Genomic DNA, 131,694 nt, shown 5'->3' with positions numbered 1-131,694 from the left:
TAAGCAATTCGGAAGTGGTCAATTAAATGTACTATTAATCCAGGGTACAGAAGGAAACCCTGTCTCGAAAAATAAAAAGACAAGGTCATATGTACCTAGGCTGGATTCCAACTTGCCATGAAGCTGAGGTTACCCTTAAACTCCTGGTCATCCTGCCTCTACTTCCTGAAATGACCTATACGCTATTGTTTGCCACCTTGTGTGACTTTAAGATTTTTGAGATATCGCTGTAGGCCAGGCTGCCCTGGTATTCAGTATTGTGAGAAATAACCCCCACTCTCTAATAGTCTGGTGAAAGAAAGGCAGGGGTTTGATTTGTTTTGTTTGGATTTTTCTTTTGTATTTTCGAGACGATTTCTCTGTGTAACAGAGCCCTGGCTGTCCTGGACTCGCTTATTTAGACTAGGCCAGACTCGAACTCAGAGAGATCTGCCGGCCTTTGCCTCTTGAGTGGTTGGATTAAAGGCCAGTGCTGCCAGGACCGGCCAGTTTTGGTTTTGTGAAACAAGTTTTCTTACCTCTGGTTGTCCTTTCTGTAGGTCCAGCTAAGAGAAACAGTTTTTAATAAGCCTTCTGCAGAAAAGGGTTTCAACATAGAAAAAAAGGTAGACTGGCATGCTGATTTCTTGCAAACAAAGCAGTATTTGGTTTCTTTTTTCTTCTCCTCCTCCTTTCTGTGTGTAGCCCTGCCTGTGTGTTTTGAACGGGCTGATCTTGAACTCAGATCAGTCTTTCTCTGCCTTTTGCATGCTGGGGTCAAAGGTGTGTACCACTATGCCCGGCTAAGGCAGTCGTTTTTAAAGTCCTGATCCTAAGTAACCTCTGGCTTTTCCCCCATAACGATCTTTGTATATTTTAGTATAGTCTTTAAATTCCCCATTCTATTCCAGGGATTCAAGATCTTATCAAATGAGTCGTCTAGGCTTGAGCCTGACGACTGTTTCTCTGATTGTGGCAGTGGTCACAGTGTAGAGCGCTGGCAACTTTACAACCATTCTGGGTACTAAGACAAGCAGACAGACAGCAGTGCCAACTCAGGGCAAGAGCAGGAACGGCGCTATTGGGATTCTTTGGATTCTAAGGATACCTGATACTGAAAATTACTTCTTACATTATGAATCAGGAGCTGGCCTTGAAACTCAGGTCTGACCTCCTGCCCCAGCCTCCCTGGTGCTGGGAGTGAGGTCCCTCCATGCCGTCCCTATCATCTGGACAGTTCTCTTTGACCACAGTATGTCTGTCCCATGAGGGAGGGAAGGGGGTGTCTGAAGACTTACTTTTTCCTAGCAACCTGCTTCTTAAAAAAAAAAAAAATAACCCTTTTATTACTGTATGTGTATAACTATTTTGCCTGTATAAATATACCATGTATGTGCCTGGTGCCTATGGAGGTCAAAAGAAGTCAAATCTTTGGGATCTACTGACAATTGTGAGCTGCCATGTGGGTGCTGGGAATTGAACCTAGTTCCTCTGCAAGAGCAGTCAGTGCTCTTAACTTTTGAGTCATCTCTTCCATTATGTTCCTTTTTTTCTGTCCTTAACACTCCCCCCAACCCTGCCCCGCTAGCTTCTTGTTTGCTGTTTAGACTGTACGGCTGTGTAGAAGCCCCAACAGCCCACACTCCGTCCTTAGGTGTCTGAAAGACCCGTTCAGACTGACAAAGCCCAGCGGTGAAAGCTGCTGCCTTTCTCAGGACTACATTTCCCAGACTTCATCAGTTCCTAGCCCTGCACACCCAGGAGTGCTGGCACACATCTGGGATCCCAGCTGCTGGAGAGGCTATCGCAGGATTATCACCACAAATATAAGGCCAGCCTGGGCTACAGAGTGAGTTCAAAGTCAGGCTGGACTACGTATGTAGTGAGACTTTCCCATCTCATAAAGAAAATAAAATGCCAGGTAGTGGTGGTGCATGCTTTTAATCCCAGTACTCAGGAGGCATAGGTAGGTGGGCCTCTGTGAGTTCTAGGCTAGCCTGATCTACAGAGTTAATTTAAGGGTATCCAGAGCCACAAAAGAGAAACCTGGACTTGAAAGACAAAACCAAAAAAAAAGAAAAAAAAAAAAAAGCCAGGTGTTGGTGGTGCACACCTTTAATCCCAGCACTTGGGAGGCAGAGGCAGGCGGATTTCTGAGTTCAAGGCCAGCCTGGTCTACAAAGTGAGTTCCAGAACAGCAGGGGCTACACAGAGAAACCCTGTCTCAAAAACAAACAAACAAACAAGCCAGGCGGTGGTGCACGCCTTTTTTTTTTCTTTAATATTTATTTATTATATGTAAGTACACTGTAGCTGTCTCCAGACCCACCAGGAGAGGGTGTCAGATCTCATTACAGATGGTTGTGAGCCACCATGTGGTTGCTGGGATTTGAACAAGGGAAATTCGGAAGAGCAATCGGTGCTCTTAACTGCTGAGCCATCTCTCCAGACTCGGTGCACGCCTTTAATCCCAGCACTTGGGAGGCAGAGGTAGGCAGATTTCTGAGTCCAAGGCCTTCCTGGTCTACAGAGTGAGTTCTAGGACAGCCAGGGCTACACAGAGAAATCCTGTCTCAAAAAAACAAAAACAACAACAACAACAAAAAACCCCAAAGAATGGTATAATAAAATAGTTGAGACGAGGGTGGTAGCATACACCTTTAGTCCCAGCAGCAGGCAGACAGAGGCAGTATGATATCTTGAGTTCGAGGCCAGCCTGATCTGGTAAACGTGCTACATCCAGGACAGCCAGGACTAAAGGCAGAGGCTCGCTCCCCACGCCCCAGGAAAAGAGAGGAGGAGGGAGGGAAGAGGACATGAAATAAAGTATTAAGTAAAATTAAGAAAAATTATTGTTTTCCAAAGATCCCCGAAAATGATCGCGCATGAGCGACAGTGTTTCTTGTTTATTTCTAATTCGTCCGTGAGCAGGAGGAAGCCTGCCCCGGTGTGATCTCACATCAGGACGTGCCGCTACCCTCCCCTACTGAGCCCCAGCCCAGTGCGTTCCCACCTCCCACTTCCAACAGCCCCTCCACCTAGAGGCTAGAGCCCCTTTAAGAACTGGCAGGGGAGCTTACCAGGAAGGAGGCGGTGTCGATGGCGTGAGACCGACGTATGCTCCAACCAATAAGCGCGGCAGACGCGGCGTGACTATCCAATGGATGCGCGGGGGCGGGGTTGAGCATCTGAAGCTGTTTCCCGAGGCGCGGCGGCCGCGGCTGGGGGCGGGGAGGGGGTACAGGACCCCAAGCGGGGTCCCCGAGCCGCAGGCACGTGTGACGGGGCGTAGCGAGCAGGCCGAGGCTCCCGGGACCAAGGCCTCCCGAGGCTGCGGGGGCCGGGGCCTCCCGGGGCGGTAGTGTCGACCGGGCGCGGGGCGGCGTTGGGGTGCGGGGCGCGCGGGGCATTGTGGGGGCTCGGGGCGGGAGGGTCTCCGGTCGGGGCCGGATCCCGGAAGGAGCCCCGCAGGTGAGGGTCGCAGGGCAGGGACTCAGGGCTCCGGGCTTCCTGGGCCTTAAGGAGAGGGCCTGATAGGATGTAGGGTTCTACAGCTGGGTTGGGGGCCTCTGTAGAGAAGCCAGGGGCCAGCGAGATGGTGCAAGATTCCATATTGGTGTCCCCACTACTCGTTCGCTTTTATTTAATTTTGAGACGGGGTCTCCGGTATTCTAAGATATTCTTCCAAGTGGCTGTGTAGCTCTGGCTGGCCTTGAACTCCAGGCCTTCCTGTCTCAACCTCTCAAGAGCTGGATGACAGGCGTGCACTGCCACACCAGGTTTACAGGGGTGCTGATTCTAAAGCGTTGTGCTTGCTAGGAGAACGCTCTTCCAACGAATTACAATTCCAGCTTTTGCTTTCAATTTCTCGAATGAATTCCATGGCATTGAATCACGGATCACCCTTCCTCCACCTACCGATTGCTGGGATAAAAGGCATTTGCTGATACCTGGTTTTTGCAGGGCTGGGGATACAACCCCGGGTTTTGTGCTTGATAGACCAGTGCGCTGTTTCCCTAGCTGTCTCCCCAGTGCCCTACTATGATTAAAAGCTGGAAGCAGGTTTGACGGTAGAGGCAGGTTGGAGCCATGGTTCTTTTTGTTGGGAGATTCAGTACCTTAAGGGTACGGAGCAAAGGACATTAACTATCTGGCACCAATCCTTTATTGCTGGAAGCTTTAGCAGACGAGGTAGCTAGAGGCAAGAACCTCTACTAAACATTCACCTTTCCCAAGTGACCCAGAAGTTATAAAAATTGCTGCCCCAAGGCCTCGGTGACTGTCGTCCCCACTGCCTCAATAACCCCAACACCCTTTTCTTGACATTCAGTTCAATAAGTTTTCAATCTTGGCCCTACTGTTTATTGGCTTGTTTTCTGACCTTGGCCAAGCCGGCTTTGTCTTTCTGTGCCTGTTGGGTCTTTTTTGTGTAAGCTAGGGTTTTTCCTACTTTCTGTATTTATAAAGAGTCCATAATAACAGCTGACCTGGCTGCAGTTTGTGGCTCAGTGTGAGTCTGGCAGGTGGGTAGGATGCCCAGTGTACACATACATACCCTGACGGCTGCTCGGGCGAGGTGCACGGGAGGGGTGGGAGGGCTGCCTAGACAGAGTCACCACTGTCATGCTTCACTGTTCCCTAGGGCCAGTTCCTGATCCCCCGGCAGCATGGCGTCTTGGGCTGAGCCCTCTGAGCCTGCTGCCCTGTTACTTAATGGGGCCCCACTCCTGGAGGGCTTTGAGGTGCTTGACGGGGTTGATGATGCAGAGGAGGAAGATGACCTAAGCGGGTTGCCACCACTAGAGGACATGGGACAGCCAGCGGTGGAGGAGGTTGAGCAGCCTGGAGCCTTGGCTCGGGAGTTCCTGGTAGCCACAGAGCCTGAGCCAGCCCCAGCCCCAGCCCCAGAAGAGTGGCTGGACATTCTGGGTAAGTGTGCTGGGTGGATCAGAGGCACCTTGACTCGGGGACTTCTGGTCTCTTGAGCTTTGCTTCCCCCTTTGTGTTTGTTGGAAGTGACATTAGGACACTGGTGTTTATTTCAAGATAACCTTTCTGTAGAACCCTGGCTGGCCTTGAACTCATGCGAGTCTGAGCTGGACCTGAACTTTGGATCCTACTGACTCATTGTCTCAGATGCACTTGTCTCACAGGCCTGGGCTGTGTGGCTGGCTTCTGAGATGACTTGATACCGGTGTATTTGTGAACTCTGTTTGCTTGGCATGCACACAAGATTTGTAACAGGTTGCTTTTTACCCCCAGTGCTGGTAACAGATGAGTCATCTTCCTGGAGCCACACAGCCTTTGCACTGGGTGCTAGCAGCTCTAAGACAACTCCCACTACATCTTCCCTAAGCATTTGTCTAGACATGTGACAGAGTCTAGAAACTATGGCACAGCCCAACAGAGCATCTGGTTCTGTTCACCTTTCTCTTGTCCTGTGGCGTTTATTTTATCTCCTACAATGCCTTCTCTGGATAATGCCAGCAGGATTTTTTTTTTCTTTTTTTAGAGTAGTGCCAGGGAGCTAGGAGTGTTAGCCCTTGTGTGCCAGGCAGAGACTACCACTCCCAGCCTCTCACTAGTGGGTTCTAGGAAGGATTTTAAAAATCCTAACCTGCAGGAGCTGGAGAGATGGCTTAGTGGCTAAGAGCACTGATTGCTCTGCTAGAAGATGTGGGTCCAATCCCCAGCACCTACATGGCTGCTCCCAACTGTGGGCACCTCCAGTTTGATGGAATCTGGCGCCCTCTTCTGGACTCCACCAGCACTGCACTCATGCAGACAGAATGTACGTAGACATGAAATTTTTTAAAAAATACATACATTTAAATAAAAAAAAAAAAGGTTCAGAGAAGCCATGTTGGCCAGGCATGTGGGGCACAAGGTGAAAGGCATATTCAGCTAGGCTGTTCGCCCTGTCTGAAAAAAAAAAAAAAAAGAGCTGGCCAGGCCAGCTGTGCTGCACGGAGCCAGTCTCCAGCCGTGACTGACCTGTCATTCCTAGTGTCCTGTTGGTGTAGGGCACTGGCAGAAGATGCACAGGGTCTGGGTTCCACCCCAGGGTTACAGTGGCACTGGCTGTTCCCTGTACCTGAAGGTGGCTCAGTACAGCAAAGACCCCTCTGGCCGCCAGATGACAGACTCACACTCCGGCCCCTGCAGGGAATGGATTGCTCCGGAAGAAGACACTGGTCCCAGGCCCGACAGGCTCTAGCCGCCCGCTCAAGGGCCAGGTAGTGACCATACACCTGCAGATGTCCCTGGAGAATGGCACCCGCGTACAGGAAGAGCCCGAACTGACCTTCACTCTGGGAGACTGCGATGTTATCCAGGTGGGAGCTGGGTGGGCAGGTGGGTGGCCCATGCCAGGGCCTGTGCTCTTGTGACACTCAGTGGCTGTCCTCCAGGCCCTGGACCTCAGCGTCCCGCTCATGGATGTGGGCGAGACAGCCATGGTCACTGCTGACTCCAAGTACTGCTACGGTCCCCAGGGCAGGTGAGAGTGGCCGGTGTGTTTAACCGTGCCCCCAATTCTTCCCATTTCGTAAAAAGGAAAACTGAGGTTTAGGCTGGCCAAGTCATGGGCTCAAGGTTAATATCTCAGATTACGATGGGTGACTGACAGGGGGACCCCAGGACCCGAGACCTGGCCTTCCTGCCTCAGATTCAACCTAACAAGGAGGGTGTGGTGGTGGCTGCAGCCTGATTGCCAGGTCTGAGTGTTCCCTATTGGCCACCCCCCAGCAGGAGCCCATACATCCCTCCCCACGCAGCCCTGTGCCTGGAAGTTACCCTGAAGAATGCAGAGGATGGACCGGACCTGGAGATGCTGAGTGGGCAGGAGCGTGTGGCCCTGGCCAACCGCAAACGGGAGTGTGGCAATGCCCACTACCAGCGTGCTGACTTTGTGCTAGCTGCCAACTCCTATGACCTGGCCATCAAAGCCATCACCTCCAACGCCAAAGGTGACGAGTTACCTGGGGTTTGTGTGCGCATGTGGAAGTCAGAGGACAAGTCAGGGAAGGCAGTTCTGTCCTTCCACTGTATGGGAGGGTTCAAAACTCAGTTTGTCAGCCTTTGCAGCAAGGACATTTACCTGCTGAGCCATCTTGCCAGCCTGTAGGATGGCCAGACTTCTGCACCATCATTTGGGCCATAGAACGTTTTAGAATATTCCAGAATATAGACATATTTCCTGCCATCCATAACCTTCAGGTCAGTGGCTCCTTCCAGGTGGTATATATATGTATGGTCAGAAGCTAAGGCAGGAGGATGGCCAATTATAGTCTAGTCTGGGTTACATAGTAAGACCCTTTACTGTGTGTGTGTGTGTGTGTGTTCGCTTGCAGTAGGGGTCAGAGGTAAAAGCCTAGTGTTTTCTCAGCCGCTGCCCACATTTTCTGACATGCCACTGGGTCCAGAGCTCAGTGATGGAGTGCCCCCCCGCCCCATGCTGAGATTACACACGTGCACATTGTGCTTGACTCATAAGTGCGCCCTGGGGTCTGAATTCACGTCCTCGTGCTTGCACATGGCCTTTGGTGGCATGGGCCTGTCAGCTTAGCATGAGTGGCCATAGGAAGGTCAGGGGTTCAAGGTCATTCATGACTACATAGTGAGTTGGCGGCCACTCTTGCTGCTTAAGACCCTATGTATGGTGGAAGCACTTGTGGCCTCTTAGGGGTCAGTCTGGGTGCAGACCCCAGGGGAGGGCGTTCCTGTTTCCCAGTGACCACTCCCCTACAGTGGACATGACGTGTGAGGAGGAGGAGGAGCTGCTACAGCTGAAGGTCAAGTGTCTGAACAACCTTGCGGCGTCGCAGCTGAAGCTGGACCATTACCGAGCAGCGCTGCGCTCCTGTAGCCAGGTGCTGGAGCACCAGCCGGACAACATCAAGGCGCTGTTCCGCAAGGGCAAGGTGGGTTGGGACCTTCCCAGTTGTGGGAGCCTGCAGCTTGTGGTGAACGCTTCGTGTATACACTCGTCTTTGGCTGCCATTTTCTTCTCCAGAGGGAGAACTGGCTTTGTCACAGCATGGCCTTGGCGGCCCTAAGCCACGTGTCTCTGCCCCCATGCTGTCTTTTCTGCCCACATTCCGCCAGCTGTGGGCACTTGAGACGGTATGGCCAGGCCAGGCTGGCACGCAAGCTCTCCTCTCCGCTAATTTCTAGACCAGCTGCTAAACACAGGCTGTCTGCTCAGCCCTGGTTGTCCGGCCCTGCATGGCTCCCTTTGGCCACTTTGGCATTTGTTACTGTTTTGTGGTGGTGCAGCCCTAGGGCTTGCACAGGCCAAGGAACCCGACCGAGGCAGGGGCCAGGGGCTGGGGGGTGGGTGGGAAGGGATGGTGTGTGTGTGTGTGTGTGTGTGTGTGAGTGTGTGTGTGTGTGTGTGTGTGAGAGTGAGTGAAGCTGCTAAGAAGCACCGTGCAGGCTTCTGCAGGGAAACCATCTGTGCTGGTCCGGGAGCCTCTGTGGAAGCCAGGCCCTGTGGCCCGGCCACATAGCTGAAGCCGAAAGATGCACCTGTAGCCGGACAGCAGCAGTGTAGGCCGTTAGTCCCAACACCCAGGAGATGGAGGCAGGAGATTGCCACACAATCTAGGCCCTCCTGGGCTATACTGGGAAAATCCAGAAAGATGGTTGGCTGCTGAAACTGTCCCATCCAGAAAGCTGCCTTTAAACCAGGTGGGATTTGTAGGACCATGGGATATCCTGTCTTGTCAGAGACGCCTGTGGTCTGAGGTGCCTGTCCCCGAGTCCTTTGTCCTAGTGCAGCAGTGATATCAGTATCAAGCCGTGGAGGGGAGTGAGCTCTGGGCAGATGGAGAGTGGGTGCCTCCCCCACAGGTGCTGGCCCAGCAAGGTGAATACAGTGAGGCCATCCCCATCCTGAGGGCTGCCCTGAAGCTGGAACCTTCCAACAAGGTAAGCAGAACTCTGCTGCTCAGGCCTGGTCAGTCCCTGCAGTTATCTGCCTCCAGCCATTACTGCAGTTCTGTCTTCTGACTTGCCGAGGGGTGAGACAGCAGCTCCCCCTTGGGTAGAGCTGATGGGGGCAGCTAGAACCACTGAGTCTTAGGAGCCCTAACATGGTAAACCTCGGCATCTACCACAAGAAGGGAGTGGTAGTGATGGCAGGCCAGTCAACTGCCTCCGCACATGCTCCCACTCTCACCCGCACCCACAGACGATCCACGCGGAGCTCTCTAAGCTGGTAAAGAAGCGTGCTGCACAGCGGAGCACAGAGACCGCCCTGTACCGAAAGATGCTAGGCAACCCCAGCCGGCTGCCTGCCAAGTGTCCGGCCAAGGGGGCCTGGGTGAGCCAGGGTGGGGTTGGGCGGGGCAGGAGGGGGATGCTGGGGACATTAGCCCAGGAAGAAGAAGGGACTCTGGACCTGCAGGACTGGTGGGTTGGAGGCTCAGGCAGAGGAAGACAATGCACTGGAGGAGTGGGTGCTGGCTCAGGCTCGGGCGCGCATGGTCCAGCCCTGGCTGGGGGCTGTGTGGGTCACAGCTGCCTCGACTCTGCAGCCACCTTTCACCCTTCCCTCTGTTCACAGTCCATCCCGTGGAAATGGCTGTTTGGGGCGACTGCCGTGGCCCTGGGGGGCGTGGCTCTCTCTGTGGTCATTGCTGCCAGGAACTGACTGTCCCCCTGCGCACCTGGACCCCAACCTGTGCTCCCCAACTCCCCCAGGTTCCCTGTCCATTGCCCTCCCTGGCTGAGGCGCCTCCTATGGGTTGGGAGAGCAAGGATTGAGGGCCATGTGCCCCAAGAAGCAGAGAGGACTGAGACCCTGAAGGGGGTGTGGGGTGCAGCCCAGAGGGAGGGGCCTGTTCTAGACCCAGTTGTCCCTCCCTACAACCCTGTCCTCTGGGTCAGGCCTCAGCTGGGGCAGCCTCAGTTTTCCCTCTCAGTAGGCCTGGGGGCAGCACTACCATTCCTTCCTGCCCGCCTGCACCCTCTGTCCAGGCTCTCCCACAGTGAATTAAATAAAGCCTCACCCACACTCCACTGCTTCCCAGGCCTCTTTCTGATAGAACTGAGAAGCCCTGCGTCACAGCCGAGCCAGGCCCCCACAAAAGCTGCTTTAAGGAGTGGGTTGGTGGGCTGCGCCCACGGCACACACAGCTGACTTCAGAGGACGACTGCACAGCCCTGTCAGTGCCTTCATTTCCTGCCTGCGATTGGGCCGTGTTGGGATCCTGTGGACTCTGGGGTGATTTTTATTTGGTGGGTGTTATGATTTCAAAAGAGTCACTGAGCCAGGCGGCGGTGGAGTTCGAGGCCAGCCTGGTCTACAGAGTGAGTTCCAGGACAGCCAGGGCTACACAGAGAAACCCTGTCTCGAAAAACCAAAAAAAAGAAAGAGAAGAAGGCTGGTCTAAGGCAGCTCCCAACAGCACCTCTGTCATGTCACATCTGCAACCCCAGGACCGACCTATGAGCATTGGCCCGGACCTCGTCCTGCTCCGGACATCAGGACTACTTGACCACCTTGTCCCCAAACCTATGACCTCATACCACCTGGCATTGCCAACAGAAGGGTCATGATTCTTGCAGTGACTGGTTCTCTGGGGAATTTGTTTTGAGGTAGAGTTTAATATAGCTAAGCCTGATCTTCAACTCCACATCCTCCTGCCTCCACCTCTTAAGTGTTGGGATGGCTGCTGTACTAGCTATACGATACCATATCTCACACTTAAACTGTTTTTTGTTTTTTAAAAAATGTTTAGAGGTTCTGGGATGGAACTAAAGACCTGTTTCTTAAAACTCCTTAAAGAGCCGTGTGGTGGTGGCGCATGCCTTTAATCCCAGCACTCAGGAGGGAGAGGCAGGTGGATTTCTGAGTTCAAGGCCAGCGTGGTCTAGAGTGCATTCCAGGACAGCCAGGGCGACACAGAGAAACCCTGTCTTGAAAAACCAAAAAAAAACCCAACCAAAAAAACAAAAACAAAAAACTCCTTAAAGAGTCCAGAGATGGACGGTCAGTGTCCCTGGATTGCCACACAGCAGTTGTCCTGCAGGTCCTCAGAACCCCAGCTGCCCTTGCCTTCACCTGACCCTCGGCCAACTCGGGTGTTTACCTGGCGCAGCCTTAGGGTTGAATGTCAGGGCGGCAGTGTGCCTTTCACCCAAGGCTGTTCTGATCTCAGCTAGGGTGTTGGGAAGCCCTACTGTGTCCAGCCACTCTAGGGAGGTATGTGAGATCTTTTAGTCACGCCCTGTACCTGCTCACCAGAAACTGCACTGGTCTTGCCCCTCCCCCGAGACACCCGGCCTCCAGCTTCCTCTCTATAAAGTTCCCTGAAGTTGGTGTAGCGCCCATACACATCTCGTGCCCTTTGTTGACCTCAGAGACAGGGTCTTGCAGTGTGTAGTCTAGGCTGATTTGGGGACAGCTGGATACTGGTGATGCTCCTGCCTCAGCCTTCTGGGTAGCTGGTACTACTAGATTGCCCTCAAGTCGGGCCTATTTTGTAGTACTGGGAATCAAAGGTCTCGTTACATTTTATTAAACTGTATGCTGGGGGATGGGTTATGTGTGCAGTGGTACACACCACTTCTGCCTTGTGGGCCCTAGGGATAGAATTTAGGTCATCAGACTTGGTAGCAAGCACCTCAACCTGCAGAGCTGATTCGCCAGCCCAGAAAGTACTCTAGAGATGGATGAGCCTTGTGTCCAGCCTCTGGCTGGGGGTCCTGGGCTATGACTTTCTGCCTTTGGAGGCTAGGTACAGGTAAGTAAAAGGAGTCTGGATCCAATGACGGAGCCAGTCCTGCCTTGGAAGACTCAGAACACTGAGACCAGAGGATTCTGAGTTCAAAGCCACCCTCAGGTATATGGTAAATTGCAGGCAAACCTGGACTCATGAAATCATGCCTTAAAACAAGTGTCTGGAGAGGCAGCTCAGCAGCTCTGAGTACTTGCTACTCTTGCAAAGACTTGGGTTCAGTTCCCAGCACAGAAACTCACAACCATCTGTAAGTCCAATTCCAGACATGGCACACAGACACGTGTATGCAAGCGCTCACGCACATAAAAGTAGCTTAAGTGGGTGGTGACTCATACCTATCCCCTTAGCACTAAGGAGACCAGGACTGCTGGTGAAACAAAGCACTTCCTGACCCTCTGCTCTGTGGTTGAGTTACATTGACTGGGAAAATAAGCAGAGATGTCTCCTGGAGACTGCAGCTGGCTGCTCAACTGCGCTATGGCTTGACTAGCTAGGACCCCTCCTCCATAGTAATATGTTAAGGGCTTGATGCTGGGCGTGGTAACTCAAGAGTTTAATCCCAGCAGCTCAGAGGCAAAGGGGGGAGCAAGCTCTGCAGTCTGAGGCCCTTTGCTCTACATAGCAAGTTCCAGGCCCACCGGAAACACTCTCAAAAATTATATATATGATATATGAGAAATACATCTTTTAAAAAGATATTAGGGGTCGATGTGCAGGCGTTCAATACATCCCAGCAATCCAGTCTATTAAAAACTGTCCACAGGTAAGCAGGGAACAGCAGCAATTGATGCTGATCATCACATGGGTAGAAAAGCTGTTAATTACACACACCAAAATATTACATAGTCATCAAAAAGGAACGAAGCTCTGATTCATCACTGATTGATGACCCTTGACAACAATGACTCCTCAAAGGCCTCAGGTTGTGGGACCACACTATGAAATGCCCACAAAGACAAGCAGATCAGAGTTGGCCGGTGACAGAGAACAGGAAAAACTGCAAATGAGGACCAGGCTTTCCTTTGAATGTTCTGGAACAGTCGGTGGTGGTGGTTGTGCAACATTGAGTACGTGTTGAATGCCGCGTTAAGAGTTGTTTATTGGAAAACCAGAGCATGACGTGTAGGAGATTCATCCAGTTGTTTAACTTTTAGCATCAGACACGTCCAGTACATCAACCTGTTTCCACAGACTTGCCCCGGTTCTGGGAATCCCCCATTAGCAGGACCCGGCAAACCCACGCCCTCTCGGTTTACATAACCGCGCCCACCAGGCAGCCTCGCAGACGCCCACTCCCTGCAGGAGGCAGGGCCAGCCTGCGCTCCGCCCACTTGACCCTGGGGAAGACTGCGCAGACTCCACCAAAGGAATGCTGGAGAAAAAGCAGAAATACCAAGTTTAAAGGCCCGAGGGGCGCTAACCTCCTTCAAGTGTTAAGGTTCATGAATAACACATGTAGAGACGGGGCTAGGAGCTTGGAGAGGTGGAACCGTCAGTGTCTTATGAATATGTATAAGGCGGGAGCGTCCATCGAGAGGTCAGGGGTCGTAGTCAGTGAGTGGGAAACCCTTGAAAATTGGTTTGGGAAACGCGGCAGCTTTCCCGAGCTGAATAATTAGCTTGGCCGAACGGCCGAGGCTGCTGGGAAGGGCCTCGAGAGCTTGGGGTCTGGCTGTAGCTCGGTGCATGAACTGAAGCAGGGTGGACACTGCGACCACGGCGGGCGAATCAGCCGAGCGTTTGGCGGGCAAGCGGTGGTCTGGGAAAACCTCCAAGCACGCGCTGGGGGCGTGGTCAAACATGCCTCATGAATTATGCAGCATTCGGTGGGGCGGGCTTTGCGGGAGGTTAGGGGCGTGGCCAGAATCGTTGACTGGGGGAGCAGTTCCTCAGGTCTCAGGGTTCCATGGGCGTTTGGGGGCGTGGCATGGAGCCGGTAGAAGAGGCGGGCTTCACCACATTTAGGCGTGGCTAAATGTGTGTCTTAAGATTTTTTTTTTTTTCACTGGGGGCAGGGCTCGCTACGGGCGGGATGTGTAGCCATCTAGACCGTTCTGGCTGCTGCGAACAAACGTGTTCGTTGCCACGGCCTGGCTGTCTACCAACACGTCGGAGACCACGGCCAGCCTCTCATAAATAACACTGGGTTTGGGATGAAGATGGGTTTCCAGCGCTCCTGAGGGCGAGGCTACCTTCGCCTCATGAATAATGCAGCAGGAGGCGGAGGGAGTAGGTCCGTGAGATGAGGAGGGGGGGGGGTGGCCACTCGCGCACGCGCATGGGAGTTGTTTGCTGGGGAGGGAAGTTTCTTGGAGAACCCGGAGGCGTGGCCAACTGGCTGCGCGAAGAGCCTCTAATACTGGCCTCGCGAGACCCTTGGGGCGTGGCCAGTTGCGAGGCGGTTCGTTGTTGCAGGCGGGTTCGGAGGAAGGTGTGGCTAACCTCATGAATAATGCAGCGAGACTGGCCCGAGGGCGGGCCTATAAGTGTTTAGAGGCGTGGCCATGTCTGCGGGCGGCAGGCAAAATGTTTCCTTGCTGCGTCTAAGAAGGCACGCCCGCCCGGAGTGGGCGTGGCTATCCTGGCCTCATGAATAATGCAGCACGTCGGCAGGCGGCGGGGCGGGGCGGGGCGGGGCGGGCCGGCGTGCGGGCGCAGTCGCTGAGGAGGGGGGCGGGGGAGTGATGGTTGCAAGATGGCGGCGCTGAAGGAGGCTCGGAGTTACGGGTTGTCGTGTGGACGCGTGAGCGACGGCAGCAGGGTGTCGGTGTTCCACGTGAAGCTCACCGACAGTGCTCTGAAGGCTTTCGAGAGCTACCGGGCCCACCAGGTGAGCTTTGCGGCGTCCTGGCGGGTAGGCTGCGCCGTGCGGTGATACTTGCGGGGACCTGTGGGGGACAAGGCCGCGCATCCACACCTGGCGACACCTTGACCAACCCCGGTGACATCCTTCGGGTTGACTCTACTCTTGTCTCTTTTTATAAAACAGGTCTTTTCTGTGTAGCTCAGGTGGTCCCCGAACTGACGGCCATCCTCCTGCCGTAGGTTCTTAAGTGCGGGGATGACAGGTGTGTTTGGATCCACTCTTAGAAGGGGTCGTTTAGACAGAAACTGACTACCTAGCCTCAAATCCTGCCACCTCATGGAACCCTGTTTCCATGGACACTTTTGGACAAGGCTGTTGTGTTTTTCTCACCGGCTGAGGTGGTGGTGTTAGCCATGGGGGCTTCCTCAGGCTGGGCACTCAGCAGGGGGCAGCTGTATCCACCACACTCGCTCCCTTCACAGTCCAGTCTTCCTCCGGGAGAAATTTTAGGCTTTTGGTACTGCCTCCTGGCTTGGGAGTGGGGTTAAGGGTCCTGGTTGTGTCCCTCTCTCCTGGGCCTCAGTCCAGGTCACACCTTGATGCTCCCCCCAAGCCACGGCATCACCCTGCCTCATCCACTGGGACAGAAGCTGCAGGTCCCCAGGGGAAGTGGCTTGAGGGTTCATCTTGCTGAAGCGACTGTGGTGTTGAGTCTGTCTGGGATGTGTGTTTGCCTATGCTGGCGCAGGGGGTGTTGACGCGGTCGAGTGAACAGAGAGTAACTAGGAAAGAATGTGGTTTTCTTCCTGCCCCGGACATGTGCTGCACCATTGGCCAAGCCAGGAATTTCTTCCCCATTCAGTGATGTGGGGAGCCTACCTCTTCCCGCATGTCTTCTCTTCACTTCTTTGAGCCACTTCCTGACTGTGCCCGGTCTAGTTTTCTCCTTCCTAGAACAGGTTGAATCTCTTTGGAAAAAGTCCTTCTTCCCTTGTCAAAAAGACACCATGAGGCAGAAAGTGCCTGTGCAGGTGAGAAGGAAGAGGTGGGTGAGGATTTGGGTGGCAGCCACTGAGTGACCAGCCCAGCCACTCTTCCTGGTTGGAATTCCAACCTGGAGTCTTTCCCCTTGGGCCATTCTGACTAGTCCTGGAGGACCAGGGCTTTTCTCAGAAACAGCTGGGCCAGAGCATGAGTCATCACTGTCAGGTGGACTTGGTACCTGGTGGCAGTAGCTGGCCCTTGTCCTGCCACCCCAGCAGCCCTGTCCAGCACCACTGTCATACTGTTATTTTTAATTTTGGGTGTGCATTACATCCCCTAACTAAGCCTGATCTTCTTGTGAGGGCACTTGTGGAATTGCAGGCCACCATGCTCGTGACCCGAGGAAGCCAGCTATGTCTAGCTGTGTGACTACCAACCTTGAAAGAGTCTGGGCATTGTTGCTGACAGCATTCAGTTTTGGGACAGTCCAAACCTGTGTTTATCTGGAAAGCTGACAGGGCACTTAGTGGCAAGGCGACTCTGGAGTGTAATCTGTGGCCAGCATCAGAGCTTCACTCTACCCTAGGCTGCCGTCAAGCCCATGACTCTTAACTCTAGGTGCCAAAGTGGCAGGCAGGCGCCCAGCAGCAGCCCAGCTTCAGAGATACATATAGTTTGTTTCTTTTTATTGTTGTTGTTCTTTTTGGGATTCTTTTTTGTTGTTGTTGTTTTCTTTTTCTTTTTCTTTTTTTTTTTTTTTGTTTTGTTTTGTTTTTTGATTTTTTTTTTCAGAGACAGTGTTTCTCTGTGTAGCCCTGGCTGTCCTGGAACTCACTCTGAGGACCAGGCTGACCTTGAACTCAGAAATCTGTCTGCCTCTGCCTCCCAAGTGCTGGGATTAAAGTTTTGTGTCACTATTTTCCAGCCACTTGCTTATATATTTTTTTAAGATTTTTTTTTTTAACCTCTTCTGTATCCCAGGCTGGCCTTGAATTTAGGACCCTCTGGCCTTAGCTCCCCTGCTGGTTGTCATGCCCCAGCACCATCCTATATTTGAGTTTGAATTGCCAGGAGCTTTTTCTTAGCTACAGGTGTAGCCAGAGCAGGGCCTGGAAGGGAACTGGCTGTGGAAAGGCTGTGTGGCCTGTGAAGCTGCTGGGCGTGTCAAGAAGTGTGCTTGCCATGCTAGCTCCAGCCACATCCACAGGCTCGGCCGGAGCCCAGCCCACCCTGGACCTCTCCCGTAAAGACAGTGCTAATGAATAAAGAACAGAAAGATGCCTGTGGTTCCAGAGCTGGGTAGGATGAGGCTGGAGGGTTGGGAATTCAAGGCCTGTCTGGGCTATATGAGACCTTTCTCAAAGAAACAACCTAAAAGAGTTCTCAAACCAAACTGGTACTGATGTGACACCTCATCTGTGTTGTTTTGGGGCTCTATGGATGTGGCTTCTAAGACATGAAGAAATGAGGCCCCTCATCCTTCCAGGACAGCCAGTTGCTATGGAGAGGCATGTTCCTGAGAGCGATGAGGTGGGGACCCTGCCTCCACCCATCTGTTGTAGTTCATCATGGCTGGGGAGGTGACTCTGTGGCCACATGTCCTCACCCTTCTGTTGGTGGAGAGGCATGGAGAGGTCAGGGAAAATGGAAGGTTCTAGTAGGGTTAAAAACCTTGAGCATCTGTGGGCTAGCAACGGTCAACCTCCCCCATATCAGTCCCTTCTTCAGTCTTCAGAGTCTCTACCAAGAGTGACTTGCTTGGATTTTGCTGTGTCCTAAATCCCTGAACATCTGTCACTTACCAGGAGGAAGCTACCTTCTGGGCTCTGTCCTTAACCCCGCTCTTCCCCCTGAAAGAAGCGCCCCTGCCCTGTCAGCATAGGGCTTTCCTTTGGGCCCACAGGCACCAAGATGCACCCCTCACCCTACACCTGATGTTTTAGAACCCTTGGGAGGCAGAGATGGGCACGGGAGGTCCAGCAGGATGCATGTGAGGAGGGAGCAAGGGGGGCTGGGGTGGCCAGAGAGGGCCAGGAGGAGGGGAAAATCTGGTTGTTGGGCAGGAGGCCCCAGTTAAGCATTCACCTTTCTGATGTGGCTACCCTGCTACCCCTGGGGATGCAGCCTTTTGGAATTCCCAGGACCCTGCAGCCTGGTCAGAATGGACTAGTGGCTCCCACTTAGTTCTGAGGCAGATGAGCCTTGAAGCAGCACATATCCCTCCTCCCCAGCTTCCTCAGGGCACAGCGCACGGGGACCAGTCTGCTAGGATCCTTAGAGCACACTAAGAGCACACTGTGCCCTGCTTGTCCTGCTATCCATCCCAGTGAGCCCCATATGGGAGCAGTGGCCAGTCTTCAGGTGAGGCTGTGGGTGGTGGCTTTAGAGGCCAAGTTACTTCTCAGGACCTCCAAGCAGGGAGGTGGCTCAGGAGCCTGGCATCAAGACCTCTAAAGGACTGTGGCACCACCAGGCAGAGCTGAGCATGCTGGTGTGGGCATCACGAGTGGCAGCCTTGTGCCTTCAGCCTGCTGGGGAATTGGGTTACCTGTGTGTGTTGCAAGGAAGGTTCTGAGGGTGAGGCTGTCCAAGATCTTGAACAAGAAGCTGGAATCTTGAGGGGTGCTGGCTGTGTGTACCGGGGACCAAGCTTTCCCTAGCTACTGTGACCCTTGACTGTGCTTCCGGCCTCCTTGCTGTGGCCACGGTGACTGTGTGTAAACAGCAGGCACTCAGACCCCACCCCTCTGTTGATTCATCTGCGGGCCAGAGTTCATCACCCTGCAGCAGTGTCGACAGCACCCGTGGGTTGTGACATCCTGGCGTCCTTGAGGGAGGAACTACCCCGCACGGAAAGCACGGCTACTTTTCCCTGCATACTTTGCTGGTTCTTAGGCCCAAGCCAAGCCCACAGGAAACCCAGGGATGGGGCTAGCAGGGCACACATGGGGTCCTGCTTCTGCTTGACCTGGATGCTCTGAGCCACACAGGTTGGTTTTTTGTCAGCTCTGCAGTCCAGTGGGTCACTAAAGAGTGCCCCCAAGTGACTTCTACCAGGAGGCAGCAATGGCAGATGAATATTTCTTCTCTGTTTTTATTCTTTCTTCTCTTCTTAGACAGGTGTTATGTAGCACAGGCTGGCCCTTTCCTCTGCTTCCCAAGTGCTTGGGTGATGGGTGTTTGCCACCACACCCAGTTGTTGTGTCACCTTTCAATAAAAAGAAAAGCTAGTGTCCAAATAGGCCATCCTTAGGAGACTGTCCCACACCCAGTGCCATGGCCTGTGGTCTTGTGATGTCCTGCAGACAGGAGCCTCTCTGGCCCAACGGGGTGGGGTGGAGGGCGGACATTAAAGTGATCTGGAGTCTCCAGATATCTGTTTGCTGCATGTGAGGACCTTGTCTCCTTCTTCCTATATGTGCAGCATGGAGGGAAGGCTCACAGAAGGCAGTTGTGACTGTGCCTGCTGCATGAGGGGCATCCTTATCCTCCACACTCGAGGCACACGTGCAGTGTTGTCTCCCTGTCTTCCCTAGTACTGAGTAAACGGGTTTCCCATCCCTTAAGCCTCAAAGCCTGTGTGCTTTGCCTCCACTGAACTGCAGCCCAACCTAAGCTCTCCTGGTTGCTCCATGTTGTTTTTTAATTGTAATTTTGTGTGAATGGATATCTGTAGCTACTCCACCTGCATTCTTGGTGCAAGATGATGACTTTGGGTCCCCTGAATCTAGGGTCACAGAGGGTTGGGAGTGGCCATGGGAGTGTTGGGAACTGAACCCGAGTCTTCTGCAAGAGCAGCCAGGGCTCTGCTGCTGTGAGAGCCGCCTCCCAACCCTCCGTGCTTTCTTTGCAGCACTAGAGCAGGCAGTGACCACTGAATCCGCCAGCTTGAGCACTGCGTGTACCTCTGCGCCCCCCACCCTATACCCAGCACTGATCACACATGGATTCTAGGGGTGACTGCTGTGGGGACCCTGAGGGAGGCAGGCTGATGTGTGCTCTGGGTGAAGGTGTCCTACGGAAGGAAGGAAGGAAGGCAGGCTCATGGAAGCAGAGGCCTGTGGCCTTTGGAGATGAAGCTTTCTCAGTGCTAGGAGTCACTGGTTGGCCTGTGGGAGAGAAACGCTGAACAGGGAGAGCCAAGCTGGAGGGAGTCGGGCAGCAGTGAGGCCTGGTCTGTGACAGCGACCGGGAAAAGGGCAGAGGACCAGTGTGCGAGGCATGCGGGACGATCTGGGGTCAGGGCGGCAGGCAGGCAGGCAGGCAGCTCCCTTTGCTTTTTTCCTTTCCTTGCTCCCTCTCTTCTTTCCCTGCCTCCTTTTTCTTTTCTCCCTCTTTATCCCCGGGTCTCTCGTCTCCACTTTTATTTTTTCTCTTTTTATGGAGATGGGACCTCAGGGCTTGGACTACGCTAGGCAGCTGCTTATCAGGCCATGTGTGCAATTAGAATTTTTATTTATCATTGTGTATGTGCATACACACACACACACACACACACACACACACACACACACACACACGGGAACACATGTGCAGGTCAGAGAACAACTTCCAGGAGTTGGTTTTCTCCTTCTACCAGCTGGGTTCTAGGAATTGTACTGAGGGTGGCAGGCGCCATTCCCCACAGCCATCTGGTGAGCGCCTATGTGCAGTTTGAAGGTGGTTTCAAAGGGTGTAGTAGCCTGTTCCTCCGGGCTCTCAAATGACTCAGCATCAGATGTCAGGGTCACCATATTATATTGGTGCTGAGGCTCGGGCGAGGACTCCCTCTCCTAGGCTGGTGGAAATGCAGAGGGAGCATGAAGGCCTTAGTGGCTCTCGGGTCACAGCACCAGCTAGCTGTGTGTGGCAGCAGTCCTTGTAGCAGCCCGCTTAGGACTCTGAGCGGTGTAGATGCAGGTCCCTGGAAGCCTGGTGGCCCAGCTAGCCATCTTTTACACACAGAACACCAAGCTCACTGCGGGGAGGCCACTCCTGACGTGCTCTTCCTCATCCTTCCCCAGGAACTGTCCTCCATGCTTGGAGAGGGTATGGCAAAGCCATCTCTATCCCCGTCACTGATTCTAGCTTCTCAAAGTCCCTGTGCCACCTTGGAACCCTGGTGTCTCTGGGGGCAGTAGGGTCTTGCCTTGAGGGTCTACCTTATTTTCATAAGGACATGGCCCCTGTTCTTATTAGCACTTTGCCCCCTGGAGCAGAGTGGTCAGTGCTGGGCCTCCTGTGGCCCTGCTGCAGATTGCTCATGCAGCAGGATGGTAGACCTCTTTGGGAGCTGCGTGGCTCCCTCCTGGAAGGCTGTAGGTCATAGGAAAGAAGCCCTGTGTTGTTTCCACAAGGGTCACTGTCACCTCCCCTGGTCATGTGACATGCTTCAGGCTCTCTCCCTTCTGGCCATTTGACGGCTTTTGTTTGCATGTTTGAGACAGGGTCCACATAGCCCTAGAATTATTATGTAGACAAGGCTGGCCTTGAACCCATGGAGACCCCCCTGCCTTTGCCTCTCTGTTGCTGGACATGCACTACCATGCACATCTTAGGCTAGCTGCACAAGTGTGTGTGTCCTCTCACCCCAGCGCTGGAATGCCCACTGTGATCATTGTCCCTGCAATTTTTCCATTCCATTTATCTTTATCATATTTTGGGGTTTTTTTTGGTTTTTGGTTTTTGGTTTTTAAGACAAGATTTCTCTGTGTTGCTGTCCTGGAATTCTCTCTGTAGACCAGGCTGACCTTGAACTCAGATCCTCCTGCTGTGTGTGTGTGTGTGTGTGTGCGTGTGTGTGTTGGACGCACATTCTTGTGGGCCTTCGTGTGCAAGCCACAGCAGTGTGTGTCAGCCAGAGGTCAGCACTGTGCGTCTCTCCTCCCATGGTCATGAGGATGCCGGAGCAAACCCAGGTTATAAGGCGTGGAGACAAGCACCTTTCCCACTGGCTGTTGTCGCGGGCTATTGGTTCATGCCTGATAGAATGTCTTCAAGACGCCAGATGAGAGGAGGGCCTATGCGGCCATGCTAGCTGAGTGAGGTGGTATGACCATTGCCCATGGCTCATTGCTGGAAAGGCTTGCGAGCCTCGTATACCTTCAGGATACAAGATGAGGAGGCCTGGGGAGAGCCTTAGTGGTCATTCACCCTGCAGGGGAGCAGGTCCTCACAGCTCTGCAGCCTTACAGCAGCAGGGTCCTGTCTTCTCATCCGGCACAGACTTTGGCAGTGTTGGTCGTGCTCACTGCATGTCCTGCTTGAATGTAGATTCTCCTCTGCTGGCCCCTTAACTAGAGATTGGCAGGGGTCTCTGTCAGGGCGCTGGCCTTTTCTGTCACCGTGAAAGAGAAAAGTGGCCTGTGGGAAACTGAGATTTCTTTCTGGCTATAACAACCCCAAGACCGGGAAGCCAGGAGCTGCCTCTGTGGGTGCGGAGCAGTTGGGGCAGCCTTGTCTCCTTCGTGTCCAATGTCTGGTTCCTTCTCTGTACCTCTGGGCCTAGGCCAATCACGTGGAGTTGAGTGGGAGAGAGGGGAAGATTTCTGAGATTCCCAATCTCAGGCTGTTGGCAGAAGCCCCAGCCTCTAACGGGTGTGTGTGTACGCACACATGTGCACGTGTGTCATGACAGCCCTACCTTACAACCACCAGGCCAGGCCCTCAGTGTAGAGGAAGCTAATCTGTTGGGTGAGGGAGTCCTTCCCGCTCTTCCAAATGGAGTGCCAGCCTTGAAGCCCAGGGAACTAAGAGCCCTGTCCCCGCTGGTTGAATGGGTTTCGGGTCTCTCTCCTTCACTCACTCCCTTTATGGTTTTCCTTTCTCCACAGTCTTTATTTTTTAGATTTATTTATGTATATGTGAGTACACTGTAGCTGTCTTCGGACACACCAGAAGAGGGCATCAGATCCCGTTAGAGATGGTTGTGAGTCACCATGTGGTTGCTGGGATTTGAACTCAGGACCTCTGGAAGAGCAGTCGGTGCTCTGAACTGATGAACCGTCTCTCCAGCCCATGTATATTTGTTTTTTGAGTCAGGGTCTGTCAGTGTAGCCCTGACTGTCTTGGAACTTGCTATACAGACCAAGCTAGCCTCGAACTCATAGAGAGCCATTTGTCTCTGCCTCCCAGGTGCTGGCATTAAAGATGTGTGCCACCATATCATGCTCCCAAAATTTTATTATTGTGGCTTTGCAGGATCCAGGGGACACACATGGCATGGCATACATATGGAGGTCAAAGGACAACTTGTTCTCCTTCCCTCTTTTCTTGGGCTCCAGGAACTGGTCACAGGTCACCAGGCCTGTGCAGCAAGGGTCACTATTTGCAGAGCTAACTCTGTGACCTCCCTCTCAGTTTTTTTAAGGTAGGTTGTTTTTTTTTTTTTTTTTTCTGGGTAGCCTAGGCTACCCAAGAATATGAGGTCCTCCTGCCACAGTGCTGGGTCACAGCTGTGCCACCAACCCCCGGCTCCTTCCTTCTTGTTCTTAAACAGTGGTTTTTCAAGGAAATTATGCTTCCTGCTGTGGACCTCGTGGTCTTCCCACATCCGGCGTGATTTCATGTCCCAGCAAGTCTCTAAGATGATGAGGACACTCACATACACAGTTAGTCCTGAGGCTAGAAGGTGGGCAGGACTCTTGGGAGAGGTCCCTAGGTGTCTCTTGTCCTCAGCTTCTTAAGGCTTGTCCCCAGGATACTGATGGTCTTCCTGGCTATAAAAACCCCAAGGCCAGGATAGCCAGGAGCTGCCCTCTGTGGGTGTGGAACAGTTGGGGCAGCCAACTGTTCTTCTGTGGTTAGTTCTGCTTTCTTTTCTTTTCTTTTCTTTTCTTTTCTTTTCTTTTCTTTTCTTTTCTTTTCTTTTCTTTTCTTTTCTTTTCTTTTCTTTTCTTTTTCTTTTTCTTTTTTTTAAAGATTTATTTATTTTATATATGTGAATACACTGTCACTGTCTTCAGAAAGACCAGAAGAGGGCATCAGACCCCAGTACATATGGTTGTGAGCCACCATGTGGTTGCTAGGAATTGAACTCAGGACCTCTGGGAGAGCAGCTAGTACTCTTTAACAAGTGAGCCATCTATCTCTCCAGCCCTTAACCTGTTTTCTAAAGGGTCCTTTTTGCAATCTCTGCTGTCACAGCTGTGCGAGGAAGACCCTGTGTAGTGTCCTATGCTGCCCTTGGCTCAGTGGATAGAGAGGACACTTTTGTAGTTGTTGCCTTAAATCAAGGTTGGTACGGCTGTTAAGCTGGGAGGATTGACCCTGCCTCCTCTGTGGAGCCTTCTCCCTCTCTGGTCTCAGGGTTGTACTGACCTGGAGAGAGTCCCATGGATCTGGTGTTGTCGTGCCAGCTGCAGGTGCTTGGAAGGATGTCCAGCTACCTCATGGTCCACATGGCCAGCGTCAGACTTACCAAGGTAGTTCCTAGGGACACTCTCACCCCGGATGCTCCACAGCTGCCGTATGACAGCGACCAGCCTGTACTGCTCACAAGGGACCTGGGGGAGACCTGGGAACCAGTGAGCTGGCTATGACTTCCTGTTGAGAAGCAGATGCATCACTGCCCTGGATAGAGAACCCTGGTCCCTGGTGGGCCGGAGCCCAGTGTGGACGGAGGGAGCTCAGCTCCTGGTCAGCTGCCTGCAGCCGCTCTTCTGACTTCGCTGTGTGAGGTACCTCCGTAGGGTAGGTGTCAGTGGTCTGTAGGGTGGCTGCACAGCTAGGGTGAGTGGGGGTGCTGAGCTCTAGAAAGCTCCTGGTGGGTCTGCCCAAGGCTCCTGCTTTCCTGTGTGTCTCATGCCCTTCAGTTAGCCAACACTCAGGGTGGAGACCTCCCTGGGAGCTGTGTGAGGCCAGGGCCAGGCCACAGCCAGAAGAGTGCAGTCCTTTCCTGTGGCCCTATTTTTGGAGTTGGCGTGATACACCTGCCTCATGTTCCAGGAAAATGTGCTTGGTTCAGGGGACATCTGAGATGGGGAGGAGATAGTGGGGGCTTGTGCCAGCCTACGCCAGGGTTCCACCTTCCTTAGGAGAGGGCAGGGTCCTGGTTAAGGACCCTCAGTCATCTCCCCTCCCCCGAGAAATGACAAGGCTTCCCTGCTGGTAGCTCTCCAGCAGTAGGAAGCCAGGTGTTCTGAGCAGGCCAAAAAGGCTGGCCCTCCTGCCTTCCCCTTTGTCCTAGCACTTCTCCCCAGGAAAGGTGCCGTTTTCTCTCAGCGAGGACGTTCAGGAGTCCATCCCCATAGAGGAGGAACCTGCTCAGGTTGATAGGGCCCTGGGTACTTTTGCTGCAGCTCCACTGACTGGAAAACACCTCCTGCCCTCCAGTCACATGATGGCTCAGGCTCCGAGCTTTAGATGTCATCTTTGATGGCTAGCTGTCTTGGGACCCCAGATGCTGCCACCTTCCCTTCTCCTCCCATTCTCACCTCTTGTGCAAGTGCATCGAAAGCCTGACTACCTTATGTTCTGACAGGAATGGATGGCCATGCTCCCCTGGGCAGTGCCTGAAGCTCTGCCGCTCTGGTGCAGCAGGTTTGCCTGTTCTCTGCCACACGCTTACTCCTGGGGTCCTAAGGGCATTTGCAGGGGCCCAGAGGATCCCACTTGCAGGCCAGGTCGTCTATCCAAGGTGTGGCCTAGCCAGGGTGGCAGCCTGGTGTGCTCGAGCAGAAGCTGCTTACCCCTAAGGTATCTGTGACCCGGGTCTAGAGGTAGGCTTGGCTGAGAGTTGGGGCCCGGCTCCAGCCTCTCGGTCCCCACTGGGGTCCCCACTGTGGACCCTGAATGTCCTAGAATCCTAAAGGGTGGGTTGGTGGGTGGGGCTACCTCTCTGCTTTGCTTGACAAGTGACCAGTAACAGCCAGGCACCTTTGCTTTGAAGCCCAGGTCCATGACATCCTTAGGAAGCAGATGGGCATCATGGCAGACTCAAAAGAGACAGAGGTGAAGGAGCGTGCAGCCCACCAGGCTGCCCTGCCTAGACCCAGGCGGGGTGTGGGTGGGTGGGCTTAGTAGTCCCGCCCTCCAGAGGAGGCACTTGTCATGCTCTGTGAGAACTGCAGGAGGCCCAAATGATGTCTGTGCTGGCAAGGGTGATGGGGACATCATAGTGCCCACAGGCCTGCCCATTGTCCTCAGGATGAACAAGTGGATACAGCGGAAATCCTATGATAGGAGGATGGGGGTGTGGCTCATGGGCCAGGTCAGGCCTGATGTGGGCCGGGTTCCTGGAGACACACCTAACATTGATGGGAAGAAAATACTAGAAGGTAGAGATGTCACCACACTCATGGCCTGGAAGGGCCAGTGGTACTACCCTCTTTTTCTGGTCTTGTTACTTTTAAATTTAAAACAACAACAATAAACCTAGCCAGCCAGGTGCTTCTACCTCTGATCCTAGCAGAGGCAGTCCCAGGCCCTCTGCGGTCTAGCCTGCTGGTGTACGTAGTAAGTTCTGGGCCAGACATAGTGAACTGCTATTACTGAAAAGACGTATGTGGGGAAGGGGGTGTGCCTCAGCAGGTCTGTGGAGCAAAGGCCTACACATACCTGGTTTGCCCTTCTTCATGTGAGGTCTGAGCGTGTGCAAGCCCTTTCCACTTTCAACAGTGAGCTCTTGGACAGAGTCTCACGTTACAGTCCAGGCTGCAATCGCGGGTCCTTCAGCCTCAACCTCCCGTGTGCTGGGATCCCGTGTGTGCTCCCATGCACACCAGCCAGTGACTGGCTGCCTTTGCTCTAGAATATGGTTTCTCTTTGAGGGCAGAAGGCCTGTTGAGCAGGCAGCAGGTTGCTGTTGCTAGCATGGCTCCCACTATGTAGTCTGCTCCACCTCCCCTGCACCTCCCCGTTCCTCCTGTGTGAGCCGGGTGCCCAGTGGGATCCCTCCTGGCTCTAGCTTGTTCCCAGGTCACTGTCACTCACACATGCTGGCTACACACGCTGCTTCCCACTGGGAGCTGGGAGCCCATTGGCGCTCATGCTCCCAGCTGCCCCTCCCCCTTGCTTCATGCCAGCTTGCTTGGTGGGGGCTTGGATGCTTGCCTGCCCATAATGTGTATATATGTGTGCATGAATGTGTGCCTGGGGCTGCTGCAAAGGCTGTTTCCACAGTCGGTTAGGTCCCACCCCCCTGAGACAGCCCAGAGAAGCCAAGCGTCTCACTGAGGATGCAGCCGAGAAATGACTGGCCTGTGTTGAACCAGAGCATCCTAAGCTCAGCTGCACTCAAGAGCCCATGTGTCATGTCTACTTGGCGGGATTAAGTGGAGCAGGGCCCATGTCTTATGTGGTCCTTGGATGTCCCGCTTAAGGCTGCTAGCCTCTCCCTAATGGGCAAAGGCAGCATTTATCCCAGGAACCTGGGATTATCTGGGCAGGAGCCTCTTGGTTTATCCAGTGCATTGAATTTATAACCCTGTACTTGGCCACCAGGTACCCAGCCTCATCAGAGCTAGTTGAGACCTGTCCTGACCCTGGTGGGCTCTGCCTTCCCCACAGAGGTCCTCACAGCACTTGGTGGTGTTGGTGTGAAGCACAGCCACCCCACAGCTCTGGGAACAGCATGTAATGGCCCTGCTTGATCGTCCCAGCTAACTCTTAGAAGTGGGAAAGAAGAGCACATGGGAGTGCTTGTGTGGAGATGGCGGGCTTTATTTATTTAGAACTAGTCTGGTAAGAGCCGGACTTGCCTTGGACTGTAGCTGAGGACGGCCTGGAGCTCCTAACCTGCTGTCTGAGCCCCTAAGTACTAGAGGAAGGGCATTCCGTCTCTGCTTTGTGTGGTGCTGGAATCCAGGCCCACACGTGTGCTTGAGAAGCACCACACCCACCAAGCTGCAGTCTTAGCCTCCCAACACCTTATAGCAGTCTTCATTTTACAGCAACATAGAGTACACTGGCAGACAGTGCTCTTGCTCTCACCTGCTTAGCACCCGTAACCGGCCACACCTGCCATCTTGAGACAGAGTTTTTGAAGGAACACGAGCAAGCACGGTAGGGACCTTTGCAGCTGGTAGCACTGAAGCTGGTGGCAGGTCCTGTGGTGGCAGCACACAGGAGGCACAGAGCCTTTAAGAGAGAAGCAGGGCTGACCCGTACCCCGCAGTGACCCACCTCCTCCACCTGGCTCTACTTCTTAAGCACCCCAAGAACAAAACCAAACCAGCAGCTGGGTAGGGGAGAGTGTGCTTAACGGCAGCCTGTGGGGACAGTTGACACCAGGCTGGGGTCCAGGCGTGGCCTCACACTTCCACCCTCACAGTCGCAATGGTTTCAACATTGTTTACAAGTCCGGAGTCTGCTGATTCCCTGTGAAATCAAATACCATTTTCAGGCATGACAGCCATGCTCTTGTTTTGGAGGGTCAAGAGTTCAAGGTCAATGGGGGTGGGGTGGGGTGGTGGTGGTGGTGACACACGCCTGTAATCCCAGCACTCTGGGAGGCAGAGGCAGGCGGATTTCTGAGTTCGAGGCCAGCCTGGTCTACAAAGTGAGTTCCAGGACAGCTAGGGCTACACAGAGAAACCCTGTCTCGAAAAAACCAAATCCAAAAAACCAAACCAAACAAAACAAAAAAAGTTCAAGGTCAACCTATGTAGTGAGTCTGGCCTACAAAACACTGTCTCAGAAAACAAGAACAAAACCAAAATCCTCAAGTCATATATTCCTGGCATGCAGTGGTACAGAAGAAAACTCTTTCCAAAAGGAGAAGCCGGGGGCAAAAGAGATAGATGGCTCAGTAGTTAAGAACACTGACTGCTCTTCCAGAGGATTTGTAATAGGATCTAATGCTCTTTTCTGGTGTGTCTGAAGACAGCGACAGTAATATTCACATATATAAAATAAATCTTTTAAAAATAAAAGGAGCTGGTCTGACCTTGAGAGACTACCAAGCAAGGCCCCAGCCCCGTGAGGCCCACACTGGAATCCCGGCTCTGCGTGGGCATCTGGGGCTCACAGCAGTGTCGCCTGAAGTCTTGGGCAGCTCCATGGCCTATGGCGAGTGGAGCCTCTCTTGTGTGTGCCTGCCTTGCTCTGTGCCCACAGCGTTCCTTCGTCCTGTCCTGTTGCTGTGATAAAACACTGACCAGGAGCTGCCTGGGGAGAAAAGTTTATCTTAGCTTAGAGTTGTAGTCCCTTATCGAGGGAAATCAGGACAGGACCTTGAGGCGGGAGCCGAGGCTGTGGAAGAATGCTGCCCTTTTACTACTGGCTTGCCCTGCCTGCCCTCCGGCTCACCTGCTAGCCCTGCCTACAGGAATTAGTAATCAAGAAAAAGCCCCCTCCCCTCCCCCAGGTTTGCCTGCAGAGCATTCTGATGGAGGAGATTGCTCGGATGCTATCCCGCTTTCCAGATTACGCCGGCTTATGTCAGGTTAACCAGCACAGTGTCCCATGTTCCTGGCCATCCTGGCATCCCCTTGTCTCCGTTACAACTAATGCGTCACCTTCCTGGCTCTGTGCCTTCGGGGACCTCCATATAACATGCAGCCTGTTTCCACATGACCTGACTCTCACACTTTAATTCTGGAACCTTGGTCTGAATCCTTATGACCCCGTCACTGCTACATCCTGCATGCCTGTGAAGTGGGCACATAGAGCCAGTGTGCTTTCTGCTGCCGTCTCAAAGTGTGGCCCTAGCCCTGAGCTGTGGCCGCGCAGCTCCGCCTGCTCTGCTGAACCTGAAGGACACATCCTCAGGCGGCCATGTTACAATGGAGCCTCTTGCCTTTAGCTGTCTCTTCAGATTCTCAAGGATTGTTTTCTAAAGGGTGTTCTCAGTCTCCCCTTGAGTCTGAGGGGTGGGGCCGGCCTGCAAGGCCATTTGTGTTGGAACCGCGTCGCCCAGTGTCAGATTCCCATGGAGCTCTGAACAATCGCAGGCCCTCTGTGCTGTGACTCCCACCTTGTCCACCTTCAGTTCGCTCTTGACCTCCCCACACTGCGCATTGTCCACATTTCCCTGCTCCATTCTCTGCTTGTAGTCTGACTAAGAGCAAGTGGGTAGGGCCCATCCCAAAGCCTGGTGCTCTGCTCTCTTGAAATTTCCTCTGCTAGTTTGTTTGGCTTGTTTTCTTTCTTTTCTTTTTCTTTTTCTTTCTTTCTTTTTTTTTTTTTTTTTTTTTTGGTTTTGTGTTTTATTTTTCGAGACAGGGTTTCTCTGTGTAGCCCTGGCTGTCCTGGAACTCACTCTGTAGACCAGGCTGGCCTCGAACTCAGAAATCAGCCTGCCTCTGCCTCCCAGAGTGCTGGGATTACAGGTATGCGCCACCGCCACCACCGCCACCACCTGGCTTGGCTTGTTTTCTGAGATAGGGTCTCACGGTACAGCTTTAGTTGGCATAGAGCTCACTGCGTAGACTTCAAACTCAGAGAAATCCACTTGCCTCCGCCTTGAGTGCTGGCATAAAGGCTGCACTGCCATGCCCACTTAGTCTGTTAGGTTTAGGTGACCCTCCCTGAAGGCTGGGCACGGGCAGGATGCAGCAGACTCAGCTTGGCCGCCATGAGTATGCATGAGTATGCCGTATGCCTTGCAGAGCTGTGGCAGTGCCAACCCGCCCGGGCTTCCCTCAGCATCCCTGCCCTGCCCTGCCCTGCCCCGCCCTGCCCCGCCCTGTCCCTGCTGAGCCTACTCTCTGCCACTATGGCAGTCACAGCTCAACAGTGCTGCTTTTGTCCCTTGAGTGTCACGGTTGAAGCGATTTGGTGTGTAGTGGGAGCTACGTCTGGCCCTACTCTGACAACAGATACAAAGAGCTCAGACTGCCGGTGGGAGTCCCGAGCAGGAAAGCCTGCCCCTACTCCCCCTTCCCAGCTAGTCCCCACCCTTTTCTGATGCCACCTTTAATACCGCGCCACCAGCAGGGACAGAGTGTTCAAACGCTGGACTGGGGAGGTGGGACTGTTCACGTCCAAACAAGCAAGCTCATCTGTGCTGGGTTCTGTGAGCTCTGACAGTGAGTTCTGAGCCTGCGTCTGTACCGTGCAGAGTCCCTCACTCCCCCACACCTACCTACCCTGCCCCTTCACTCAGTCCCCACACCCTGGGGCAGCTGGTTGCTTTAGAAGCGGGCTCACATAGCCCAGCCCTCAAGTCTGTTATGTGGGAGATGCCTTGAACTCCCATCACTGCTTCCTCCGGAGTGCTGGGGGACAGCTTTGTGTTTCCCTCTGGGGCGTGTCCCTTTTGTTATTTGATGCTTATTTAATTTGATGTGTGTATGCCTGAGTCTGTCTGCACCATATGCCTGCTGCCCTCAGAGCTCAGAAGGGGCATTGGATCTCCCAGAACTGGAGCCATAGATGGTCTAAACTTGCATGGATGGTGAGTGGAACCAGGTCTTCTGCAAGAGCAGTGAGGTAGACCACCTCTCCAGCCTCTTGTTTTGTTTCGTTTTTTAAAAGTTCTATTTGTAGCCGGGCGGTGGTGGCGCATGCATTTAATCCCAGCACTTGGGAGGCAGAGGCAGGTGGATTTCTGAGTTCGAGGCCAGCCTGGTCTACAGAGTGAGTTCCAGGACAGCCGGGGCTACACAGAGAAACCTGTCTCAAAAAAACAAAAACAACAACAAAAAAGTTTTATTTGTTCTGTATAAAGTGTTCTGCCTGCAGGCCAGAAGAGGGCACCAGATATCACCACAGATGGTTGTGAGCCACCACGCAGTTGCAGAGACTTGAATTCAGGTCCTCTGGAAGAGCAAGCACCCAGTGTTCTTAACCTCTGAGGCATCTCTCCAGCCTTTATTTGGGTATTTTTGAGACAGGGTCTTGATTTGTAGTCCAGGGTGGCCTTTCCCCTTGAGGGTACTGAGGATGCTGGGTCTGTGCTGTTGGCCCATCTATCCTGCTGTATGATAATACAGCTCTTCATGGGCGCTGTCACCCCAAACCCATGCACCCACACGATTTGAAAAACTATGGACGTCTCTAATATCAGCAATCACCAGGATTCATGGTCAGTCAACATTGCACAGTGAGCTACTGTCTCAGAACAGAGCAGAGAAGGACCCCTTCTGGAGTGACTGGCTCTGTCCCTCAGAGGCAGGTGATCCAGTTCTCCAGGCACACACTCCTGTCGGTTCTGTTTTGGCCACAGGAGTGCTGGGATTCCAGATGTACATCGCTGTGTCCGTGTTTTCATCCATGTTCCTGGGAGCCAGGCCTGTGCAGTGAATGCTCTGCCCACTGAGCTGTCTTCCTGGTCTGGACAGTGCTTTTTTTTTAATTTTTATTTATTTTATGCATATGAGTACACTGTAGCTGTACTGATGGTTGTGAGCCTTCATGTGGTTGCTGGGAATGGAGGTTGCTCACTCCAGCAGCCTCACTTGCACTACAGACATATTTATTATTCTAAGTACACTGTAGCTGGCTTCAGACGCACCAGAAGAGGGCGTCAGAACTCATGATGAGTGGCTGTGAGCCACCACGTGCTTGCTGGGATTGAACTCAGGAGCTCTGGAAGAGCAGTCAGTCTCTTACCCGCTGAGCCGCCGCTCCAGCGCCCTGGCCAGTGCTTTTATTACATTCTTCTGGAGGCCATGATGGAGATGACATACAGAGCCATGCCGGCTCTGATGAACAGAGGCCTTGCCTTAAGTTTCCCATACCCGCCTCTGCCTCCTGAGTGTGGGGAACCGGTTATGCCATCGCCTTCCTTCTGTCACCTCCACTCCCCGGAGGCAGTGCAGAGGAGTGAGCTTTTGGGACCTCAAGGTAGCATCTGCAGTTTGTCTTAAGGAGACTTCACCTGTGCCAATGGCAGTGCTACGTTTGCACAGTGGTGCTGAGAGCCCTGTTGCATCCGAGCAGGTACTTGGCAGTGTCTCACAATTCTGCCGTGACTTCTCACCATCGTGCCGTGACTTGGTGTCACACACTACAGTGAGAGTCCACCTCCTGCCTGCTGGAGCCTGGGCTGCTCTCGTGGCCAGGGCAAGGGTGTTCAGCAAAGCTGCTTCCTGTCCTTGAACTAAGCCCGGGAGAAGGCTATTGCCACAGGAGGGAGGGAGGGGGAAGTGTCTGGCGGTTGGAGGCCTGCAGTCTGTAGATCTTGCTGCTCTGGGCCCTCTGGAGGGCGCTCCTGCCCTGCTGGGCAGCCTGAGCCTCAGCTCCCTGAGTATGGTGCTCATGGAACATGGCTGAGGCCTCTCTCCACAAGACACCCTGGCGGGTCCTGTGACATCAAAGGGTCTGCCTGTGAGGCCGGTTCCAAGTTCTTGGAGACCATTCTGGAACGTGTGTTCCCACAAGGCCCTTTCCTCCCTGGCTGATGCTGTGTGTGGTTGGAATTCTTCCCATAGCCAGAATGGCTGAGAAGCATCTGGTTATGGACAGTTGATAAGCCAGTATTGAATTCAGGAGCTTGTGGCCACACCCCTCTGTAGAGACCCCCAAGTGTCTCTGGCAGGTGTATCAGAGGCCAGCCTTTGCCCAGGACTGGGACTGTAAGTAGGTGTGTCAGTGCATGTGCACACCTGTGTGGAGTATGGGTGGGTGGCAGTGCCATGGGTGTAGGTGTGTCGGTGCATGCGCCACCCCCGTGTGGAGTGGGTGGGTGGCAGTGCCATGGGTGTAGGTGTGTTGGTGCATGCGCCACCCCCGTGTGGAGTGGGTGGGTGGCAGTGCCATGGGTGTAGGTGTGTCGGTGCATGCGCCACCCCCGTGTGGAGTGGGTGGGTGGCAGTGCCATGGGTGTAGGTGTGTCGGTGCATGCGCCACCCTCGTGTGGAGTGGGTGGGTGGAGTGCCATGGGTGAAGCAGCTTTGTGACTGGAGTCTTCAAAACACTCTAGAGACAGGGAGGGCTCTTCTTGGGGAACTAGCCAGCAGCTCACAGGACCTAACTGTGCCTGGTGGCTAGGAGTCAAAGGACTCCAGTGTTATTGTGTGCCTCCCCTCGGCCCATGCCAGACTGTCATCTGAGGCTGTCATTGTTAGATGAGCTTTTCTAACATTTGTGCCCTGCCCACCGTGTCTGCTGACCACAAGCTACCACCTTGTTAGGACAAGGCGGCCAGCAGCCCAGGGGTCAGCCAGGCAGACTGCTGCAAGAGCAGTGCAGTGGGCAGGAACACTGGCCTCGGCTCTGGGTAAGCCCCACAGAGGGCTCACAGCCAGGCTGCTCACTGGTCGGGCGGGCGGGCAGGCGTGTGGGCGGGCGTGTGGGCTGTGGTGATAGATGCCCTAGTGAGATTCCCTTCTGAAGACTGGTGCAGAGCTGCCGGAGGAGGCTAGGGCCTGTTGGAGGGCCCTTGAGCTCTGAGGTCAAGGGATCGGGTGGGGGTGGGGGGAGGCTTGGGTCACAGGGAGTCTTGAGCATGGAGGCTGACGGGCATGCGTCCCCTCGCTCTTCTCAGGAACCTCCTGACCTGATACAGCTGTTGAGAAACTTCCCAAAAGTGACTGTTTTCTTTGAGGTCAGTTGTAGTGCAGAGAGCTGTGCCCCAGAGCAGAGCCCAGCTACCTCTCGTCATGCTTGTTACCCTGGAAACCAGCCCGTTTGTGACTGAAGACGTGATAAATGGATCCAAAGAGAAACTTGAGGAGTCCAGCCTGCAGCCCTTCCTGCCATCCCCATAGCTAGCCACCACAGGTAGCTTGCAAGTGCTGGTGACACAGGGACATATGCCACAGCTCTACCTCGAATGCTGGTACAGCCGAGAGCCTCCCTTTCTTTTTTGTTCAAGTTGGGCCTGCTTGTTCTAGCTGGCTTTGGGTCAGCATATGGCCTGCCCTGTGAGGACTGGGGATTACAGTGTGCCCTGCATGTCTGTTCACTCTGAGCTTCCGCACATTCTAATCAGACCCTGATTGTGTGACTAGCACAGTGTGTGTCTCCTACGCTTGCGCTTCTTCAAGAGCCGTAAGCTCAGTGACTGGGCTTCTGTGGTGCAGGGCAGGGCCCAAGCTGCTCTTGACCTCCTGACCCTGCTGTCACAGCCAACTGAGTGGCTGGGGCGGGAGAGAGGGTTCATAAATGTGGACACTGTGATTGGTTCTGTGCTAGGCGTTGGCCGTCTTCCTGAAGCAATGCAAATTGGGAGATGCTTGGCAGCAGCTTCTGCACAGCCACTGGAGATCAGGGTGTGTCACCCCAAGAAAGGACACGTGGGGACATGCAGCCTGGGGCAGTCCCTCTGATGCACTCTCCTGATGTTCCTGCTTATGCAGGTGCTGCTGGCCACAATCTGAAGACAGTGGACAAAAGTGCCCTGCAAGGGTGAGTGGCAGCAGCAAATGGAGCCGAGCCTGTCACACAGGCTCACAAGTGACTAGAGCAGCCTGAGTGCCCAGGGATGGAGGAGAGCAATGCCCCAGCTGTGCGGCAGACAGGGTGGGCAGGCACTTACACACTTCCTCCTCAGAAGGGCACTGAGAGCAGTGGGGAGCAGGTGCTGCACCTCCTGGGGCCAGGGCTCTGAGGAAGGAGCAGGTAGCACATGTGCAATGCTCATGACTTTCTTTGACTTCACAACTCAGGGTCACAACACAGGAAGTCCTGTGCTTGAGGACCCTGAAGGGCCCTGTCCATTGGGTGGACACCAGTGCCTGTCTTTGTCTGTCGTTGGTCTCTCTGCACTTGCATCTGAGGAGGGGCAGGAGAGGGTTTGAAGCCAAGTGGAGCCTTGGGTCGGCCCCGGGCCCACTCTCGGGAGGTTGCTGTGGGATGTGGTCAAGGAGGTGCCCTAGGGAGGCCAAGGGTTGAGGCTGAGTGCGTTGGAGCTGGGTTCTTTAGCAGAGTTCTGAAGTCGCATGCAGATCATGAGTTGCAACATCGGGGTAAGATCGAATGGCGCCCAGCTGGGGTTGCTGGGGACAAGAGAACTCGCTGTCCTAGGAGGCTGACTCCTCACTCCCTTGTCCAAGCCCGTCTTCTCTGTGGTTGTCCTGTGGCTGAGATGGGGGGTGGGCCTTTGCAGTTAAGAGGGCCTAGCAACTGCCCTGACACGCAGTAGGAGTGGTGCAGGAGTGGCAGGGGCCCATGGGTGAGAAGGCCAATGTCTGCTCTATGTGCTTAGCAATGTCTTTGGAGCCAGACCTGGGTAACATTCTGGCTATGACTTCAGTAGCGTGGCTGGGTAGGACATGTGACTATTGAGAAAGCTGCTGTCAAGGTGGGTACAGCCGCTACAGGGAGCTGTGTGGATGGTTACTTGGGAGGTATTATAAAACTGATTTTTTAGCAGTGTGTGGGGGTGCACATAAGTGGATCTTTGTGAGTTCAAGGCCAGCCTGATGTACATAGTGAATTCCAGAACTATTTAATGAAACCCTGTCTCAAAAACAGACAAACTGGAGGCTGGTGAGATGGCTCAGCAGTTAAGAGCACAGACTGCTCTTCCAAAGTTCCGAGTTCAAATCCCAGCAGCCACATGGTAGCTCACAATCATCCGTAATAAGAAACAAAAAACAATAGCCAAGTGGGTTCGGAGCAAGAGGGGGAATGGGAAAGGAGAAAAAATACCAGACAAACCACCACCACCAAAGTACTAATAAAACAATAGCCTTTCAAAAACTAGGTTTCCTTTGTTGTTTGTATTCTAAAAAACAGCTGGGGTTGGTGTCATCCTGTCATCTCAGGGAAGTGGAGGCAGCTACATTAGGAGTTTGAGACCAGATTGAGCAACACAAGACCCTTCTTTAAAACTGAAACTAGAGCGGGGCAGTGGTGGCACTTAATCCCAGCACTTGGAGGCAGAGGCATCTGAGTTCGAGGCCAGCCTGCTCTATAGAGTGAGTTCCAGGGCTATACAGAGAAACCCTGTAAAAGACCAAAACAAACAAACAAACAAACAAAAACAAAAAAAGGACTATACAAAGAAGCCCTGTCTTGAAAAAACAAACAACAACAACAACAAAAAAGACAAAAACAACTGAAACTAGAAAGTCAGGACATTTATATTGGGGCCACCCAGGCAGGATAAACGGGCTCAGCATCACAGGATATGCCCCAGGCTGACCTGGGCAGCACGTGCAGCGCTAAAAGCTTGGTGTCCTTAGCGTCCAAAGCCAAATGCCCTTCCTGACAGTGAAGCTGTTGTTGTGTGTGTGTGAGCATGACTGCAGGGGGAGGGACACTGTCAGCCTGGTGGTTGGAGCCGGTACAGAAGGTCTGGGCCAGCCATGGCTATGGAGCAAAACTTGACTTTAAAAAACAAAAATAATAAAGAAAATGTAGGGTGTGTTGGTACAAATGTCTGTTGTAGCCAGAGAGACAGGAGAATGGCTGAGGACTGGAGGCTGGCTAGGTGAAGATTAGGAGTCATGGGTCAGCAAGACCTTCCAGAGCTAACAAGACGGCAGTGGCCAGCTGTGGAGCTCTGGACTCTGTCCAGTACACATAACCAGGCATGGGGCAAAAGGGACAGTAATCCTGGCTCATTCCCAGCTACACAGTAAGTTCAAGGCCAGCCAGGAATGTGTGAGACCTGCTCACATGAAAAAAGAAAATGTAGTGTTCCTGTAAAAGATCGACAAGAGAGAGTTCCAGGTGAGCACCCAAGACAGAGCTTAGAGTGACAGTCAACAAGGGAAGGGCGGGCCCTGGGCCGGCTACCCGGTGACACTGACCTGGGGCAGAGCAGGCTTCGGGTGTTTGGAGCTTCCAGGTCAGGGCACTTGTTACATAGCCACAGGTCACACTGTGTCACACCCGTGGATACAGCTGAAGCTGAGGGGCTTATCAGCAGGGCTGGGCTGTGGGTGTGCATTATGGGTCCAGTGTCCTGCCCCACTCGGGGCTGCAGGAGGCGTGTGTCTTTGGCTCCAGCTTTTAAGAGTCTCCTTTGAGGTTTCACATTGGGCTGGGGAGCGTTCTGAGTCGCTCCTTTAGCAAGCCGCGCCTGCCTACCAGAGTCCACCAAGTGCATAGGCTGAGCAGTGCGCTCCATTGCCATCTGCCCCGCCTAGGTGTCCATCTGCCCCGCCTAGGTGATCAGGAGGACCTCTGAGAGCCACAGCTCTGGGCCTGGTTCCCAAGCCCCCAGCTCACTGAGGCGTCTTTCCAGCAGGGTCCACGGCCTTGGGACCACACACATCCTTCCAGGAAGCTGGGGGAGGGTTCCTGAAAGGCATTTCCCAACAGGCTGGGCTTTCCTGGAAAGGGGCGGCAACCAGGAGGTCGCTGGCCAGGACTCAGCCCTGCAGTCCCCTCCTGCTTGCAAGGCTCTGAGAAGGCAGCCTGTGGCCTGGCGCCCCGAGGCGTGCTGGGAGAAGGGATGTACCCCTCTTCCCTGCTCCTGTCCTAGGTCAGGGCAAACAGTGGCTGGAGGAGAGACACTGCTCAGCAGGGTTGACTCCTGGCTCCAGGAAGGGGCGCAGGGTGCTCTGCCAGCCCCGTCCAGCCTCGTCTGGCTCTTGATATAACCCAGCCATTACACATGGACTCGCAGCCCGTTTCCTTGCAGCCTTGGGACCAACATCTCGGACTCAGCCCTGTTCTTCCCGACTTGAGACCTTTCCACAACATCTGCCCAGCGGGAGGCACTTATCCATATCCATCGCCGCCAAATTGAACTATGGTCCGAGTGTTGCAAGCATGGCAACCTTTTTTTTTTTTTTTTTTTTAGCTTTGTTTATTCTGGGGTGGTGTGGGGCTCCCTTTAAATCCTAGCACTTGGAGGAAGGCCGAGGCAGCTGAAGTTCAAGCCCAGCTTCATACAGAGTAAGTTGCAGGGCAGCTGAAAGAGTGTGACCCGTGACCTGGCTTCTCCGTGGCTGTGACAGCAAAGTCACTGTGGGCCACATGAGAGACCCTTATTCAAAAGGAAGGAAAATGGGAAGGAGATGAAGTGGACAAACAAGGGCACAGCCGGTAGAGGGTCCCCGAGCGTGTGTGAAGCCCTGGACCCCATCCCCGGCACCCCACAAACTAGGGCTGCTGGTCCGTGCTGTGATGCCGGCACTTGGGAGGGGCAGCAGGAGATCAAGTTAGCCTTGCCTGTGTGGTGAGAGGCCAGCCGGGGCCGCATTAAACTGCCTCCCAACAAGTCAGACGGCTGCAGTGCTGACTCGTGGTTAAGAGCATCAGCCTTCCAATCCCAGCATCCACATGGCTGCTCACAGCTGTCTGTGACTCCAGCCTACGGTAGCTGACACCCTTGTCTGGCCTGTCCCCACACTAGACACGTACATGGTGCAGGCAGATGACAGAAGATGAAAGCACCCTACGCTGTTCTAAGGCTGGGAGTGGCTGGGACTGAGAGCACTGCTCTGCAGGTGGGAGCACCGGCTCTGGCCCCCACTCAGGGCGGCCCCCAGCAGAGGGAGCTCCAGGCAGTCCGAATCCTTCTGGCCCCCACAGGCACCTAAGTACACACAGCCTGCATCACATGCGAAAACAAAAAGACTAAGTGGTTTCCCCCTCTCTGTTTTTCTTTTTCTTTTCTCTTTAGTTTTTCTAGACAGGGTTTCTCTGTGTAGCCTGGCTGTCCTTGAATTCATATGTAGTCCAGGCTGGCCTCACACTCAGAGATCTGTTTGCTTCTGCCCCCTGAGTGCTGGGACCAAACATGTGTGTCACCACTGGCCAGCAGGAATAAATCTTTAAAAAAAATTGTCATGCACTTGCAATGCACGCGGACCACAGTTCACTTTGGCGGCCATGGATATGTGACTCCAGCTCTGCAGTGTGTTGTGGAACTGTCCCGTCTGCCATCCAGTGAGGGGTCCAAGGTGGTGGAGACACTAGCTTCCCTCTGGACTGCCTGGGTACCGGTGTGATGCCTTCCCTGCCCAGGCTCTGCGGTGCTCACTCACAAAGGACCAGTTGGCCTCAGCCACACTTCTGTAAACTGTCACTTGCCTTGGGGCTTGCACAAACTTCCCGTTGTCTCACCAAGTGCCCTCCTGAGATGGCCCTATGTCCTGAAGCTTGCCTTGCCCAGCTGGTGTCTTGGGACCAGACTGCTCTGCTGGGAGGCATGCCTAGTTCACACTGCATTGCCCCGTCCCAGGGATGGGTCAGTGCCAAGAGCATGCAGGCTCGGTGACCAGGACACCCATGTCACTACCCCACAGGACCTGAAGCCAACTGGCTCTCAGCCAAGGGTGGGCTCTGCAGCCATTGTCAGCCAGGGGCAGTGCCTGGCAGAGCTGTCGGCTGGAAAAGTAACTTTGATTTGCTAGGCTGCAGTTGTGGTCCAGGAGGCAGTAAAGCCTCCTTCTGTTAACCTAGGCCTAGCCGTGGGTGCTTCCAGCCTCCGCACAGCCTTATCTAGGCCTTAGGATGTTTTCAGCCTCCAAGGCTCCCTGCTGAAGAAGCTCACCCTTTCTAGTTCTTTCTGAACTATTGCTGACTGGTTTAACTTGGCTGTTCTGACTAAACTATCCTAGCTGACTGATTTCTGTTCTCTCAGCTTCTGATTAAATTGCTCTGTTTGGCCTCAAAGGAACTCTAGCAGTTTGTTGTAATTGTCTAGCGCCTTGCTCTCTGGCTCTTCTTCTCCTGTGTCTAGCTTGGTCTCTCTTCAACCTGTCTCTAAAACTCCTGGTAAAACGGCCTCTGACTCCATGAACTGAATTGCCACAGACTCAGCTCCACTGCACTGCCCCTTAACTCACCCACTCAACAGAACTGACTAGAACTCAGACATCTGCATGCCTGGCGTGTGTAGTCCAGCCAGATCACACAGACCAAGAAGGTCTTTGGTGTGATCTCTTGCCAGAGCAGCCGTGTTCTGAACTATAATTCTTCTGCAGTCAGCCAGGGGCAGTGCCCTGCTGGAGCCCGGGCTCACAGCTATGGCCTTGGCCTCAGCAAGCTTCAGGAGTGACACCTGTCCCCAAGAAGTATGGCTGTCACTGCGCCTGCCCACAGCACAGTCAGGCTTGTTAATCTGATGGGATCAGGGAGGTGTCACCTCCAGCCCCGCCTAGGCATGGTGCTGTGAGCACGTTAGGCATAATTTGCCCTCCAGCAGCCACCAGGGCCTTCAGGCTCCCAGTGACCTCCCACACATGCCTAGGAGCCAGTCTAGACATAGCTGAAATCACAGGAAGTGTCACACCTGCTGTCACCTGGCCCACAGGACTTTGTGTCTTGCTGCAGAGGTGGTACCACAGACTGTGCGACCCTGACAACAGCAGCCAGATGGAGAAAGAACCCTAGACTACAGCAGGGCAGGCATCCTGCCAGGGTGCCCAGTTATCTTACTCTGCCATCTCATTGGACGTAGGAGCTGATGCAGAGGCCATGGAGGGGTGCTCTTTACTGCCTTGTACAGCCTGGGTGATCTCAGGACCATCAGCCTAGGGAGGGCACCACCCTCCCCAGTCAATCACTAACTAAGAAAGTGCCCCACCAGCTTGCCTACAGTCCAATCTCACAGAGGCATTCCCTCTCGGAAGACTCCAGCTTGGGTCAAATTGACATCAAACTAGCCAGCACAGCTGGGAAAATGGCTCAGATTACGAAAACTGCTCTTCCAGAGGTCCTGAGTTCAATTCCCAGCAACTACATGGCAGCTCACAGCCATCTACAGGGAGATCTGGTGCCGTATTGTAGCATGCAGGCAGAATACTATATAAAGTCCTACTGTCTTTAAATTTTTAGTCTCTTTAAAATAGCTGGTCTCTTAAAATCCAAAGTCTTTTAAAAGTGAAAGTCTCTCAACTGTGGGCTCCTGTAAAATTAAAACTAGTTTCTTCCTTGGGAGGGAAGGGCCAGGGTACAATCAAATCAAAGCAAACCCTAGCTGTAAGTAACTCAGTATCCAGTTGTGTGGTGGTCGCACTTGCCTAATCCTAATCCTAATACTTGGGAGGCAGAGCCAGGCCTGGTCTATAGAGTGAGTTCCAGGACAGTGGAGGGTCCACAAAGAAAGCTTTCTCAACACCCCTACCCCCCAAAAACAACCAAAAGAGCTCTCACTAACCAATATCTTTGTTCAAGATCTTCTGGACTAGGCTGGAGAGATGGCTCAGTGGTTAAGAGCTCTGACTGCTCTTCCAGTAGGGCTTGAGTTCAAATCCCAGCACTCACCTGGCGACTCACAACCATCTGTAATGGGATCAGATGCCGTCTTCTGGAGTGTCTGAAGACAGCTATAGAACTCATATACATAAATAAGCAAATATAAAAATTTAAAAATAAAAGATCTTCTGGACTCCTCTAGGGGGCTTGGATCAGGTCTCTGGCTCTGCCATGTGATCCCACACACAGATACTATCTCCTGGGAACACCTTCAGGCCATATTGTTCTTGGTGGCCACCCCATGATAGTGGCATCCCCAAAATGCAGGTTCTACTGCAAATGGGCCGCACTTTGACCGGCAGGCTCTGCTGGACTCTCCTCGGGCTCCAGGCCTGGTGCAGTGTCGAGCCGCAGCTGCTCCCCATGCCCCTCGCACCTTCAAAACCAGCACCACCTGGGGCCTGTCTCGTCACATAGTTTAGCTGCCAGTGTACTACATGGTCACTTTGGAACACAGCTTCTATATATCATCCTGGGGAAACATGTCCCAGAAGATCTCAAGTCAGTGAAGCCGGTCTCCTAACCCAGCTGATTATTCAGCCCTGGGACCAGCGTCCATTGACCCAGCAGTGATGGTTTTACTGACTAGTTTTGGTCTCTCTTAATCCCAGCCAGTTCTTGAGCTCCAGCTGACCAGACACCACAGCTTACTCACACAGAAGGCTTGGTAGAACCTTCCTTCTGAAATGTGACAAGCCAGGCGCCCCATCATCGACGCCGTTCTCAGTGTTCTTGTGGTCCAGGTGTCTCACTGGATAGCCCTGCCTCTCCCGTGGGACCACCGGCCTCACAGAACTCTGCACAGGTCACTCAGTGAGGGAGCTCAGAGAAGCCGCCCTGCAAAGACACACTCGCTCTCAGTGCACACTCAGTGCACACTCAGCATCTTCTGCGTGTGGGGAGGGCTTCGAGGGGCCCCTGCTACCTCTGCCTGGATAGGCCATATTGGGACCCAGGGCTGGGCGTGCTGCCCTGCGCACACACTTTCCCCAGGGAGGCGTGCTGGGTTTTTGTTCATCTACCTGCTCACTTGTTTTGCTCAGTGGCCTGTGCTTGGTGCCACACAGCCTGACTGGGCCGCCGTGTGCAGGAGGACTGGGGTGCCTCTCCCATGTGTGTGTACAGGAAGCCTGCGACCCACTGAGACCCAGTGCTTGCAGTGCTGCCACGATCACCTGGAAAGGCCTCTCAGAGCATGACATGCAGACACGTTGCTAGGAGCCCTGTGCCCCTCAGGGTGGTGCTGAACCATGTGTTAGTGGAGGGCGGGTGCCAGCAGGTGCCAGCCTTAACAGCCACAGCACCTTGCCTTGGGTGGCAAAGCTATGTTACTTCTTGTTCTGGTTTGGTTTGAGACAAAGTCTCATGTAGCCCAGGCTGGCCTTAAATTTGTGAGTCACTGAGGAGGACTTGACTTGGGGCCTCCCACCATCTCTAAGTGCTGTGTTCACAGGTGTGCACCACCACGCCCGACGCCAGCTTCCTTCTCTCCCAGGCCTTCTGGGGCAGCCATCGGTACCACATAGCCTGCCTGAGCTGTCACTACACAAGCTGTGGTCCAGTGCAGAGCTCCCAAGCCCTGCCATCTGCAGACTTGACCTCCTGCCCAGCCAGCACCCATCGCACACTGGCCCGATCGCAGTAGGACTGGGGCTGGGCTGCCGAGCCCTTCAGCAGCCCACGTCCAGGGTGCTGCGTCCCTTCTGACTGGAACCAGCCAGAGGCAAGGCTTCTGCAGGGTCCTGATTGTAGCCCTTTCTAGTCCTGGCTGAGAGGGCTGAGCTTTATTCCAGAAAGTTCTTAGTTGTGCCAGGAAGATGTGTGTGTGTGTGTGTATGTGTGATGGACCCCTGATTACAGCAGCCTCAGGGTCAGAGGATCCAGTGGTGAGTGTGGCAGGGGTGGGTGGTTTAGAACACAGGAGACCTTTGCAGAAACTTAGCTCCTCCAGCCTCTCAAGGCCTTTGAGTCTGTGCTGTGTAAGGAGGTTGGATGTGAGGTACCTGCTGTCTTCGTGGCCTGTCTGCACTGAGAGGTGACAGCCGGAGCCAGCTGGGTTATTGGGCCCCTCCACCAGACCCCCTGCTGGGCTAGTGGCTGGCTGGCACCATTAGGGTAGCTCACCCTGGTCACCTGTTTCCCCCTAGACTGGCTCACTAAATAGGCCTCTGTTACCGGAAAGACTAAAAACCGTGCCCGCCAACTCTGCGGTGTTGGACCACGCTCCGGCACTCCTGCTGGCACGGGCGTGTTCTCAGAGCCCCATCACTGTGTGCCCAGCTCTCACTCTCTTGTCTCTGAAGCCACTAGTTTGTCCTCAGCCATAAACCCGTGTAGTCGGCCATCCCACATTCCAGTAACTAAAGGGAACGACCAACGTCGCAGTTGCATAACACAATACACAGTAACCCGGCAGAATCATGACTCTTAAAGCTTAGCCAATCAGATTTATGTATCAATAAAATCGCAGTTTACAAGAAGCTAATACAACAATATCAAAGCTAATTGATAATGATAAAAGCTTTATCCCATTATTACTTTCTTTTAAAAGATTTATTTCTTTTATATAAGTAGACAGTAGCTGTCTTCAAACACACCAGAAGAGGACATCAGATCTCATTACAGATGGTTGTGAGCCACCATGTGGTTGCTGGGATTTGAACTCGGAACCTCTGGAAGAACAGTCAGTACTCTTAACCACTGAGCCATCTCTCCAGCTCCTATCCCAGTATTTCTAACCTTGGGAAATGATAGCTACCTGAGGCTGTTAACACCACGTGGGATCAGGATCTTCTTCCTGTCCATCTGCCTCCATCTTGGCTTTTTTTTCTCCTCTCTGAGACTCTCTGTCTCTGTGACTGTCAGCTCTGTCTCCCTTCCCGGCCGAGGCAGCTGCGGTCCTCTGTGGTGGAACACTGAGCAGTACCCTCCTGGTCTGTCTTTGTCAATCTGTTTTCACTTGGCAAGGTCCCCGTGACCTTGTGACAGTTGGGCCGTGATGCGCTCTGTCCTGAGGCAAGGTCTTGCTCTACAACCCAGGCCGACCTGGGCCTCCTCCTCCTGCCTCAGCCTCCTGGCCTCCGGTGCAGCACCATTCACAGCTTGTTGCAGCCTCTCCAGACCTGTCCACTGCTGTCCCTTTGGGGAGTTGCAGTCTAATGACAGTAGCACGGATAGATAGGCTGCTCGGGTGGCTGCAGGCGGGGCCTCTTGTCCAGGTGAACGGCTTATTGTTGACGTGAAGAACCCAGCCTGTGTGGCCAGGAGCCCCAAGTCTGTGGTGGCAGCCAGGTCATGTGGGGACAACCACTTGAGGTCAGCCATTCCAAGTCCCTGAGGAAGGCTGAGCTCCTGGATGTCTCTGCCCCTGTCCTCTGAGGCAGCTACAGAGGACTTGCTGGACAGAGCGAGGGCCTGCTCAGCCATAAGGCTGCTCTCACCTGGGCCTCCATCGCAGACTCCGTGCACAGTGGAGGGTGTCTTCTCTCCCCGCCTTGTTCCTGGCACTCGCAGTGCTGTGGACGGTGGACGGTGGACCCTGTGCACTGTGCCCTAGAGAGCCTGGCCCTGGGGTGGGTGTGGGTCAGGCCTCGTAGCTCAGGCTCCTTCCCCAGAGCCCTCCTAAGCCTCAGGCCCAGTGCCACTTTGGGACTGACTTTTTTCCCAGCAGGGCCACCTGGCCCGCCTGTGTCCTCTGCAGTGAACGGCTCTTGTGTCTCTCAGAGGCGCCCTTTGACATGTCTTACCCCTTACGGTAAGCCGTGCTCCAGTGGCACACCAAGCATGGATAGTAATTCTGAAGAAAGGAGAGGGATAATGAAAGGCACTTTCCATCTGCTCAAGATTCTGTACAGAGGGTGCTGCTCTGTGGTTCCTTCATCCAGAGACCTCTGCATAGACAAGCAGTGCACACTGCCACAGAGGCAACTCCTGTGGAAGTGCCTGCGGGATTTTATGGTTGGACTTTTCAGCCAGTGTCTCAAACAGCCAAGGCTGGCCTTGAACTTCCTATATAGCCAAAGATGTCTCCTGCCTCATCCTCCTAGATGTGGGATTCACTCCTGGTGCCTGTGTAAATTCTCCTGGTGTCCCTAGTCTGGCAACCCAAGGAATAGGGTGGGGCTGGGGTCAGCTCAGTGACAAGTGTGCATCTGGTGTGCCCAGCATCGCACAAGACTGAACACCCTGCCCAACATGTGCATACACGGTTCTCTCCTGGGGCGGGGCTGCCACCTCTCCTGCCTGCTCATCCTGGTGGGTGTGGCTGCCCCACTGTGGGCTGCACATATCCACTCTGTCAGCTTGTCTGCTCCGCACCTGCCATTCCAAAACTCTCTTGTCTCTCAGCAAATACTGTCTTTTTACCTGAGGGCTTGGCCAGAATCTGTGACCACTAGGTGGTCCTCCTGCGTGGTCCCTATGTGAAACAGTGTAACAAGATGGATGCCTGTCTTGTCAGGCTGAGCCTGTGGTCTGCTGCTGTGTGACTAAGGGGCTCTGAAGACACGGTGGCTCTGCCTTCACCTGGGGGCCAAATGTGTGTCATTGTGTAGGGCCACCAGCTGCCTCACCCTGTCACTTGTCCCCTGGCTGGCTGTGCAGCATGTCCTCCCCGCACCTCAGGAGCTGACCTGCCTTGAGAGGCATTGACATTCAGCTGTACAGAGCTCATGTCTGAGGGGAAATGGAGGGCGCCTCCCTACAGCAGCACCTCTGAGAAGGTGGAGTGGACTGGAGGACTGTGGGCAGGCTGCTCTGGGCTGAAACCTTCATGCAGGTCTCTCATAGAGGCTGCTCTGTAGACACAGTGAGGCCCTAGGCAAACTGAAGGACTAGCTAGCCTAGACAGGTGCTTCACGCCAACAGCTGCAGCAGTGCGATGCCAACCCCAGCTGGCCTCGTGGGCTGCATCCGGTAGTGTTCTTTGCTGGGGACCAGCCTCGTGTGATCTGCTTTCTTCTCTCCTGGGAGTCATAGCAATGACAACATCCAACGCTTGGCCTGTGTCTGCTTCTGTGACTTTGGCTCTGGCAGCTGGGGGGACTCCTCTGACCCTTTAGAACCCTATGGGTGTGCTCTGGCCCTGTGTGGCTGGAAGATATAGATTATCTGTCTGTCTGTCCACTGAAGTTTTCCCCTTTTTTTATTCTCTTTTAGGATTCCGTGTCACTGAGACCATCCATCCGATTTGAAGGAAGCCAAGGAGTGAGTGTTCCCTGAGCTGACACACAAGAGCTATGGGAGTGTGGGAGAGAGAGGGCGCAATGGCTTCCTGCCTGCCTGAGCTGCCTCATGCCAGACCCCAGGGGTGGACCTGTGTGGGACTTCATGTAAATAGGGATGCTCCATATAAACCACGCCCACTCAGGCCTGTGCTTCTCAGGGAGACCAGGGCCTGCTGCATGGGGAACAGCTCTGCCACAAGCTGCTGCCTCAGACCTGTGTCTCAGTTGCTAATCTGTTGCTGTGAGGAGACACCATGACCTCAGCAGCTCCCTAACTGGGGGCTGGCTTGCAGTTTTAGACGACTGGTGTGTTGTCACTGTAGTGCAGAGCACGGTGGCAGGAAGACAGACATGCTGCTGGAGCAGTAGCTAAGAGTTCTACTTCCAGATCTGCAGGCAGAGAGAGGCTTCTGAGACCTCAAAGCCCACTTCAGTGACTACTTCCTCCAGCAAGGCTGGACCTCCTAACCTTTCTAAAAAAGCCACTCCTGGTGACTAGACAGTCTAGATATAAGCCTGTGGGGTCACTCTGGGTCAAACTACGTTTTTACTTTTTAAAACTAGCCTGCCTGCCTGTTTGTTTGTTTGTTTGTTTATTGGGTTTTTTTTTTTTTTTTTGAGACAGGGTTTTTCTGTGTAGCCCTGGCTATTTTGGAACTCACTGTATAGACTGGGCTGGCCTCGAACTCAGAAATCCATCTGCCTCCCAAGTGCTGGGATCAAAGGCGTGCGCCACCACTGCCCAGCAAAACTAGCCTCTTTTTTTTTTTTTTTTTTCTGAGACAGGGTTTCTCTGTGTAGCCCGGGCTGTCCTGGAACTCAAGAAATCCCCCTGCCTCTGCCTCCCAAGTGCTGGGATTACAGGCGTGTGCCACCACCACCCGGCTTAAAACTAGCCTCTTTAAATACTTTTTCTTTCTCCCTAATTTTCCTTCATGTCTGTCTGTGTATTAAGTGCCTGGGGCCCACTGAGATGGAAGAGCTTTGCATGCCCTGGAAATGAGTTACTGGTGGTTGAGAGCCATCACTTAGAGCTAACGGTGCTGTTACCCACAGCTGAGCCATCTCTCCAGCTCCTCCCTTTTACTTTATATTTTGATCTATTTTATCCAGAATTGCTCTTGTACTGAAAATCCACCTCCCTGGCCTTCTGAGTCGCTGAGTTGCTTCTCTGTGCCCAGTCCTATCTAAATAACTTCTTATTTGAAGTTGCTGCCTCACCACTGACCTGGTCAGTGCCCTCTAGCCCATAAGGTGAGATGGTGAGATGGCCGTGGTGCAGTCCCCGTGTCTCTTAGGCTCTGGAGCTATGTGCATGTCTGAATGGGAAAAGGTAATCCTGGCCATGGCCCTCCTGGGCATTGGCTGTGGGGCTACAGTCCCCAGGTTAGGCTGGGTGGGGCAGTAGTGTTCCCATCTCTGTCCTGAGGGTGCTGAGACCCTGCAGGTAAATTCTTACATCCAGCCGTGAGACGTCAGGCACACGGCATGCCTCTGCTGCCTCCAGAGCCTCCGGGAGCTGGACCGCGAAGCCCTGGGGGGGGGGGGGCAGGAAGGAAAGCTCCAGGGCTCTCTAGGGAACCAGAGCAGAGAGAGAGAGAGACAGAGAGAGAGAGAGAGAGAGAGAGAGAGAGAGAGGAGAAAGAGACAGAGAGAGAGAGAGAGGAGAAAGAGACAGAGAGAGAGAGACAGAGAGAGAGGAGAGAGAGACAGAGAGAGAGAGACAGAGAGAGAGACAGAAAGGGATTGATTAGGATGGCTCCCGGGCTGAGGTCCAGCCGGCCACCAAGGGCAGCAGAAGACCCAACAATCCAGTCCATGAGGCTGGGTGTCTCGGCTGCTCTTTAGCGTGCTCCACAATCCTGAAGAAGTGGGCTCTGATGCCAGTGAAGGAGCAGACTTGCTAGACGGAGCAGAGCAAGGGCCAGCAGACGAAGTGTCCTTCTCTCATGCCCCTTACCTAGGCTGCAGGCAGAGGGCCCAGATTAAAGGTGGGGCTTCCCACATCAGAGGTCTGGACTAGAAGCCGATCTTCCCACTTCAGGTGACTCAATCAAGGAACACCACCCTTGTAGGTGTGCCCAGCCACTGTGGTTTTAGTTAATTCCAGATGTAGTCAAGTTGGTGAGCACGAGTAGACATCACCATCCCATAACTGTGGCCAGTGAGCGGTGGGTTTATTCTCCAAGAGTCATGTCAGCCTTGTCTTTACCACTGCCGTGCTGTGGTCCGAGGCCATAGCTCATGTGTCTGTAATGGGGGAACGGAGCCCATGGGCAAGCCCCGGACATTAGCTCTCAGCACACACTACCCCTCTCGTCATCCTGGGCTGGCTTCACGCTCATGATTCTTCTGCCTCAGCCTCCTTTAAAACACAGCACTGGGCTGGATGTCTGGTTTCCTCTTGCCTCTTCCATCAGTGTAGCCAGAGCCAGGTTCCCGGAGCCTGTGGTGCTCCGCACGGACCTAGTGCATGCCCCTGACGAGGGCCACCCAGGAGCCTGGTGTCAGTAGACTCCCAGGAGCAGAACAGGCCTTGCCATGAGTTTCACGCTCACACCTGAGACTCCTGGCCTGTGTGCCCTGCTCCTCCATGGCCTTGAGCTGGACCATCCCTGCTCTCTGGCTGTATGGGCACTGACGCTGCAGCCTCTCAGCAGTAGTCACGCCCTGCTTGGCTGACCCTGTGATGATCAATACTCGTGTCTATCCAACCTGAGCACACCAGCCATGCCTGTAGCTGGTGAGGCGGGACGGCCAGGGGCTGAGATGCTGCCCATGCGTCCAGCAGGGACTGCAGAAGGACCGAAATTGCCATCGGGCATGCCTGCTGTACTGTCTTTTAGGGCAGTGGTTCTCAACCTTCCTTCCACTGCAACCTTTAATACAGTTCCTCGTGGTGTAATGACCGCCTACCATAAAATTACTCCTGTTGCTACTTCATAACTGTTATAAATCGTAATATAGATATCTATGTTTTCTAATGGTCCAAGTGACCCCTTGTGAAACAGTAGTTCCACCGCCAAAGGGGTCAGGACCCCACTATGTGAGCAGACAGCGACCACATAAGGAAGGGTGTTCAGAGCTAGGGTTAGCTCAGTGGAGATGGCCAGGCAGCCCAAGGCGACAGTGTGGGGAGGGGAAGGGAGCCAAATCTCCCATGAGCTCGCTGAGACCTGCTGAGATCAAGATTAGGCCAGTGCAGAAGTGGGCGCGTAGCCTCGGTGTGTGTCTGGAAGACTGAGGGCTGCACAACCACAGAAGCACTCCTTGTTTGCTGCTGTTGTTGCTTTCCTTGAGACAGGGCTTCTCTGTGTGCTCCTTCCTGGAACTCAGTCTGTAGACTGAACTCCAGCTCCGAGATGCTCCTCCCTCTGCCTGTGGGCATTAAAGGCTCTGCCGCCTTGCCTCCCTGGCAGTGTGTTAATTTATTTGAGACAGAATTCATGAGCTGGGCGTGGTGGCGCACGCCTGTAATCTCAGCACTTGGGAGGCAGAGGCAGGTGGATCTCTGTTTGCTTGAGGACAGCCTGGTCTACAGTGAGTTCTAGGACAGCTAAGACTACACAGAGAACCCCTGTCTCATAAAACCACCACCACCACACACACGCACCACACGCTCTGCATTAAGGTAGACATAGGTGATGGGGGCCTTTCAAATTTGGTATGGAAGCTGTGCAGATATGGGGTGGGTGTGCCATCCGCAGGCGTGCTGGAAAGCATGCAGGCTGTCTGCTGCTGCAGCATGAGCTTCGCCTGCACCGATGTCCCAGGTCAGTGCAGCTGCATTGGCCAGATGGGAAGCCTAAGGGACAGATAGCCCCAAATAATGGTGTCTCCAGAGCCCAGCGGCTGGGCCGAGCTCTTGCATTGCTTAAGTGACCAGCCTATCCTTTATGCCAGAAGGGCCCATGTGTCCCTGCTCTACAGGTTGCGTGTTGTAACCAGTGCATGGCATCTGTGAGGGGTGAGTGTGGCTTGTACTGCAGCTTCCTCATGCCAAGGACTGCAGTGACACCTTCTCTCCACAGCACATCTCTATACCCCAGCCCGACTGCCCAGAGGAGGTGCGGGCCTTCTCCTTCTACCTCTCCAATATTGGCCGCGACAGCCCCCAGGGCAGCTTTGATTGCATCCAACAATATGTATCCAGGTAAGACTACCTGCCCTCAAGCCCCCAGGGATGCCAAAACTACCTCAGCTAGACTGCTGCCCTCCTGCAGTCCCGGGGGGCTCAGGTGGCTCCCCCATGGCAAAGCTTGCTCTTGTTTTGCAGCCATGGGGATGTTCACCTGGACTGCCTGGGCAGCATCCAGGACAAGGTCACAGTGTGCGCCACCGACGACTCCTACCAGAAGGCACGACAGAGCATGGCACAGGCCGAGGAGGAAACTCGGAGCCGAGGAGCCATCGTCATTAAGGCTGGAGGCCGGTACATGGGTGAGTGACCAACGGCTGGGGAAGAGGCTTGGCGCAGGTCTGTCTGTCCACAGCCAAAGGAGGGCCGGCCTTGGAGGGTGGGGACTGTGGCTGCAGGCGCCATGGGAGCCGCAAGTGAGCCGGCCCTGGTCAGCCACCCTCTCCTCTCCCAGCTCTGAGCTCGCTGACGTCATCAAAAAAGATGCGGGAATGTGGGTGCATCGGGCCGCTTAGCTGCTCGCGAGCTTTCCCAGCCATTCCTTCAGAGGAGAGGAAAGAGGCCTGTCTTGTGTTTATCATGTATTTACATTTTTTGATAATGTATATATATTCTTTCTTCCTTCCTTTCTCCTCTTTTCTTCTCTCCTCCCCTCTCCTCCCCTCCCCTCCCCTCCCCTCCTCTCCTTCTTCCTCTGGAACTCACACAGATCTGCCTGCCTCTTCATATACTTTTTCCAAGGCTGACCACTGTACTGAGTGATCCCCCTGCGGAGGATGTTTCTCAGGAGTTCAGCAGTTCTCAGCTTCCTGTCATTCTTTGTGTAGGGTTAAGGCCTTCTGGTCTTTCCCTGTCCACTTTAGCATATGTAGTGAGTTTGAGGCCAGCCTGGTCCACTGAGAGGGTAGGGAGTAGGGGCTGGAGGGATGGCGCAGCGGAGGATCCAAGTTTGGTTAAGATACCCAAGTGGCCACTCAGAACTGTAACTCCAGTCCCAGGAGGTCCAGTGTCCTTTTCTGGCCTCCTTGGCCACTGCACACATGTGTACAGACATAACAAACATGCAAAATACAAAAGAGTGGGATTTTCACATTGCTTCACCCTGCCTTAAGTAGACCTTATCACAGGCACTGTTGTGGCACTGGTGTCAAGGCCTTGTGGTATCCCTGGTGACAGAGGCCTTCTCAAGGCCAAATGGTGTGTGCACACATGTGAATGAATCTATGGTTAGCAACTTATATTTGTTACACCTGGATGGGTACCATGGTGACTTCTTTTTTGTTTTTTAAAGATTTACTTATTTATTATATGTATATACACTGTATCTGTCTTCAGACACTCCAGAAGAGGGCATCAGATCTCTTTATGGATGGTTGTGAGCCACCATGTGGTTGCTGATACCTGAACTCAGGACCTTCGGAAGAGCAGTCAGTGCTCTTAACTGCTAAGCCATCTCTCCAGTCCCACCATGGTGACTTCCAAGACTGTAGAATATAATTAATGGCGCACAGCTGTTGTCTCAGCACCCAGAGGGCTGAGGCAGGAGGAAGGTGACTCAAGATTGCCTGGGCTGTGTAGAGAGAGACGTGTCTCAAACCACCAAAGCCTTCATAGTATTGGGTGGACTCACCCCAACCCAGAGTGTCTCACTGGCCGCAGCACAGCCCTGTGAGGCCAGGCACAGCATCCTGCACCAAATGTGAAGGGAAGTCTTAGTACTGGAGGAAATCCCCCTGGCCCAAGGCCTCCAGGCTCCCAGCTTGCTCTGTCCTGAATAGCTGTTCAAAATGGCCTCCTGATGGCTACAGCTGCCACAAAGCACTGGGTGAGACAACCAGGTCTCTACTGCAGCTACTGGGGCAGCCTAGACACTGTGACTCCTGCGTGCTTCCTCTAAAGCTGCAGGAGCAAGCCAAGGTGGCTGTGGAGGCCTGCCCGAGGGCACCTATGTTTAGGTGAGGGTTCTGATTTTGCATGCCGAGGTCCACATGTCCTGTGGTAGTTGGTGTTCCGTGTTGCCCAGGCTCTGCCTGGGACAGTGTCAGCCCCAGTGGCCTCTGCCTTTGGGCTGTGGCAAGATGCCCACACAGTCACCGTTTCTCAGGCTTTCCCACCTCTCTCCTGTTGCCTAGTGCTTGCTGTGCTGTGCTGTGCTGTGGACCACGGATGCTGTCCCTGTGGCATGGTACAGGGTTGCATCCTGTGCCCTGAACCAGGCTCTCATTTCAGGAAAAAAGGTGCAGTTTCGGAAGCCAGCGCCAGGGGCAGCTGATGCAGTGCCCTCCCGGAAACGTGCCACCCCCATTAACCTGGCAAGTGCCATCAGAAAGAGCACTGGGAGCGGGGCCAGCAGTGTGGTGCAGAGGCCCTTCCGAGATCGGGTGCTACACCTCCTGGCCCTGAGGCCCTACCGGAAGGCCGAGCTGCTGCTGCGGTTACAGAAGGATGGGTTGACACAGGCGGACAAGGACACCCTGGACAGCCTGCTGCAGCAGGTAGTACCCTAATAATTGACGAACAGATTCAAGGGCTAGAGACATGGCTCAGTGTTTAGGAGCACTGGCTGCTCTTACAGACAGACATGCATGGCCGTGGTGGTGCACACCTTTAATTCCACCCCTTGGAAGGCAGAGGCAGCCAGATCTCTGAGTTTGAGGCCAGCCTGTCTACCTAGTAAGTTCCAGAACAGTCAGGGCTACATAGAGAAACCCTGTCTCAAAAATAAATAAAATGTCAGCACCAGCCAGGCTTTGGGGACAGCATAGACGTGGGTTGGCGTGACCTGGCCCCTGTGCTCCTGTGGCCATGATATTAAGTCTCCGAGAAAGATCTGGAATCAGACCATGGTCAGCCTCTGCCCCAGGCCATGAAGTTCGTGCATGCAATATGTGATGGAACCAGGGCACTGGAGGCGCTGTACCACTTCCAGGGCCTCTGATCAGCCATGCCAGGTCTGACCCTGACCATCCTCTCAACCTGGCACTCTTGAGTATGTGCTACATCATGAGGGGCAGCAGGACCCGCAGGTTTTGGAAATGGGCCTATCTTGAGCAGGGGTCACCACCTGGTCAGGTCTTTTGCAGTCTCCACAGGTCATCAGGGTGGCCCAGGGTATTAGAGCCGGAAGCCCATCCCAGGGCGGGCACCGTGGGTAGTGTTGGTCATTGGGGCCATGGGCTATCACGGAGGGGCCTACGTACAGGAATAAGTGTCCCACTTGGAGTAGCTGTCAGTGAAGGGCGTGGCAGTACACCATTTAAATCTTAGTGCCAACATGAAGTGGACTATTACTCAGTCAGTAAAAAGCTCTGCCAGGCTAGCATGCTGGCATACCTGTGGTCCCAGCATCCTCAGACAAATTCTGAGTCCAAGGCCAGCCTAGGCTATGAGGCAAGGCTATGTCTTCAAAGCCCATTAAACATAACTCAGTCCTCTCAGTTCTTACAGGTAGTGGTTGGTCTAGTTGGATGGCCAGTGTGTGTGCGTGCTGCACTCTGCACCTGCAAGCCCGCACAGACATAGCCTGAGATGAGGCACTCTGTGGCAGGGAGAGAGGTCTGGCTGGACACCTTCTGAAAGGGTGGGGTTTGTGGGGGCTGTGAGCATATGGATGACACGCTGTCCAGATGCTGTGTCTGGGCCTTCAGCAGTCAGGTGCAGGGGACCTGAGTCCAGTGCACACAGCCCTGCAGTCCTGCGTGCTCCTCCCCCACCAGCACTCATGCCTCCACCCTGCTGCCTCCACGGGCGATGACAGTCAATGAGAACTGGATTTGTTGCAGGTGGCCAGTGTGAACCCCAAGGATAGCACGTGCACACTGCAGGACTGCATGTACAAACACGTGCAGAAGGACTGGCCCGGCTACTCCGAGGGTGACCAGCAGCTGCTGAAGCGCGTGCTCATGCGGTAAGGCATGCACTTGGGGAGCAGGCTGGCACACACCCTCGGCTTCAGCCTGCCAGGTGGCTAATGATTATGGCTGTCCCCAAGCAATTATGCAGCCCTCTCTGGGATAGGGTTGTCCCACATGTCCCCAAAGCTTCCTATGAGCCTCTGGGACCCACAGAGTGTGTGAGGTAGACTCCATGGGATCAGCACGATAATCACCCATTTCCCCTGGGTGCTGGTGCTGTGAGCAGGGCTGCTCGCTGGTTCTTGAGGGATTTCCCCCTGACAGATTGCTACCGATTCCTCAAGTTTGGGGGCACCACTGCACTCTGGGTTCACTGCCAGCCTGTGCCTTGTCTGGCCTGGGGTTCCAAGTGCTTGGAGAGGCTGAGAGGGCACAAAAGCCCCAGGCTTGCTGCCTGGCGCGCTTCTGGGCAGTCCAGCCAGCTTTTCTTTTCCTTTTTCCTCACAGGGCTTCTCTGTGTAGCCCTGGCTGTCCCAGAACTCATTTTGTAAGCCAGGCTGGCCTTGAACTCAGAGATCAGCCTGCCTCTGCCTCCTGAGTGCAGGGATTAGTGTGCAACACCATGCCTGGCTCCTTTTTGTGAGTCAGTGTCTTACAGACACAGTTACAGGCCTTAACTCCACCCTCCAGCAGTACTGGGCTGACAAGGGTGCCCCATTGTCAGGGTCACTGCTCCACAAGCACAGGAGTACAGGGCCAGCTGCCACCCGTGCATGGCGGGACCACACACAAGGTCACAGCTGATACGCAGAATGGCCTTTGTGCTGGTGGGGTCCTATGTGCTGTAGGCAATCCCAGGCACTAACCGCCTGCACCTCAGCCAAAGTGCGAGTCCTCCCTGAGCACCAACATGGGCTCGCTTGGCAGCTGCCCTGTACACAGCTCAATGCTGGTTCTGAGAACCTGGCCCTCTCTGTGCAGACATAGTCCCTGGGGCATACTGGCAGTGCCACCATAGTGCCTCTACCACTCCTCTGCAGGAAGCTGTGTCAGCCACAGAGTGCCACCACAGACTCCAGCCCGCCCCAAGAGCACGGGCGCTCCACCTCACCCTCTCAGGTACCTGCCTAGGGCTGGTTGAGTGTGAGGTCCTCACTGGTGCCCCACAGCCCTTTGTAACTAATGTCCACTGCCTGAGCTACACTCTTGGGGGAGGGCCTTGCTGTCTTTGGGGGTGGAGTGTTTTTCTGGGTGGCCGCGTGCCTCAGGCGCCTTCACTGCCCAGTCAGTCAGGGCAGTCTTGTCTTCTCTGTCCGGGTGCTTCTTCTCTGGTGTGTGCAGACGCCCCCGTGTGGCCACAGTAGGCCCTGCAGGTGGCTCCTGTTCCACCTGCTTCTCTGCTCAGCCTGGTCTTCATGGCTTTTCAGAAACGGCCACAGCCTGCAGATTTCATTGACCCCTTGGCCAGCAAGAAGCCCCGGATCTCACATTTCACACAGCGAGCACAGCCCACCCTCAATGGCAAACTGGGCGCCCCCAATGGCCATGAGACTCTGCTGCCCGCTCCAGGACCCGCCCCGTCAGACACCGTCAGCTCTAGCCATCTGCCCCCACGGCTGGAGCCCCCACGGCTGGAGCCCCCACGGACCCACGACCCCCTGGCTGATGTCAGTAATGACCTAGGCCACAGTACCCAGGACTACAAGCACCAGGAGGCCACCCCAGCTCCAGCACCCCACCTTGGGCTTCCCCTGCTGACGGACTTTCCTCAGGCTGAGCACCCTACTAGTTCCTCACACACCCACAGCCGACCCAAGAAGAAGTCTAAGAAGCACAAAGACAAGGAACGGCCTCCTGAAGAAAGGCCCCCCGCGCCACAGCCTGATGCACCTACTGCCCCTGCACTGCCGCCAGATTCCCCAGGTCAGTGACACTTGGTTGTCTCCTGGGGTGTGGGATGAGACCACTCCTGGGTGAGGACTTGGGGCCACGGTGGCAGTGCTTGGGGCTTGGAACTGAAGCACGCAGACAGGTAACAAGGACTCTCTGGAACACTGAGAGAGGACAGCTGTATGCAGGGTCTGTCAGGCCAAGGCACAGGTAAGGGTACGTGAAGCCCAGGTCCCTGGGGCCGGAGGACGCTGATGAGTGAGGCGTCTCTGGTTCCTCACACAGCAGGACATGGGCGGAACCTTGAGAGCGGCTCCTCTGTCCACAGCGTACAGAGAGCATGGGTCTGGGGTCCCAGCCCTGTGCCTGTGCTGGCTGTGCCTGGCAGTCCTAAGCTCTTGACAACTGTCTCAGTTAGGGTTTTACTGCTGTGAACAGGCACCATGACCAAGGCAACTCTTACAAGGACAACATTTAATTGGGGCTGGCTTACAGTCTCAGAGGTTGTCAGTCCATTGTCATCAAGGAGGGAGCATGGCAGCGTCCAGGCAGGCACGGTGCAGGAGGAGAGTTCTACACCTTCATCTGAAGGCTGACAGCAGAATACTGACTTCCAGGCAGCTAGGATGAGGGGTTTAAGCCCACACCCACAGTGACACACCTACCCCAACAAGGCCACACTTCTAATAGTGCCACTCCCTGGCCCCATAGGCTTGTTCTCTCTTGAGTCTATGGGGGCCGTACGTAAACATAGCATAATGCAAAATACATTTAGTCCAACTCCAAAAGTCCCCGTAGTCCATAGCAGTCTCAACAGTGTTAAAATAAGTAGGGCTGGAGAGATGGCTCAGCAGTTCTGAGCACTGACTGCTCTTCCGAAGGTCCTGAGTTCAATTCCCAGGAACCACATGGTGAGTCACAACCACCTGTAATGGGATCTGATGTCCTCTTCTGGTGTGTCTGAAGACAGCTGCAGTGGACTCATATAAATATAATAAATAATTCTAAAAAAATATACCTTAAAAAACTGTTAAAAGTCTAAAGTCCAAGGTCTCTTCTGAGATCCATCCAGTCACAGAACTGTCACCCCAAATAAAGGCAGGAGCTAGCTGGCGAACGCCACACTCCATGGCTGAGGGCAAAGCAGGCTTCAGATCTCTGCCTCTTCAGCTATGGTGACTGCAAGTACACTGTAGCTGTCTTCAGACACCCCAGAAGCTCATCAGAGCTCGTTACGGATGGTTGTAAGCTGCCATCCTTGTGGTTGCTGGGGTTTGAACTCAGGACCTTCAGAAGAGAAGTCAGTGCTCAGAACTGCTGAGCCATCTCCCCAGTCCCGATGTTACAGCTTCTTGTTTTAATGCCTGGGATCCACACACGATCTTCTGGGCTCCTTCAAAAGGCTTGTGTCGCTTCTCCAGCTCTGCTCTCTGCAGCACTCTCCGCTCAGGTCGATCACTCCACTGCTGCTGCCGTTCTTGGTGATCATCCAGGTACTGGCATCTCCAGTTCACTGGGGGCTTCTGCTGCAACCAGGCTTCATCAGTAGCCTCCCAGGCTCGCCTGGTGGAGCCAGCCTCACATCCTTTGCATGCCCCCTTCAGTCCTGGGCTGTCAGCTGCAACTGAGGCTGCACTCTCACAGCCAAGCCTCAGCTGCTCCTCACAATCCCTTCATGCCTTCAAAACCACTCCCACCCAGGTGAGGGGCACTCTTACACATTAAGAAGTCCAGCTGCAGCATGAGGTACAACCTTTTCTATCTCTGGAACACAGCTTCTTTGTGCTCTCAGAAAACCCTTCCCAGAAGATTTCGCCTCAGTAATGCTGGTCTCCTAATAATCAATCACTGATGTCTTAGTTGCAGCTAACCAGCACCAACTGCCCCAATAGTCCCTTCTATTCTTGTCTCTAAAGCCAGAGCCGCGTTGCCAAGGCTGTTGCTGAGTTCTGCTGCGGCTGCGGCTGCGGCTGGGGCACAGTCCTCCTTACTCTGTTACCAGCTTTCTGTTTTCCAACTCCTTCCCGCCCAGGCTTGGCTGTCCTGGAACTCGAACTCGGAGGTCTGCGTGCCTGTCTCCTGGGATTAAAGGTATGGTCCACCCTGCCTGGATCTCGATATCACTGGGTAGGATCTTGCCCCAAAGACCCACTCTCTTAATTTGTTATGTCTTGACCAGGCAGTGGTGGCGCACACCTTTAGCCTCAGCACTTTGGGAGGCAGAGGCAAGCGGATTTCTGAGTTCGAGGCCAGCCTGGTCTACAGAGTGAGTTCCAGGACTGCACACCCCCTCCCCCAGAACAGAGGCCTCAGCTCTGTTTGATGTCCTGGTGCTCCTTTAATGCTAGAACCATATACTTTATATTTTTCCTTTCTAAGCTTTACACTTGTTCAAAATGATCATGAGACTTAACCAGAGAACAAAGTTACCACTGGGCATTTCTGGGACTTCCTTTGTCAGTTTAGTTATCATAAATCTCTTTCCCTCAGGTACTCTTCAGACATGGGCCGAAAGCAGCCACATTCTTCACCAAAATACCACAAAACAGTCTCTGCCACATACTGAATTTTTTTTCTCTGAAACCTAGGCCAGGTCTGCATAGTTCAAAGCACTCTCTGCAACAAAGTCTTCCATATCCCTACTAGGATGGCCCATTAAGCCCCAGTTAAAGCATTCCACTGCTTTCCAAATCTAAAATCCCACATTTTTTTTTCCCAAACAAAAGCATGGTCAGACCTATATCATAGCAATACTCCAGTCCCTGGTACCAACTTGTATTTTAGTTAGGGTTTTACTGCTGTGGACAGACACCAGGACCAAGGCAAGTCTTATACACACGCACTGTCACAATGCCCATGACTAGATGTGCCCCTGGCACCCACAGCCACCTAGCAGTTGCTCAGTGGAAGACGTGGCTGCATGGGGCTGAGGGGGCTGTGAGACCTTCAGGGGCTGTCGGGCCACTGTGGGCTCTGCATCCACCCTGTGACAGATCTCAGACAGTGCACACCTGTCTGTGACAGGTCCCAGACACAGATGGGTTCTGCGTGTCAGAATTGGTCAGTGGCCACCTGGCCCACATGTACTTAGGAGGATGTTTCGGCCACACAGGACACTCTTCCTTCCATTGAGGACCAGCCCAGGGGGTGACTGGGCTCATGCACAGCGGCTCCTCAGCATAGCCCTGAGGCCCCTCCCCCACCCCGTCTCTGTAGCTGTGGAACCATTCTTAGCCGGGTCGGCTCCAAACTGCAGGTTGCCCAACCTGGGTGGGTGGGTTGGTTGGTTGGTTTTTTGCAATCCTGGTGACGGGCCCAGGGCGTCACACTCAGTGAGCACCTGCCACTGAGCCGCCTGCTTGTAAACTGCACCATGAGTGGGGCCCGAAGCAGGAGGGGGCAGGCTGAGAGGATTTGATAGGACAGGGTGTGTGGGGACCTCAAAGCTGATGACCGAGGGGAGCAGCAAGTACTCGTACCCCCAGGTAGCCCAGGCTCAGAGTTAGAGCCTGTTTCAGAGAGCCAAATAAATGGGTTACATGACTGGAAGGTGGCACTCTGCCTGGCAGCCCCGCCCACCCCGCCCCCAGGCCCGCCTGCACCTTGCTTGCCCTTCTTCTTACTGGCACTACTAGTGCTAGGTTTGCTCAGGGAGGTCGTGTAGAGGAGTCCTCCTCCTGCAGTGTGCTGTGCCAAGGACAGTAGTGTCTGACTGGGACCTCAAGTGAAGAGCACTGACAGCAGGGTCCGCAATCCGTCTGTCGCCAGCGGTCCCACCATCTGCCTTTTGTCTGGGTAGCTGGGGTTTATGTCCGGCCAGTGCCAATGCCTACACAGGCAGACACTGGGCAAGGTCTGTGGGCCTGCCTAGAGGGCCCCTGGATACAGCAGAACTGGGCTGTGTCCTGTGGGTGGGACAGTGCCTTCCCACTGTAGCCAGATGCTCTTGGTGCATGGTCTACAGCTGGTGCCAACGTGTGGCCGCCAGCATGGCCTGCACCCACAAACACTGGCCCTGGAATAAGAATGCATTGCTCTGCAGGTCTGAATGGAGCCTGTGCCAGTGTCCCCACATCCACGTCAGAGACCCCGGACTACTTGCTGTGAGTATCTTACCTAGTGGTGCCCCATTCCAGGCCTCCGGGCCCTGCCACCTCCATAGCCCTGACCCCTTGCACCCTTCATATTCCTCAGGAAATACCCGGCCATCTCGTCATCAGAGCAGCGCCAGAGCTATAAGAACGACTTCAATGCCGAGTACACCGAGTACCGCGGCCTGCACGCGCGCATTGAGCAGATCACCCGCAGGTTCACACAGCTCGATGCACAGCTCAGGCAGCTGAGCCAGGGCTCGGAGGAGTACGAGGTAAGCCCCAGGGCTGGCGGGGGCTGGTGGCAGGGGTGCGACCTGGGCGCGCAGGCTTCTGGGATGACCGTTTCCCTTCTGTCATGTGGCTGCTTCAGTGTGTCTTCCCCCATCATGTCCTCTGCTACACTGGAGCAATAGGCCAGAAGAATTACAGGAAGGCTGCCTGCTTCCTGCGGCTGACTGCCTAGCTAGCTGGTCGCTTCCACAGAGGGCTGGCACTTGGGGCTTCCCCAGTGCGACATCATTAATTCTTGGTGTTTCCCCCAGACAACCCGTGGACAGATTCTTCAGGAATACAGGAAAATCAAAAAGGTACATGAGGCAGAGTGGGTGCGGAGGAAGCCCAGGGGACTCGGTGGCTGTGTCACTCACCTGCCTCTCATGCCTCGCAGACCAACACCAACTACAGCCGCGAGAAGGAGCGCTGCGAGTACCTGCACAGCAAGCTGGCGCACATTAAGAGCCTCATCGCGGAGTACGACCAGCGGCAGCTCCAGGCCTGGCCGTAGCACACAGGCCGCTCGTCCGGCGGCTCCGCCTGCCTTTCCTAGTTTTATATGGACTTGGCCCTCAGCTGCCGCAGAGACGTCTATTTTTGTACCTTTTCTACTCTGTGCCTCCTCCAAGGCCCAGGCCTCTGAGTGTTAGACGCCCCGGGAAGAGAGCAGCAAGTGCCAGGCCGCTGCCTTCAGAGCCCCGGCTGACAAGGTCTGCAGTTTCCTGCTGTGCCCACAGTCCCCAACACACTGCCCTCCATGCCACACTGCGGCTGTGTGGCCCCGAGCTGCTGGCCTCGTCTGTCCCTCCATCCATTTGTGGGTCCTGGTATCACCTCCCTGCTGGGTTCCCACTGGGGGTGCCAAGGGTGGCACCTGGCTTGCCTTCTCCAGGGTGCAGGCCTGTGGCCCCCGGTTGCTGCTTTCTTACTGTGCCTCGTGTCATACCCCAAATCCAAATCCAAGGGGCCATTGGTGTGCGTGTGTGTGTGCGCGCGTGTATGTGTGTTTGTGCGTGTGTGTGTGTGTGTGTGTGTGTGCGCGCGTGTGTGTGCATGTGTGTGTGTGTGTGTGTGTGCGCGCGCGCGTGGGTTCTGAGCACATTCAGAGGGAAGCCATTTTGGGGAAGTGGTGGGTGCCACAGGGTCGCTCACTGCTTCTCACAGCTGTAGGGCAGGGAGAGAATGTCAGACACAGATGTCTATTTTTCTAAACCATGAGGGTGTCTTTGGGTGGCTTCCAAAGAGCCTGGCTGCCTGGAGGCACCTGCCTGGCCCAGTCCCCCCTCCCCCAGCCAGCTCCTAGCTTTCTTTGGGGATCCCTGGAGTCCGCAGACCCTAGAGGAACCAAGCCTTCATGTTTCAATAGATGCTGGTTTCTACCTGGGGGCAGGCCCAAGTTCTGCATGGTGCACGTCCCACACAGCCGCACTGCACAGGCTCAGGGGAGACTCAGGCCCGCCCCTCCCCTCCCCTCGAACTCCATCCAGGGCTGTTAGTGACTGATGTTTGGGTTCTTTTGTTGTCTGAGCTTTGGGAAGGCAGGGCCACACTCTGGGGCTGCAGATGGCCGCTGGCAGGGTAAGCGTGGTCTAACTTAGTGGGATTCTCCCGCCTTCTGAGCTGTGGAGACAGTCTACTTTGAGCCATGGTGTTTACAAAGTCTTCACTTTTGCCAAAACGTTACAATTGACAGAGAAGCGGTGTCTCCAGACCCTTTCTTAAGAGTCTGTCCTCTGTATACCAAGCAGGTGAACCGCCAGCTCTCAAAGTCTATAATAAATTTGATGGAATTGAACGTCGCTGTGGTTTGGGTGTCACTGTACGGTGTGGGCTGGCCCTAGCCCCAGGTGAGGTGAGGTGTGTGGAGCTCCGAGACACTTGAGACTGCAGTGCGGGCCTAGGCAGAGTGGGCTCTCCTCCAGCACCGAGGCCTTCTGCTGTGGGGCCAGCGGAGAGGGAAGGATGGGACAGAAAGAATGCTTGAGCCTGACACCATTTTAAAAACAACAGACCCCAGCAAGAGGTGCCTGTCTCTTAAAGCAGAGGCCATGGAGGCGGAGCAAGGCCAATCAGCCCCTGGCTCGAGCAGAAAGCAGTGGGCATGCGCCTGCCCGCTGGCCCGCCCCAGGTAGCTTGTTTGTTTTCAAAGGGAAAAGTGGAAGGCGGCCTGTGAGGGAGGGCCGCGGTTAGCCCCCTCTCTCAAGGCCTTGGCCAGACTTCTGACAGTTCTGAGGCAGCGAGGGGGCGGAAGGAGAGCCAGGCACCCTATGGGCCGCTGTGTACCCACCACGTAGGAACAGCTGGGCCGCCGCCGCCGCCTTCCCGGAGCCCAGGGCTAACCCTTTTCCCCACGCAGCTCCCACCCAGAGCAGTCCGCTGCAGCCACCCCATCCCACCAAGCTCAAGGATGTCCTGGCCAGAAGGGACCCTCTGGGGACGGAATCTTCTCTCCTTGGCCTTGCTCTCAGCTCTGAGCCCCTTGCAAAATGAATGTCCCAGCGCCGTCTTTCTGCCTCAACCTCCCAAATGCTGTGATGATGTTGGCCACCAGTTTCATTACGTAAAAGAGACAGATGAAATAATCTGCCATTTCTATTGAGGCCCACCACAGAGCACAGGAAGGGCCTGCAATCTGAAGTACAACCCGTCTCCCCATGAGGCTCCTCAGCCTCGCCTGCATCTGAGCCCCACCCCGGAGCCTCACTTTAGGGGTGCAGTGGATTCCGCCAGTAGTTCTCCCATGACAGTTTCCCATCATACATCAAAACCCTTCCCAACAATCCCCTCCTCTGGGAACCCTGCCTGGGTCTCTTCACTGGGAGTCCAGTTGGGCTGGTTCGGGTTAGCTAAAGCAACGGGAAAAAAAAAACTGTCTTGAGCCCACACAGCGTGACCCCTCTTCTTTCGTACAGATTCGGACAATCCACCTCTTGGCACAGCTCCAGTGGTGGAAAGTCTCCGCTAGGAGGAGGTCACTTGTTTTGGAAAGTTCTGGGGGCACCTCCCCCGCCAGCCCGCCGGGTTCCCAAGTTCCTTATCACTGTGCCTGCCCAGGGGGAGGACGCTTAGACCTTGCCATCCTGTCTCCTTCTCCGGGCAGGGCCATGCAGGCCAGGGCCGGACAGCCAGCCTTGCAACTCTGAGACCCCGCAGAGGCCCCCCGCCCAGACACGCCCCACCTCCCTGACGGTGGCCGTCGCTCATTGGCTGCCTCGTGCTACAAGGGTGCGCAGCGAGGTAACGCGCACGGCGCTCGCGCCTGGGACTGCTTCCGGCCACCTGGGTTTAGAGCACCCAGAACCCTGGTCGCAAGCCACGCCCAACAGGGGCGTGTCTGGGCGTGGCATCGGCGCTTTTCTTCGCTGCCCGGGAGCCCTCGGGCCCACGCTGTTGGCTGCCGCAGTCGGATCCAACTCTGAGCCGGTAAGTGGGAACCGGTCCTAGGCCGTAGGGTTGGCTCCTGGGCGGTGATCCCGCGCTCACTGGCTCTGGCCCGCAGCTCGCCGCGATGGAGCCCGCCGCCGAGATCCTGGTGGACAGCCCGGACGTGGTCTACGGCCCCGAAGCCATCGAGGCGCGCTACGAGTACCGGACAACGCGCGTCAGCCGCGAGGGCGGCGTGCTGCGGGTGCGCGCGGGGCGCGGCGGCGGGGGACACTGGGAGCCGGAGGTCCCGTGACTCACTCTCGACATTTCTTTAGGTGCAGCCCACGACTACGTGTTTCACCTTCCGCACGGCCCGGCAGGTGCCCCGGCTCGGGGTCATGTTGGTTGGCTGGGGCGGGAACAACGGCTCCACGCTCACTGCGGCTGTTCTGGCCAACCGGCTGCGCCTGACCTGGCCCACGCGCACCGGTCGCAAGGTGGGGGCCGTGGCTGCCAGGAGAACCCCGAGGGGCGAGCGGAACGGGGGTGGGGTGGAGGTGTGGGCGTGGCTTGTGGGGCTAGCGAGTCTATGCGAGCTGGACCCCCCCCACCCCGCCCCTCAACATCCTGCTCTGCTTGCCGCCCCCCCCCCGCCCCCCAGGAGGCAAACTATTATGGCTCGTTGACTCAAGCGGGCACCGTGAACTTGGGTCTGGATAGGAACGGCCGGGAGGTGTTTGTGCCCTTCAGTGCGCTGCTACCCATGGTGGCCCCCAACGACCTGGTGTTTGACGGTGGGCAAAGCCTCGGGACAGGATGGGGGTAAGTGTGGGAGGGCCCAGGGCGGATGGGTCCGGTGTTAAGGGTCCCCGCAACCCAGGCTGGGATATCTCGTCGCTGAACCTGGCCGAGGCGATGCGGCGCGCGCAGGTCCTGGACTGCGGTCTGCAGGAACAGCTGTGGCCCCACATGGAGAGCCTGCGTCCGCGGCCCTCAGTCTACATTCCTGAGTTCATCGCTGCCAACCAGACAGCACGTGCGGACAACCTCATTCCTGGCACACGCGCCCAACAGGTGGGGTCCTCCACCCGCTCCCAGGCCTTACTGTCACATGGTCCATCCCTTTGGCAATAATACCTACACCCCAGAGCACAAGCCCCGGAACAACTTAGACACAACCTCCACCTATTCTTCCTTTTCCCAGTTGGAGCAAATCCGAAAGGACATTAGAGACTTCCGATCCAGTGCCGGATTGGACAAAGTCATCGTTCTGTGGACCGCCAATACGGAGCGTTTCTGCGAGGTGGTCCCAGGGCGCAATGACACAGCTGAAAACTTACTGCATACGATCCAGGTGTGCATACACCCAAGATTCCTGGGCATCAGTGCCAGTCCAGAGGAATCCTTGGCCAACGACTTCTCTGCCCTCAGCTTGGCCTGGAGGTGTCACCGTCTACACTCTTTGCTGTGGCCAGCATCCTGGAGGGCTGCGCCTTCCTCAACGGGTCCCCACAGAACACACTGGTGCCCGGTGCCCTGGAGCTGGCTTCGCAGCGCCATGTGTTTGTGGGTGGCGATGACTTCAAGTCAGGGCAGACTAAGGTCAAGTCTGTTCTGGTGGACTTCCTCATCGGCTCCGGCCTCAAGGTACCTGCGGGCTTCGTGCGGTGCTGGGAGGCGGCCAGGGTGAGGGCGCCAGGGTGAGGGCGCCGCGGTGCAGCCACCGTCCGTTTCTCTGACCACACAGACCATGTCCATCGTGAGCTATAACCACCTGGGCAACAACGACGGCCAGAACCTGTCTGCACCGCTGCAGTTCCGCTCCAAGGAAGTGACAAAGAGCAGTGTGGTGGACGATATGGTTCAGAGCAACCGTGTGCTCTACGCGCCCGGAGAGGAGCCAGACCACTGTGTGCGTGCGTGGGGTTGCAGGCGTGCGTGGGGTTACAGGTGGTCGTGAAGGGCACGGGCTAATGCCGTCTGTGGCTATGTGACTTTTTGAAATCTCCGCAGGTGGTGATCAAGTATGTGCCCTATGTTGGGGACAGCAAGCGTGCCTTGGATGAGTACACCTCAGAGCTGATGCTGGGGGGCACAAACACCTTGGTGCTCCATAATACCTGCGAGGTGTGTGGGGGCGGGGCGGGGCGCCCGGGCGGGCCCTGAGCGGGGCGGTGTTGCTCCTTCAGACCCTCACCACGCCCTGCACCATCCTCAATCCAGGACTCGCTCCTGGCTGCGCCCATCATGCTGGACCTAGTGCTGCTCACGGAGCTGTGTCAGCGTGTGAGCTTCTGCACAGACGCGGACCCCGAGCCTCAGGGCTTCCACCCCGTGCTGTCCGTACTCAGCTTCCTCTTCAAGGCCCCGCTTGTGCCCCCAGGCAGCCCTGTGGTGAATGCCCTCTTCCGCCAGCGCAGCTGTATCGAGAATATTTTCAGGTGTGCCTGGTGGCGGGTGGGACTCAGGGCTCACATGGTCTTGAGGGCCACCTGCTGAGCCTGCACTGTCCCCTGCAGGGCTTGTGTGGGACTCCCGCCCCTGAACCACATGCTGTTAGAGCACAAGATGGAGCGCCCTGGGCCAGGCATCAAGCCAGGAGAGGTGGTGGCCACCAGCCCCCTGCCTTGCAAGAAAGAGTCCGCACCTGCCACCAATGGCTGCACCGGCGATGCCAACGGGCACCCACAGGTGCCGACACCCGAGCTGTCCACTGCTTAAATCGAGGGACCGGACCCTTCTACCCCCAATGCCTCCAGCCAAAGAGAATAAAAGGTCCCCATCAAACACGCCTCCTTGTGTATGTGCTTTCACCAGAAAGGTGTCTCAGGCTGGCGTCAAATTCCCGCCTTGCCACAGCCCGTGGAACAGTGGGCTCCCCGGACATTCTGTCTAAGCAGATTTAGGCCACAGCTACAGGTCAAGTAAAAGACACCAGCAGTACCAAAGACAAAACTGAATAGTATTTATTGGCAGAACCTCTGCCCCCATCCCCCAGCCCTGTGGCAGAACACAGGTCCGAAGGCCTGCACTTCTCTGAAGTCCTTTGAGTTTGTGTGTGTATATGTGTGTTTAGAAAATGATAAAGGTCCTTCGTGGGGGCCCTGCTGGCCGGCCGGGCTAGCCAGGAGTCCGGATGGCAGGGGTGCTGCCGCGACCGAGACCTCACCAGCAGGACCCTGGGCTCAGGCAGGGACTATCACACGCTCATGGTCATGCCGGGGGAGTACTGCGGAGAGAGGGCGGCGCGCGGAGCGCGGCTCAGCTCCGGCCGAGGCTGGGGCCCACCCTCCCGGGGACAAGGGGGACCCGGGAAGGATGGGAAGGAGGGGGAAGGTGCCGCGGCCGCCCCCCCACCTGGCCCGCCGCGGTCACGGTCTTGCTCTGGCCCCGCGGCCGCCCCGCCGGGGTCTGCCCGCCAGGCCCCTCCGGCCCGCCGCGGCCGCGGGTGGGGAGTCGACGCAGGCGCTTACGCTTTCGCTCGGGAACGGGTGCAGGAAGGTCCCGGCGGCCGCCATCTCGCCGTCGTCGCGCGGGGTCCCCGGGGCGTTGCTCAGGCCGCCCACGGCGCCGGGGGAATTCTGGGGGCGGCGCTGGTCAGCGCGCGGGTCCCCGGCCCGCCCCAGGCCATCTGCCCCCCCTACCCCCACCCAGTGTGCAGGACCTCACCTTCGGCAGCCCGTCCATATCGCCCGAGCCTGCGGGGAGAGACACCAGGCTCAGGCGCTCGCTGCGCACAGAGCTCAGGGACGGCCACCCCGGAGGCTTTCGTTCCCGGAACCGGGGGGGGGGGGGGGGGAGGGCAACGGAGGGTGCAGGGGCCGCGCCCAGGGGCCACCCGCAAGTTTGGAGACAAAGGTGAGAGCACAGTCGCCCCTCCTCGCGGCGTGACCAGGGCGCCTGGGGGTCACGGTGCCCCACGATGAAACCGGTAGGTGGCGCCCAGCCACTCACCCAGGGATCCGTTCACGTGGTGCGGCTCCATCGTGCTCATTGAGGCCATTGGGCCCTCCGGGCTGGGGCCGAGCGGGAACTGCGGGCACAGGGCAGCGTGGGGCTCGGGCCGGCCGCCCCCCGCAGGGTCCCCGTCGGGTGAGGCGCACCGGCCCCCACTCACGTTAGCCCTGCCAGCGCCCGGCCCGACGGGATTCATGATGGAGTACATGTTCTCGCTGGAGTTGGTGGAGTCTGGGGGGGGGAACAGCAGGGGCTGCGTGGGTGGGTGCGTGGAATGGAGACCCCGGTTCACCCCAACCAGCATGCTCCCTACCTCCAGGGCTGGGCATGATGGGTGTCCCAGGGGCGCCGCCTCCTCCTGCGGGTCCCTGCATGGAGACGTGAGAACCGTGAGACCTGCAGGTCTTGTAGCACCTGCCTGCAGTCTGCAGGTCCCACCATGCACCAGCAGGGACTCACCGAGTAGCTGCCGGGAGATGAGGCTGAGTATGGGATCTGGGAACAGACAAGGGCGGCTGTGAGCACCCAGTGGGTGGCAGGCAGCTGGCTCCAGCCGTCCTTCCCGACTCGCCCTGTCTGCCACTCACCGAGTTACCGCTGGGACTGGCCCACGGGCCGCGCACTCCCGGACCCCTGGAAGAGATGGCGGGCCTGCAGCAGACCAAGCACTCTGGGCCCCGAACCTGCCATTCCCCAGAGCTAAGTGGCTCTTTTGGCCTCAGTTTCCCCTCCAAATACTTGGTGGAATAAACAATGTTCAGGCTGTCCCTGAGCACAAGCATCTGCCGCAGCAGAGGGGACAAGTTGGGTGACCACAAGTGTCAAGATACCCTAGGAGCTTACATGTTCATGGATGGCAGGACCTGGCTGGTGGCGAGGGAATTGGGTGGGGGCCGCATGCCAGTTCCATAGCCCTGTTGAGGCAAAGGGTTAGTCAGAAAGAACCCAGGGGTGGCCTTTCTGTCCCCCCAATAGGCTGGGGCACCCCTTACCTGGGGCCCAACACTGGCCATTCCCCTCGGAGGGGTCACCCTCTGCATCGGGACTCCTAGGCTGGGGTGCCCTGGGCAGAGACACAGAATAAGGGGTCAGGCTTGGGCGTTCCCAGGCACACCCCAGAGGGGCTGAGCCTGTGGTACTCACCCTGTGCACGTGGGGAGGAGTCCATGGGGAGGAGGGGCTGGGAGCCAGGGAGGCCCACAGGAGGCTGTGGAGCAGGCACAGTACTGAGTCGGGAGGGACAACCCCGTGGAGCTCCTCCCACCCGGCCAGCCTCTCTCACCTGGCCCGGCATCCGTAGGATTGGGCGGCCACCGCCTGGGAACCGTGGTGACATGAAGGGCTGGAAGAGGTGGGTGGGAATCAGTAACCCTCTCGGACGTGCCCTAAAGAACCCTGTTCTTACTATCCCTGGACTAGGGCCTCCAACCTTGCCAGTCCCCTGCTGCAGACCCAGACTGCAGACTACAGCCAGCTGGCACAGTATACAGGAGGAGGGAGCAGTCACGGTGCCAGCCTGGATGAAGCCCACTGCCTGGCCGTGGGGTCCACCACTGGGGCCACGCATCTGGACCAGGAGGGTGGGCGGGGAAAGCTATGGAGCCCGACCTGGGAAGGGAGGGGCACGGGCACAGCCCCATGCCTGTCACTGGCTGCGCACATGCTCACACCCACTGTAGACGAGCCTGCAGCACACCCCGGCCTCAGCGCTGGAGACAAAGGAAGCCCCAACCTGAAAGAAGCCAGGCGTCACAGGGCCTGCCGCCATCGCGTCGCCAGGGGCCATGGCGGCCATCACAGGGCTGGGAGCTGCCGCTGCACTCTGCAAGAGACACCGCGGGTGGCCCCAGAGCCACCGCAGGGAAGCAGCTGTCAATCTGGACCGCAGAAACGGGACGCTGCAGAAGGGACAGCAGCAGACACGCACACCCCCAGGCTTCTGTGGCTCCAGCTCACCTCAAGTGGCCTGTGCTCGGGTAGCAGGGTGGCCGCCCTCTGTTGACCCACACCCCAAATATATGCGGTCAGTCGGTCCTTGCCCTAAGGGCCCCCTCCCTCCACCTCCTGCACTGCAGATGCAGATGGAGAGGGGGCTCACCGGCCTGTCCAGGAGGGAGGATCAGTACTCTGGACAGGGTCCCCAGCTCCCAAACCTCCTTAGGTCAAGTGTCAGGCTCACAAGCTGGGGGCGGGGCTGGGGCCTACAGGCCACTTCCGCTGCCTGCTCCGATTCTGGCTACCACAGGGCGGGTAGCGGATGCAGAGGGCTGCCCTCAGGATGGGAAAAGGGCCCTTTCTGCGGACCCCCTCCTCTCGCTTTCCTCCCAGGTGGAAGACAAGGGTCCCTGGCACAGGAATACTTAGGACTCTGGGGGGCTCCTGGCTTGATGTCTGGAACAGGGACAGCCCCTCCATCGCTGAGTCAGGTCCCTGGTGACCTCTTTCTCCCACTCTCGGAGGTTGGTGCCAGCCAGACTCTAGTTGAGTCTCTGGTCTAGCTCCAGGGACGCACTGGGAAGGTCCTCCCCAAAATCACTGTAATCTCCGATGTTTTGGGGAATGTCATGGCCAACCTCCACCGCCTGCCTGTCCTGTCCCCAATCCCTAACCCTCGGGTGCAGAACAGCCTGGCACTGCAGGAGGGCAGCCTGAGCAGTAACTCTCTCCGCCCCCGCCCTGTCAATCATCCCACAGAGGCACTGGCGCCCGCCCGCGTTACCATGACGACAGGCAAGGCCCGCTTGCGTTTCCAGGAGACGCCAAGGTCGGGGCGAGCAGTGGGGCGCCTAAGACCAGCTTGCTCTGGCCCCGCCCTCCCGACGCCCATGCTACCATGGCAACCGGCGCCTAGGGACTGTGGGGGTCCGTGCACAGACTAGTGGCTGCCTAGAGCCCACTGTGCCAAAGGGAGACAAGGCAGAAAGTGGCCCCGTCTTTAACCCCGCACACCATACTCCAGAGGGAGAGGCGAAGAGCTCTGAGTTCTAGGCCAGCTTGGATTACATAGGAGTTCCAGGTTAACTAGGACTAGCTAGTAAAATTCTGTCACCAACAAACAGAAAAAAATCCAGGGGGCTGGAGAGATGGCTCTGTTGCTAAGACCCAGTCTGGTTCCCAGCACCCACACGACTCTCACAACTGTCTCCAACTCCAGTCCCAGAAGCCCTCTCTGGCCCTCACAGGCCGGCAGCATGCACGTGGCACACAGACAGACATGCAGGCAAAACACTCACACAAACAAAACAAAAATTATTTTAAACAATAATGAAGAGGGGTGTGGTGACACACAAGTTTAATCCCAGAGCTTGGGAGGCAGAGGCAGGAGGACCTATATAAACTCAAGGCCAGCCTGGTCTACAGAGTGAGACTTGGGACAGTCAAGGCCACACAGACCGAGTCTCAAAAAAAAAAAAAAATACAAACAAAAGCAAAAGAAGTGGTCCAGATTCCAGAACCCTGGAGACTCACATAGTCCTGGAAGACTCTGGCCTCACTGGAGTGTTCACAGGCCTCCCTGCGGTCTGGTGCTGCACAGTACAGGTCCCAGAAGACGCTGTGGGCCGCGGAGGGAACACAATGATTCCACAGGCCCCCACAGGCACCTCCTGCCCTCCCCCTGCTCCCACACAGGAACATACCACCACCAGGAGTGCAGGAAACCAGGAGGCTCGCCCAACGTGATGTTCTTTTCCCAGCGGATCTGCGGGAGAGGCAGCACTGAGGAGGGAACCGCTAAGGAGCTGGACAACACGGGACAGTGTGGGGTGGCCTGATGCTGACTCACCTCAGACAGGAAGGTCTGCGCCGACTTCTGTGCCCCCACATGCAGTAGGTACTCATACACATACAGCGCGAGCCTACAGGCAGGGTAGTAAGTGGGTTCAGCACACAGGCACCGGATGCCTGGCCCAACACAAGACCATGGTCAGGTTCCCCAGACAATCCTCCATCTAGTCCACAAAACCTCATCCACTGCTACATACCAGATCCTCGGCTCCACCCATCACAGAAACAGCTTCTTTACCTCACTGATTGGGCCGTGGCACCCAGTACTTACACACCCAGCAACACCCCACTATCGATCCTCCCAAGGGCCTTCTACCACCTTCTTCCTTGGTATCCAGTGGTACCCTGATTTTCCTCCCTGTCGACTACCCACAGAGAGAGACATTGCCAGGTCGGGCATGGCCAGGGGAGGGACCCGCCCGGGTCCTGGTCCTGGAGCAGAGCCTGCAGGGCATGGGTCTTCTGCAGTGCTGGGGTTGCTGTGGGCAGTTGGGGCTTGTTTGTATACATTTTACTCTATGTTCCTTCAGTGGGTAACGTTCTCCCAGTCAAGGTTGATGACACCATGATAATCAAAACCAGCAGGACTCCAGAAAGCTGGAATGTTTCTGGTGTTCCTCAGGAAAATGGTATCACCGTGACCTTCCTTCCTGATAGCCCTTAAGGCTGTGGGAAAAAATTCTGAAAACATGAGTTCAAGAATATATAATTTGGGGCTGGAGAGATGGCTCAGCGGTTAAGAGCACTGACTGCTCTTCCGGAGGTCCTGAGTTCAATTCCCAGCAACCACATGGTGGCTGGAAACCATCTGTAATGAGATCTGATGCCCTCTTCTGATGTATCTGAGGATAGCTACAGTGTACTTAGTGTACATATAATAAATAAATTAATTTAAAAAAGAGAATATATAAACCAATGTTCTTTATGGGGTTACAGGATTTCTCAACCATGCAAAATAAGGTGCATTTTGAACTGTATGAGGGAGGGGCTTTGTGGACCTGAAAGAACAGAGGCAGCCTTGTCAGGAAGGTATCAAGCAAGGACAGAGACTTAGGGATGGTGATCTGAAGGCAGGATCCTGCCATCTAAGCTTATTGTCTGTATTTGCAGCTGAACAAATTTGGACTTTTAATCTGGAATGAACTACAATCCAGAAATGAAGGGTACACTTGTGATCCACATCTTTTGTTTTGGTTTTTTTCAAGACAGGGTTTCTCTGTGTAGCCCTGGCTGTCCTGGAACTCACTCTGTAGCCCAGGCTGGCCTCAAACTCAGAAATCCACCTGCCTCTTCCTCCCAAGTGCTGGGATTACAGGCGTGCGCCACCACTGCCAATCTGTGATCCAGATCTTGAGGCACAGCAGCCATTGAACGCTTAAGCCCAGGCAGGGTGGTGCACACCTGTAATCCCGGGGTCCAGGACACAGAGTCACACAGACCTCTGAGTTCAAGGTCAATCTACAGAGCAAAGCTTAGGCAGTAAGATACTTGGAAAACAGGAAGCTGGAGATAATATAATAAAACAACAGAGCCAGATTCCAGCTCCAGCAGCAGCAGAGCTCAGCGGCTCTGGACATGTCGCCCTGTCTTTAGAGCCAGGAGCTAAGGCCATAAAACGTGGGAAAATCAAAAGGGAACCTGGGATAAATAACTGAATTGGCATGCAGTTCCTAAGGGAATAGCTTATGCAAAATAAAAGACTGGGCTTCGCTGTGAAGAGCAGAACAGACCTGTCATTTTGTACCCATCGAGAACTCCAGGACCCTCTCCCAAGCTGAGGCTGGTCCTCGGCAAGTAATGGAGGCTCTGGGGAACAGAGAGACAGCAGGCGGGGCCCGCAGTACCACATACCTACCATGGGACCACTGCTCTAACATCACTGCCTTGCCAGAACCTACAGCCTTCTGGGAAGCGCCGCTTCATGGGTAACATGGTGTGCTAGGCCATCCTACCCAGCCAGCCTCTCTCCACAGCAGGTACCCATCCCGAGTCACCCATCGCTGGGCGCTGGTCTAGCTCACACGTATGTCCTGAGTGCCCCCACTGCCCCACCAGTCCCCACAGGGACACGAGGATAAATGAATGTGCTCAAAGCTGAAGACGCAGCCCTGTAGGGCCAGGGGCCTCCTGAGCTGTCCCTGCCCCACCCTCCCTGCCTCTGCCTCAGTCCCTGCTCTCCCTCTGGTCCTCTCTTCCCTCACATCCCAGCATGCCTCCCTGTCCTGGCCTTTCTGTCCCAGGACAGAGGTGGGAATGGATGCAAGTAACTTGTACTCCCTTGATATTATTCCTTTATTCCTCCATCCACCATCCACCCATCCACCCACCACCCATCCACCCACCATCCACCCACCCACCATCCATCCACCCACCATCCATCCACCCACCCTCCATCCACCCACACATCCATCCATCCACCCACCATCCATCCACCCACCATCCATCCACCCACACATCCATCCATCCACCCACCATCCATCCACCCACCATCCATCCACCCACCATCCATCCACCCACCATCCATCCACCCACCATCCTTCCATCCACCCACCATCCTTCCATCCACCCACCATCCATCCACCCACCCACCATCCATCCACCCACCATCCATCCACCCACACATCCATCCATCCATCCATCCACCCACCATCCATCCATCCACCCACCCACCATCCATCCACCCACCCACCCACCATCCACCCACCATCCATCCACTTACCCACCCATCCATCCACCCACCATCCACCCACCATCCATCCATCCACCCACCATCCACCCACCATCCATCCATCCACCCACCCACCCACCATCCATCCACCCACCATCCATCCACCCACCCTCCATCCACCCACCATCCATCCACCCACCATCCATCCACCCACACATCCATCCATCCACCCACCATCCATCCACCCACCATCCATCCACCCACACATCCATCCATCCACCCACCATCCATCCACCCACCATCCATCCACCCACCATCCATCCACCCACCATCCATCCACCCACCATCCTTCCATCCACCCACCATCCTTCCATCCACCCACCATCCATCCACCCACCCACCATCCATCCACCCACCATCCATCCACCCACACATCCATCCATCCACCCACCATCCATCCACCCACCATCCATCCACCCACACATCCATCCACCCACCATCCATCCACCCACACATCCATCCATCCATCCACCCACCATCCATCCACCCACACATCCATCCATCCATCCATCCACCCACACATCCATCCATCCACCCACCCACCATCCATCCATCCACCCACCCACCATCCATCCATCCACCCACCCACCCACCCACCCGTCCGTCTGGCTGTCCTTGTGCAGTACGGGCCATCCTCCCAGGGTACACGTTTCACAGAGACACACCAAGGACAGAGCAGACTGTCCTAGCTAGTGGACTGAGCTAGCACATGGGGTGCGGTGGACTGGCCCAAGATGAGGGCTATGTCACAACTTGTACCATGTGAGCCGTGACAGGCACTGGACAGGCACCACAGTGCCATCATGTCACCCCCACAGTGACCATCCCCAGATCCCAACTTGAGCCAAGCAGTCACCATGTGCCACCAGTGCAGGATGGCAGTGTGGCGAGGGTGGCATCACAGCCCTGTCCACCTCTTGATAGCCAGGAAGGCGCCATGGTCAGAGGCTGGAGCCCCAGCCCCTCCTCCTGGCAGCTCCCACACATCCAAAGGAAACGGAGGGATTGGGTGTCACGGGATGAGCAGGCTTCCAACACAGGCTGCGGCCATGGGGGACCCCCGTGGACCCCAGGGGAGATCAGGTCTCAAGCATACTCAACTGTCTCCTCTCCCCTCCCGTCTCAGATCTGCAACAGCCTCAAATAGCCGCTCACTTGCTCCAGGCCCTGTCGTGTCTGAAGCCCCACTCCTCCCTCGGTTACCTCCTGCCTCCTGCCCCAGGGCCTTTGCCTAGGCTATGCCTCCCCTGACTCCAGCCCGGACGCATTCCTGCCATACCTAGGGCTGCCAGACCCTACCTATCCTATTGTTTTCCGACAGCACTGGGGTTATGGGGGAAGGGAAGCTCTGACAAAGATCTGAGACCCCACCCACTGACTCACTGTCCTGGGTCAGGTCAGCCCAGCCCCTCAGAGCCCTCAGTTCCCCTGTAGCAGGCAGCAAGCGGACAGAAGGGCCGTGAGAAGCGAGGGCGTGCTCAGCGCCCTTCCTGCTCTGAAGGCGGAGTGGCCTGGAGTACAGGCTAGGGCTGTGCAGCACAGACAACTCGTTAGCCGGCTCCCGTGGCTCATGACATCACCACCACTGCCACCATAATTATAGGGAAATTATTGGAAAGGCCACCCCTGCCAGCACCCCTCAGACAGGCTGCTGGCAGTCACCAGTGACACTCCAGGCACCATCTAACCTGTCGCCAGGTCCTGCCCCAGTCTTCTAGTGACCCTGTCCTTCCTCCCTAGAGGCGGGGTACCGATGTCCAGGGGAAGGAGGCCACCAGGGGCCATTCTGAAGGCTGTTCAGAGAAGCCAACTCACCTGCTGGGCAAGGCCAATGCTCACACACCCCAACTTACACAAGGCTCACGGGGGTGGGGGGGGTGGGGGGGGCTGGCAGCCCCACCCTCACCGCCCAAGTGCAGGGTCTTCACTGCCAAGCAGGCACCCAGCAGGCCGACATGGCCCATCCCTGTGGTTGGGGGCGGTCCAGGTCTAGACACACACACACACACACACACACACACACACACACACACACACACACACACAGGCCTGCAAAGGGGCAGAGGACGGGACAGGTAGGCCGGAAAGTGGAGGCTACAAGCCGCTTAGGCCTGGATACAGGCGGGGCTGCTACCACTTACCCACTTCTCAGAAGATAAAACCAAGGTTAGGCCAGCCAGTGACTGACACTGGAGCTGAAAGCCCCGACCCCAGAAAGGTAAGCATACCACACCCTCTCTGTGGGGATGGCACCTCGGAAAAAATGGGCCAACCCCACTCCAGCAGTGTGCCAGCGTCTACGGAGATGGCTCGCACTCAGACCTTAGTCGGCCCCAGCTCCCTGACTCTGGCCTCCTTCCAGTTCTGTGAGCTGTGTCACCAAGGTACGCTGATCCTCAGACAAGGTCTTACTAAGTAGCTTGGCTTGGATGGGAGATCCTCCTGCTTCAGCCTCCTGTATGCCCTTCCAAAACCATAAGTCTCCCTGTGGTCCACTTCTGCCAGGACTTCTCCCAATGGTGGCCCAGCTGTGCTCCCTGCCTGCTCCTACCACAGGGCCTTTGCACACACTGTACCTGCCGCCCACCCTACCCCCACCTCTTCACTCTCCCTTCTGTTCCCCTCACAGCCTACCTCGAGGTTCCTGATGGTGCTGTACTGCGGCATGACTAGAACCCTCCCTACTTCCTGGAAGTGAGCTTCCTCTCACAGCCATCACACCCACCCCCCAGCCCCAACTTAGGCCAGGACTGCTGACTCCGTGAACTGTTCCCCAGGCCAGAACTCACCAGGTGTCAGTCCCTGCTTCCCACGTGGGCACAGCCGATGCCGGGAAGGGTCACTGAGTTTACCGACCATAAATGACTCCTAACTGCACCCCCCCCCCGGGCCAGCCTCGCACGGGGCCCAGTGACCCCGGCTTCTCTGTGCGGTGGTCTGTCCCAGACCCGGGGCAGCACTGGGCGGCTCAGCCCCTCAGTCCTTCCTGCAGTCCTGGCCTCTGTACTCACACCTCAAAGGACAGTGCCGGGCTCCCAGCACACCTCAAATGCCCCCCTCGTCACCCACTGGTCCACGTGGACACCCAGGCGCGGAAGGGCAGCCCAGGCGTGTGCTCGCTGGAAGCCAGGACACAGCCTGTCCGCCGGGGCGCGCGCCTGGCCCCAGCCAGAACTAGTGTGGCACCTGGGAGCTCCTCCAGCCAGCTGTGGCCGGGGCCATGCACTCCTCCGCCAGGCTTTGCCCCCGCACCCTTGCCCACACGCGACAATGTTGTCCAGCTCAGATCACACATGTCCACGCAGACCTCACGACCTCCAGAACCCCGACGCCCCACAGGGCATTAGGGTCCGACCCAACCTCCTCAAATTTGCAGCCACAATGGACCCACGTGTCCTGCTTCGAATCTCCAGCTTGGATGCGTGCTGCTCTGCGGCCCTGAGACCCGCAGCTCTCCACGAGCCCCGGGGCTCACGGCCAACCCCCAGAGCTCACACCTGTCAGGTCTGCGTGGCCCGCGAACTCCCGAGGCCTGGCTACCCTCAGACGCTGTGCCTGCCCTGGGCATCCTGTGACCGCTCAAGTCCCAACTCCAGCGCTCAGCCCAGCGACTGCTTAGAGTGAGCCCCGATCCCGCACCCGACGATCCGCCACGTGACCCCGGCAGCCCCCGGGCTCTGGCCTGACCCCTCATTTCCTGCCCGTCAGGTATTCTGAGCCCCCCCCCCCCCCCGGGATCTCTCACAACCTCAAGCCCATGCCCTCTATCTCACGTGACCCCAAGCCCCTGGAACTCGAGGACCCCAATATATTCTGTCCTTTGTGTATTTTGTGACCCCAAAGGACCCTCAGGTCTCGCACACCCACAATCACACACCGTTCTGGTCTCGCGTGACCCCATGAGCCCCTTGATCTCGTGTGTCCCCCCGAAATCCCGCACCATTTTGATCTCCAGTAACTTCCCCTAAAATCCCGCACCATTCTGGTCTCGCGTGACCCACGGACCCCGGTCCCGCGTGTCCCCCGCACCGCGCACTCACTTCTCGCGCGCCTGGCCGTCCGAGGGCGCGCAGCCCTTGCTCGCCTTGCCGTACATGCTCCGCACCTGTCAGGCGCGCGTGGCCATCGCTGCCCGCGCCCCGATCCCCGCGGCCATGTCCGCGCGGGAGCTCCGGCCGCGGGTGGGTTCTCGCCGCGCTGCCCTCCGCGGGCTGTTCCGGGAAGCGCGCCACCGCCACCGCGCGCTCCCGCCGCTCTTAAAGCGGCAACGGCGGGCGCGCGGGTGGGCCCCCGCGCTGGGAGCGCGCACGCGCAGAGCCCGCGGGGGCGGCACTGCCCACCAATAGGCTGCGCACCGATAAGCACAGGCTACTGTACTTCCCCCAGAGAGACTCACGCCGGGAATGCGCTCCTGCAGTTGCTATTCCTGCAATTGGGAAGCTGAGGCAGGAGGATGACCGCGAGCTTCAGGCGTACCTCGGCTACAGAGCGAGACTCCCAGATGTACAGATATGGGGGTGGCGGGCCGGGGACTGTGTGTATCTCCGTTTCGACTCAGGAACTGCACTGGGCTCTTGGGCGCAGAGGACATGCGCCCAAGACATCCTGTTCCCCAGGACACGCTCTGCGATCCAACCCAGCGCTACCGGCTGTGAGCGGCCCAACCCTTTTGAGAAGGTTTCATGTAGGCCAGGCTAGTCTCGAACACGTTAAACAGATGGCCCTGAAATTCTAATCCTCCTGCCTCGGCCTCCCTGGCGTTTGCATATAGCCTAGTTTGTGTGCTGTGCGCGGAGCCCGGTTTTTCATATAGGCCTGAACCCCAGACCAAGCACGTTTTGTTTGTTTTGTGAAACTGTCTCTTCACACGGCAAAGGCAGCAGGATCTCTGTGAGTTCGAGGCCAACCTGGCCTACAGAGCGAGTTCCAGGACAGCAAGTAATACACAGTGAGACCCTGTCTGAAGTCGGCGCGAGCCGGGCGGTGGTGGCGCACGCCTGTAATCCCAGCACTTGGGAGGCAGAGGCAGACGGATTTCTGAGTTCGAGGCCAGCCTGGTCTACAGAGTGAGTTCGAGGACTGCCAGGGATACACAGAGAAAACCTGTCTCGGAAAAAAAGTTGGAACGAAACAAAACGGTGTGTCCGGTAGCCCAGGCTGACCCCCAGCTCTCTACTGTGGCTCCCCTTGAACAGGCGGACCTCGGTGCACCCCGGGATGAGAGCGTGCTTCCCCCTCGACACGCACGCACGTGTATAGCACGCGGGCCCCGCGAGAGCAAGACTGAGCGTGGGGCTTGGGCGTCGGGAGGCTCCCAGGCTAAAGCTGCGATCGCCGCACGCGTCGCCGGTTGGCCGGGCGGATGAGGGGGGCTCTGGTTGGAGACTGCGCCCAGGGGCCGTCAGCACCGGGCGGCGCGGTCCCGGGCTCAGCTCTCCTGGGGGCGTGTGTGAGCGCGACAGCCGGCAGCTCACCGTGGAGCTAGGTCTCGCGTGGCGTCCCTGGTGCAGGCGGATCCCCCAGCCCGGCCTCCCCGCCCCCACCCCGGCCGGCGGGAAGCCGAGCCGCCGAGGCTCCAGGCGCTCAGGAAAGGCTGCGGGCGCGCCCCGCCTCCTCCGGGCCCGCGGGCGGGCGGACGCCGGCCTTTCCCATTTCCTGCTTGGCCCGCCGCCCCCTCCCCCGCTTCCCCTCCCCGCCGCGGGGCGGCTGCTGCCGCTGCCTGCAAGGCCGTCGGGGCGCCCGGGCCACCGCGCACCGCCGCTCTCGGGGACGCAGAGAGGGTGCGGTGCAGCCGGGGGGGGGGAGCACAGCTCGCAGCACCGAGCACCCTAACACCCTCGATTGTCCGGGGTCTGGAGACCCCAGGACGCGCGATTTCCCCGAGTTCAGCCACACTTTTTTTTTGAGTCGATGGCTTCACCCACCCTCCGGATCTATCTATTGAGCGCCTGCTGTGTACCCGGCCCTGGGGGCCCAGTGGGGACACTTTGCTACGAGTCCTGGAGAAAACAGTCCGCTGGGGAAAGCAGGCGACAGGAGCCGGACAGAGGGAGGGAGGACGGGAGGCAGCGAGAGTCCGGGAGGAGGGTGGAGACGGACGCAGGGAGGAGAAAAGAACGAGGCGGGGGCGCCCGCAGTCCTTGAAGGCTGCTTGGGGGAAGCTCCGCGGGCGGGAGCCACTGCGCCGTCGTCATGGCAACCGAGGCGCTCCCAAACACAGCTAGGAAAGTCGGGGGAGTTGAGCTCGCAGGACACACACACCCAGTTTAGGCATAGACAGGGGCCCGCCCACATGAGGGAGAGGAAGAGAGAGGGCTGGCTCCGCAGCGCGGCGAGGAAGGAGGGCGCAAGTGAGCTCTCAAACCAGTCACAGCCAGTGCAAAGGCCCTGGGGCACGCGCAAGGTTGAGGTGCTGGTGGCAGCAGCACACCGGTGGGAAAGATTTCTTTCAGGAGCCACCCTGAGAGGCGGGCTCAGAAAACTGTTCCCTTGGGCGTGCGAGATGGCTCAGCAGGTGAAGGCGCTTGTCACCAAGCTTGATGTTAAACCTGTGTTTAACCCGCGGGACCCACGACTCTTATAACTTCCACACGCACAGTGGTACGTGTGCTCCCACGCATAGACACAACAGCAAGTATACGTCCAATAAAGTGATCTGGCCACAGACTTGCGCTGGCGAGGGTGGAGGGCGGCCCCTCACCTGCTCCCACTTCTCTCGGGTGCAGCAGGGACCTAAGCGGCCAGGCTCTGCAGATTGGACCCCTGCTTCCCAAGGCTCGCAGAGACCTCGGTTCCTGGTGCACAGTGGAAAAAGACAAAAAACAGAAGGCTAAACTTTCTTCCCTAGATCCTGCCCCAGACCACCCCATCCCCCCAGGGGAGCCGCTTCCGTCGCGCCCCCGTGTGGCCGGCCGCGGGACTGCAGGGCCGCCTCCCCTCCCTCCTCCAACCTCCCCTTCCTTCCTTCCTTCCTCCGTCTCTTCTCCCTCCTCCTCTTCCTCAACCCTCTCCTCCACCCTGTCCCCATGCCTTTTGATGCCCTCTCTAGATTTCCCCCAAGCGCCTCGTTTGTCACTATTGCTGACAGCGGGGGCTCCTGGCTCCGCGCCCCGGGCCACTCCGCGGGGAACCGCGAGACGCTGCGACCCGCACCCCGCCCGCTCCGTCCGGGCCGCAGCCCCGCCCAGCTGCGCTTTGGAGGCGGCACAGCTGGAGCACGGCTGTGCACCGAGACTGTTTCCTCTCCGCAGCTGTAATTATGGGTAATTTTCTAAGTGCAACACAAAAATTAAAACCCAAACAACACCGGGAAGGGAGCAGCCGCAGCTGGTGCACGCGGCAAGCCCGGGGACGCGGACCTGGGGTGGAGGGAGGACGGAGTCCAGAGGCGACCTGTGCCTCGGGCTCTTGGGGTGCGGAGTTCCCAAAATAGACTTACTGGGTCCAAAAGCCCGAGTTTGGACGTTGCTTGTTCTGTGCTGCGGTGCCAGCGCAACCTCTGCCCGCTCGAAGCCACGCCACGCGGGAGGGAGGGAGGGAGGAGAGGAGAGACGAGCGCCCGGCCGAGCCCAGCCGGCCGAGAACTTCTAAGCTGCACCGATCCTGAGACGGGATAGTCCTCTGCGTCCCCCGCACGACCGAGCCCCGTCGTCCGGCAGTACCCTGTTCCACCCGACCTCGGGTACTCAGCTCAGCGCCACGCACAGGGCTGAATTTGCCTTTTGCTGAATCCTCCCACCCGGTTTGGTTCCTCTGCAGAGAACAGAGCAGTCTCAGTGACAAAGCCACCGGCCTGAGGTTGCACAGCAGGGACCAAACACCGGGTCCTCATCTGGGGTGTGCTGGTAATGCACGCTCCTCTCACGACTCTCATTTCGTGAAGAGAACTCAGCAGTATATGCTGAGCACATGAATCTGCACCCCATTCTCTCCTGGTGCGCCGTGGGGCCTGGGTTTCCTGCCCCTCAAATCAGCCATGGGCTGTAGTTCCAGATGTGGCCTTGCGATAGCAGCAGAGAACGACGGTGACCGCGGCAGTCACATTCGGGGTCCCGGTGACACCAGGCCTGGCGCGTGCTCCCCTGTGGGCTTCCAAATGGGCATTACATATTTATGCATTCGGTTATCTTCCGGCAGAGGGCAAAACTCTGAGAAACTGCGTAGGTCTCTGGAACTCGCCATCTCCTGCCTCAGCCTCCGAGGGCCGGGATCACTGGCCTGTGACACCACCTGGCTTAATTAGTTATTTGGGGGGGGGGGGCCTCAGCTGGTAGGAGCACCGGCTGCTCTTCCAGAGGACTCCGGTTCAATTCCCAGCATCCACACGGCAGCTCACAACCATGATTAGTCCCAAACGCTGGAGGAGAAAGACCACGACCCAATTCAAGTGGGCACATTAATTAAAGCTCTTCATTGTACACAGGCTGCCTCCCCGGAAGGCAGGGTTCGAGAAGACAAGGGTTTTACAGCTCAGGAGTAGGGTTTTCCAAATGGGGGATTTGGTGGGGAAAATGAGTGGGGACACATGAGCAAAGGTAAGGGTAAGGGCTCGTCCTGCGGCTCCACGCTGCGAGGTTCTAAACAAGACAGTCGCAGTGGCCCTCGGCCTGAAACCAGGGGAGCGCTACAAGATGCTTGTAGCTTTTGTTTGTTTGTTTGTTTTTGTTTTTTTGGATTTGGTTTTTTTTGAGACAGGGTTTCTCTGTGTAGCCCTGGCTGTCCTGGAACTCACTCTGTAGACCAGGCTGACCTCGAACTCAGAAATCTGCCTGCCTCTGCCTCCCAAGTGCTGGGATTTCAGGCGTGCGCCACCACCGCCCAGTGCTTGTAGCTTTTTAAAGCACAGCTATGGTTGTCCGTCTGTCCCAGGAGCAAGCAGTGCTGGGCCATTTGTTATGGGCGGCACCTAGCCCCGGACTTGGGAAACAAATCATAAGCGGGAATGAACTTAGTTTGTCTTTACTATAAAATGGTTTTCAAGCCCAAGATGAAGTCACCCTGCTTCTTCACCGTGACTCCCGTTCCAGGGGATCCGACACCCTCACATAGACATACATACATACAAACCAAACACTAATACACGGGAAACAAAAATAAATAAAATAATAATTGGTTGTTTTTCTTACCTCTACATTGCCCTTAGCCAAACAGGGATGATTGTGCTGCATCTTGTATGGGTCCAATAAGTACTCATACTCTGTGAGTTCGAGACCAGCCTGGTCTACAGAGCGAGTTCCAGGACAGCCAGGGCTACACAGAGAAACCCTGTCTCAAAAATAAATAAATAAATAAATAAATAAATAAATAAATAAATAAAGCCTTTCCAGGCATTAAATGGGAAACTCTCAGGTTTGGTACATAGGTGGTAAACTACTTACCCAGCATGCACCAGGCCCTGGATTCCATCCCCCAACCCCTTGCCACTTGTTGACTAAGGTTGGGGGTGGAGTCCCCACATAGCCCATTCTGCAGACTGACTGAGTAGAATTGCATGCTGCGGGTCTGGAGTCTGATTGTCATAGGCCAAGCAGCTCCTAAATAACCAGAATCTTTCCACTCCTGTGCTGAACACAAACCCACAGGCTCGGGAGGGGGCTGTGACTGGAGAGAAGGCTCCGCCATTTAAAGATCTCGCTGGTCTTGAGAGGCCGTAGATTCCATTCCTGGGCCTGCCCCCCCCCCCCCGTGGCTCTCACTGTCAGGAGGGGATTGGAGCAGCTCTTCTGGTTTCCACGGACACTCATATAATGTCACACACACAATGTCACACATACACCCTAAGTATCACACACTCACACATAACAATTTTTTGAAAAGACTCAGGGCCACTAAATATAAATCACAACAGAAGGCCTTCCTTTCCTGCATGGAGCAGCTCCGCGATCCAGCACTCTGGAGGCAGACAGACCTCCAAGTTCCAGAGCAGCACTCAAGCGTGTGTGGAACCACTCAAAAACACTTCCAAGCTCACAGAACCAATCCTCTGTGGTACATCAAGGTGTCTTCGCGGCTGCGGTCAGACCCTCTGTTTAGGCCTGGACCTCAGTTTCCCTGTCTGTGAAATGGAGGTGATGTTATTACTTTCTCATGAGTTCTCGGCAAGGCCTGAACCCCGAGCCTCACCCCAGATCCTCACTGAGGATCCCAGAGTAGCTCAGGCTGGCCCTGGCAAGCACAGGAGGCAGCAACCAAGCAGCAGAAGCAGCTGTTCTCCTGGGTCCACAGTGGTGGGTGTGGCCGAGCTCCTGCAGTTCGGGGCTGTTCTCCACAACCTTCTGCAGAGGAAGGGACCCCAGCACTGTGGGGGTGCACCACAGTAGCCACCCTGGCTTCAATCATGCCGTATGTCTCTACAAGTGGCTTTATAATTCTCTGAGAGTCTCTGCCAACACCAGGGCCAGCAGAGAAACGACTCTGCTGAGGCAGGAGGGAAATCCCGCTTAAGATGGCCCAGCAACTGGATCCTGACACAGGATGGTTTATTGTAGCCATCTTTAAGCACGATTGGGGGTGGAGGGGGGACATTCTGCTGATAATCCAATTCCCTGTGTACAAGGAAACTTAAGACGCATTTACACTGAAGCGCTCTCTCTCTCTCTCTCTCTCTCTCTCTCTCTCTCTCTCTCTCTCCCTCTCTCTCTCTCTCTCTCTTCTCTGTGTAGCCCTGACTGCCCTGGAACTCACTCTGTAGACCAGGCTGGCCTCAAACTCAGAAATCCGCCTGCCTCTGCCTCCAAGTTCTGGGATTACAGGCTTGCGCCACCACGCCCTGCTGCACTGAAGCTCTTAACAGAATGCATATGACCACTTTCGTAAAAGATGGCTTCTATTCACAGAGAAACAAAATGTCCACACTAAGGACCGGCCCGGCCTGGCCCTGCATAGAGCACAGGTCACCAGGCTGGTAACCACATCCGCATTCTGGGTGGGAAACAGCCGCTCATGGCCTCTGTTGAAAAGACTAGCCTGCTGGTTACCGCCCAGCTTCCTGAGTGCTTCTCTGTGAGCACAGGCCTGGAATCCTCCATGAAATACCACCCAGGGCAGGAGCGCAGGCTCCGCCCCTCCAACACTGGGCATGTGCAGGCAGGAGGATGACAGTTCCCGCGCAATCTAAGCTACACTGGCTGAATAGAGATCATCGTTCAGAGCAGCTTTGCCCCTAGATTTCCCGGGAACTAGAAACTGGGTTTGTGGGTTTCCGAGTGGGCAGGAGCAATGCTACCGAAGTTCACTTGTCAGTCTTAACATGACCAATGACTGTCAGTGTCCCCAGTCACACAGCCCACCGCTGGTCCTTACTTGGTCAGCAGCCTGGCATGCAGTCCTCCTTCCTGTAAAGAAGAACGAAGTGTGTCCATCACACAGGCTTCCTGGCTCTGTAGCCTTCACAGGGAGCGAGGAAGGGGGTCACTGAGGTGTAGGACCTGGGGCCTGGATGCAGGGAGGGCTGTAGGCAGGACTGGACATTTCTGGGGTGTCAGACGCTTGTGGGGGGACAAGCAGCAGGTGGAGCTGATCTCAGAGCCTGGGACACTGGGGGACACAGGCTGCTCAAGCACAAGAGCGTCAGGTCAGCAGGGCTCAGTCCTGTGGTGTCATATATTGGGGACCTTGGTTATGAAGGCTGCATGGCAGAGTCTCTAGGGATCTTGGGAGTTGTGTGTGTGTGTGTGTGTGTGTGTGTGTGTGTGTGCACATTCAGAGGCATTGGGGGGTCTCCCAATATCTTTGAAGGTCTCAGGGGTGTCTTTAAGAATCATTGGATAAGCCAGGCGTGATGGCACACGCCTGTAATCCCAGCACTTGGGAGGCAGAGGCAGGCAGATTTCTGAGTTCGAGGCCAGCCTGGTCTACAGAGTGAGTTCCAGGACAGCTGGAGCTACACAGAGAAACCCTGTCTCGAAAAAACAAACAAACAAACAAACAAAAGAATCATTGGGTATTTCGGGGTGTCTTTGGGCATATGTGGTTGAGGGTGAGGCACTTCTGGCCTCTGTTTGTGGCTTTCATTCAAAGATTTTGGTAGACTGGTTCTTGCCACCATGCCTGACCACGTGGAGGAAGGAGAGAGTAAACTCTTGTCAGCTGTCCTCCGTCCACCTGTCTGTCCTCCCTGCTTCCAGAATAGTCCATGTCCCAATGTCTTGAGCGGAGACTGCTGGAGCCTCGGGAAGGGAGACTGCTCTTGTCATTGTGTCCGACAACTGTCACCCAGGGTCATGAGTCCTGGTTCATCCACACGGGGCATCATATAACAGACACACGCGTGCGGGCTGCTGGTATGGGACTCAAATTCCCGGGCTCTCGATCGGGCTGGGCCTGAGCTCTCCCAACTGCTGAGCAGGGAACACATACAAACCCGGCTACCAGCACTGGCCGGCCCCCGTTCGCCCTTTCAGTACCAGGGTCCCTGTATCCCATATCTCTGCCAGCCGGGCCATGTGGAGCCTCCACGGAGGTGACATCCCCAAGGGGGTCAAGGACAGAGCTGGTCACCGGACCCAAGCCCTTACACAGCCTAGCCACTTTCTCCTCTAGGACAGTGTCTTCCTGGGTGGGGTTCCTTCTGATAGTGTGGCGTGTCTGCCTCAGGGATACAGATTCGGTCGTCACACCCCAGCACCCTGCCTTCCATTCCCTGAGCACACGCCGGCCTGGGCCTGGTTCCCACTGGTCCCTGGACTGCTGGTTCCTCGGTTTACACCAGCGCGAGGCCCACACTTCCAGTTCCCCCTTGAGCTTCCTCTTACCCAGCTGCTCCACAGCCGCAGGGTCTTAGCTCCTGCTGCCTCGTTGAGGACTGCTCCTGCCTGCCTGCCAGGTATTTATCAGCTGTGTGCTCCTCCCCTGGGTGGTCCCCACAACCATTCTCCAACAGTCAGCTAGAGAAACTTCCACAGAGCATCTGTGGACCGTTAGGAGCTTGGAGAATTAAGGACAGATTTTAAGACTCCATGACAACTCCTGGCTATGCGTTGAAGCCCTAACCTTAATGTCTCCTTTTCTCGGATGCCTTCCGGGATCTGACCCTTTTTTTCTGTCTTGCCTCCATGCGGGGCAGAGAGGGGTCAGATTTCTGATCACTGTCCAGTTCTGACCTTTTTCAGGACCAGATGTCCCTTGAGGACATGCCCAGAGCCGAGGCACTGTTGGTTGGATGAATATTTGCAGAGCCCAGCAAAGGTCAGGGATAGGGTGGAGGGGAAGCGGCAGGCTGAGGGGCTCAAGGGTGGGGTCACAGCAAGAGAGAAGTGGGACAGCATGGCCCCTCCTCCTCCAGTGGGAGGCCAAGGCTGCCAGCGGGTTCTCTGCAATCCCCTCCACTCCTACATCCTCTCCTCTTCCCCAGGCGTGGGGCTCACAGGTAGAGAGCTTCAGGAGAGGTGAACCCCAAGCCCGTCCCAGGCCCCTGAGGCTGCGACACTGTGAAGGCCTCAGGCTCGGCTCACACGGGGTTGGGCAGTGTAGCGTGAGGAGCGGGGTCTGCAGGGAAGATGGCCAGAACTGGGTTGAGGCGGATTCCAGGACAAGTCATTGGCATATGGTTGGCTATGTTTTGGTCCGTGGGAGTGCTGCAGTAGGTTGGAAGGCCAGGCGGTGGGGGGCGGGGGTGGGGTGGGGTGGGAAGGTATTTTAGTCTTGTGATAGGCAGGTGCGAGATGCACCCATTTCACAGACCAGCAGTTGGAGGCTCAAGGACCAGGGACCAGGGAAACACAGAGAGAGGTGGCCAGCCAGAGACCATGTCAGAAAAGCCTTAAATGGTTGGGGTGTTTTATTTGGGTTTTATTGGGTCTCTCTATGTAGACCAGACTGACCTCGAACTCACAGAGATCCACCTGCCTCTGCCAGATGAGTGCTGAGATTAAAGGTATGAGCCACTTTAATATAGCTTGGTTTGAATTATTAATCTGTATTTGTTTAAACCCACAGTGTTCAACTTACGTGTTACCCCACAGTTGCTAGAATGGGGAGCACCAGAGCCGGGTGGCTGTGGTCATGTCTCCTGATGCTGTTGGCCACACTCCGCAAGTCAGGGAGTCAAGATCCTACCTGCACGGTTTACCCAAGCAATGTAGACTGGAAGCAGACATTTAATGACACCTGCCTCAATTTCAGTGGCCTTGGCCTGTCCCTGCCGTGGAGCCAGCCCTTGCAGGCCAGCAATGCTCACGTCCTGGACCTGTCTGACAATGGCCTGCACGTGCTCCCTGGGGTCTTCTTCTCCACCATGGAAAAGCTGAAAATCCTGATTGTCACCCACAACCCGCTGGACAGTGTGGACAGGTCACTGGCCCTACGCTGTGACCTGGAGCTCAGGGCAGACTGCAGCTGTGGGCTAGCCTCCTGGCACGATATCCGCCTCCGCCAGAACTGCTCCGGACAGCAGCAGCAGCCGCCGCTGTGTCTACACCCGGCCACTGCAGTTCCCAGAAACCTCTCCACCTTCCTTCAGGTCAGCTGTCCTGCTGGCTGGGGCCCGGGTACCATTGGCGCCCTTGTTGCGGGTTCTATCTTCCTGGCTTTGGCTGTCAGTGGGTCTGTGCTGGCCTGGAGACTTCTTCGCCGGCGAGCTAGTAAACAGAGCCTCAGCAAGGCCCAGAATTCACACGATGTCCCCAGAGCAATGACAGACTTCCTGCCAAGGTATAGCAGCCGGCGACCTGGCCCCAAGGCCCCAGACTCGCCGCCCAGTAGGTTCACAACGGATTATGAGAATGTCTTCATTGGTCAGCCTGCGGAGGACTGCTCATGGTCTACAGGCAGGTGAGTGACCCCGGCTCCCTGTACACAGTAAGCAATGACTCTGCTCTAGCAGGACAAGAAGGCATGCCCCTGTCAGAGGCAGTGGGGATTACTGACTACTTGGGGAGTTGGCCTGAGACAGTCAGCTGGCCTTGTGCAGGCTGTGTGGCCTTGTGCAGGCTGTGTGGCCAAGTAGCATCACATGTTCAGATGAGGGTTGTAGGCCTCGCCTTACCTCCAGGTGCAAGGGTGAGAGTCTGGAAAGTTTCCAAGGAGTCAGCCCCCTACTTGGTGAGCTGTAAACCCAGCCCATACCTCTGGAGGAAACAAGGCTTCAGGTCAAGTAGAGCTTGGCAAAGAGCCAGCAGCCCAGTCTCCTGTTGTGGATGTCTGTGTCCCCACGCTATAAGGGACACCTGCATCTCCCTGGTGCACATGGGATGCACAGCAGGTTAAGACTGGATAAATGAGTAAGGTTGTTGCTCCCACTTCTCTTCCTGGCCCTGGGTGGAGGCAGAAGGATTCTGTGTTGGGGACAGAAAGAGAGAGAGAGAGAGAGAGAGAGAGAGAGAGAGAGAGAGAGAGAGAGATGGGAAATTTGTGATTCGCCCTTGGGGGTGCAGACCAGGAATAGGGACGGGAAGTTGGACTGGAAGCTGAGGCAGGGGATTTGGGTAACTCTGTTGCTGGGAAGAACGTATGCAAATGAGATGCAAATATTGAGAACGGGGAAGTGGGAAATGACCCGTGTGGGGGATGGGGAAAGTCAGCAACTTAGGCTGAGCTAGTCTGTCAGGGGGACAGGAGAGATGGCCCCACCCTAGGCCCTGCTGAGGGTGGGGCTCCCTTCTTCATATCCATTCAGGGCTCACAGAGCCTGTCACACCCAAAAAACGTTAAAAGTAAACTCAGAGTAGGGCTGCCCGCCCAGACATCCGCTTCCCACCATCCAGGCCCGCTGGGGTGGGTTGGGAGATGTAAAATCTCAGGCTACCCTGACCCTGTCTCAAAACACACACACAAACATAAGAAGCTGAGTTCTGGAACTGGAGAGGAGATATCAGGGCACACGAGCACCCACACACGCATATATGCACACAGGCGTGTGTGCACATGCATGCACAGACACACATACATGCACATATGGATGCACACTCATATGTCCACACACACACACGCGCACACACCAGCACAGACACACACATGCACTCACATTCGTGAATGATTCATGCGCACAAACGCACACATGCACACACATAAATGCACGAAGCATACATGCACATACACATACAACACACATGCACTCATGCAGGTGCGCACACACACACGCATGCTTGCATGCTCACACACACATGCACTCATACACCTACACAAGTGCACATAGACAAGTCAAATCAGTTGTGTGTTTTTCACACTTATATTTTAATGGTGCTGAGTCAGTGACCTTCAGAAGAGTGGGGGTCAAACACTGAGTTGGAAAAACTGGCAGGAGCAGAGCAGTATATATCTTTGAGTGCCAGGCCAGCCTGGGCTACACGGTGAGATCCTGTCTCTGGAAGAAGGGACAGACAGGCTCCAATCCTGGCCAGGGCTGCTCCCTGTCTCTCAGCCTCAGTCCTGCGCCTCTGATGTCCACCTGCCTCTGCAGAAGCCGCCCTTCTGGGGACAGTGACTGCTACATGAACTACAGGAGTGTCGACCAGGACCCTCAGCCCGTCTATTGCAACCTGAAGCCCCTGGTGCGGGCCCCACCGGACGACCAGGAGTGTGTGGTCTCATGGCGCTGAGCCGGGTCCGGCCAGTGGGGGAAGACACTGAACCCGAGAATCCGCCTCCCGCAGCCCCCACGGCCCCGCACACTCTCTCAACATCACAGGGAGGACACCACCACCCCCAAAGCGGAAAGAGGGCCAGAAACCCTTCTGTGCATGCAGGTGATGCTCAATAAAAGCTCTGGGCCTCGTAGAGCAGCTGGCTCTGAGCAGGACAGACCGGTGGTTTCCGGAGAGTCCGAACTCCATCAGAATTCACTGTCCTGTCCTCACTGTCCGTCTGTCTGCCTGCCCCGCAGCCTCCCGCCGAGACTCCACACCGGTGCACTGGAGGCTTCCCTGGCTGTGAGGATTCGGGCGAGGGGGTGAGAGGGAGGGGAAATCGCCGCCACCGCCGCTGCCGCTGCCTCCACCTTCCTCCTGCCCCTGTCCCTTCTGTCGCTCCCCGCTCAGTGGGGTCGGACTGAGCCTGCGGGAGGCTAAGCAGCCCGCGAGGGGTGCAGGGGAGCGAGCTTCTGGCGGCAGTGTTACAGCTCTGAGGGCAGAAGCTCTCAGACAACGGGGTAATTCCCACACGCCTTCATTCCTCCTGGATAGGATTCTTATATACAGTTCTGGGGTGGGTCAGGGTCTGACAACAGGTGCTTCCTGCTGGCTTGGGGATACCTTATCTCCATGTGGGAGGGCTTGGGGTGCTGCCGATGGCCGCAGTCCTCTGTAGGGAGTGTGTGTGGCTAAGTGACAGGAGCCAGGCTTCCTACCGTCCTTCAGGGTTCAAACCTGAGCTCAACCTTACACACACGCCTCTCACAGCCCACGCAACAACCCCACCTTCTTTCCTTTTTCTTTCCTCTCTCTCTCTCATTTGTTTTTGTTTTGTTTTGTTTGTTTTTTCTTTTTTCTTTCTTTCTTTTTCTTTTTTTTTTTTTCTTTTTCTTTTTCTTTTTTTTTTTTTTTTTTGGTTTTCCAAGACAGGGTTTCTCTGTGTAGTCCTGGCTGTCCTGGAACTCACTCTGTAGACCAGGCTGGCCTCGAACTCAGAAATCTGCCTGCCTCTGCCTCCCAAGTGCTGGGACTAAAGGCGTGTGCCGCTACCACCTGCCCCGTTTTCTTTTTATAATGGAGAAGTGTCATCAGGATGACTGTCTCCTGTGCTGGGAACAGTTTGACACTGACCCGTGCCCTGATTGGCAGCGATCTTTGCAATGCTGTTCATCTGCTGCTTTAGAAACTGAATGGGAGGAGCTGGAGAGATGGCTCAGAGGCTAAAGCACCAACTGCTCTTCCAGAGGTCCTGAGTTCAAATCCCATGGTGGCTCACAACCATCTGAAATGGGATCTGATGCCCTCTGCTGGGGTGTCTGAAGATAACTACATATGCATAAAATAAATAAATACATTTTTAAGAAAAAATAAAGAAACTGAATGAGGCAGGTTGCCAAGAGAAACAAGGCTCCAGTGGCGAGTATGGGACCAAGGAGGGGAAACCCTGGCTACCAAGGGGTCAGAGTGCCAGGGGGAGGGGTGCTGGGGTCAGAGCGCCAGGGCAAGGGGTGCTGGGAGTATAGCATGCCCGGAGGTTCCCCCGGAGCTCTTTGAGCTTTTGTATATCTTGTTCTACCAGCCCAGATTCACTGACATAGCAGCAGCATTCCTCCCCCAGCAAAATGCAAGTCCCCCCTTGTGCAGCGGTCAGCAAGTCCGGGGTTCTCCACCGTGGTTTTGGAGAGCGACTGCTGCTTAGGAGGTGACCTGGCCTTGAACAGACTGAAGGCCGACTGTAGTGGAAGCCATTGAAAGTGCAAGTTCTTCAGGTTCATAGAGCCTTGGAAGGGGTCAACACAGGCACCTGTCCCGGAGGAGGGCAGCAGGGTTAACACATGCTGATCTGGCGATGGCGATGCCATCGACACGTGGAAGATGGGGTTTCGCCCTACAAGGCAAAGAGTGAGGGGTTCAAAGAGAGGGGTGTGCTGATATTATCAGTTTTTATCTGCAGAGGACTGCCCACGATGGCAGCTGTGAGAGCATACGGTGAACTGACTTTCTTGTGTTTTCGCCTATTTAGGCTGTAACCCATATCAAATGTGCGTATGTGTCTACAGTGACAAAACATATTTCTGTCTGCTGAATTGGGAAGATGGCTGACATCATTTGTCATAAGGCTTTGGATTGGAGGCCTCGGGTCGGCGCTCATTGTTTGTAAAGCTGAGGAAGGAATGAGGGACGCACAAGAGGAGCGTCTTTATCCTTTGGAGTTGAACAAAGGGGATGTGGGTGAAGCGTGCGTGAAGCCCCTTTAGGTGTGTGTGTGTGTGTGTGTGTGTGTGTGTGTGTGTGCTCACTCAGTGGAGGCCATGAATGTCCCATTGAGGCGGTTTGGAGAGCGAGTGCATCTCCCTCAGATATGGGACCTGGCAGGGGACTGTGAGATCCGACATGGCTGCAGACGGGGAGGCCCTTTCCTGTAGGAGGACGGAGAACTGTATGACTAGAGAGGAAGAGGGCTGGCGTCTAGTTTGATCTTGACAGCCAGGGGAGCAAACTGACAGCGTATACACCGTCTGAAAAGAGGTGAAGGGGGCCTTGGCGTCTTTTAGAGCTGGATAGATGGCATATAGTTCTTTATATTGGTGCGAGTGACAAGGTAGCTCTTTGAATTGGAGGATGGGGTTCATCCTCAGGGAAGTAGTATATAACTGTGGCAGCCCCCTCTTTCCCCCATCTTCCCCTATTGGTAAATATTGAGGGGCTCCTGCTATGAGACTGTACTGGCTGGTTCTGTGTGTCAGCTTGACACAGGCTGGAGTTATCACAGAAAGGAGCTTCAGTTGGGGAAGTGCCTCCATGAGATCCAGCTGTGGGGCATTTTCTCAATTAGTGATCAAGTGGGGAGGGCCCCTTGTAGGTGGTGCCATCTCTGGGCTGGTGTTCTTGGATTCTATAAGAGAGCAAGATGAGCAAGCCAGGGGAAGCAAGCCAGTAAGAAACATCCCTCCATGGCCTCTGCATCAGCTCCTGCTTCCTGACCTGCTTGAGTTCCAGTCCTGACTTCCTTTAGTGATGAACTCCAACATGGAAGTGTAAGCTCAATAAACCCTTTCCTCCCCAACTTGCTTCTTGGTCATGATGTTTGTGCAGGAATAGAAACCCTGACTAAGACAGAGCCCTTTTGAGAATAGTTTGGGGGGCAGCCATCGCAACAGAGGGAGAGCAGAGGCCTCTATCAGGATAATGGTTGTCAATTTGTTCCGGGAATCCTATCAAGCTGATAGCAAAGGGGGAGTGAGTTTTGATTAGCCACTGAATGTCGGAGAGGAAGACGGGGTGAAGAATGTCAGGATCTTTCCCCAGGGTTTTCAGGGCTCTATCTCTGCCATTTTTAATCATGCAATCCAGTGCATCCACCTTATTTAAAATTTGGGGTGTACTACCCATGGGGTGTGGAGCCATTCCAGTACCCCCTAAGGTTGGTAAAGGGCTCCCACAAGTGTAGGGGTAGAGTTAGAGATGAGGAGCTGTGTAGGTGTCGTTGGGTCATACCAAGCAAGAGCAACATCTTCTAGGGCTGCACTGACAGAATCTAGGGCTCAGACTGCCTCTGGCGACAGTGTTCTCGGGAAGGAGGGACTTTTGTCTCCTTTCAGGAGGTTGAAGAGGGGTCAGAGGGTCCTTGTAGGAAGGGGGAGTCAGGGCTGAAAACAATTGAGGTTGCCCAGAAATCTCTGGAGGAGGCAAGGGTTAATTTTTGAGGGAAGGGTGAGTTTGAGGGGGCATTTTGAGGTAAGGCAGATCTCTGTTCCTAAAAAAGCAATGAACAAAATAAGTTGAATTTTGTGAGGGACTATTTTGAATCCTAGGGCAGATAGGGAAGGTATTAGTTGGTCTTTAAGTTGGGAGGGAAAGGGGAAAGAGTCTCCCTTTACTAAAATATCATCCATATAATGGGAGATATGAGTCCTTTGTCTAAATAGGTTTTTTGTTTTTGTTTTTTGGTTTTAGTATAGAGTAGGGTTAATCCAAGGCATGGGATGGGAGTTAAGGGGGTAGTAGAGGCAAAGAAAGGCAGAGAGAGGGAGAGAGTAGAGAAGTAGAGGCCAGCCATGACCACGTGGAGAGAGGGGGAGGGGAGGAGAGCCCAAGAGGGGGCAAGAGAGAGTCTGAGAGTGAGAGAGGTAAGAGAGAGATTAGAGCGTAAACAGGGTATTAATGCGGTGGCTTCAGCCTCCTGACCAATGGTTGGGCTGTTCTTTTGCCATTCACAGCAGAACAGTCCATTCATATGGTGAGGCTACGCCAGAGTTGTTAATGGTGGTACTGAGAACGCAAAGTCCTCACAGTCTCAGGGATGGAGAGGGTCGGAAGAGCATTGGTCTTTGTGTCTATTGCTAACAGGGGGACATTGGCAGGGATGGCTGAGATATGGGGTAGCCCTCTTTGTGGAGAGCCCCAGACTCGCATCATCTTGTTAACTGCCCTCAGATGGTGTAATAACCTCCAGCCCCCTGAGGTCTTTTTTATAGCACACACAGGGTGGTCCACGGAGTGTGGGAGGGCAGAGGTGCAGCAACAGCTGTTCTTCTGCCAGCTGTGTGAGGACCTTAAGTGTCTCCCTTGATAGAGGCCACAGTACGATCCAGATGGCTTCATTGATGAACCGATCAAGGCAGAGAGCATTAAATCTAACAGCGGCGCCTAGATTTGGGGGTGATCTGGAGGAGGGTTTTTAGGGTCTCCTTGGGTATTACTTTCTTTATAGGTAATGTCCTCTATCTTGATGTCTATCTTTCTGGTTGGGTGGTAAGAACCACCTGTAAGGCTTGTAAGAGATCTCTCCCTAGAATGTTGGTGGCTACTTGAGCCACCAGGGGGCGTATGAGGCCAGTAGCTCCATCCGGGGCTTCCGACCTGTAGGCCTATGTGATGAATGTGTGAGAGACACACCCTAAGCCTAGGAGCTGGAGCCCAGGGGTCAGTGGCCGGTCACACGGGATCTCTTGCTGCCTTAAAATTGTCCTGTCTGCTCCAGTATCAATAGGGCACTTGAATGGTTTATCATCTATTTTAATGGTCAGTTTCGGATGGGAGCCTTCTGAGATGCTGGACACACACCCACAAGGCAGGAACAGCTGTCCCTCTTACAGTCAGGGCTGAGGGCTGCCCCGGATGAAGTTTAAAGGCTTCAGTGGCTTACCCTCCTTATCATATACAGTGGAACAGTATCTCTTCCAGTGGAAACCTTTTCTGGGGTAGGGACAGATTTTCCTAGAGGGACTAGAATCTGTTATGGGGAGAGGGTTTTGTGGGCATTCATTCCTCTAGTGTCCTGTCTCCCCACATTGAAGCAGATTCCTTGTGTCTTTACTGCTACAAATGCCTGAAGCACGGATGTAATCTGGTGTGACACGATTCCTGTATCCCGGGTCGCTACAATCCACCTATTTTGGTGTTCTGCCCGGAGCCCCTGGCAAGCTAGTCTGGATTCAGAAGTCATGCCTTCCCACACAATGGTTTTAAGAAGGAGGTCTCTGAGCCGGGCAGTGGTGGCGCACGCCTGTAATACCAGCACTCTGGGAGGCAGAGGCAGGCGGGTTTCTGAGTTCGAGGCCAGCCTGGTCTACAGAGTGAGTTCCAGGACAGCCAGGGCTACACAGAGAAACCCTGTCTCAAAAAAACCAAATCCAAAAAAAAAAAAAAAAAAAAAGAAGAAGAAGAAGAAGGAGGAGGAGGTCTCTGGCTGTGGGGTTTAGCTCTGAGAATAAAATCAGATATGGGTTCTCCAGGCTTTAATGGAGGGAGAGCAGGGAGGAGACAGTGGAGTGAGCTTTCCTACACTGGCAATAGAAAAGTCATCCCATGCAGGGTGATGGTGGTGTGCATGCCTTTAATCCCAGCACTTGGGAGGCAGAGGCAGGCGAATTTCTGAGTTCGAGGCCAGCCTGGTCTACAGAGTGAGTTCCAGGACATCCAGGGCTACACAGAGAAACCCTGTCTGGAAAAACCAAGAGAGACAGAGACACACACACACACACACACACACACACACACACACACACACAGAGAGAGAGAGAGAGAGAGAAGAAAAGGCATCCCGCCCAAAGACTTCATTAAAACCTCCTGGGTGTCGCCTCTGCCCTGGTTTTGCCTGACTTGTTGATGGCCTTCATCTGGAAATAAGGCTTCCCGTTCCAAAAACATCGGGCTGGGCAGTGAAGAAGGGCAAACAGCTGTCCAGTCTTGGTGTGTGCTTAGCTTGGCCCTGTGGCTCTGCAGGAGAGATTTTGCCCAGGGTGCGCGGATGCAGTCTTCACACACTGCCCGCCTGAGTTCTGTAGGTCTGAGGCTTGGAGTGGGTACCAGCTGAGCAGTTTAGTTCGACTGTGGTTGGTTTTACTGGGGAGCACTCGAGGGTTCGGGGTTCTAATTCTGTCAGACTCCTGAGTCCCATGGGAGGCGGAGCTTCTTTGCAAGAGTCTGTTGAGTGGTAGAAGGATGGCGAAGGGACGTGGAGTTTGGGGCGGGGCCATTTATCTACACATTTTGTAGGTCTTAGAAGGGGGACGAGCGATGCCACTCCCTGGCTGGATGGGGTAGGGAGGCAGGTGGCAGCTCCGTTGTTTTTGTAATGGAGCCTTGTCCTTGAGTGGGAGAGTGTGGGGCAGGAGGAGCAGACGGTTTATTTAGCATTTCCTCCAAGGCTTAAGGAGGTAGGGGTGGGTGGGTGCATTTTATTTTCCTTATTAGTTGGTTAATGGCCGTGAGATCTGAAATAGAGTGGATTTTAGGACCTCGGTCTTTGAGCTCATCTGACTGAGGGGCTCGGGAGCTGAGGTGCTATCAGCCTGTCCTGGTTCAGATGGCCCTGTGCGTTGCAGCTGAGATTGGCAAAAAATCACGGGAGAGGGTTTTTCCTTCTCGGGTATCTCTGTTTTTGATGAGAGAAGTTACTCAGGCCCATGATTCCAGGCTACAAACGTTGTCACTGGCCATGCATGGCGCTATCTGAAGGACTTCCTCCCCAAACAAGGAGGCTTGTATTTTGGCTATTTTTATTCCAAGGGATTTTAGTAGGGCACACATCTCCCTGGTCTGGGGGAGGGACTCTTTTATGTGCTGGTGAGTTGCCCGTGACAGGAAAGAGGAGTGACGCTTTGCCCAATGGGAGCATCCCTTTTCCCTGCTGGGATCCGCAGAGCTCCAAACGCCAGCCTTCCCGTAGATGTGAGAAGTGGCAGCCGCCCTGTGGCTTTTAAATGGCTGCTGCTGCGTTAGCAGGTTTTCTTTCTGCTTTAAGGAGAAGTTAGATAGTTTTTGCTTTGTCAGAGGGACCTTCAGCCGACACCAGAGAGCAGATCTGGCCGGGAGGCTTCAGTTGCCACTTCAGCTTGTCCACGCCACGGCTCTGACTGGAAGCACGGCAGGAAAGGACCGGCTGCTGTCTCGAGTTGGGCCTCATCTTCCCATGGTATCTCTGCGTGCAGTTGTGGTGCTGATCCTGCCTCACGTGGTCTCCAGATGTGGACCTGTGTACTGGAGGCTTTCCACAGAGATTTCGGGGCCAGCCATGTGCGAGGGTTCCACCCTCCCCTTACTCACGTCATCCCGGGGGCCCTGCGAGGTCACAGCACTGCCTTTTCATCCATTCTGCCCCCCACCCCTTCTCTTCCTTTCCTCCCCCAACCCCTACGACTCCCCAGCCCCAGATCCTGGGTCGGGGCTCCACACTGGGTGGCTCTTCCTGCCTCTCCGTGTGCCCCTTTTCCCTGTCCTTCCCACTAGGGGTCACTGCTGACCAGACAGAGTACACTTAACGCCCCTTCTGTGCTGTCTTGACTCCAGATTGTTACCTTGACAGAATCTGGAATTAAACCCAAAACTGGAGACCACACATACCTGTGAGTGATTTCTGCTGTATCTCTGACTCTGTGTCTCTCTCTGTCTCTGCTCTGTGTCTCTGTCTCTCTCTGTGTGTGTCTCTCTCTCCTGAGACAGGATCTCTCTGTGTACCCCAGACTGTTCTGGAACTCACAGAAATTGTTCCGCCTCTACCTCCCAAGGGCTCAGACTAAATCCACTTCATGTCTGGACCTTGGAGAGAAGGCACCTTCCATGCTTTGACCCCAATTTTTTTATTTATTTATTTATTTTTGAGACAGGGTTTCTCTGTGTAGCCCTGGTTGTCCTGGAACTCACTCTGTAGATCAGGCTGGCCTCGAACTCAGAAACCTGCCTGTCCCTGCCTCCCAGAGTGCTGGGATTACAGGTGTGCACTGCGATCTCAATTTTTTTTTTAAGTGGGAAGGCACGCCTTTAATCTGGGCCCCTCTCTCCTGCTGGAAACTTAGGACAATGGAAGAAAGAAGCTTTTGCTCTTTGCCTGCTTGTCCTTGCCTTGCTTGCACACCCATTCCTTCACTGGCATTGGAGCCTACTTCAAGACTCCAGCACAGACTGAAGACTAGTGAGATACCCAGTCTGGTTGACGGAGCAATGACTGGATTCTTACACTTTTTATTCACAGCTAACTACTGTTGGGCAATCTGGACTGCAGCCTACAAGTCATTCCAATGACAGCCCCCCTCTAGAATATACACATTCTACATCTATCTATATCTACCTATATATAGTATGCGTGTATGTATGTATAGATTCATTCTATAAGTACTGTGAATCTAGAAAACCCTAATAATATCAAGGCCCAGAGTTCAGGTTGTTCCAGGAAGTTATGACACCTCAAGCTGTTCCAGGTTCCCTTGAACCCCAACCTAGTCAGAGGCCCCTCTAATTCTGGGATGTTCGGCCTGGTTTGAAGGAGAAATGAGGGGAATGGCCTTCACTTCAGGGAGACCTAGACGGGAGCTGCAGCAGACTGCAGCAGCGAGCTACGGACTGTGCTCCTTTTGCTGCTCCAACATCCCAGGACCACCAGGCACTGGCTGGTCCCTCTCACACCAGCTGTCAGTCAAGGAAATTCCCCTCAGGCTAGCCCAATGGAGGCCTGTCGGCTGTTCCTCTCCTCAGGTAACTAAGGAAACTGATGCTAGGGAGGTGGGTATCAAGGCGAGGTCACCGAGACGGTTATAGAAACCAAGCTCATCTTTATTAGCAGAGTTTTAAATAAATACAAAATCCATCCACCCAGCCCGACCCCAATAAATTAATAATATTAATAAATACAAATATAAATAGCATCCTGGAAGGGGAGTGTAGACGAGGAGCGGGGGCCGGCGCTCAAGCACAGTGGCAGCCCCGGGCCACCAGGTCATCATAAGTCTGCAGTGACACGCCGCTGTCTGTCCTGTGCATCAGAACCACCGGGGTGTAGCTGGAGGGGACACAGCACGGGGCAGGCACCCTATCAGGCTGCAGGCCATGCAGACGAGCTTTGATCTGAGCATGCGTATTCGCCGAGCGGTAGAGGTGAGGGCACTCGCCTACGCACATGCTCAGTTGCAGCTGGCGCGGGGACAGCACCCAGTCGCTCCAGCCCAAGTCCTCGAGAGTTGCCTGCATAGTCTCCAGGTGACAGCAGCGCCCGGGACCCAGCGGGCACGAGTCTCTGGTGTGCGCATGCGCGCTTCGGCGCCCCCTGCCGGCGGCCGCCCGTAAGTGCACTTCCAGCCGCGCGCCGCCAGAGGGCAGCACGGCCAGGTCGGAAGGCATCGTCAGGCGCAGGCGCAGTGCGGAGGCACGGGGTCCCTGGCGGCTAATCGCGCGCTGCAGGGGCCTGGTGATGTCCCAGGGCCTTGTCGACGGCGTCAGCAGGAGCAGTGCTCGGTGCACGCGGTAGGCCTCGGGGAGACCCTGAGTCAGCGACGTCCGGTTGACACGGAGTAGCAGCTGACCGTGGGACCCCAATCGCACTGCAGGAGAAACCAGAACACGGGTTACTCACGTCTTCAGCAAGTGTGCCACGCCCACCGACCACAGGGCCTTTGCACAGACGTTAAACATAGGCAGGCCAAGGTCTCTCAGTGTAGCCCTGGCTGTCCTGGTAACTCCATGTAGGCCAGGCTGGCCTCGAACTCACAGAGATCTGCCTGTCTCTGCCTCCCCGCCCCCCAGTGCTGGGATTAAAGACGTGAGCCACCACCTTCTGGTTAAAAGTTGATTTCGCTCTTGGCGACCCCAAGCCTCTGAATACAGTGTTCTAACAAACAAACAAAAGTTGATTTTCTTTAAAGCAGGGTTGGTGGCCTACACCTGTCCTCCCAGAACCTGGGAAACGGAGGCAGAAGGATTGCTCTGAGTTTGAAATCGTCCTGGGCTACAAAGTTCCTATCGGGAGGAGAGGGAGGGAGAGGGAGAATTAAAACTTTGGAACAGGTTCTCACTATGTAGTCCCAGCTGGCCTTGAACTCATGGCAATCCTCCTGCCTCAACCTCCGGAGTCGTTAGGATGGTGGGCGTGCGCCGCGCCACCACATCCGAGTGTCGCTTTGCGGATCGTCAGAGAGAGTGACAGCTCGCTCGCTCGGATTCACACAGCGCTGGCGGACTTGTGGGGGCGTGGCCCAGCCTGCCTGCCCCGCCCCCGCCCCGCCCCCGCCCCCTGGGCCCGCCTCCCGCGGAGCCGAGGCCCGGGATCCTCCTCCCTCCCCTCCAGGCGACTGTCACTGGTTACAGTAGCAGACTCTTTACCCGCGATTGCGTCAGATTCCCGATCCAGTTCCCGCAGGTTCCCTCGCCTCCCTACCGCGCTCCCCCTCCTCCCTCCAGGACCCTCCAGTGTCCTCCGCACTCGAGTGCTGTGCATCTCCAGGAGTGACCGTGACCTCTCTGGACATCATTTGCCCAGCTCCGGCCTGGGAACGGTCGCCCTTCCTACTCTGGCTGAGCCCACTGCACGGGGCACTGCTGGCAACTCCAGAGGTCACAGCAAGGGAAACTGAGGCTCAGAAGCTGGGCTGGACCTCGTGGACTTGAGTGTGTTGGGTAGAGCTTGGAGACGGTGTTGCTGAAGTGGGGCCGCAGTGCTACTCACCCTCTGGACTGAGGATCCGGACAGCCGCGTTGGGGGTTGGTCCTGAGTTCGAGTCCTCCCGGCTCCGGTTGGCGTGCAGCCGGCTCAGCATGTCCTGGAAGCGACCCCGGAGCTCGGCGGCGTTGAGTTGGGACTCCGGGCGGGCGCGGCGCTGCTCAGGCATCGCCAGGGCGTCCCCGTGCGGTGGCCGCGACAGCAGCAGCAGCAGCAGCAGGAACCTCAGCTGCGAGCCGCCTGGAGGCTGGTCCTGGAGCGCGGGCAGGGCCATGTCGCTGGTGTCGCCTGTGGCTTTGAGTTGAGCCCTCGGCGGCCGCCTTTATACCCCCTGGACTCTGTCCGCCCCGCCCCCGTGTGCGGTGCCAGCTCGGGTGACCAGGCTGATCCGGGCGGGAATCCCAGGGCTCCGCAGGGTGGGGGGCGGGACCTCCCAGCCCAGGAGGGAGACCGCGGTCCGTGACCTGTGAGGGCTGTGCGTCCCCACAGAGCATGTGATGGAGTCCGGAATGAAGTTCAAGTGGCTTCTTCCTTCCTCTTGGGACCAGGGCTCCCTCCCTCTCCCTCCTCCCCCCAGCAAAGGTGAAGACAAGGCAAACCTAGAAAAGGCAAGTTCAGGCAAGTCACGCTAGGCCTCGGGGTTCCGGGAGCGGACTCTACAGCCTTGCCCAAATGGGCAAACCAGGGTGTACTACACCGATTCCGGGTCCTCTGCGGACTCCTACTGATCCCTCAAAACCCCGTGCGAACAGCGCTGCTTCAGGGACCGAAGCTACGAGGTGACAAGTGTTCGCTCACACACACCCTGCCCTGTGCCTGCCTCAGTATCCCCAGACCAGAGGTTCCTCTTGGGGAGAGAGGCAAGAGGCAATCTGCTGTGGGCCTCCTTACAGTCAGGAGGCGGCAGGGGGCTGGAGGGTGACAGCAGCTGGTCTCTGGCTCGGACAGAACATGGAGGAGAATGAAGGTTCCGGGAGCCCCGCCCGTCCGCAGCAGCCTGGCCCCTGAGCGGGTAGTGGCGGTAGTCAGGGCCTCCAGTGAGGCAGGGGTGAGCAACAGAGGTGCGAAGCCCAGGCTGACCCCAGAGCCTCCTCCTCAGACCCAAGCCCCACGCACTAGGCCCCTCCTCCTGCAGGCGATCGCCCGGCCCTGCCCCCAGGATCGCCCGTTTGCTCCAGGTGACGTGGGTGACGCTTCAAGATCAGCGTGGAGAGAAGTAGCCCCGCCCTCAGACTCGCAGCTGTGGGTAGTTTTGAGGTCACTGCACCCCGTGAGGAGGGGCAGCGTGGTGGACACCCGGCCCGTGAGAGGGGGGTCCTGGGATTGTTTTCATCTCTGACCGTTTTCCCCCCAAATTTAAGTCTCAACAGAGTAGGATTCCAGCCGCGGCCTGGATCATCCTGCGACCTTCCGGCCCCAGGCCTCAGTTTCTCTGTCTGTGAAAGGCTGCTGTGGTCATCTACATCTTCAGGGTGAGGGTACAGCGGGAGCGGGGACGGGCGTACGCTACAAATCTGAGGGACTATCCCTCCTCCCGTGTGACCTTGAGCAAGTTCCTCAGCCTCTTTGCTACGAAGCAAAGGCCAGGATCAGGAGTCACCTTTCTCCTGTGTGGGAGGTTGAGGCAGGACCATGGGCCACAGGTGGGGCACTGGGGGACGGCCCAGGGTCCCTTGGGATGCGCTGGGGCATGGGTTCTGTCCTCCTGTACCCCACCTAACCCCACAGGCCAAGGACACAATTAAGCCAGCCCAGGTTGCCTCTCTGGCCCTCCGTGTCTTCCTGCGATGGGTCCCATCTTTCCTAGCATAGGCCCCTTCAAAAGAGCTGCCGGGGCTTCCTGTTTAGGATTTCACGTCACCAGGCATGTGTCCCACACACACAACACACACCCACTGCTGTGTGTCACCAACGGTACCTCCAGCTTCATCCTGTGGGGTCACCACAGGCTGTGGTAGAGAACTACAGACTCCCGTGTGACGTGAGCACACAGTAGGTGCTCAATAAATGCCCCTTGACGCCATTCAAACTCACTGCTGCTGGTCGATAGGCCCAGGCCCTGAGTCTAAGGAAGGGGTCGGGCTGTCATTTGGGGATTGAAACACGTATGTCAGAGGCCAGGGGTCCTCCAGGTCCATAGCACTCTCGCTTTATAAATCCAAACCCACAGTCCCCCTGCCTCAGACTCCTGAGTGTCAAGATGACAGAGCTGCCAAACTCTTCCTTGATCTGTGTCTTTCCACCCTTCTTTCCCTGTGGCGACCGGACATCTGTCTCTTTAAGACCAGGATCAGTCAGCCATCCACTGTATTCTCGGAATGTTCTCCAAAGGGCTGCACACCAGCAAGGCTCCATGGGTGCCCATCCTCCCGTGAGCACCATCACCCCAAATACTGATTTCTGGTTCACAAAACTCTGGAATGTGGCATCGTGCCAACTCCGCCCCTCTTCCCTTAAAATCCTCGGCGGATGACCTCACAGCCGTCCCGGGCTACGTAAGGGAGCAGGGTACCCGGCTGTGGGCCGCCAGCCAAGCATGACTTCACCGGGCTGGGACCCTGACTTCCTCTCCAGAAACAGCATTCCTGGGTCCGGAGGCCACGCTCTGGGGCAGAGGTGAGCTGGGACCACGCGGGGCCAACCGCACCCTTGTCAACACAAACCTTCCTGCCCCGGGGACAGCGCCTCGTGATCCCTGCAGATCAATCTGAAATGTCCCCAGAGGCCAGAGTAACCCGCCAACCTCATGCCATGATGACCTCGGGTAGTCAGGGAGTCCTGGATCGTCTCTGCTTCCGGATGGTAGCTGAGGCTTGGATGGTGCTGCTAGCCCAGGATGGACCAAGTAACATGATTAAATTCTCAGCAACAATGTTGGTTTCAAGCAGTCAGAACTCAGATAGGGCAAACTTCTGAAAATGCACATGACACATGACAAAGTGTACTACTTATCTACTTATGTAATACAGACATCTCCCCTATCGAGTTCTAGAACATTTTTTTGTTGTTATTTTTTGTTTTTTGGATTTGGTTTTTTCAAGACAGGGTTTCTCTGTGTAGCCTTGGCTGTCCTGGAACTCACTCTGTAGACCAGGCTGGCCTCGAACTCAGAAATCCTCCTGCCTCTGCCTCCCAGAGTGCTGGGATTACAGGCGTGCGCCACCCCCGCCCAGCTAGAACATTCTATCCCATAGAAAGTACGGACGCTCCCATCCTGCGCCCCCCACACCCCTCTGGCCCGCCAGGCTCTTCCAAAGCTGGTGCTGCGGTGTAGTGACAATTTTGGTTTCTTTGAAAAATAGAGAAATACTCTCAGAATGTCTTCCATTTTAACCCCAGGTGTGGGCTACAGGACAGCTTCCACATATGGTCCCTGACTCTCCAGAAACAGCATTCCTGGGTCCCAAGGCCACACTCTGGGGCAGAGGTGAGCTGGGACCACACCACAGACTGTCCACAACAGCCGACTAGGATTTGCCCCGTGCCCTGGCAGAGGCGTGATTTTGTAGCTGAAGCTACATTTGGACTTCTGGGGACAGGCCCTTCATCGGGTATATAAATGCTAGGGCCCAAGAGTGGGTTTTGAGTTATTGTTATTGGTTGTGGTTTTGTGCAAAGAAGAAACAAGAAAAATAAATTAGCTATCGTGACCACAGGGGTCAATCTTGCTCCAAGGAACTCTGTGCCCCTAACCAGCAGGAAGTAGTTGCACAGCGACCCCGCCCTATTCCTCTCTGTCCTCTTCTCTGTCCTCTCTAGTGTTAGGGGATTAGAAGGGTGAAAGAAAGAAAGACCCCGAACTAGCCAAAGTCCCGCTACACTGACCCTCTGGGTTCTTTTGCCCGCTCTGTACCCTCAGAGTGACACAGTGGCCGTCCCTCTGGGGTTTGAAGTGTCCGGCCTTCCTCCAGCCAGGCCACCATGAGTGTGAGCCTACTCCTCCTATGCAGGGCACCTTGAGGGGGAAAAATGCTGTGTCATGAGGAGACGGAACCGGTGCCTGCTGCACCTGTGAAAGTACTCAGGCGCGCAAACAATTCAGAAAAACAGCCCCTAGGAGGTGAGGCTGGAGGGCTGGGGCTCGGCTGGGGCTCAGCTGGGGCATGGGGGGTACTGACCTAACAGCCCAGCTTAAAATAGACTAAATAGAAGGCCGGGGCTCACTTGGTACAGTGCCTAGAACTCAGTTTGAAGGGTGATTGTAGCTCAGTAGATAGGGTGCTTGTATCTCAGTTAGAAGGGTGCTTTGAGCTAGGTAGGTCTCAGCCCTCCAGAAATGAGCTACAGGCCTTCTGGCTGGTGGCTAAAAGCCAGTGTTTCTCAGGAGCTTGTGAATCAGGTCTTCTGTCCCCAAAAGGAGGCCTTATAATCCAGTTTGCCCACCCGAGCTTGTGCCCTCTTGCACAGCCCTGGCCAGGGACAGATTTCTTTCTCTCTGCTCTGCACTCTTCCGGATGCCTCTGGATATACCCTCCTTCACCCACCATACAAACCTACCCCTTAAGGAAACAGCCGTTCAGCATTTCTAGATTGTACCCCTTGCGTCCTGTGCCGTGTTCACGGCTCAGTGGGTAGAATGCTTGCCTAGCAGGCACAAGGCCATGGGCTCCATCTGCAGCACCACATAAACCAGGGTGAGTCCTGCACACCTGTCACCCCGCACCCTAGCACCGAGGCTAGGCTCGGGGGTCAGGAGTCCAAGGTCACCCTTGGACACTGAGTGAGTTAGAGGCCAGCCTGCCCTACATGGAATGGTGTCAAAAAAAGGGAACATCAGAAGCTGGAGGCTGAGGGTCCCTGCGGCCCCGCCACATTGTTGGTTATGTTCATTTTGTTGAGAGCATGTCGGGGTCCTGCATGCATGTCTGTGCACCGCATGGGTGCCTGCTGCCCCGCAAGAGCAAAGTCGTTGGGCTCCCGGGGCTGGAGTTACACTTGTGGGAGGGGAAATTCAACCCGGGGCTCTGCAGGAGAGCGGGAGAGCGGGGAGAGCGTCTTATCCAGCAGAGAGAAGGCTTGCGCTGTGTCTGACAGCCCACCCTGCTCCACCTGGCTCTGTGCAAATAAAGCTCATGTTTCCACCAATCACAGAGCAGCCATCATGCAAAGCCCTCAGGCCTTGTATCTCCTCCTGTGGGCGTGGCTCCCCTGTGGACTTAACTAAGGGGGCAGAGAGACAAGGATAGACCAGATGACACAGGACACATTGCAGGACATACTGCAATGGACTCACTGGCCAGCAATGTAAACAAATGAGAGAGCCCAGTCTCAGAGTGGAACTTCAGTGATGGCTCACTGGTTAAGACTGCCTACTTACTGCCTCTGCTGGGACCCAGGTTCGGATCCCAGCACCCACAGGTAGCCACAACTGGCTGTAACTGCGACCCCCTTCATGCCTCCATGGGCATTGTGCATGCACATGGTGCACAGACATGCACAAAACACTCATCAGATAAAGTAGTAGAAAGAGATAAAGACAACCGCTACCTAAGTCGTCTTCCCTGGGAGTGTGTGCCCAGGACACTGCGGTGCATTTCTGTGAGTCCAAGACCTAGAGATTGACTCAAAGGAAGTAAACGGCCAAGGCTGGCAGGGACGGGAGGCATCCGCACGCTTATACTTTTATTTGTTTTCTTTTTATAACTTCTGGCATTTGGAGAAAATCTCTGTAGAAACATTAACTCCTCAGGGCAAAAGGATCAGAAATATCCCTGACCAAAGCCAGCTGGGCGCAGCCTGTGGCCTGAAAACTTCTCTGTGACAGTGGACCCTAGAGAATCTGTGACCCTGTGACTGTGCATATTAGCGGGCAGCATGGCCTTAGGAAGGCACCAGAGCGGCCCTGAGCGGCCGAGGGCTCCCTGGGATGTGCATGCGCCCTGGGCCTCACGGTGGAAGGAGAGAACGCACTCCCGAAAGTTGTCCTCCGATCTTCACATGTACGCCATGGCCGTTTGCCCACAGGCCTAATAAATGTAAGGAAAACGTTTGTAAGTTGTAGGCAGCTCAGTGAGTTGGGTGCTTGGCGCTCAGGCGGTTAAGGATTGACTTCAGCATGCACAAGGCCTTGCCAGTTCTGTCATAGCAGATGGGTGTGGCGCTCTCCCGTCTCCTACCTCTGGAGAAAGGAGGCAGGGGAATCACAGGCTCATTCTCAGCAGGCTAAGGCCTGGAACAAGCATGCAATGTTTAAGAGAGCACTGACTGCTCCTGCAGAGGACACAGTTAGGTTCCCAGCACACACACACACACACACACACACACACTTCAAATGGCTCACAGCCCCTGCAGCTCCTGCTGCGGCACATCTGACACTTTGGGCCTCCGAGGACAGGTGCACTCCTCATGCCTCCTGTGCACAAATCTCCGTGCGCAGAGCAGGCCTTTCACCGACAGCACGCTCGGGCCCGGGGAGAAGACCAAGAGCTCTGCTCATACCGAAGGCTCAGTTCCTCACCTTTACACCGCCACAGAGTCTCACCTGTAGATCAGGCTAGCCTCTTTCTCACAGAGAGCCGCCACTGCCTCCCGGGTGCTGATGTGTAAGTCCATGCCTGTTGTTGCTCTTGCCTTTGCTTAGGTGTTTGGATTGTTTTTATAAGAAAAGATTCTTCTTATGCAGTCAACTTCACTATCCTCCTGCCTCAGCCTCCTGCTCCTGGAAGTTGGGATGACAACCCTCACACTCAGTAGCATATCAGTTACTTTCTTTTACCTTTGTGTATCTACTGTGTGGAGAGGCACAGGCCGCAGGGCCCATGCACAGAGTCAGAGGCCTCAGGGATGGAGAAGAGGAGGCGGTGGATATCCAGTCAGATGTAGGAGGCCGTGGATATCCAGTCAGATGTAGGAGGCCGTGGATATCCAGTCAGATGTAGGAGGCACACGGGGAGGAACGAGGAATGTATGGGAGGGACACGGAGCGGATGTGGTTAACAGCCTGATGACCTTGGCAGGAGACCACAGCGGGCCCTCCCTCCCCGGACCCTCACCGTGACCTTGTATTTCTCAGTCTATAGAGCCCATCTTTATGGACGGTGTCACATGGACTTTACAAAGAGTTTCGATGTGATCGCACCTGAGCTTTACAGCTTTAGTTTACCGAGTTTTTCCTGGGCATGCGGAACTGAGTTAGTTATTACCAGAAGTTTTCCATACATTGTGTTTATACATGCCTAAAATAAAGCATTCAGAGTCAGACTCCCAAAGTTTGAGCCAAGTATAGAAACACCCTCTGCCTCCACACTCCCGTCCCTCGACAATCAGTGCTGAGCTGGCCCTGTGGCTGCAGAGGCCCCACAGTGAGCAGGTGTGAGCCACCCAGATGTCCCACATGCGACAGAGGGACACCTACACTTCCCCAGGGCACACAGAACATTCTCCAGGGGTAAGCGTGAATCAGACCATAAAACAAGTCCTAATAAATGTAAAAATAGCAAAATCATAGGAAACATAGTCTCCAGTTTCAACTGAACGAAACCAGCAGAAGGCGTGGGGGCGCATGCGCAGAACCTGGCACCGTGGAGCAGAGGTTAGAGATCTGGAGTTCCAGGTCATCTCCAGCTACTTAAGGAATCTGAAGCCAGCCTGGCCTACCTGAGACCCTGTGTCAAAAGCAGGGAGAGAGTAAAACATTCCACAATACGTGTATGGTGCGAGACCCTGGAGCAAGAGCCTCGGGAAGTCACAGGGCCGACTGGGAAGGATTTAGCCATGAATGAAAACAAACTCAGTCCAGGTGTGGTGGTTGCACACCTTTAGCCTCAGCCCTTGGGGAACAGAGGCAGAAGGATGTCTGTGAGTTGGTGGCCAGCCTGGTCTACATAGGAAGCTTCAGGCCAGCCAGGGCTACACAGAGAAACGCTGTCTCAAAAACAGCAGCAACTGGCCTGGAGAAATGGCTCAGCAGCTAAGAGCAGGGACTGCTCTTCTGAAGGTCCTGAGTTCAAATCCCAGGAACCACAAGATAACAACCATTCGTAACAAGATCTGACACCCTCTTCTGGAGTGGCTGAAGACAGCTACAGTGTACTCACATATAATAAATAAATAAATCTTTAAAAAAAAAACCCAAACAAACCAGCAGTGACCAATTCTCACTGGGAATCTCCGCTGAAGGCCATTTGGTTTTTCAGGACTCTTTGCAAGGGTAGCTGGGGTGAATTTGCACCAAGATAGCAGCGTAGTCACCACAGTTCCATCTTCGTTGCCCTTGGCCAAAAAACACTCTAACCTGTCTCCGAGTTCGAGGCATTCAGCAAGCGGTGACAAGGCAGAGCCATCGGAAGAGGACACCTAACTTCCATGACAAATACGGAAATGCGATATTAGCGGTGGAGCCATCTTTTGTGTTTCTACATGGACATATTCAGTCACACAGATTGGAACCTGTCCCCTGCTGGCAGAGTCACCCCAAAGGGATGGAGAGATCAGTAGTCATGCCAGCTATACAATAATCAAGGAATTGTTTCAAAATCAACTCATAAGTGAATGCCACGTCAAAGAATCATGTACTCACTAAATGATGGCAGATTGAAGAACAAATAAAGAAATAAAGTACTTTGAAATCTTAAAAAAAAAAAACAGCAGAACAAACATGTAAGGTGCTGAATACAAGTGTTACAGGTGACACAGGTGACATGACACAGACGTTAGAAAAGATCTGTGCCTGACCTCCCAGAGGAAGAGTGAGAAGAAACTGTAACGACCCTGTGGAGAACGGCAGTATTGGGGAAACAGCTGTAGGACTGGAAGCCTGGGGTGCCAGGCTCATGAGTCTGAGGCAGGAGGATCAGGAGTTCAAGGTTATATATACTGACAGAGGCAAGCCTGAGCTACATCAGACCCTGTTTCAAAAACACACATCAGCTAGACCAATCCTGACGAAAAGGAGAACTTACAACATAAATTATAACTAGAGTTTTAACTAACATCATGGAGACAGACAGGGAGCCAGCACTACTGACTCTAGGTGAGAACGTGGGAAACCCTAAGGCCGTAGGGAAAAAAATCAGGATGTAGCAGACGCAGCCCTGGAAACGCTCACTCGCTACCAATGGGACTCAGGGCAAAGGGAAAGGTTTCCCGAGATGCTCTAACACACTGAGCTAGGATCACAAACCAAAATTCTAAAACGCCAGGCATAGCCTGGTGGCCACAGCTCCAAGCCCAGCACCCAGAAGCAGAGGCAGGTGGATCTCTGTGAGTTGGAGGTCAGCCTGATTGACAGAGAGAGGTCCAGGGCAGTCAGCTACACCCAGGGAAACCCTGTCTCCAAAACAACAAATAAAAAACAAACAAATCTAAAATCTCAGTACCTGGATTTACAGCAAATACAGGGCTGGGTTTGATAATCAAGATTCTGAACTCTGGGCTGAGAATCTACGTTAGCCGGGAGAGTGCTTATAGATCAGCGGGGAGCTTGCAGCTGAGTTGGGACAGTGCTTGCCTTGCACCTAGGAGGGACTGTATACAGTCCCCAGCCCTGTATGACTGAGTGTGGTACACCCTTGGCTACACATTAAGCTCAAGGGCAGCCTGTGCTACGTGAAAACCTGTGTCACAGAACAAAAATATTGAAATTTCAAAAGCTACTTAGAGGAGCTAGAGAGATTGCTCGTAGGTAAGTGAGCACCCAGCTCTCTGGGACACACTTCAGGTCCGGTAGCGGACCCCAGAACTTAGCTCCAGGGGACCCAGTGCCCCCCTCCTGGCCTCTGCAGGTACCTGGACTCACTCTCTCTCTCTCTCTCTCTCTCTCTCTCTCTCTCTCTCTCTCTCTCTCTCTCTCACACACACACACACACACACACTCTCTCTCTCTCTCTCTCTCACAGAATTACAAATGAAGTGAGTTCTAACATTTTTCTAATATCTTGAGGTCTATACTAAATAAAGAGCTGGAGTCACTAATCAAGAATCTCTCTGGGGAAAAAAATCCCAAATAAGAATAGTTTACTGGGGCTGGAGAGATGGCTCAGCGGTTAAGAGCACTGGCTGTTCTTCCAGAGGTCCTGAGTTCAAATCCCAGAAACCACATGGTGGGTCACAACCATCCATAATGGAATCTGATGCCCTCTTCTGCTGTGTCTGAAAACAGCTAAGTGTACTTACATAAATAAATATTTTTTTTAAAAAAAAGAATGGTTTATTGGTAAATTCTACAAAACACTTATGGAAGAAGTAATGTCCACTCTTCGAACTCTTTTGAGAGGAGAATTAGAGACTCAAATGGAGCCACCGTTGCCCATCTTGCTTCCATTTCATTTGAGACAGGGTTTCAGCAAGTAGCCCAGTCTGATCCAGAACTGGTCATCCTCCTGCCTCAGCTTTCCAAGTGACCACAGGTGTGGGCTGCCACTATTGCTTCTTTTCTTTCTTTTTTTTTTTTTAAAGATTTATGTATTTATTTATTTATTTATTTATTATATGTAAGTACACTGTAGCTGTCTTCAGACACACCAGAAGAGGGCATCGGATCCCATTACAGGTGGTTGTGAGCCACCATGTGGTTGCTGGGATTTGAACTCAGGACCTCTGGAAGAGCAGTCAGTTCTTTTACCCGCTGAGCCATCTCCTCAGCCCCTATTGCTTTTATTTTCAAGCTAGAAAAGATACAGGGTGGCACAGAGCAGGGATCAACACCCCCACCCTTATAAATGCAAATGTCCTAAAGCAGCCGCCACACACCACATCCAGTAGGTTGACTAGTCCCCAAGACCTGGCATTGTCACCCCGGGAATTCAAAAGTCAGTCACCATTGAAAACCAGTTACGATAATGTAGCCATTGATAACATGAAGGAGAACCCCACGTGATCACATTAATTGACGCAGAGAGGCTGGCCAGAAAATCCAAAATTGTTTTAAAAAAATACATCCAGCTAGGAAAAGAAGAAAATCCTGTCCATACCAGAAAGCACGTTTATGTCATCTGGGCATGGTGGGTACTGATTCCCCAGCTCCACACAAATCAGGGAAACTGAATTGGGACTGAGGAGGAAGCTCACTTAGAAGCGTGCTTGTGACGACTCAGTTATTAGAGTGCTTGTAGCTCAGTTGTTACAGTGCTTGCGACTCAGTTATTAGAGTGCTTGTAGCTCAGTTGTTAGAGTGCTGGTCTGCCTTAAGTCCTGGGTGCCATCTCCAGCACTACAGACACCAGTCCTGATGGTGTTCACCTGTCATCCCGGGAGTTCAAGGTCATCTTCAGCAACAAGGTGAGTTTGTAGCCAGCCTGGGCTACATGAGACCCTGTCTCACAGAAGGAAAAGCAGTCAGAGCCGGGCGTAGGGAAGCCTGCGCTGCCTGCACAGCTGAGCGGGAAGGACGGCCGCGGCTCCTCTGGGGTACGGAGGTCACTGCGGAGGTCACTGCGGTTGCTCTAAGAACCCTGCTCGCTCGCTGCTCCGCTCGCGCTCTGGGGTCCGCTGAAGCCCCCTGGCTGCTTCCCGTGGCTCTGCGGGCCCCTCGAGTTGGCGGAGTTCTCTGGCAGGGAGGGGGCTCAGGGCTTGAGCTCCAGTTCCTTCCCCAGGGACTGGGTGGAGGGCAGCAGCGCGGGTGACTCAGCGGGGACTCTGGGAGAAAGTGATGGCTGAGCCCGCCCGAGGCCCTTAGGGAGGACGGTCGGATGACCCTGGCCGTCCCCACGTGCTCCTGCGGGAGTCCTCAGCAACGCCAACATCAGCCCCCGGTCTCCCGCCCCCGTCCCCATGGCCACCCCTACACTCGCGCTGTGCTCCTCCTTGTGCATTTAAGAAGTGCGTGCGCACGGCGGGGGCCGAGACAGGTAACCTCCACGGGCGCGCATGCGCAGCAGTTGTCAGGGGAAACTGAGACCCACAGCAGGCCAGAGCGCACCTCCGGCATCCCTCATCCCGCGTCCTCATCCTGACTGCCAGGGCTCTCTCTGCCCCTTGGTGCCTTTGAGGTAAAGCAAGACTCTGCCAATCAGCACTGTGAGCTGGAGGGAGAGGACCAGGAGCCCAAGGCCACCATGCACGACCTCTCTGCTAGTCTGTGAATAACTAAGTAGATTGGGGGGGGGGGGGAGGAAGGGAGGAAAGAAAGAGAGAGAGAGAGAGAGAGAGAGAGAGAGAGAGAGAGAGAGAGAGAGAGAGAGAGAGAGAGAGAGAAAAGAAAGAAAGAAAGAAAGAAAGAAAGAAAGAAAGAAAGAAAGAAAGAAAGAAAGAAAGAAAGAAAGAAAGAATCAGGAGCTAGAGCGCTGGCTCGGTGGCTCACTGCTGCTCTTGCGAAGACCCAGGTTCAGTTCCCAGCACCCACGTGGAAATGACAGAAAGAACATAGAATAAAAGACAAAGGGGGGGAGGGGAGAAAGGGAAGGGAGCACAGAGCGGGAAGAGGGGGACAACGGCCTGCCTCTGACAGAGAGGAGGCAGACTTGGCCCGCAGGTAAATGGAGGTTTAAGAAGGTAAAGGAGGTCCCGGCAGCGGTGGTGGCACACAGCTGTAATCCCAGCCCAGAGGCAGGCGGATTTCTGAGTTCGAGGCCAGCCTGGTCTACTCAGTGGTTCCAGGACAGCCAGGGCTACATAGAAGCAGCCCTTCTTGTCCCAATAAATAAATAAATAAGCAAAAGACAGGAAGGGTCCCGGGCAGGAAGCTCACCTCTCCGGGAGCTGGGTGTAATTCCCAGCTTTGCTCTGCGCCCCCATTTTACTGCAAACCCTCCGGCACTGCCCTCTTCCCGGCTGCAGGAAACTGCCTGGCCGCATCAGAGACCTCGTTAGAGTAGGACTTGGGCTTGTATTGCTGACAGTCGCAGCCCAGGACTCACCCTCCATCTACAAATCTCTCCTTTATTTTGTTCTTCACAGGAGAATGGTCCTGCCCTCGGAGGGCTTCGCAGTGGTCAGGACCCTAGCCAGTTAGAAGCGCGTCCTCACGGGGCATAGCAGCCATGGTTTATTCTGACTTTGGTGTCCAGCTCAGTCCCTGCTCTGGCTGACCCCAGCTTGACCCTTCTCCTTGCAGAATGAGATTCCTGGGGAACCTCTAGTGTTTGGGGGTCCCCTGTATACTATTCTGATAGACAATAGAGAGCCCAGATATCCTTCAGACATGTCTACCCAGGGGTGACACTGTCTGGCCCGGGGCCACAGATTGCCCACCTGGGAATGTGAGCAGGCCCTGTCAACCCAGCCGGAACCACGGCATCCTGTGTCCCCACGCTGACTGTTAGTTTATGACTTCCTATAACTATAAAAGTTTGCAGCGCGTGACAGGGTGACAGGAATCTGTGTTCCCAGGCCAGGGTCACAAGACCTGGCCTGGCAAGAATCACCCCATTTCTTCCTTTTGTCAAGCAGGGTCAGCTGACCAGGGAAATGTCAGGCAGTGTGGACCACAGCAGCTAGGGAAGCTGAGGTCTGGCTTCCCCCATGGCTCCTCCAGGCCCTTAGAATAAGGCTGGGTTTGTGTGAGGCTGGGTGTCCACCCCACTGTTCTCCAAAAAGAAGTTACAGGTATTGGCTCACACCTCAGAGCCCAGACCCAGGAGGGCTGAAGTCAGAGTCCAGCCCCTAGCGGGAATTGCAGCCATTTGGGCCTGCTGTAAGTCCCCACTCAGTGACACTGGATGCACAATGACAGGTTTCAACAACTTTATTGGCTTTGGGGTAACGAGAGAGGCGTTTCCCAGAGTGCAGCCCAGCAGGTCCTTCTCCCTTCTATTCCCCAGGGTCCCAGACACTCGGTCAGGGTGCTTGGGGGTCAAAGAAAAGGCGCACTGGGCCGGAAGGGTCTCAGAGGGCAGAAGGGCCCCTGTTAAGAAGATAAAATACCTGAGGTACTGAGGGGTCCCAAAAACCAGCCAAGCCCCCTGGGGGGCCAGGAAGCACTGCCTAGGGTGTGGCCGTGCCTGCCCCGAGCGGGCCACACCAGGCTTTGAGGGAAAAGAGCCTGGAGCCAACCAGCATCAGCGAAGCCTTGGTTTATAGGGCAGAGACAGGAGGGCGTAGGGGCTTCAAGGCCTACAGAGTAAAACCACTAAAACCACTAAAAACAAAATAAAACCAAAAAAAAAAAAAAAACCCCAAACAAACAAACAAAAAGCAAACACCCACCCCCAAACCCAGCTCTGAGTCCCCTGAACAAGGCCCAGACATGAAGGCTGTGCCCAGAGTGACAGACACTGGTCACCACAGCCATGTGGGAGAGGGCAGTTCACTGGGGAACAAAGCCCAGCTGTTAGGTTTGGTGGCAGCTGACTCCCCACTGAGCCACCCTGCCGCCTTCCTGCCTTCCTCTCACTCTCTTCCTGAGGTTTTGTTTTCTGTCTCTCAAATCCCAGCCAGGCCTCTAACCTGGAGTGTAGGGGAGGGCCTGCCCTCTAGTCCAGACACTGTACTTGTGTGTGTGTGTGTGTGTCACTTCACCTGACACAGAATACCAAAGCCCCTCCCTCTGTTTGCTCTCTCCAGCCTGTGGATCTGGAGAGATGGTGGGCTGGGGAGGGGGGCAGCCGGCCGGGGTCTGCATTTGAGAAGCCATCAGCACGCATAGGGACCCCCACAGCTCCTCTCAGAGCTGAGACTCTGAGAATAAGGCTTTGTCTCTTATGTTCCCAGAGGGAACTTCTGGGTTCAGACACTCCAAGGGGTAGAGAGGTCGAGGGTAAGCTGTCTAGACAGTGGGAGGGAGGGAGGGGGCAGGCTGGAAGCACTCCCTAGCCCAGGCAAGGTCAGCCTGGGGGCGAAGACACAAGCAGCCTTGCACACAGCAGCTGGTCTGTCTTCCAGCTCCTCACACAAAAGCTCCGAGAGCCTGACTTTCTGGCCCCCCAGCCTCGGCCCCCAGCCTCAGGCCCCAGCCTCGGGCCCCCCAGCCTCGGCCCCCCCCCCAGCCTCAGGCCCCAGCCTCGGCCCCCCAGCCTCTGGCCAACACTGTTATGAGGGTTTAGAGGCCAACTTAAGAAGTACATGAGATTCCCCATTTCAGGTGAAGCTATCAATTTAACTTCAAGGATCTGCCTCCAAAGCAGGCTTGGAGGTGTAACCCTGCCATCCCCGGGACCTGGAGGGGAGGGAAGGATTCACGGGCACCCTACATAGTGTGATGCCAGCCCAAGCTACAGAAGACTCCATGCCAACCCCCTCCCTGCAAAAAAACAAACAAAAAACCCAAATTCAAACGATTGGTGCCCACTATGGCGACCCAGCTTCGGCTTCTGGCAGCCTGGCCTCCCGTGGCCTCGGGAAACATCGGAGTGGTCAGGACAGCAGGATGATCCGAAAGCTACTTTCCCACACCTAAGTTGATAGTGTAAATCAGACACTTTCTCGGACTGGCTGAGATCCCAGACACCACCGTCGCTATCCCTGCGCGCATCCCTGGCTCCGGATTTATGTCAATGTTACTTCTCGTCCTCCACTGGGCTGGCTTTCTTGCTGGCAAGGGCCAGCCAGGCCCAGGTCAGGCCCCGCCCACAGGTCATCTACCCCTTGAAGCCCCGCCCACCCCACCTCCAAGGTCAGTGTTGGGGTAACCTGGAGCTTAAGGGTCAATGTGACCGGTCTAGGCCAACACTTGGCAACTCTAGACCCTGAGCCCCAGCTGTCAAGAAACAAGGAGAAAAATCAAAAGGTTTTGGATCAGGGCAAGGGGTAGGTGTTTAAGAGATGCCTAAATAAATAAATACCAGCCCCATGTCCCAGGACCCCTGTCAGCTCAACAGGGGCAACTAGACGATGACCTGTACCCCCTTCTGGTGACCAGAGGAGACCAGAGTCTCTGCCCCTGAGCAGAAGACCACGGTGCTCCCAGCAGAGCTGGGAAAACAGAGAGTGGAGCATGGCTCACCGTCCTCCTGAGGAGGACTTGCCAGGCATCTGAAGCAGGACTGCCACAACTTGGAGGCCCAGCCTGGGCTACAGAGTTCAGGTAGAACTCTGACTTAAAAGACAAAAAATAAACAAAATCAGATCCATTTCTGTCATCTCAGGGGCAGGCTGAGTCCAGAGAGCCAGGAGTTCAAGGCCCGCCTTGTCTACATGATGTCTCAAAAGCCCAGGGCCCGGGGGATCCCTTACTCCTGAGCCCCCATAGGCAGAAGAGCCACACTGCACAGCGCACACAGTGTACACAGCGCACACAGTGTACACAGCGCACACAGTGTACACAGCACACACAGCACACACAGCGCACACAGCGCACACAGCACACACAGCGCACACAGCACACACAGCGGGCTGGGAAGCTGCAGGCCTCTCCCTCTGGAGAAGGTATTAGCACAGGACAGGGGTGGCAGAGGCCTGATTATTTAAACTGCTGGTCCATACTCATAGATGCTTTTGCAGGGGCAGCAAGTCACCCCAGGGTGCCCTCACCTGAGAGCCAGCTGCTCAGATCCCCATGTGTCAACAGATAAACTCCAGGCATGGGATCAACACGAAGGTGACCTGAAGAAACCACATCACAACAAGAAACACTAGAGCCTGAAGTAGCCGGGCCCAGCACACATGCCCTGCACTGGCCAAGGTAGGAGGATCAGGAGTTCAAGGTCAGCCTCAGCTACAGTGAACTGGAGGCTAGCCTGGGCTATAGGAGACCCAGTCCCAGAAACAACCAAAAGATCCAGGGATGAGAAGTCACTCAAATTCAGATCCACCAATCCCGTGGGGACACCGACAAAAGAGAAAGTAGCATCCAAAATGTACGTGGCTTCACTGGCAGGAGCTGTACCTGGTCTGGGAAGGAGTCCAGGTCACGCGTCACACCCCACCCTTCCCAGAGCCCCTCCTCCTGGCTTGGACATTCACAGTCAGCCAGAGACTAAGGCTGGCTGGAGTCCCAGGCACACTTCCAAACACAGTTCACCGGATATCCCTGTGGCTGAAGGGACATGCAGGGACTTGCCTGGGCACCACAGCCTCTCCACCCAGGTCCCTAACAGGATATCAGAGGCTATCTCAAGATGGAGAAAGTCCACAGATCCTGGATGATGGTTCACACTGTAGGGTCCCAGGAGAGTCATGTGTGGAGGCAACAACCTGTCCTCACATCATTTAGGAAGCTGAGGTCAGAGGACCAGGAAGGAGCTCCCAGGAGGCCAGCCTGGGTTATAGACTAAGTTCAAATGGCCAGCCTGGGCTACCTGGGACCCTGTCTGAAAAAATAACAACAAATACCCCCTAAAGTTTAGAGTCTCTAAATTTTTAGTCTAAAAAAATCAAAAAGAGAACAAGAAAGGTCATGGCGGGGTCAGCGGCCACACAGCTGGGCCCTGGGTGGCCACAGCAGCCCGCTTTTCTGAGCAAGAGAACCCACTCTGGAGACCCAAAGTATGACAGCATTTCCAGGGCATGGGGCAGAAGAGGCCTCCCTCCCTAGGAGAAGGAAAAGACACGGTTGGCTAGGCCTGAAGGCTTAACAATGGGAATACAAATGACTCCATTCCCTAATCTAGCACTGAAGGGGAGGTGGGCAGAGCAAAGACAGACGGGACAGGGACAGAGACAGAGAGAGATGGAGACAGAAAGGCAGAGACAGACAGAGACAGAGAGAAGAGAGAAAAGGCAACCAAGTCCCAGTGGCTTTGGCGGGGACTGTCCAGGGTTTAGGGACATGGATTAGAGCTGATCTACTTTATCATATTTTGTGAGACCGCAGCCACAAAGAAAGCTTCAGCTCCTTGTCCATACACCTGAGAACGCAGACTGTGTCAGGGTCAAGGCAGGGGGCAGGCCGTTAGCCTCTGACCATCTCACCCTGGCCCTGGCCTCTGGGCACAGCGCAGTGTCCCAGATGCTATCCAGACAGAGCTCTCTCCATCACCCCTTGTGGTCCACTAGGAGGAGGAGCAGAAGAGTCAGGACAGTCCAGGGGCCCAGCTGTGTCCCCTCTCACGACACTCAGGCGTACACGGCTGTCAGAGCTGGTGGCAGCAGCTGATGTGTCCCTCCGCCTGCTCCAGGACACCCAGCATCTCCTCAATGATGGCCCGCAGCGCCCGGCCTAGCTGGTCGGCGTTGTAGGGCTTGCCCAGCGGGGGCACGTGGACAAAGGCTGAGCGGCCGCGGCCCTGGTAGAGCGACGTGTAATATGTGAAGTCACACAGATACCTGAGACAGAGGAGAGGAAGAATCACAGTGAGTCCCAGGCCAAAGCCACCAGGCTTCTCGAAAGTCCCTCAAAGCAGTGTGCTATGGGGCACAGTTGGAAGGTGGAGGAGAATCTAGGGGTCAGGAATTTGGGGGACCCTGGATACCTACTCTCCATTTTCTAAAAACATATTTTGCTGGGCATGATAATCCCAGCACTCAGAAGGCAGAAGCAGGTAGTCTGAGGCCAGCCTGGTCTGTGTAGAGTTCCAGGCCAACCTGGGCTACACAGAGAAACCCTGTCTTCAAAGTTAAGGTGGAGTCTGACTGAGGAAGTTATGTGCTGTGTCCCCAGCCTATGGCGCCTGGAGCCCACCTGCCGGCGTCCTGAGAGATGGTGACAGACACGTCCAGCCCCAGTGTGGTCACCCTTTTGCACACGGCGTCCATGTCGATGACGGAGTCGATGCTCTCGGGGCCGTCCTCCACGCAGCACTGTGAGCCGGGGCAGAACCGGCAATTATCCAGTCCTTTGTAACCCTTGTTGTGACCACATTTCTCCAGTGTCACTGTGGTGGCCATGCCTGACACCCCAACATGCACCACGAGCTGAGGACAAGGGGGGCAGTTAGCAGGAGCAGACACCCACCCATGCACAGCGACTAAAGACAAGGAGTCTCTGCTGTCGTGGCTACAAAATGGGCTATCACATGGCCTCTGCTGTCATAGCTACAAAATGGGCTATCACATGGCCCCTTAGGAGCCCGGGCAGGCTTTGGCTCTGCCTTTGAGACAGTGTCTCAGTCTCTGATGTACCCCAGGATGTCCCTAAATTCCTGATTGCGGAGGTGATAGCTATCTACCACCACTGTTCCTTGCTTGAGGTAGGTTATGAAAATGATTTTTTTATTAATGTTTTCTTTGGTGGTGCTGAGTGGACACCAGGGCGTCACACACTCATCTTTAACTGTGACTTATTCACACCCATCCTGGCTGGTGCACAGGCACAGAAGGCAGCACGACCTGTCTTCCTCCCTCCCTCCTATAAAAACCCACAAAAGCTGCAGGGTGTGGTGCGGCACCGCCCTTAGGGTGGACAGAGGGTGGATGGGCGGAGGTGGTGTGGGGTCTGAATGGGAACGGCCCCAGAGGGTCATCTATTTGAGTACTCAGTTACAGGGACAGTGGCAGAGCGTGGGAAGGATTAGGAGGCGTGGCCTTGGAGGAGGAGGAGGAGGATTGCTGGGAGTGCAGCGTGTGTGCTGAGGTTTTAAAAACTCTTCTCTCTGCCTGCCTGCCTGTCTGCTTCTAGAAATGATGGAGTAACCCTGAGAAACTGAACACACCCCTAGTCAGATGTTGGCGTTTTGAGAGGCTGTGGCCACTGTGCACCCTCAGAGTGACAGAACAGGGAGGAGGCTGCGGGAGCACGGGGAGTGCTGTCGGCCGTGCGGCTGCTCACCTGGGGGCTGTGCTTCTCCCACAGCGCGGGGATGAGCCTCTGCACAGTCTGGTACTCCACAGGGATCTCGTACACATGCAGGTCCACGCTGTCCCCAAGGCCCAGCTTCTCCAGCTCCTGGGAGAAAAGGCAGGGGTGAGGACGAAGGGCTGCGATGAACACCAGGCAGTTCAGGTGGGTGTGGCACACAGGGGTCACACAGCCCTTGAAAGATGGAGGCAGGAGCAGGAGTTTGAGGTCATCCTCAGCTACACAGAAAAACTGAAGGCAGCCTCGGCCACATGAGACTCTGTGCCTCCTGAAAAAACAGTCTTGACCTCACAAGCCCACCGAGCACCCCAGTCCATCCGCAGCTTTTTCTGGCGACCACTGCAGGACTAGCCAGGAAATACCTTGCCACAGGGGCCCAGAGCCTCCAGGGACCAGGACGCACAGTGGCTGCCTGAGGAAGAATGGGTATTCACCCATTTCTGCAGCTATGACAAAGACCACAGCATAAAAAAGAAGGTTAAGGCAGGTATCGCTGTCATGGTACTGAGAATGGTCTTAACACTGGAGAGGCTGAGGCAGGAGAATTGCTGCTACATTAAAGCCAGCCTCCTCTTCTACACAATGAATTCCAGGTTAGCCTGGGCTATACAGTGAGACTCTGTCTCACAGAAACAAGAAACAAAATAGCAAAAAAGGTTTAGGGCTGAAGCTCACTGGTCAGCGGAGCTGTAGCTCAGTTGGGGGAATTTGCCCAGGATGTGGGCAAAACCTGGGCTCCTTCCCAGCACCACACAGACTGGTGTGGCAGCAGCACAGCCTATCATCCCAAACACTAGGCAGGCACAAACATACACCCCACAACCCAAACAAACAAACAAACAAAAAAAAAAACAAAACCTGAAGGAATTACAAAACCCAAAGGAGCCGGGCGGTGGTGACACACGCCTGTAATCCCAGCACTCTGGCAGGCAGAGGCAGGCGGATTTCTGAGTTCGAGGCCAGCCTGGTCTACAGAGTGAGTTCCAGGACAGCCAGGGCTACACAGAGAAACCCTGTCTCAAAAAAGCCAAAACAAACAAACAAACAAACAAACCCCAAAGGCCTAGTTTCTTTGGATTTGCGCTGGAGCTGGGGCAGGGTAAGTGCGCCACCTACTGGGTGAGTGGGGAAAGGACAAAGGGCGAGCAGTTGCCATGGCAACTGTAGTCAGTGACCTTTGGAACTTCACTGATAAACAGGAAAACAAACTAAACCTTCCCCAGCAGAGCTGATGGTGCAGATCATTCAAGACTTTGAGGCATGGGATTGCTGCGAGTCCCAGGAAAACCTGGGCTGCTGTGGGGCCCTATCTCAAAAAACAAAACAGGGCTGGCGAGAGGCGAGAGCCCTCGCCGCTCTTCCAGAGGACCTGAGTTCGGCTCCTAGCTCCAGTCACCTGTAATTCCACCTCTGCGATGTCCCAGGCCTCACGAGGCATTTGCACACCTGTGGCTCCCACGACAGGCATTTACATGCGCATAATTTAAATAAATCTAATTTAAATATCACATTCTGTCACCCATACCTTATGGGAAATGCTGGCAGGAGGATCAGAAGTTCAAGGTCAGCCTGGGCTATGTAGTAAGTGCTTTGGAGGCCAGCCTGGGCTAGATGGGACTTTGTGTGGTGGGGAAGGGGGCTGGAGAGATGGCTCAGCGGTTAAGAGCACTGGCTGCTCTTCCAGAGGTCCTGAGTTCAAATCCCAGCAACCACATGGTGGCTCACAACCATCTGTAATGGGATCCAATGCCCTCTTCTGGTGTGTCTGAAGGCAGCAACAGTATATTCACATAAAATAAATAAATCAATCTTAAAAAGCAGAGGCCAGATGTGGCAACACACACATTTAATTCCAGCACGTGCGAGGCAGAGGCAAGAGGGCCTCTGTGAATGTGAGGCTAGCCCGATCTGCAGGGCAAGTTGCAGTATAGCTAGGACTATGTAGAGGGACTATCCCAAAAAGCACCAAAAATAAAACAAACAAATAAAAACTAAAATAAGTGAATCACTCCATAGCCTTTCGCCCCATATCCCTTTTCAGTGTTTACCCAGGAGCCCTGGTGATGTCCCGGAGCTCCCACATGTGTTATTCGAATCAAGGTGTAAATCTGTAGTTCACAAAAGCAGGAAATGAAGCCAGGGTCCAGGCACCAAGGCCACTTACCAACATCCCAACCTTTCAAGGGGTGCACTCAGGGCAGGCCAGGGCTAGCCCACCCATGGGCTCACACATAAGTCACCCTAGGTGAGCAGCCGTCACTAGCACTAGGGACCACGGTGTTTCAGGGTTTGAAGCTGACTGAGCCAGCACACACTTGTCATACCTGCACTGGAGTCTGAGATAGGGGAACAGAGTGTGGGGCAGCCTGGGCTACAGAGTGACACTGTCTCCAAAAGAAAAACAAAGGTTAAATATTCTATTAGGGAACAGTTGCTCCCGTTTCTAGCCAGGGTTAACTATGCCCATGCTAGTGTGGGCCTCCGAGCACTCCCGCCTCTGCCTCCCCAGGGTTGGGGTGGCAGCTGTGGGCCACCACACCTGCTGTCTCGCTACCTTATCTTTGAGGAGCTCCCTAAGAACAAACTCTATGGCAGTGGCTCCCTCAGGAGTCTGTTAATGCTGCTACAAATGGCTGCCTGGGCCTCCAGAGACTCCTCATGCTGTTCCCACAGGTCCCACACTGTTCCCAATGGTGGCCTCACTAAAAGTGCCCAAAGAAAGATGGAAGGGCAGACACGTGACAGGATATCAATGACAGGTATACACCTGTGAGCTCATCACCTCAGGATACTGAGGAAAGTATACACCTGTGAGCTCATCACCTCAGGATACTGAGGAAGGTATACACCTGTGAGCTCATCACCTCAGGATACTGAGGAAGGTATACACCTGTGAGCTCATCACCTCAGGATACTGAGGAAGGTATACACCTGTGAGCTCATCACCTCAGGATACTGATGAGGGTATACACCTGTGAGCTCATCACCTCAGGATACTGAGGAAGGTATAGACCTGTCAGCTCATCACCTCAGGATACTGAGGAAGGTATACACCTGTGAGCTCATCACCTCAGGATACTGAGGAAGGTATACACCTGTGAGCTCATCACCTCAGGATACTGAGGAAGGTATACACCTGTGAGCTCATCACCTCAGGATACTGATGAGGGTATACACCTGTGAGCTCATCACCTCAGGATACTGAGGAAGGTATACACCTGTGAGCTCATCACTTCAGGATACTGAGGAAGGTATACACCTGTGAGCTCATCACCTCAGGATACTGAGGAAGGTATACACCTGTGAGCTCATCACCTCAGGATACTGAGGAAGGTATACGCCTGTGAGCTCATCACCTCAGGATACTGAGGAAGGTATAGACCTGTCAGCTCATCACCTCAGGATACTGAGGAAGGTATACACCTGTGAGCTCATCACCTCAGGATACTGAGGAGGGTATACACCTGTGAGCTCATTGCCTCTGCACTTCTTGTAAGCCCAAAGCAGAAGACTCAGGACTTCTAGTGCTAATAGTGAGTTTGAGACTAACCTGGGCTACTTGAGACGCTGTCTCAAAAAAAGAAACAGAATGCCAGGCATGGTGGCACACAGCTGTAAACCCAGCACTTCAGACACAGGGGCAAGAGGATCTCTGACTTCAAGGCCAACCTGGTTTACATAGTGAGTTCCAGAATACCTAGGGCTATACAAAGAAACCCTGTCTCAAAAAATAGACAAAAGTCAAGCCCCCCGCCCCCAATCCATAGTGAAGCCTGGCTGTGGGCTCAGCACTCACTCGCCCCTCAGCAGGACTCACACAGGACAGGGAAGTGGTGTTGAACACAGGCCTTCACCTAGGAAACCTGAGGTGCGAGCTGGTGTGTAATGTCCCTGTGAAGGCCAGGGGCTTCCAGAGGACAAAAACTGCAGTGCTGACACTGTGCTTTTTGGGGGACTCTAGCTGAGAAAGCCAGTGTAGTGGGGACTGGTAACAGACACACAAGGAATGTCACCGTCACCAGGTTCTGCCTTTTGTCCCTGGACACCTGGTTCCAGCTGTCCTGGGAGAAGAGGGCTGTGAGCTCCAAATCCCACTTCCGGAATCCTGGCTCAGTACCCAGCACCCTGGAAAGCACCAGGCAGGGGCACCGTCCCGGGTCATCTACCTGAAAAGACCCCTGTGCAAGAGCAGCACAGCTGCGTCTGACCGATTGACCCCTGACCCCAGCACAAAGCGCTCTTTGTTTGCTGGTGCCCTTAGCAGGTCTGTCTAGACTTGTGGTGGCAGTAATTATCCCAGGATGTCACCACTCTGTGGCTCACTCAGAGGGACTGTGTGGAAACAAGCCAGAGTCAGCCTGTCCTTGACACCCACCTAAGCCTCCCAGGAATCAGCTTGTCACCCCAGACCTGGGGGAAGACAAAGCTGGTGTGAGGGTACCCTCTACGATCTCCAGAACTTGGGAAACTGAGGCAGGGGAATCACCTTGAGTTTGAAACTAGCCAAGATACAGAGTGAAATGTGATTGATTCGTTAATCGATCAAAGGAGGCAGGCATGACAGTGTACACCTGTCACCTCTGCGCTAGGGACGCTGAGGCAGGAGAATCAGGAGTCTAATGTCAGCCAAAGTGAGATCCTGCCTCAAAACTTAAAAAGGGGACTGGAGAGATGGCTTAGCAGTTAAGAGCACTGACTGATCTTCCAAAGGCCCTGAGTTCAAATCCCAGCAACCACATGGTGGCTCACAACCATCCGTAAGGAGAGGACTTGGGCTCCATCAGATCTAGCTTTGGGTCCCATCTCTGCCTTTAAAAAAAAAAAAAAACTTAAAAAAACTTAAAAAAAAAAAAAAGTAAGGCTCCATACGTGCGCCCTTCCACACACTCAATAATCCAAATGCATAAACAAATAAAATATTTTAAAGGACTAGGTTGAGGAGCAGTCTTGGTCTAGTCACGACACCGAGTTTCCCCCAGAGTCCCAGAGCTCTGAGGGAGTATCCGCAAAGATTGTTTAATTGATTTTCCCTCCTATTTACATGCAGATGGTGGTGTCTGGGGCCCAGGAATCCAGACACTGGCTTTGTGTCCACATAGCCCGTGAAGCCTCCTGTCTGTAACTCACACAAAGCCAAACACACGAGTCTTCTGAGACACACTGGGGCTTTTTGTCTGGTGCTCCCGGGAGTGGATGTGCAAGCAGGGGTCTGGTCATATTCCCACTGGCGAGGTCCCGGGGACCCTGGGGTCCCCCATCGAAGAAAAGACGGAGGTGGCAGAGCAGCCGAGACGGACGTCTCAGCTCTGCAGCATGGGGAGGGTGACAAGCTGGTGGGGGGGGGGACGTGGCGTCTCGGGCGAGAAGAGAGAACCCTTAAATCACAGAGCTAATGGGCTAAAATTAATCCTGGTCCTGCGCGGTCGCAGCCAGTAATTTATCAAAGAATCAAACGTCTGTTTCTCTCCACTCAATTGTTCCCTAGTCTGTCTGTCTGAATGTCCCATCTGGCAAGGAAATACAAGTTAGTAGTCACTGCTTGGATGGGACTCTGGGAAGAGACACCCCCATGAGGTTCCCACTGAAGAGACTGAGCCCCTGCCCGGGATGGCCGCCCGTGCTCATGATGGCCGCCTGCTCCCCAGTGTCAGTAGCACCTGCTAGGACACACTCCACCTTTATTAAGTTAGTTTTATTTGTGTTTTAGCCAGAGTCTCAGTGTGTAGCCCCGGCTGGACTGGAACTTGATCTGTAGACCAGGCTAGCTTGGAATTTACAGAAATCCGCCTGCCTCTGCCTCCTGAGTCCTGGGATTAAAGGTGTGTTTCACTATACCAGGTCAATCGAAAAGGTTTTCAGCTACTGCTCATGAGGCTGAGGCAGGAGGATCATGAGCTGGAAGTTAGCTTGGGCTCTGTATAATGACTTCTTGAGTCAAAGTTAAAGTTCGAGGTTAAAGTGTGTTAAGTACTTGGAAAAAAACGCGCGGCTCCAGGTGAGACTCCTTCCCCAGCAGTTACCTGGACAGCAGGCTCCTCCCCCAGCAAGTTACCTGGACAGCAGGATCCACCCCTAGCACAGTTACCTGGGCAACAGGCTCCTCCCCCAGCACAGTTACCTGGACAGCAGGCTCCTCCCCCAGCAGTTACCTGAATCACAGGCTCCTCCCCCAGCACAGTTACCTGGACCGCAGGCTCCTCCCCCAGCAGTTACCTGAATCACAGGCTCCTCCCCCAGCAGTTACCTGAATCGCAGGCTCCTCCCCCAGCAGTTACCTGGACCGCAGGCTCCTCCCCCAGCAGTTACCAGGACCACAGGCTCCTCCCCCAGCACAGTTACCTGGACAGCGATCCAGCTGGCATTCACAGTGTGCTCCCCAAAGGGGCCGAATCCTGAAACAGGGTAAGAGACATTACTTTCCCTTCTGACCTCAGAGTTCTGAAATCTCATCCCCAGACACACCCCACTATAGTCTCTCACCCAACCCTTCCGGGTATGCCCAGCTCTGGGCCGTGGCCTCCACTTGCTGAGTCCTGGGGTGACAGGCACTGGCTTCCTTGTCCCCCTTAGGTCCTTACACCTGGGAGGACCTAGTCAGCCTCTCTGTTCACTGCTGTTCTCTAGCCAAAACCCAACTACTTTATCACTGTCTGGGTGGGGTTGTCTCCCGGCTGTGGAGGCCCAGGGCTGCGGTACGCCCGGCTCCAAGCTGTGGCCTCTGCTCCTTTAAGATTAGCTCACAGAGGCTGGGAGAAGGTGTCTCCAGGAAAAGGCTGCCTGGACACCAGGATGCTTCTGCTTTTGGTCAGTTTGGCTTCATCCCTTCTGAAGACAGGGCTTCCAGGGCCTAAGTGTCAAGAACAAGAAGTGACACAGAGAGGGGTGTCCGACTCCATCAGGTCACACGGCAGGAGTGTGGAGAGGCTGGGATCTAAACCCACAAGGTTTAGTCTCCTTCTCTAGACTCTGGGTTTCCAAGAAAAGTTAAATTGAGAAAAAGAAGAAGAAAAACAAAAAACACAGCCCACTGCCTCTGGGTGCCCTGGTGCACACCTGCAGACCCAGATACCCAAGACTGCAACAAGAGAACGGCTTCAGGTCAGCCCAGGCTACATGAGACCCTGCTTCAAAATAAATAAATACATCTGGAAAAATACCTCAGTATTTACCACACCAGGACCTGAGTTCAGCTCTCCAGCACCACATACCCCCAGTGGTGGCACACACGTGTATTCCCAGGGCTAGGGAGACAGAGACAGGTGACCCCAGGGCACCACGCCCAGTCAGCCAGCAGGGTCCTCAGCCTTCCTGAGCCTGCCACCCTTTCTTAGCTACCCCATAACTGTAATTTTGCTACTGTTATGAATCATAATATAAATATCTGTGCTCCCTCACATGCTGAGGTGACACCTGTGAGAGGGTTGATTGGCCCACAGAGGGGTCGAGACTCCCAGGTTGAGAAAGGCTGAATGTGTCCTAAATTGAGGCACTGTCTCAAAACAGATGTGTCTGGATCCTGAGGAATGACACCCGAGGCTGACACACACACACACACTTCTAAGAGCCTAGGTTAGTGTAACTCAGGTGGTAAGGGTCCCACCTGCTGCCAGTGTTACGAGGTTAAGAGAGGGTCACCACACCTCAGGACAGCAGAGAGAGGCCACATCTTGGGAACATATCCTCACGTGGCACACTCTGCTCACCCTAGCATTTGAAAGGCGGATGCTGCGTTTGTAGCCAGCCTCGGTGCAGGTCGGGCAGATAGTGAGATAGAATGAGACTCTATCTTCTTAATAAACCAACCAACTAAATAAACACCCCACCCCACCCCCACCCCACCGCCAAGGGATCCGGGTCACAGTCCCTCACACTTGTACTGCAAGGAACAGCAGGGAGAAAGTTCCACTGTTTCTGTTACAAAACACCTGTGGGAGTGGGAGTTTCCCCTGGTTCACTCCCTGCGGCCTCTCCGTACCGGACAGAGGCTGACCAGAGTGCCGTCCTCCGAGGCCTAGTGGAGCTGACTCCACCAAGTGGCCCCAGGCCGAGTCTCAGGAAATACTAACAGTTGGCCTCCGAGGATGTTGGTGACAGTAGGAGCTGGTCTCTCGAGTCCCTGGGTTATTGCGGGATCAGGTTGATTCAGGCCCAACACCTGCCCCAAACCAGGTTGTAGGCCCCTCCAACAATGCAAGGTGCCAGGAGCGGGGGCTGAGCGGTTCGTGTCACCGGGACTTTTCCTGGCCGTAAACCCGCCTTTGTCCCGGGGTCAGCGGGTGGGGACAGACCGGAGCTCTGAAAGGGCGGGGAGGGACTGCAGTGCGCGAGGTGACCTGTCTGCACCCCAGTCCCCGCGCACTCCAAACTCCTGGCCGCGTGACCCCGGACTTTTCAGGTTACCGGGACCCAAGGGTGTTATCGCGGGTGGCGACAACTGCAAACCTGTAGCAACCGCGAGCACCTGCCCCGCCGCCCCCGGTCCGACCGCACCTACCGGTCACCACCACTGCCTTCCGCGGCTGCTCCATTACGGGATGCAGTCTCTAGGATCGTAGCGGTGGGGACTGGAGCGGACACCGACCCCCGAGCCCCGCCCGGCCGCCCGGCCCCGCCCCCTAACGCTGGGCCTGCGCGGACACGCCCCGGACACGCCCCGGACACGCCCCCCGACCAGCTGTACGCGCCCCTGCGCGGCCCCGCGGGTTCCTCCGAGCCCCGCGCGCACCGCTACGCCCTAGACCCCAGCGCCCGGGCCAGGCTACTCCTAGGCCACACCCCCTAGAAACCACACCCTTAGCCAACCCCGGCCCCAGCCTTCCAAAGACCTTCCTCCAGGTCCTGTAAGAACCACGCCCCCAAGAATCACACGCCTCGAGCCTTCCAAACGCTGAGGCCGGGGTCACGCTCCAGCCAGGTTCCAAGCCACCCAGGACATTCCCAAACCCATCCTTGAACCAACTGGGCCCAGGTCACGTACCCCCGCCTCCCCCGACACAAGTGCAGATCCGCCCTGATCCTTCCAAAGCCCTTCGGCCAGGCCGCAGTCCACGTTCCCACCCGGGACCCTTGACTTCCCTGGCTCAGGCCACGCCCTCCGAAACCAGCTAGGGCAGGACGCCCCCCTCCCCTGTAAGCCGCTGAAACGCTGGGCTGGGTGGGCATGCATACCCGGTCTCCATCTAGGCTCCGCCCCCAGTCTACCCCCTCCGGGTCCCCAAGTAGCCGCTGGGCTCTCAGGCTTTCCTGGAGTCATGCCCCGCCCCAAGCACGGACCAGCTCAGGCAATCTCCCCTGGCCCCCCTCCGCCCCGCCCCCACGGCCTGGCCACGCCCATTCGCAGCCAGGACCCTCCCCTGCTTGTTTTAAGCCCCGCCTCCAACACTTAAGTGGGCAATGGGGGCGTGCTCGGATCCACCCTTCTCAGCCTCAGGTTCTCTTCCTGTAAGACGGGGACATAGGGCGGGGGAACAGTTTGATCTGTTCACTCATCACAGTTTACAAACAAGGACACTGAGGCATGGATCTGAGGAAGACAGAAGGGTCACTCCACTCCGGCAGAAAGCTGAGGGAGGGGCTCAGGCGGAAGGAAAAGTGCGCCCAATGCTTTTGCTCACTACCGACATGGCTGACTGGCGCTGGCCAAAGGGACTTCGTCCTTCCCGTGGCTCCTGGTTGCACCATACCCCAGCGCCTTTGCTCGGCTATACAGTCAGCTTCTCACGGCCCGGACGTCCTCCACTGTGTCCTACTTCGGCTGTCACCTTCTTTAAAGGGCGCTGTTTTCCCACCCCCTACCTGGACATCCTTTGGGCTCATCCTAAGGAGGCCCCATTTTCCTAACTTGTTTTGTGTTTT

At 55.2% G+C, this 131,694-nt stretch overlaps 8 protein-coding genes, 1 long non-coding RNA gene and 1 pseudogene across 27 annotated transcripts in view; 5 read left to right on the top strand and 5 right to left on the bottom strand.

Moving 5' to 3' along the window:
- Kxd1 (KxDL motif containing 1) overlaps positions 1-3,182 on the bottom strand; it is a 12,114-nt gene extending 8,932 nt beyond the window's left edge. Inside the window, exon 1 of the mRNA XM_052161921.1 lies at positions 3,060-3,182. Coding sequence (XP_052017881.1) covers positions 3,060-3,167 — 108 coding nt within the window. The 5' untranslated portion in view covers positions 3,168-3,182. The remainder of the gene's footprint in view (positions 1-3,059) is intronic.
- The window catches only part of Fkbp8 (FKBP prolyl isomerase 8), a 10,319-nt gene extending 319 nt beyond the window's left edge, over positions 1-10,000 (top strand). Inside the window, exons 1-9 of one of the 5 annotated variants that reach the window (XM_052161919.1) lie at positions 3,167-3,251; positions 4,622-4,908; positions 6,145-6,314; positions 6,390-6,478; positions 6,730-6,947; positions 7,729-7,901; positions 8,833-8,910; positions 9,173-9,304; positions 9,548-10,000. In XM_052161919.1, coding sequence (XP_052017879.1) covers positions 4,647-4,908; positions 6,145-6,314; positions 6,390-6,478; positions 6,730-6,947; positions 7,729-7,901; positions 8,833-8,910; positions 9,173-9,304; positions 9,548-9,634 — 1,209 coding nt within the window. In that variant the 5' untranslated portion in view covers positions 3,167-3,251; positions 4,622-4,646 and the 3' untranslated portion in view covers positions 9,635-10,000. Of the gene's footprint in view, positions 1-3,166; positions 3,252-3,375; positions 3,451-3,778; positions 4,503-4,621; positions 4,909-6,144; positions 6,315-6,389; positions 6,479-6,726; positions 6,948-7,728; positions 7,902-8,832; positions 8,911-9,172; positions 9,305-9,547 lie in introns of those variants that run through there. The other 4 variants (XM_052161915.1, XM_052161916.1, XM_052161917.1 and 1 more) reach the window with 4 other exon arrangements.
- A 4,407-nt stretch (positions 10,001-14,407) lies between these two features.
- Ell (elongation factor for RNA polymerase II) lies at positions 14,408-62,750 on the top strand. Of its 2 annotated transcripts, none has more exons than XM_052162033.1 (12): positions 14,408-14,556; positions 46,639-46,686; positions 50,738-50,859; positions 50,983-51,146; positions 53,074-53,339; positions 54,627-54,751; positions 55,739-55,817; positions 56,126-56,621; positions 60,631-60,691; positions 60,783-60,954; positions 61,225-61,269; positions 61,350-62,750. In XM_052162033.1, exons 1-12 carry the CDS (start codon positions 14,422-14,424, stop codon positions 61,464-61,466), a joined length of 1,830 nt encoding a protein of 609 aa, XP_052017993.1. In that variant the 5' UTR covers positions 14,408-14,421; the 3' UTR covers positions 61,467-62,750. The 2 variants fall into 2 exon arrangements, with proteins under 2 accessions (XP_052017993.1, XP_052017992.1); XM_052162032.1 differs by having other exon boundaries at positions 50,965-51,146.
- A 1,294-nt stretch (positions 62,751-64,044) lies between these two features.
- On the top strand, positions 64,045-67,108 carry Isyna1 (inositol-3-phosphate synthase 1). Its single transcript, XM_052162035.1, has 11 exons — positions 64,045-64,378; positions 64,455-64,583; positions 64,657-64,818; positions 64,983-65,115; positions 65,202-65,395; positions 65,526-65,675; positions 65,753-65,968; positions 66,069-66,233; positions 66,335-66,448; positions 66,545-66,762; positions 66,841-67,108. Exons 2-11 carry the CDS (start codon positions 64,464-64,466, stop codon positions 67,040-67,042), a joined length of 1,674 nt encoding a protein of 557 aa, XP_052017995.1. The 5' UTR covers positions 64,045-64,378; positions 64,455-64,463; the 3' UTR covers positions 67,043-67,108.
- Positions 67,109-67,262: 154 nt separating this feature from the next.
- Ssbp4 (single stranded DNA binding protein 4) lies at positions 67,263-82,596 on the bottom strand. 8 transcript variants are annotated; one of them, XM_052162668.1, is made up of 18 exons: positions 78,833-79,042; positions 72,063-72,135; positions 71,917-71,978; positions 71,747-71,831; positions 70,235-70,273; positions 70,011-70,100; positions 69,561-69,620; positions 69,422-69,485; positions 69,271-69,341; positions 69,122-69,192; positions 68,866-68,911; positions 68,738-68,773; positions 68,592-68,646; positions 68,439-68,509; positions 68,276-68,354; positions 67,991-68,019; positions 67,679-67,902; positions 67,263-67,550 (listed from the first exon to the last, which is right to left on the bottom strand). In XM_052162668.1, exons 1-17 carry the CDS (start codon positions 78,886-78,888, stop codon positions 67,693-67,695), a joined length of 1,197 nt encoding a protein of 398 aa, XP_052018628.1. In that variant the 5' UTR covers positions 78,889-79,042; the 3' UTR covers positions 67,263-67,550; positions 67,679-67,692. The 8 variants fall into 8 exon arrangements, with proteins under 8 accessions (XP_052018628.1, XP_052018631.1, XP_052018633.1 ...); XM_052162671.1 differs by having other exon boundaries at positions 67,795-67,902; positions 78,833-79,037; XM_052162673.1 differs by lacking the exon at positions 78,833-79,042 and adding an exon at positions 82,231-82,596 and having other exon boundaries at positions 68,276-68,509.
- Positions 82,597-87,498: 4,902 nt separating this feature from the next.
- Positions 87,499-99,200, top strand: Lrrc25 (leucine rich repeat containing 25). 6 transcript variants are annotated; one of them, XM_052162663.1, is made up of 3 exons: positions 87,499-87,615; positions 88,728-89,561; positions 98,636-99,200. In XM_052162663.1, the coding sequence occupies exons 2-3, from the start codon at positions 88,762-88,764 to the stop codon at positions 99,102-99,104; spliced, it is 1,269 nt and encodes a 422-aa protein (XP_052018623.1). In that variant the 5' UTR covers positions 87,499-87,615; positions 88,728-88,761; the 3' UTR covers positions 99,105-99,200. The 6 variants fall into 6 exon arrangements, with proteins under 6 accessions (XP_052018623.1, XP_052018622.1, XP_052018620.1 ...); XM_052162662.1 differs by lacking the exon at positions 87,499-87,615 and adding an exon at positions 87,717-87,977; XM_052162660.1 differs by lacking the exon at positions 87,499-87,615 and adding an exon at positions 88,048-88,177.
- A 1,205-nt stretch (positions 99,201-100,405) lies between these two features.
- Positions 100,406-102,848, bottom strand: Gdf15 (growth differentiation factor 15). Its single transcript, XM_052162674.1, has 2 exons — positions 102,297-102,848; positions 100,406-101,175 (listed from the first exon to the last, which is right to left on the bottom strand). Exons 1-2 carry the CDS (start codon positions 102,562-102,564, stop codon positions 100,544-100,546), a joined length of 900 nt encoding a protein of 299 aa, XP_052018634.1. The 5' UTR covers positions 102,565-102,848; the 3' UTR covers positions 100,406-100,543.
- Positions 102,849-109,791: 6,943 nt separating this feature from the next.
- Positions 109,792-110,726, top strand: LOC127668519 (cytochrome c oxidase subunit 7B, mitochondrial-like; annotated as a pseudogene).
- Positions 110,727-115,893: 5,167 nt separating this feature from the next.
- On the bottom strand, positions 115,894-130,440 carry Pgpep1 (pyroglutamyl-peptidase I). The gene is made up of 5 exons (XM_052162274.1): positions 130,334-130,440; positions 128,179-128,231; positions 121,810-121,926; positions 120,724-120,956; positions 115,894-120,368 (listed from the first exon to the last, which is right to left on the bottom strand). The coding sequence occupies exons 1-5, from the start codon at positions 130,365-130,367 to the stop codon at positions 120,176-120,178; spliced, it is 630 nt and encodes a 209-aa protein (XP_052018234.1). The 5' UTR covers positions 130,368-130,440; the 3' UTR covers positions 115,894-120,175.
- Positions 121,933-126,643, bottom strand: LOC127668606 (uncharacterized). 2 transcript variants are annotated; one of them, XR_007974121.1, is made up of 4 exons: positions 125,304-126,643; positions 125,099-125,180; positions 124,663-125,057; positions 121,933-124,621 (listed from the first exon to the last, which is right to left on the bottom strand). It is a non-coding gene; the product is annotated as an uncharacterized LOC127668606 (long non-coding RNA). The 2 variants fall into 2 exon arrangements; XR_007974122.1 differs by lacking the exon at positions 125,099-125,180 and having other exon boundaries at positions 124,663-124,990; positions 125,196-126,643.
- Positions 130,441-131,694: the final 1,254 nt, after the last annotated feature.

This window comes from Apodemus sylvaticus, chromosome 18 (genome assembly GCF_947179515.1).
Source record: "Apodemus sylvaticus chromosome 18, mApoSyl1.1, whole genome shotgun sequence".
Lineage (NCBI taxonomy): Eukaryota > Metazoa > Chordata > Mammalia > Rodentia > Muridae > Apodemus > Apodemus sylvaticus.
The sequence above is the reverse complement of the archived record's forward strand: the minus strand, read 5'-3'. Positions and strand labels throughout refer to the sequence as shown.

What these genes read in the sequence shown, in the direction of transcription:
- Gdf15 (XM_052162674.1), bottom strand. Translation starts at nt 102,564, where the DNA reads ATGGCCCTGCCCGCGCTCCAGGACCAGCCTCCAGGCGGCTCGCAGCTG. An exon ending in CCGGATCCTCAGTCCAGAGG is followed by an intron (nt 101,176 to 102,296) that starts GTGAGTAGCACT and finishes TTTCTCCTGCAG; the next exon opens with TGCGATTGGGGTCCCACGGT.
- Ssbp4 (XM_052162666.1), bottom strand. Translation starts at nt 78,888, where the DNA reads ATGTACGGCAAGGCGAGCAAGGGCTGCGCGCCCTCGGACGGCCAGGCG. An exon ending in TGACGCCTGGCTTCTTTCAG is followed by an intron (nt 69,621 to 70,010) that starts GTTGGGGCTTCC and finishes CACCTCTTCCAG; the next exon opens with CCCTTCATGTCACCACGGTT. An exon ending in GTCCTGCCATCCATGAACAT is followed by an intron (nt 68,912 to 69,121) that starts GTAAGCTCCTAG and finishes CATCTCTTCCAG; the next exon opens with GGGTCCGGGAGTGCGCGGCC.
- Pgpep1 (XM_052162274.1), bottom strand. Translation starts at nt 130,367, where the DNA reads ATGGAGCAGCCGCGGAAGGCAGTGGTGGTGACCG. An exon ending in GGGAGAAGCACAGCCCCCAG is followed by an intron (nt 120,957 to 121,809) that starts GTGAGCAGCCGC and finishes CCTTGTCCTCAG; the next exon opens with CTCGTGGTGCATGTTGGGGT. An exon ending in ATCTCTCAGGACGCCGGCAG is followed by an intron (nt 120,369 to 120,723) that starts GTGGGCTCCAGG and finishes CCTCTGTCTCAG; the next exon opens with GTATCTGTGTGACTTCACAT.
- Isyna1 (XM_052162035.1), top strand. Translation starts at nt 64,464, where the DNA reads ATGGAGCCCGCCGCCGAGATCCTGGTGGACAGCCCGGACGTGGTCTAC. An exon ending in TCATCGGCTCCGGCCTCAAG is followed by an intron (nt 65,969 to 66,068) that starts GTACCTGCGGGC and finishes CTGACCACACAG; the next exon opens with ACCATGTCCATCGTGAGCTA. An exon ending in GAGAGGAGCCAGACCACTGT is followed by an intron (nt 66,234 to 66,334) that starts GTGCGTGCGTGG and finishes AAATCTCCGCAG; the next exon opens with GTGGTGATCAAGTATGTGCC.
- Ell (XM_052162032.1), top strand. Translation starts at nt 14,422, where the DNA reads ATGGCGGCGCTGAAGGAGGCTCGGAGTTACGGGTTGTCGTGTGGACGC. An exon ending in ATCCAACAATATGTATCCAG is followed by an intron (nt 50,860 to 50,964) that starts GTAAGACTACCT and finishes CCCATGGCAAAG; the next exon opens with CTTGCTCTTGTTTTGCAGCC. An exon ending in ACTGCCGCCAGATTCCCCAG is followed by an intron (nt 56,622 to 60,630) that starts GTCAGTGACACT and finishes ATTGCTCTGCAG; the next exon opens with GTCTGAATGGAGCCTGTGCC.
- Lrrc25 (XM_052162660.1), top strand. Translation starts at nt 88,056, where the DNA reads ATGGCCCCTCCTCCTCCAGTGGGAGGCCAAGGCTGCCAGCGGGTTCTC. An exon ending in GGTAGAGAGCTTCAGGAGAG is followed by an intron (nt 88,178 to 88,727) that starts GTGAACCCCAAG and finishes TTAAACCCACAG; the next exon opens with TGTTCAACTTACGTGTTACC. An exon ending in TGCTCATGGTCTACAGGCAG is followed by an intron (nt 89,562 to 98,635) that starts GTGAGTGACCCC and finishes TTGCTTTGTCAG; the next exon opens with AGGGACCTTCAGCCGACACC.